General features: G+C 42.6%; 19 protein-coding genes and 1 non-coding gene across 38 annotated transcripts in view; 11 read left to right on the top strand and 9 right to left on the bottom strand.

The window, feature by feature from the left end:
- Pnt (ETS transcription factor pointed) overlaps window positions 1-23,781 on the bottom strand; it is a 188,590-nt gene extending 164,809 nt beyond the window's left edge. For 2 of the 3 annotated variants that reach the window (XM_078182602.1, XM_078182606.1), the window contains exons 1-3: window positions 23,597-23,781; window positions 17,164-17,273; window positions 5,806-6,013 (exon numbers count right to left, since the gene is read on the bottom strand). In XM_078182602.1, the coding sequence (XP_078038728.1) occupies window positions 5,806-6,013; window positions 17,164-17,268 (313 nt within the window). In that variant the 5' untranslated portion in view covers window positions 17,269-17,273; window positions 23,597-23,781. Of the gene's footprint in view, window positions 1-5,805; window positions 6,014-17,163; window positions 17,274-22,693; window positions 22,837-23,596 lie in introns of those variants that run through there. The other variant, XM_078182603.1, reaches the window with a different exon arrangement.
- A 587-nt stretch (window positions 23,782-24,368) lies between these two features.
- On the top strand, window positions 24,369-25,574 carry LOC144471254 (ATP synthase-coupling factor 6, mitochondrial). Of its 2 annotated transcripts, none has more exons than XM_078183131.1 (4): window positions 24,369-24,452; window positions 24,779-24,926; window positions 25,026-25,156; window positions 25,453-25,574. In XM_078183131.1, the coding sequence occupies exons 2-4, from the start codon at window positions 24,784-24,786 to the stop codon at window positions 25,473-25,475; spliced, it is 297 nt and encodes a 98-aa protein (XP_078039257.1). In that variant the 5' UTR covers window positions 24,369-24,452; window positions 24,779-24,783; the 3' UTR covers window positions 25,476-25,574. The 2 variants fall into 2 exon arrangements, with proteins under 2 accessions (XP_078039257.1, XP_078039258.1); XM_078183132.1 differs by having other exon boundaries at window positions 24,396-24,452; window positions 24,721-24,926.
- A 122-nt stretch (window positions 25,575-25,696) lies between these two features.
- Window positions 25,697-33,826, bottom strand: Dnapol-epsilon255 (DNA polymerase epsilon catalytic subunit 1). The gene is made up of 18 exons (XM_078183130.1): window positions 33,691-33,826; window positions 33,503-33,623; window positions 33,198-33,416; window positions 32,897-33,129; window positions 32,593-32,833; window positions 32,207-32,523; window positions 31,882-32,128; window positions 31,256-31,808; window positions 30,742-31,183; window positions 30,442-30,679; window positions 27,727-30,369; window positions 27,485-27,651; window positions 27,075-27,363; window positions 26,892-26,996; window positions 26,554-26,825; window positions 26,351-26,483; window positions 26,065-26,276; window positions 25,697-26,009 (listed from the first exon to the last, which is right to left on the bottom strand). Exons 1-18 carry the CDS (start codon window positions 33,774-33,776, stop codon window positions 25,700-25,702), a joined length of 6,828 nt encoding a protein of 2,275 aa, XP_078039256.1. The 5' UTR covers window positions 33,777-33,826; the 3' UTR covers window positions 25,697-25,699.
- Window positions 33,827-34,348: 522 nt separating this feature from the next.
- Pnn (desmosome associated protein-like protein pinnin) lies at window positions 34,349-37,237 on the top strand. Of its 2 annotated transcripts, none has more exons than XM_078183719.1 (5): window positions 34,349-34,614; window positions 34,970-35,162; window positions 35,230-35,403; window positions 35,473-35,767; window positions 35,851-37,237. In XM_078183719.1, the coding sequence occupies exons 1-5, from the start codon at window positions 34,454-34,456 to the stop codon at window positions 36,165-36,167; spliced, it is 1,140 nt and encodes a 379-aa protein (XP_078039845.1). In that variant the 5' UTR covers window positions 34,349-34,453; the 3' UTR covers window positions 36,168-37,237. The 2 variants fall into 2 exon arrangements, with proteins under 2 accessions (XP_078039845.1, XP_078039844.1); XM_078183718.1 differs by having other exon boundaries at window positions 34,967-35,162; window positions 35,851-37,138.
- A 4,769-nt stretch (window positions 37,238-42,006) lies between these two features.
- LOC144470935 (uncharacterized) lies at window positions 42,007-52,761 on the bottom strand. The gene is made up of 3 exons (XM_078182539.1): window positions 52,241-52,761; window positions 43,693-44,356; window positions 42,007-43,143 (listed from the first exon to the last, which is right to left on the bottom strand). The coding sequence occupies exons 1-3, from the start codon at window positions 52,257-52,259 to the stop codon at window positions 42,651-42,653; spliced, it is 1,176 nt and encodes a 391-aa protein (XP_078038665.1). The 5' UTR covers window positions 52,260-52,761; the 3' UTR covers window positions 42,007-42,650.
- A 3,220-nt stretch (window positions 52,762-55,981) lies between these two features.
- Pbp49 (proximal sequence element A Pbp49) lies at window positions 55,982-58,346 on the top strand. Of its 2 annotated transcripts, none has more exons than XM_078183234.1 (6): window positions 55,982-56,147; window positions 56,244-56,486; window positions 56,549-56,735; window positions 56,810-57,079; window positions 57,151-57,395; window positions 57,460-58,346. In XM_078183234.1, the coding sequence occupies exons 2-6, from the start codon at window positions 56,290-56,292 to the stop codon at window positions 57,722-57,724; spliced, it is 1,164 nt and encodes a 387-aa protein (XP_078039360.1). In that variant the 5' UTR covers window positions 55,982-56,147; window positions 56,244-56,289; the 3' UTR covers window positions 57,725-58,346. The 2 variants fall into 2 exon arrangements, with proteins under 2 accessions (XP_078039360.1, XP_078039361.1); XM_078183235.1 differs by having other exon boundaries at window positions 56,218-56,486.
- LOC144471315 (protein O-mannosyl-transferase Tmtc4) lies at window positions 57,784-61,166 on the bottom strand. Of its 2 annotated transcripts, none has more exons than XM_078183233.1 (12): window positions 61,047-61,166; window positions 60,658-60,677; window positions 60,348-60,573; window positions 60,096-60,279; window positions 59,843-60,022; window positions 59,303-59,763; window positions 58,855-59,235; window positions 58,674-58,781; window positions 58,416-58,557; window positions 58,231-58,345; window positions 57,992-58,174; window positions 57,784-57,920 (listed from the first exon to the last, which is right to left on the bottom strand). In XM_078183233.1, exons 1-12 carry the CDS (start codon window positions 61,061-61,063, stop codon window positions 57,784-57,786), a joined length of 2,154 nt encoding a protein of 717 aa, XP_078039359.1. In that variant the 5' UTR covers window positions 61,064-61,166. The 2 variants fall into 2 exon arrangements, with proteins under 2 accessions (XP_078039359.1, XP_078039358.1); XM_078183232.1 differs by having other exon boundaries at window positions 60,658-60,698; window positions 61,047-61,151.
- A 4,661-nt stretch (window positions 61,167-65,827) lies between these two features.
- On the top strand, window positions 65,828-70,355 carry Pigeon (gamma-secretase activating protein pigeon). The gene is made up of 10 exons (XM_078183478.1): window positions 65,828-66,017; window positions 66,131-66,267; window positions 66,331-66,640; window positions 66,712-66,974; window positions 67,084-68,234; window positions 68,400-68,741; window positions 68,822-69,036; window positions 69,107-69,310; window positions 69,389-69,460; window positions 69,542-70,355. Exons 1-10 carry the CDS (start codon window positions 65,960-65,962, stop codon window positions 69,610-69,612), a joined length of 2,823 nt encoding a protein of 940 aa, XP_078039604.1. The 5' UTR covers window positions 65,828-65,959; the 3' UTR covers window positions 69,613-70,355.
- Window positions 70,356-71,757: 1,402 nt separating this feature from the next.
- Akirin (akirin) lies at window positions 71,758-75,754 on the top strand. Its single transcript, XM_078184012.1, has 5 exons — window positions 71,758-72,298; window positions 73,216-73,415; window positions 73,509-73,671; window positions 73,758-73,814; window positions 73,888-75,754. Exons 1-4 carry the CDS (start codon window positions 72,121-72,123, stop codon window positions 73,766-73,768), a joined length of 552 nt encoding a protein of 183 aa, XP_078040138.1. The 5' UTR covers window positions 71,758-72,120; the 3' UTR covers window positions 73,769-73,814; window positions 73,888-75,754.
- Window positions 75,755-76,135: 381 nt separating this feature from the next.
- On the top strand, window positions 76,136-78,491 carry Arr2 (arrestin 2). The gene is made up of 7 exons (XM_078184008.1): window positions 76,136-76,267; window positions 76,357-76,478; window positions 76,549-76,848; window positions 76,931-77,158; window positions 77,229-77,417; window positions 77,500-77,668; window positions 77,747-78,491. Exons 1-7 carry the CDS (start codon window positions 76,201-76,203, stop codon window positions 77,890-77,892), a joined length of 1,221 nt encoding a protein of 406 aa, XP_078040134.1. The 5' UTR covers window positions 76,136-76,200; the 3' UTR covers window positions 77,893-78,491.
- Window positions 78,492-78,580: 89 nt separating this feature from the next.
- On the bottom strand, window positions 78,581-80,717 carry Tfiiealpha (transcription factor IIEalpha). Its single transcript, XM_078184007.1, has 8 exons — window positions 80,586-80,717; window positions 80,305-80,471; window positions 80,055-80,221; window positions 79,857-79,985; window positions 79,539-79,765; window positions 79,253-79,457; window positions 78,950-79,178; window positions 78,581-78,873 (listed from the first exon to the last, which is right to left on the bottom strand). Exons 2-8 carry the CDS (start codon window positions 80,429-80,431, stop codon window positions 78,698-78,700), a joined length of 1,260 nt encoding a protein of 419 aa, XP_078040133.1. The 5' UTR covers window positions 80,432-80,471; window positions 80,586-80,717; the 3' UTR covers window positions 78,581-78,697.
- A 91-nt stretch (window positions 80,718-80,808) lies between these two features.
- On the top strand, window positions 80,809-82,413 carry LOC144471702 (rab-like protein 3). The gene is made up of 5 exons (XM_078184011.1): window positions 80,809-80,945; window positions 81,232-81,441; window positions 81,522-81,670; window positions 81,741-81,854; window positions 81,920-82,413. Exons 1-5 carry the CDS (start codon window positions 80,900-80,902, stop codon window positions 82,097-82,099), a joined length of 699 nt encoding a protein of 232 aa, XP_078040137.1. The 5' UTR covers window positions 80,809-80,899; the 3' UTR covers window positions 82,100-82,413.
- Window positions 82,414-82,814: 401 nt separating this feature from the next.
- Window positions 82,815-85,417, top strand: LOC144471697 (putative ATPase N2B). Of its 4 annotated transcripts, none has more exons than XM_078184005.1 (8): window positions 82,815-83,019; window positions 83,092-83,482; window positions 83,780-83,965; window positions 84,040-84,281; window positions 84,358-84,526; window positions 84,617-84,757; window positions 84,831-84,945; window positions 85,022-85,417. In XM_078184005.1, the coding sequence occupies exons 2-8, from the start codon at window positions 83,108-83,110 to the stop codon at window positions 85,024-85,026; spliced, it is 1,233 nt and encodes a 410-aa protein (XP_078040131.1). In that variant the 5' UTR covers window positions 82,815-83,019; window positions 83,092-83,107; the 3' UTR covers window positions 85,027-85,417. The 4 variants fall into 4 exon arrangements, with proteins under 4 accessions (XP_078040131.1, XP_078040130.1, XP_078040128.1 ...); XM_078184004.1 differs by having other exon boundaries at window positions 82,817-83,019; window positions 83,107-83,482; window positions 84,831-84,950; XM_078184002.1 differs by having other exon boundaries at window positions 82,818-83,019; window positions 84,831-84,950.
- Window positions 85,418-85,476: 59 nt separating this feature from the next.
- Window positions 85,477-87,280, top strand: Dera (deoxyribose-phosphate aldolase). Its single transcript, XM_078184009.1, has 5 exons — window positions 85,477-85,854; window positions 85,957-86,135; window positions 86,241-86,373; window positions 86,466-86,845; window positions 86,915-87,280. The coding sequence occupies exons 1-5, from the start codon at window positions 85,830-85,832 to the stop codon at window positions 87,077-87,079; spliced, it is 882 nt and encodes a 293-aa protein (XP_078040135.1). The 5' UTR covers window positions 85,477-85,829; the 3' UTR covers window positions 87,080-87,280.
- Window positions 87,281-87,472: 192 nt separating this feature from the next.
- Rps4 (ribosomal protein S4) lies at window positions 87,473-89,580 on the top strand. Its single transcript, XM_078184010.1, has 6 exons — window positions 87,473-87,573; window positions 87,999-88,257; window positions 88,612-88,709; window positions 88,798-88,969; window positions 89,057-89,186; window positions 89,401-89,580. Exons 1-6 carry the CDS (start codon window positions 87,571-87,573, stop codon window positions 89,525-89,527), a joined length of 789 nt encoding a protein of 262 aa, XP_078040136.1. The 5' UTR covers window positions 87,473-87,570; the 3' UTR covers window positions 89,528-89,580.
- On the top strand, window positions 89,209-89,343 carry LOC144471891 (small nucleolar RNA SNORA16B/SNORA16A family). The gene has a single exon (XR_013494356.1). It is a non-coding gene; the product is annotated as a small nucleolar RNA SNORA16B/SNORA16A family (small nucleolar RNA).
- A 459-nt stretch (window positions 89,581-90,039) lies between the features above and the next one.
- Window positions 90,040-93,977, bottom strand: LOC144471333 (putative tubulin polyglutamylase TTLL2). Its single transcript, XM_078183273.1, has 10 exons — window positions 93,917-93,977; window positions 93,712-93,846; window positions 92,105-92,227; window positions 91,797-91,900; window positions 91,588-91,720; window positions 91,233-91,509; window positions 90,956-91,158; window positions 90,609-90,872; window positions 90,233-90,534; window positions 90,040-90,160 (listed from the first exon to the last, which is right to left on the bottom strand). Exons 2-10 carry the CDS (start codon window positions 93,787-93,789, stop codon window positions 90,040-90,042), a joined length of 1,605 nt encoding a protein of 534 aa, XP_078039399.1. The 5' UTR covers window positions 93,790-93,846; window positions 93,917-93,977.
- Window positions 93,978-95,710: 1,733 nt separating this feature from the next.
- On the bottom strand, window positions 95,711-126,642 carry LOC144470796 (PDZ and LIM domain protein Zasp-like). Of its 6 annotated transcripts, none has more exons than XM_078182328.1 (17): window positions 126,187-126,640; window positions 112,882-113,033; window positions 112,495-112,663; window positions 112,147-112,280; window positions 111,972-112,072; window positions 110,744-110,960; window positions 108,506-108,691; window positions 108,183-108,282; window positions 107,315-107,461; window positions 106,672-106,725; window positions 106,031-106,169; window positions 105,259-105,303; window positions 99,243-99,393; window positions 98,380-98,566; window positions 98,176-98,296; window positions 97,965-98,080; window positions 95,711-97,688 (listed from the first exon to the last, which is right to left on the bottom strand). In XM_078182328.1, the coding sequence occupies exons 1-17, from the start codon at window positions 126,289-126,291 to the stop codon at window positions 97,611-97,613; spliced, it is 2,202 nt and encodes a 733-aa protein (XP_078038454.1). In that variant the 5' UTR covers window positions 126,292-126,640; the 3' UTR covers window positions 95,711-97,610. The 6 variants fall into 6 exon arrangements, with proteins under 6 accessions (XP_078038454.1, XP_078038455.1, XP_078038457.1 ...); XM_078182329.1 differs by lacking the exon at window positions 110,744-110,960 and adding an exon at window positions 111,372-111,579 and having other exon boundaries at window positions 126,187-126,639; XM_078182331.1 differs by lacking the exons at window positions 99,243-99,393; window positions 105,259-105,303 and adding an exon at window positions 98,813-98,894 and having other exon boundaries at window positions 126,187-126,642.
- LOC144470891 (uncharacterized) lies at window positions 99,398-104,430 on the bottom strand (the record flags this gene model as incomplete). Its single annotated transcript, XM_078182481.1, has 1 exon — window positions 99,398-104,430. A coding segment is annotated over exon 1 (3,783 nt), but the record flags the coding sequence as incomplete, so codon positions are not given.
- Window positions 126,643-128,579: 1,937 nt separating the features above from the next.
- Window positions 128,580-137,105, bottom strand: part of LOC144471574 (uncharacterized) — a 10,440-nt gene continuing 1,914 nt past the window's right edge. Inside the window, exons 2-11 of one of the 5 annotated variants that reach the window (XM_078183744.1) lie at window positions 136,277-136,428; window positions 135,361-135,427; window positions 134,877-135,121; window positions 134,203-134,515; window positions 131,103-131,568; window positions 130,448-130,744; window positions 130,270-130,324; window positions 129,458-129,625; window positions 129,068-129,230; window positions 128,580-128,961 (exon numbers count right to left, since the gene is read on the bottom strand). In XM_078183744.1, coding sequence (XP_078039870.1) covers window positions 128,905-128,961; window positions 129,068-129,230; window positions 129,458-129,625; window positions 130,270-130,324; window positions 130,448-130,744; window positions 131,103-131,568; window positions 134,203-134,515; window positions 134,877-135,121; window positions 135,361-135,427; window positions 136,277-136,428 — 1,983 coding nt within the window. In that variant the 3' untranslated portion in view covers window positions 128,580-128,904. Of the gene's footprint in view, window positions 128,962-129,067; window positions 129,231-129,457; window positions 129,631-130,269; window positions 130,325-130,447; window positions 130,745-131,102; window positions 131,569-132,153; window positions 134,516-134,876; window positions 135,122-135,360; window positions 135,428-136,276; window positions 136,429-137,105 lie in introns of those variants that run through there. The other 4 variants (XR_013494310.1, XR_013494311.1, XR_013494309.1 and 1 more) reach the window with 4 other exon arrangements.

Here is a 137,105-nt window from a genome sequence, read left to right as displayed (position 1 = left end):
TAAGTGGGTGGACACGTCGGAACGACGACTATGCCGCTTGCGGCGGACCGTGCGTAGCGTACACGCGCGCACGTACACACGCCACTGAAGGAGAATGGAAGGCGGGGGCGTTCAGTGGGGGGCCTTAATGAGGATGCTGCTGATTATCCAATTCGTAAATTCTCGCTACATTTTGATCGTGTCGAGCCGAACCGCGAGTAACAAGAATTACTGCCTCCGATTTCTATGCCAGCCGATCTAGCCCAGCATTCCGCCGATTTATTGGTCAATCCTGATACTTCGAGTTTCGCGCACTGCCATGCTCATCGATACTACTCCTTCAATATAGCTGCATGATTTCAAAAGTTACCCCAGACTTTACGGCCACTATAACTGCCTTCGTCAACTTCTCTTAATTTCCAACTGGTACTACGCGAACATACTAGACTTTGCTTGTCGTTCGTATGTCCCTTTTAACACGATTTTCTATTTCGTGTGAAGAACAACAAGTTCATTTTATGAATGTCACTATTTAACCCTTGCAAGCTGAATGCAGAGTCGATTCGTTTCGATAGCGAACACTTATTTCATGTACTAATGTACAGAAAACTGAATACTGACCTACGTAAAGCACTTTCTCTCGCTAATACAATAAATTTTATATTATACAGTAGCGACTCCCTACTCCTAATCATTGTTTAGATATATTATCGCCCAGCGAAGACCGGGAACGAAATTTTTAGATAATAGAATATTTCGGTATCAGGATATTATAAAAGAAATGAGACAACAATTCCAACGCTCTCTATGTGTGACAACAGAAAATACATTCTTGCCAACCCAATAGAATCGGAAACTAGCTCCCACGCGACTATGAAGAGGAAACGCAAGCTTCTTTCGCGACCTGACCGTCACGGGGACAGCAAAGAGGAGTTGTCTGTCGACGCGAACTCGGTACTCGTTAATCGATATTTTCGCCAACTATTTCGAAAAGGAAGTCCAAGTAAAAAGCGTATATTAATTGCCGACCAACGACGCGTGTATCGACGCAATTGCAACCACCGTCCGAGTTGCTCATTGCCAAGGTGAACGCTGTATTCCTTTCTTCGCCGACGACGGATCGTGCCGCGTCGCGTTGGGTCGAGACAATAGGCGCTGGTATAATAAAATACTGCAAACGTGGGCTGCCTGTGCAACCCATCTCGCATCGGAATCCTTTTTAACGCGTCGGGCGTCACCTTGCCCACATACGGTCACCGCGAACACCTTCCACTCTCGCAAGGACGTAATTTCACGTCGGTGGATGGCGAACGCGTTCATCGATCACTGGGCTCCATACATTCGCGGAGCGGCTTGCTCAATCTGTAACTCTGAGTAATTACCAGAAATCTATGCAATGAAACGAGTAACAGTTTTCTATTTAAATACCACAGTCTGATTATAGCCTAGTAATAACAATAATAATATCATAATACTTTTCATAGCAATTTTATTTTTCATTGTCTTAATGATTCCTTGCTGTAGTATTCTCTATTATTTTCTCGACTTTTTTTTAATTTATTCGATTATCTTGATCATCTATTCTTTTTTGTATTCTTTCTTATTGTATTGCTTCCCATTGTTTTCTTCTTGATATACTACTTGCGCGGTGTATTATCATATTATTGTAACAGAGAAACTTTTATTCTGTTGATCAATAAACCAATTGCTCGTAACAATAATTGTTGATAACATTATAATTATAATATAATAATATTATTATTATATAAAACTTAAGAACTGAACAGTGTTAATTAACTCAGTCATGAAAAAAAAATCTTAACGCAAGGGGTTAAGAACAATTTGTGCACGACCTACAGATTTCCCACTAATCGCTACATGGATCATAAGCGCGCCCGGTCTTCGAATGAATTTTTTCTAAATTATGCACTTCTTTAAATGCTAGATATTTGGAGGGATCATCCAAGACACAGAGTAAGTAAGCGCGTGGATTAAATCGGCTGGTCAGAAGGTTAAGGGATCGACGATCCCGTGCGTCCAAGATCCGCCCAAGTCGCGGCCCACAACTAATTGTCACCGGTGGAAAGGCGTTAATTAACTGCAACAGAGTCTGGTGCGCGCGTCGGGCCCAATTAGAGATGATGACCGGTCGCGACTTGTTGCGTTTCCACGTCGCGAAATCGCGGAATTGGATAGCATAGGAGACACGTCGGCATAGGTTACCTTCGGAACGATTCCAATTCGATTGTACCTCTTGTTACCCGTCTCTATAGGTCACCGTGCAAGAGTTAGCACCCATGGAATTCATTCATTCATCCCCCACCCCTCTCTCTCTCTCTCTCTCTCTTTCTCTCTCTCTTTCTCTGCTTCTCTAAGGAGCAGCGCTACGAGTTTCGAGGGAATTGTATGCAAATCCGGGGAAGCAATTTTTCGCAAGTCTTCAAGCGGTGTCTAGATCGATTACCGTTTGATAATTTACGATCATCGGGACCTTCAGAACTTTTAAGAAAATTCTCGTGACGGGACATATTTAATTTAATTTATTTATTTAAAAGACTGAAAAATAATTTTCCAATATGACCGTGTTCATAAATATTATATACCACGCTACAAATAAATACCATATAGAACAATATAATTTAATTATATATATAATATTTATACAAGCTTTTATTTGTGTAAATATTATATACAGCAACATAATTTATTTCTATACGTAATATTTATATAAATAACTATTACATGTATGTATATTCTTACGGTGGCGATAACGCGGTAACACAAGCCCTCGCAAAGGGCATTCGAGTAGCTTTTAAAACGCAATAACTTTGTTCCTGTACAAGGTTCCTCCCAAAAAGGGTGGTTCCAAAAAATGTATTGTAATGTTCTGAGTATTACATACAAGTGAACGTATGGAAGAGTGAAAGCGATTGCGGGCTAATTATTAGTGATGTTATAAAGAAAAAGTTACCGACTGATTTTCATAAGAAACGCAGCATTTCCGACTGCTGCGGGCACTAAATTTTGAAATCGCGGCTGCAGCTCGCAGCGCCTCATGCGAGCCGGCCTGCCCGATCTAATCGGACAAGTTATACACGAGTAAGTGCTTATGCAGCCAGCGCTCATATTATGCAAGCGTCACTCGATGTAAGTGCGCTTTTTAGTGTCACAATCCCAACGGTTAACAGGACGCTACATCGGCCGCGCTGCGGATCGATCGTGTTTCAACCGTGCTCGCGAAAAGCTGATACTAGAATTTTTTCCGAGTCGACGCTTCTTTCCCGCGATAAAGAACTCGGTTCTGCTATAACGTTTCTGTCGTAAACATGTTATTTCTGTAAAATATTTTTAATGCAGTCTCGTAAATCTGCCTATTCTTGTTTATTTCGAGCAAAAAATTGACAACGAGTTCGATCGTAATACTGAATCAGTTTTTCGAACCGAATGGTCCTTTAACGAGAGCCATCGATAACTTTTTGTTGATGAAACGCGTTTAAATTTATAAAATCTAGACAAATTTATATTGTGACTTTTAACATTTGATTGACATTTTGATTGACATTTTGACTTTTGGTCCACAAGTCAACAGATAAACTAAAATATATCATCCGATGGATCATTGAAGTGATCGTGCAGCCATTGTGCGAGGATGTCACAAAAAATTTAAAGAACGGGTTGATCGAGTGTGAAAGGAGTTTGGGTGGTCATTTGGCTGATATTGTAATTAGTCATTGGTACGTAATAGTAATACAGTGGTACCAAAATTTACGATATAATTTCGTGAAATCTTTTATATTTGAGCATGTTGTTATTACAAAATACTATCGGTAGCTCTTATTTTAACCCTTTCGCGCCGAGCGCTGCATATATGCGACATCCACGCAACGACTTGTGGGTACGAGCGCCGCATATATGCGGCATCCAAATTATGTGTATACAAGTGGCATCCGTAGGCAAAATACAAAAATAATTTTGTAGGTCCTTTCATATTAAAAATGTAAACGTACTTGTTACATTAAAGCAATGATTGTTTTATTCAGCACAGATATTTAAAACTAAGAAAAACGTATATACAGAAATCACACGCAATGTGCATATTTCTGGCGCGAGCTTTCGTTCAATGACAGTACTTCGGCGGACGACACTGCCGTAGTGAAAGGGTTAAAAGCGTCCATTACAAAATAAGCTCGATTGGTGTCGAGCATTGCGTCTACAAAAGAGCATGACAGCGTGTCCGCGGGGTCAAGAATAAATCTACGCTAATAAACAGGGATTAGAATTACACGGTGTCGCCCGGAAGTCTGTTACGCGTTCGTGGCTCGTAATCAGTCCGGGGACAAGGGTAGAAGCGGTAGACTCTCGCGTGCTTTTAGGACTGCGGGAAATTCAGCGGTCCGTGTCAACCGAGCGTTTGCCCTTCTCGCTTCGGTAGTAAAACGCACGATGAATTAAAGCAATCGAAAACAAGCGGATAGAAGGGGCATGGCTCGGGCCTCGAAACGAGCCCCCTCGCCGAGCGCGATAGGTATCTAGTGGCGCGCTAAAACAACAATGGCCGTGCACGCGGCTAATTGAAACATTTGCCTCGGCGATTGCTAGAACCCGGGCCGGGTAAACACACGCGGGAGCATGCAATTTTCTCACGCCAACACTCGATGCCGCGGCCAATGGCGACACTGCTGTTGGATCCGCCAAGCTGTTTCGATGAACGCGCGATTACTCGCGCCGAGCTTCGCGAGTTCCCGGAGCTGGAGTCACCGATCGAAAGGATTCTATTATCCGCGGTATACCAAACATAAGTGATGCAATCTTACCCCTTGACTGTAAATGACGAGCCACGCCCGCAAATATTTCCTATGTTAAACTCGAACTTGCCGACCGCCGCATATTTAAATGTTCAAAAGCAATGTAAATTTGTATTAAATGTTAAATAAAATAATATTATAACGTGTAATTTTTGTCACGATAGTAATCATGTGTTATTAGAAGCGATGGTTAATTTCAAGTAACTTAATTTCAATTTTTACTTACTATTAACATTACTTTATTAACCTTTTCTATTACGAATGAAATAGTACCAATATTGTTAATACATACTATTAAAAAAATATATAGTACAGACAAATTTTATTGAAAAGTTGGCCAACTTTGACTAATGATAAGACTACAAAAAATCATCGTAGGTCGATAACTTTTTTTAAACCTTGAAACTTCTGTTCGAAGATAATGTATCTGGATTTTAATGGAGGATTATGCACCCTCACTACTGTAAGCCTTTAAATTGCTGCAATTTTACGAAAAAAAATGCATCCGTGTTTCTTTTATTATATGTATATGAAAGAAGGAAGATCAGACTATTACATAAAAAATTTTTAATCTGACAAGTACTTTGCATTTCAAGGATACTAATAAAATGTTTAGTCGAAATTTTTCTATGATACAATTTGCTCAAGTAGTGCATATTACATAAAAATGGAATTATTTCCGTTTTATTTTGTGCTACCTCTTCACATAGAGCCACGTTAAATTAAATTGTCTGTACACGCACGTTCCATATCGAAGATAAATCGCAAGGCACGGGATTAGTCAAGAATTTTCAAGCTCCGACCGGCGCAAAAACAATGAAAAGTCCGACAAGGGAAAGGACATCGTGGATCGAAACGGCGCAATGAGAGATCGGTGGCGCGGATCAGGGGTCTAACGAGCAAGAACCCGGCATCGACACTTAGCAAATTTACGAGCGGTGATCTCCAGCGATCCGTAAGCCCGCGACGGTCCGCGCGCCGGGCCGAGGCCCAGAACAACCATAGCCGGATAAAAACTCACCCAGGGAGCTCTCGGGATCGGACAGGTCGGAGAGAGAGGGCACCTTCCGCATCGAGGTGAACCTGCCAGAGAGGGCAGGCACCAGGCCCTCTTCCTCCGCGTCGGAGGCCAGCTCCTGTTTCATCAGCTTCGCCATAACCGTCACCATGCCGCCGCCGTCGTTAATGCCGCCGCCTCCCAGATAGCTGCCCACGCCTCTAGCATCGCGCTGAAACAAAACCACCAACTTTTAATCCGTTCTGTTTCGCCTCTACCACAACGAAAATCTCTACAATGTCACTGGTCTTCTCTCGGCGAGATCGGAACTTTTCCTACAGGAACACGTCCAAATGTCTTGAGCGATACGAGCAGATCGATGGAACCATTTTTCACTGCGCCGATACCAATTCGCAACTCTTCGCTTACAAAAGTTTGTTTAACGATCATTTTTGTAAGTGTTCCGAATGGAAATAAATTTTGAAATAGAATGGTATTCTCGTCGAGTTCAGATTACAAGTCAACTTTACACCTGGGGTAAGTAGGATAGTACTGCCGATTATTGAGAGGTGACCAATTGTTCTCCAGCGTAATTATTACACTGTGGATTTCGTGCAATTATGACAAAAATAAGTATGAGAGAAAAATTGAATAACATAGTCATATAGTACTTCCGACCGATCAAAATAAATAAACAAAAAATAAAACTTCTAAATTACTTATGTTTCTTGACACAGATCCGACAAACTTTTATCTTGCCTAATGATCCACAGTGTAACAACACACATTACATTTATCAAATGAAACATATATCATTTACTTATTCAGACATAAAGGCAAAGAAGAATTCCATTTAAAAATTTGTATTCAGAATTCGATGAAATAACGGAATAAAAAATGGAATATGTCTTATTCGATGAGTGTCGCGTTAATTATGCCGAGAAACAAACATAACAACACAGATATTGGTCATAGAACAGTAACCGACCCCCACTACCGTATACATTGAAGATCGTGACGCCACAATCTTCCATCATCTTCTAACGAAAATGAATTCTCTACCCCACGAAACCGTTCGACGTACCCTTCGAGGTACAGTCGTGAAAGATCGCGGCGATCCAGGGGATCGCGAGACACCGAATCTTGGCTCCCGGCAATGGAGATCGGGTTCGGATAAAGATTGGAGAGCTAGATCAAAGAGTCGCGAGAAGGACGCAGTCTCTGCGGAGGCATGAATGGACGGTGAACCTGTTGAAGTTGACGTGCCGGAAGGGGAGAACGGCGGAAAAAGAGCAGCGGGGGAACGAGGAGAATGGCCACTGGAGCGACAAAGGGGGTGAGAGACGCGCGGATGTGAAAGAGTCGGCCGGGAAGGAGAAACGAAATCGGTGAATAAGAAACAAGGAACGATAGAGAAGGAGAGAGAGAGAGAGAGAGCGAGAGAAAGGAAGAGAGAAAGAGGTCTGTCCGAGCTGGATGGAGACGGAGGAGAGCCGTGACGGATGACCGGTGGGATCTCTGTGGCAAGGGGAGGCCGGAGGGAGAGGAGAGGGCAGGCTGTGGGGTACAAAGACGTTGAAGAAAGCGGAGGACGAAGAGAAGAGAAACCGCAAACGCGATCGAAACGAAATCGAAGTCGAACCTGTAACTCCCTTTAAAAGTCTGCTAGGTGGTCCTTGTGTTTTGGAAACTGCTGAAGAGAGAGGCAGAGAAGCGGTCACTCTCAGAAGACAGAAGACGTAACTGAAAGCGAAAAGACAGGGGAGAAATCGAAGAGGGCCGTCGCGTCGCTGCATCGTGTCGCTGCAGCGACAGGCAACGACGACCGCTTGACCTTCGCGCGACGGACTCCAAGTTGAATGAAACGCTGCACAAGAGAGTGACGCAACGGTACGCAATGCAACGACAACGCAGCGACGCGATGCAACGGTCTAACCTCGCCGTACCTACGCTCTCCGCTCCTCTTGGCCCCCACCCGCTCAATTCATCACTCACTCACTTTGTCTTTCTCTCTCTCCCTCTCCCTCTCTCTCTCTCTCTCTCTCTTTCTCTCTCCCACTCCCTCTGTCTGATTTTCTTTCTCTCCTACACTCACTCACTGCCGTCCCTTTTACGCGCTGGGCTCTCCTACTCTTTCTCTCGTCGCTTTTTCCCCTCTAATTCATTCCATTCCACGGTCACCCCGCTACCTAACCAGTCCACCCTTCCTCCAACCTAACGCAGAGACACTCGTGAATCGGAGATAGGCGACTCCGTATCCGTCACTCTACGACCCCGCGTAGAATCTGGAAAGCCTCGTGAAATTGTCGCACGATCCCCCTGGGGCACAGAACATTTTGCTTATCAATTCCTCGATTCCTTGATTTCCCAGTGATTTCCGAGGAGTTTCGGTTAAACGCTCCGTTATTTCGTGTCGGATCCAGAAAACCTGTCCATGTTCGGAAACATAGGACAACTTATGGATACACAATCTGCTCGATCGTGTCTTCTTTAACGTTGGCTCGAAATGTTAATGTCTGTATAGATTTAATACAGTATTTCAAGAAATATCGGTTATCTTACCAATTCTTTATTTAACCTTGTACCTATTTCAAATCTCTGCATTTTTTAATCCACCAATTTTATTCAGAAATTTAACAGATAAATAGATAAAATAAAATCTCGATTATATGTTCGCAACCATTTGCGACACCTCATTGTCGTTTCTCGCCGGCACGTTCACGATGAGTCATTCGGATGATAAATACATTTGCAGTATCTTCTCGGAAACGAGAATTATTTGTGACTCGATCTAATGTATTCGGTTTGCGGTCGAGTCTTTTTCAGTATGTCGCCTATTAATAACGTCTAGCATTCGTAGAAATCGATTGCGAAGAAGCGTTCGAGAGGATGACGATTCGATAGTCTGCCGATCCGACCGATAAGCGGTCGATCAGCTGATAAACGCGAACGACACTGAATAAAACGTTCGATTCGAGTTTATGTATCGATTGTCGGCTACTCGCGAGCGAGATTATTCACCTGCAATTACCGAACGATCCTTCACTCGGAATATGGAAAGTGGGGAAAGGAGACAACGGGGAGGGAGAGGAAAAGAGAGAGAGAGAGAGAGAAGCAATCGAGAAAGACGAAAATAAAGGCAATTCCTCTCGAACGGCTCGAAGAAGGCACAGGGCCGATTAAATCTCGTGGCGAACAACGGCCTCTCTGTGTTCCACGATAATTATTTTCCCCTCCATGGTTGCTACACAGCGTACTGCATGCAACACGTGTATGCAGATAACCGGGTCGGGTCGCGATGCTTGTCACGCGTTCGTTCGCCGTCTTTCTCCTCGCGCATCTAATCTGTTTACCTATCTCTTCCTCTTTCATCATCGGCATTCGAACGATACAACACGGTCGTGGCGGTTCTTCGTTCCTCGGCGCAGTGTTCGGCTACGTGATCGAACGTCCGAGTTCGCCGGCGAACGAACGTGGACGCCGGCCAATCGATGGACAAAAACTACAATCGAACGCTAAAGAATACTTGACACACGCGTTTCCCCATCCGCCCACGGCCCAGGAGATAAAAAAATCGGCCGCAGCGGAACGCGTGAAAACCTTGCTCTCACCGAGTCGTGAAATTTTCCAAAAACTTTGAGGGTGAAACGGCGGATGCAAAAGTTCTTTACCTATTTATAGACGAGTTTGACCTTATGGTAACAGGGAATACAGAGAAAAGATTTGGTAAGTAAGAAGATAACGATTCGTCTGCGAGTTTTACGCAATTATGACAAAAACATTTAGAAAGCTTGGAAACATTATTGTATTATATACGGCTTATTCACGTTATTATAAAAAAAAAAAAACAAATAAATGTTTCTGCAGCTTCAGTGTCTTGCAATGAATGCAGACAATTTTAATTTTAAAAATAAAAATCCACAGACGAGTGCTTTTACTAGAGTTGAGCATTGTTCGGATTGTTTCAAATAAATATTTATCTAAGATAGTTCGCCATCAATTATCCCATCTATTTATTCGAATGATCCTCTTTTTAATTCTCTACTCGAATGATTCTTTTTTCTAATAATCCATTTTACAAACAAAATTCTTTATTCAAACAAAATTTTATTCAAACAAAATTTTATTCCAATAAATTGTTATCTAGATAATTTGCCCGAATATTTATTGAACGGTGTTGAAAACAATTTTATTCGTTAGTCGGTTCGTGGTATAATATCATGATTTCAAGTCCACGATAGAGAAAGGGAAGACTAGCCCAAAGCAGGAACAGTGAACTCATTTGTCGGTGATCGATTACGGTGCATCGTGCACGCAACTCGCGCCTATATAAATTAATCGTCGTACGAATTGCCGGTGATGCAACGAGTAATGATTTCTGAGAAACTGTGCTCGCCGGTTTCGTTTCCCGCTCCCCCCCATCTCCCTTAGAACCGTCTCTCGAAATAGCCCGGTGTTCTTTTGTCCTTACACTCGCACATCGGAAACGAATATCGAAGTATCTGCCCGAAAGAGGTTACGTTTCGTTAAACTCTACGAGAACTTGGGAACCGAACGAAAATTCACGGCGACCATCGAAACACGCAACCTTTAGCTATCGCTAACGCATGCACCGCCACGTCACGGTAAAGATCGATCACTGTTCAATTACATCGCAAAATTATACCGTGGAGTCGTAACGTAAAATCAAAATCTGTACCGTTTGCAATTAATCTAGGAAAACGAGTAAAGTAAACCCAGTCCATTAGACTCAATAAACAGAGTGGGTAGTTTAGCTAAAATCGCATTTTTACAATAAAGAACAAAAACTAATATTAATACAGACATAGAATTAGCGGGACAGTAATTAGGCAAACAGTTTATGTAAATCAGTTTTGAATTTTGTGATATTGGAAGGTAATATATCTATTTTGTCATTTATGTTGTTATTAACAAGTGGAAATATTCTGTACAAAATTTAAAGCGAATTTATGTTGTATGGCGAATTTAATTCGTATAAATAATTTAAAAAATTGCGATTATCGTACTACATATTTTTTATCTATCCATTCTAACCTTCGATATAGTTTGATTTCCTAACTCATGGCAAACTTTCCGTAGATATTTAATAAATGAATAAATCACTTCATACGTTTTATATTGTGGTCTGAACTCTATTGCCGACTTCTCTCCAAATTCGTGCGATCGAGAACCACTTCTCGATGAAGGAGGTCACCTCCAATGAATCGAATTCCCTTTTCGAAGATTTCACGGTTAGCAGGGAGCGCAGGTTCTCGATAGGTTCCAGATAAGACGGAGCGCTCGGTATTCACCGTAGCCAGGAATAACTTAGCCGATGCGCGAGCGGGGCGAGTTGGAAGCACGATGCAGCGAACGATTAATGCCAAAAACGCGAGAGAGCGAAAGCGTCGAGGCTCCCATTTATTATTCGCCGAGTCGAGGCATCGACGACCCGATTCGTATAAGAACCGGCATTATGCTCGTTCGGCGCGGACCTCGGCTCTACGGCCGAGCCGCTCTTCTTTGAATGAATGAGTAACAGGCTCGCGGAGAGGGGGGGAGTAGAGAATCGTCAAAAGAGACGAGAGAACAGAGAGAACAGAGAGCCGGAGAGACGGAGAGACGATCAAGAGCCGAGCAACGACGACCAACGTGCAACCGGGAGAGGACTCCTCGAAAACGCCCTTGAAAGGAAGAAACGAAAAGAAGCTATTAGCACGTTTTCTCATGGCCGACACAATTCGTTGCTATTTTTACCCCTGTTCCTGTTCGTGGACCCCGCGATTATGCCTCGAGCCAGAAGGAGCACCTTATCTTTCTACGATTTCGTTCCCCGTAGCCGACAATCTCAACTTTCCGTTTCTTCGAATCGTCGAAAAATTATTCGGAAGCCGAAGTCTCGGACGTCGAATCGTCGGCTAAGTTCCACAAGGTTTTGTATTTTATTTCGGAAACAGGCGACAGCCGAAAGAAAAATACTTTTTCTCCTTTTATTGTTGTATGACTACACAATTTCGGGCAATTAATTTTGATTTTTTACATTATTCATTAACGTTTCTACAAAATGTCTAGAAGAGACATATGTACATATACCGTGTCTAGAAGAAGAGTGCTAAAATTATGTTAACAAAAATAGATAAATAACAACATAAATGATCTCAAACATGTTCGGTTACATTTTTGTCAAGAAGGCCCGCCTTTCGAGCATTAAGCAACAGAATTGAAGTGAAACACACACGTCGACTCGATGCATACGCAGTTCAAATGCAGCGCAATGAAATGAAAACGTAGTCGACCTACAAATTAACACCTACGATTACCAGACTGTGAGTCTTCGCCTCGGTCTCTTTAATAATCAACTATGCCGCATCAAATATTCTTCTATACCAAAATACAGAGAATCCTCGATTCCATAACCGCACAAATTACGAATTACGAATTACGAATTGAGGAGACATTAACACGCGATCGGCAGGAAGCGACTGATCGAGAATTCAAATAGGCGTCCGTCTCGCGGTTGACGCGTCGGTATCGATCGAAGATGATCGATTTTCCGATAACCAGCGGAGCATGCGGGTTCCGCTCAAACGCTTAGAACCATGAATGAACGTAAAGCCGATGTTTTCTTAGACCGAATGTCGCCTGGTCGATGCACGTGCGCATGTACGAAGAAATGCCTCGTCGATAAGATAAAAGCGTCGACGATGGGGAAGGCGAAGAGGACGAAGAGGAGGAGGAGGAGGAGGAGGAGGAGGAGGAGGAGGAGGAGAACGTTGCAATTCTTGTGATCGCCGGAACATGCTCGACGAGCCGATTAATCGGCGTGTTTATCAGCGTGTGTCTCGCGCTCGTAACATTGTCGACGAAAAACCACGAGACAACTATGTATACAGTGCATCGGGAAACCGAACGTTCTTTCCATGAATAAACCGGCCCGGCGTCGTTATCCGTTTTCGATGAAACATGAATATTTTACCGTTCAGACGACTCCCTTAATATTCGCGGACGTCTGCGTCCGCCGATGAATTCTACAAACGATCCTCGGTGTTCCTTCCTCCATTGTCTCGTTCCAGGATCGTCGAAGATCCACGAAGGAAACCGACGAACTCACCTGACGACACAACCGGGACGAACCGATCGATGGCAAAAGCGGCTATGAATACGCAATGGCCGCCATTCATCGCTTCCCGACTATTTATACGCGGATCATTATTATCCGCGAATGAATGACAGAAGACACGCGTGATTAAAAATTCTTCCGCCAGGTCGGCCGGCGATATAAATACCCGGTTTTACCGGACTCACGGCGAAAACGCAAAGGTTATCACCGCGGGTCCGGTTTATTTCTAGCTACTTGAACCGTGTCCCTTCGGGATCAATGGATCGATCGATCCGCTAACAAAAATACGTACTTAGAACCGCCACTTCCAAGGAACTCCTTGATCCATGATTTCGCAACGTTTTCGATGGTAACATGTTCACTCGAATTATTCCGTTCTAAATTTTCCTCTATTCGATAACATTGAAATTATTTACTCTGTCAGGTATAACACCATCGAGTAGACACAAGTTATTGACAATTCATCGTTGACGATACGATGTTAAATAACTCGTGCCATTGTCATAATTATGATCTTTTATGTAAGAGATTTCAATCGAGAACGATTGAATCAAGTCCCGGCAAAATAGTTCGAGAAAATTCTCTAGGAATTGAGAGGACAGCAATTTTCTTCAGCACTTTTTTAAGTAAAGCAAAATGTCCTAATTTATTGGATGGACAGCGTCAGGGTTTTAGTTTACTTCGTCGAACTAAATTTCCCGTTAACGGTAGAAATTTTACTCAAGTTCCTGAGACGCGAATGAAGATCAATCTAGTCAGTTAGCAACATTGGACGGTGACGATGAAAAAAAGTGAAGACAATGAGATAGATTTCCGTAATAACATTCAAGAATGCATCTTCGAAGTAAAGTAAATGAATCTGGATATATCGGATGAAGAAGGGATCGCTTTTCGGCGAGTTCTGCGGAGGACTTCCGGTGGAAGAGCGCGCGGCCAAGTGGCCAGTTCCTGCGCGCGACGAACAACAGCTGTCCTGCTTTCCTCTTATTAATATTCATCGACAGATGGCCAGGAAATTTTACGGTAAAATCCATTGAAAATCGATGTGATTCAGTAAAATTTAATGACCAGACTGAACACATTCGCATGAACATTCGCAGTGGAAGTATCGCGTGCGCATGCAAGCTTACGAGCCGGGACACGGCGAAAGACGTTTTCGCGGCTGCTTTTTAAATCGATCGCGAACACTCTCGAAGACGTACCCGATATAAATCCGGCGATCGGATCGACGAGCGAGCACGGTCACGGGAAAACGAGCGTGATCGGTATGCCACGGGAACCTAGGAAAGGAAACGGATGCACCACGCCCGAATCGTTTAATCCTGAATCGATGCCGACCAACACCGCCATTTCAGTCCATAATTGCTTACAACTGGCCCCCTCTCTGCCATCAATCAGCTTCGAAATCGCTTCTATTACTTCCTCCTTCCTACCTACAGCGTGGCGTTTCTACAAGCAGGTAACATCGTCCCTAATATTTCAATTCTCCTCCAGTAAAATTCAATCTTTCTCAATTTCTATTCCCAATTACTCGAAACGGATCTTCCCCCGAGTCTCGCGGTTCGCCTTCAAGAACCGTGGTTCATTGAATTACGCGTAACGCAATCTCTGGCATCCTGCTTTTGCTTCCGCAGTTTCGTGCAGCCTCAACGTAAACCTCCAAGTACGTACGGCAGACGTCCGTTCCGAAAAATTCAATTTTGCTTGAGTAACGTCCGAGGTTCTCTTGTTCAATTAACGCACGCGCATCGGCGATCGCCTGGCAGATTATGTAACGACGTTATTTCCCGTCAGCCCTCTGGGTAATGAAAAGAAACGAGTCAGGCCAGAAAGAGAGGGCGGAGAGGGAGGAGAAGGAAGAGTGGGAAGAGAGACACGGTGATCGGTAGAGTGCGTCGTGTGACGTAGGTGAGGCAACGGTGCATCCGACTAGAACGAGCGACGCATGCAGAAGCTCCGAGAGGCCGCTCCACGCGAGAAGGGATGCTATTTCTGGCGACTTAGATTTCTCCTTTCTCTCCTCCCCCGAGCCGGCCGAACGGCTGCCGTGCACACGCGTGCTCTTTTCTTCTCGCTGCGGCTCCTCCCTGCTTCTACTTCTGTTTCAGCTACCGCCACTGCAGCCTCTGCTGCATCCCGTTCCTCTTTAACGAGCCTCGACTTTCCGTTTCTTCCCGATGTCCCTTTCGCTTTCGAACAATATCGCGTTATGCCTTCCCTTTTATTGCATTCGCTTCCGGATGATTTCACAATATTTCTGCTCTGATCCTGTACGGAATAGACACAGAACAAAACGAACTGATTTGATGTAAAACCTCGGTCGCTACAACATCCATTTGTTATAAGATTCATTGATTGATACTGAGTGAATGTTTGTCGTAGATGTCTTTGGAACTTATTCGAATAATCGAGCAGCCTACCGTAAAGTTCAAAGCACCTCAGATAATACAGAACCCTGATTAAACCGAATATTGTCACCAAATATACAGCATAGTTATTACCAATTATGATGATTTCAGACAGCACCGGATGAATTTAAAGGGAAAAAGAAGAATCATCGATTCTACATTTATTTTATTCCTCCGTGTATGTTGTAGCATATTCGTTTGCCTCACTAATATGATTTACTTTTAGGAACTATGCGATGTAGCATTCGTTTTAGGATAGCCCACCGTACAAGGAGAGCAAGATGTTGATGCTAGTTCAGAAATGATTCGGCAAGTCTGAACATCCACATGCAGCAGAGATATCCTTTGTACGATCATAGAGTTGCGTGTCGGCCCACCAGTCCACGTTATCACAGCTGGTCGTTTCTATGCGTTATCTATTGCGATTAGAGGAGCGTCTCTTCGTTCTGCGGAGCAAAAGAGTCACGAAGTAGGAGGAAGAGGTCTTATAAAGAGAACGAAGACGGAGGGGAGATGAAGAGAGAAGGAGAGCGGCGAACAAAGAGGAACGGATGGACCGAGCGAGGGAGTGAAACTAAAAAGTACAAGAGCACGGAGGGACGCGCGAGAAAGAATGGTGAGAACTAGAAAGAGGAAGGGAAGAAGAGAGAAAGAGACAGAGAGAGAGAGAGAGAGAGAGAGAGAGAGAGAGAAGAGCGTTAGACAAGTTAGGTGACCACGCGAGGTCAGAGGGGAATTGAGGGGACGGTGAATGAGCCGCTTGCTCTACGTTCATTCATGAGGCGAAGTCGGAGAGCACCGAGCAGAACGAATTGTTACTGGCACTCGTACAATCCGAGCGCTGCCAACAGCAATGCCGGCTGCCAACGTCAACTATCACCGCGAAAATAGAGAAGGATTGGCCTATTTCGAACGGACCGGACCGGACCGGACCAGCTTCCCTCGCTAACGGATCGCCGGTCAGGGTTAATTAACGATTTCTAAAACGGAACGATATACCAAGTGACCCTGATTCGACCGTCTTCGAATAATTCGAAATAGAAATGAATCGAGAGTGCACCAATGATCCTGCACCGCCTTTAGACTTTTTTTTAAGAGAAACGTCGATGCGCTCGCAACAATCGGACGCCGCAGCTAAAGCGATCGAGATATCAGAGAGTAACGAGCCCCGAATATCCAATTATAAATAGTCCCTCTCTCTGTTTACCGGACCGTCTGTACTTTCGAACGGGCACCTCCAAGCGGACACTTTTAGTCGATCTTTGTTATTTCGCGCCTCGTGGTCCAAGAATTACAACGAAACCGTTTAACCGCTCAAACAAATAAGGTAGTGAAGCCTGGTGCTTTGGCACGAACAATTTCTGTACCTTTTTTATAGTTATCGAATAAGGCAAATTGGATTTTTCTATTCAAAAATAACCGAAATAGAACTACATACGAATTGTTATTCAAAGATAAAGAAAATAAGGGTATGGACAAATGAAATAAGCTTTACTCGACGACAAATAGCAATTGGTCAGCCAACAGTATTCACTGCCCTAGTCAACCAAATATGCTCAGTCGCCTGTCGATTGTTCACTAAAATCATATCGCGTGACACATACAAAACATATACATATACAACGCGTCGAGAGCTGGCAGAAGGAAGTCCGGTGAGCATGGCCGCGGTGTCGGGCACTTTTCGCCGAGAAAACTGCTATTTCGAATTTGCTCGACCCACTTTAAAATTAGACCCCGTGTAAATTACGTTTCACCTGTGGGATCTCGCTTAAATTTAAACTCGGACGCTCTCGAGCGACTCTTCCTTCCGCTTGCTCTCAACCGAAAACGAGTGAAGGGTGTTTATCCGCTGACCTTGATGGATCTGTGATCGATCGGGTAGCCCTTCCTGGTGCCGGGACTTTCCTCGTAGAAGTCCTGTTCCTCGTCCCCGTAGTCGTACAGGGATTCCATATCCATTTCGGCTGCAAAGGAAGCGAAATCGGTCAGTCGAGAAATCAAAAGTTACTCAACAGATAAATTGTTCCCTCTCTCGCATCGCGCGGTGTACATTTCATCCCAATTTTTCGGGAGCAATTACCATCTGTCTTTCTCAATCCTTCGTCGTTAAGAGATTCCCAAATTCTATCCGAGAAAAACTCGCGTAGAGTCGATAATCCTTACTTATTCATTTATTCACGGGAAAACAAACTTTTAGTACAAAATGAAGGCAGTACGAATGGAAAAATCTAACAATATGACACATATCTAGATCGGGGGACAATTCATTTAACAAACACCATTCTTGTAGCCTGTCAAGATGATTTAGAATTTACAGAATGTTTTGCTTATTAGAGACACAATGATGAATCTCAAGGTCATCGGTGATCAATGTCATTAGAATGTGATTTGGTCGCTAACAGTCTTGCAGCTGATGCGACGTAAAACCACTAAGAAAAAAAAAAGAAAAAAAAATGTGATTTATAATTTCCAAATACAAACTACAATAAAACCAACTCCAAAACATGTGCCGCGATATGGAAAAAGGGAAGCGCGATTTAAAGTTAGTTTCTTGTGAAAGAAAAGTTTGCAACTAGGAAGCCGAGAACGAAGGCCAACGAAATCTCGATTTGGCAGTGGACGCGTCAGGAATTGAATTCTCTGCCAATTAGTCTCCTCAGTGCTGGTACCCGCCCCGTTCCTAAATAAATTCCCTTATGTATCCCTGAGAGGCATTTATTGCACGGCGTTTGCGATACAGACAATTCGTTCGGAACGCGTGCGTGTAAATTTCATATTTAGGCGGGTGGCCGCACGTGAAAAGCATAACTTTCCGTGCGGACGGTTAACTGGGGTCGCTTTAAGAACAGACGTTCAACGAACCGCGGTTCTGAGCAGGTCTGGAGATGCTAAATCACCAGACGCTCCCTTTTTATTTGCAACCTGTACAATAAATTCTCCGGCAGATGACGTCGAACGACCCACCCTCCGTTTTCCGAAATGCGCGAAACATCACGCCTCTAGATTTCTCGAAATGGTCTACAGACCATTTCAAGAAACTATAGACTTGCGCCAACATTCTTGCAAAATGAGAACAGAATTAGATCCAACGGAATAGACGAAATACGAGGAAAAGAAAATTCTGCAATGAAAATTGTTGTCCGGAGGCAAATATTATACCGTATTCAGACGAGCAAGACATGCATGCGCGATTTTGCGAAGGTTGAGTGTAAGGGGATGCGAACCGCAGGCCCCATAGCGTACGTAGGAGGTTTTCGAACCCTGGTTTCTACCAAGATCAGGTTACTCCGGCTGGAGAAGCCCGAACGACAGATGGTAGGTGGAAAAGTGCACGAGCACACCGGTGCCATCGACTCTCACGGCTCTTTAGGCGCGGGCAAAATTTGCTCGCCTGTACAAAGCGTTTCGAAATTCTGGTTTTTAACCCTGTCCGTGTCGGTCGGCGCAAGGTGTTTCTTCTATGAGAAACTGATACACATCCCCTTTTCTATCGGCGGGGCTCAATGGGTTTTCGAACCAGATGCAGCAGCCACTCCATCAAGAAATAATGGACCGAGATTCTCCGATTCGGAAACGGCGCGGGAAACGCACGAATAAACTTCCGAATTCTCAGGAAACGTGTATCGATAAGCACCGGAGGTTTCAGATCGCAAACGTGATGGAAAACACTCGCTGAACTCGGCCAGAGATCGCGATTCCGCTCCCCCGTGGTTTCGGCGTTGTTTTTGGCAAGAGCATTACTAATAAGCGAAGCGATCGCGCCGATAACAATTCTTATCGTCGAGCAGGCTGCTATCGATCCGTTACGACAAAGAAGTTGCGACCGATTCACTTATCTGACGGGATTTCCAAAGTGTTCCACAATGTTCTAGCTAAACAGCGATCGTATTCCACGAGGGAAAAACACCGATGTATTTATTGCAAAGTTCCAACTTTCCCGTTATTAAACGAAGGGACCATCGGCTATGCAGTATAAAAGCGTTCCGTCGACCGATTTCGATATCGCGACACTCATCTTCGTGGTCGCATCGCCACGCTTTATCGATTGTCGCAATCCTCGCAACGATAAACCAATTTATTGCGCGACACGCGGGAAGAACCCGTAACGACGATTTCGAAGTCAACTGACGCATATTACGAATATCACGGGGCAATCGGCAAGATAAAACGTTTCGCTTGTTAACGATTGTAACGAATGCTCGAACGCTTGTTAACCCTGCAATAAACATGTGTTCCAGGTAATTCGTACTAATATTCATATTATGAATGCTTCCCACAACAAGTATCGCCAGTGATAAGATAAGAAAATTAAAAGTTACCAGCGTGGAACGCAACGATAATCCACTTCTAACTGGTTAACCCTTCCGAAACAATACTTTCTTGGAAACTTATTATTAGACCGCAAATCCTTATGCAGGATTATTCAAGCGTTACTTGGAATCATTTTAGTGTGTTAAAAATAATGTAACAGTGGCCTTGAATTTTTCTGATATTCTCACCGTTTTCATTGTTGCCGTAAACGCACTATCTACCGCTAATTGCTGAACAAATTGGAAATGTAAAGTTGCTTTGCGTCTTGCAAAAGTTTTACATTAGAACTATCGAGCATCAAGAGCGGCCAGTGTGTACTTCTTTTGAAAAACGACTGGACTGTATTTAGCATGACATTGCAAAATTTCTGATACAAAGTACCAGCAATCTCAGAGGGTTAAACGGTTAGGGAATGAATAGACAGCGGTTCAGATGCTGTTTTCGGCGGGGCCGGTTTTCACGCGTTTCCGCTCTATCTCGAAATCTGTAGTCAGTCGGAAGGCGGGACACGATCGGCGTTTAAAGTGTCCGACCGGCTTCCGCGCAAACACAACACAAGCATGCGATTTCTACTCGGATGCGTCTACCTGGCTTTCCGGAGCAACGAAAGCGAAAGAAAAGATCGCTCGATACGGTGGGTAAAGTCAGTAACGCTTCTGGTTTTGTTTCACTCGGCGAGCTTTCCCGGCCGGAATACCGAGGACACGCAGAGCAAACTAGACGCACAACATTAGACGAGTTTGTGACCGCGGAAAGGTTTTACATTTTCCGACCATAAATTCGAGGACCGAGACAGCCGGGACCGAGCAGGAGACGCGCAAGAAAGCACAGATGTCTCGTGTATGCACTCGGTACATTGAGAATAAAACCGTGGCTTCGACCTCGTCGCTATCATCAAGTAATAAAGATGATATTAGCGAGACTCGCGTAAAGGCGAATCAACGACCATACAGTATGTATAGAATTCTTAAAAACGGATATAGAAACTAACGCTCTTCTATTATTATTGTTACTACCGTGTGGAACCTTTCACGAGAACCCGGCGGTTCTCAATGCGAACAATCTTGGGGAGCAGCCCTGAATTTCTGCACAAACTTCTCTGTAAAAATATAATTTTTATCTTGAAGGAAAAAGTTTGAGAACCACTGACCTATCCTATAATTATCCCAGCAAGATATGCGGAACGCAAGAGAAAAGGAACATAGGGATACATCTACTAACCTTCTGCGATTATTATTATTATTAACATTATCGATTATTCTTATTATCTGTAACCGTTTGTAACTTAGGCGCATAATACGATTTTACATTCCGTCCAAACTGACCCGACATCGCTAGTGTATTTTTAACCTATAATTAAATCTGACGAGATTGTTTCGACGAAATATATGGGTAGAAAATGTAAAATAGTGCTATCGGGAAATTGTAAAGCGTGGCTCGGGAGAAGTGTCCTGTTCAGACAGAAGGATGAATCTCGGGTTGGTTTTTCTGGGATACCGTGTAGAGAGACGGGTCTGTTCTTCGAAGAGTTCAAGTGTCTATTGTTTCAACTCTGTCGGGAGGAACGATATAATATCTCTGGAGTTTCTGCCGTTGGGTTTCCATATGCGGGCAGACGTTCCTGCAGGTCATAGGACGCCTGGACCCGTATGCGAGACCCGTGCACCCACGACGAACCCATACGGGGAAAAATCTCGATGTGCCCTTGACTCTCGAACTCATTTAAACCGAGTACCTCCTTTTTAACGGTAATTTCCTTCGCTCCTTCCGCCGACCCTTCTTGTCTTCAGAAAACAACCACTCATCTCAGAGTGTTTGAACCTTAGCATCCATGTTAACAAAGAATGTTATTGATTCTAGATAGCTGATCGTTTCGATACAAATAAGTGTATGCAGTGGTTACGGGACCCGTGAACACTTTGCAAACATATTCGAACAATCGATCTAAACGATTAACATCGACCTGTTTCCGAGAAAACGTACAATTCTTCTTCTAAAACGATCAACGGGTTTCTCTCCCGCCTTTCTTGCGCTTTCCTTCTCCTATCTATTTCTATTTCTCTCATTCGCACACTTCGTCCCGATTCGAGATAGTTCACGGGCATCTTTGTCAAAGCGGTATGTCTTCTGGTCTTTGATATTTGTCGCGTCTATGGCAGAGGAGAAACAGCCGAGAAGACAAACGAGGGAAGCATGGTAGGTCGCGACGTTGCCATGCCGTGCTCCTTGAGATCCGAGAAAGTGTACAAAAACCATTCGACCCACCAACACCGAGGGCATCGCGTTCCTTTTTTAAATTGCCAGGCTAGCCATCCCATCCCCCTCGTGTACACGCTTAACTTACACACTGTCCAACGCACTTTGTCCCTCTCGCTTCAACGCATCGCGCACCCGCGCCGCCCTCTCTCGCCCCCTTACTCCCTCCCCTTTTTCTCTCTCGTCTTCGTACGCGTTTCAAATGCTGCTCGACGGAAATATTACCTACAAGCGTTACCGGCGAAATATGTTACGCAGGCGTCGTATAAAAACTGAATCCAGACCCGACAGAAACTGTTTATCTGAGCGTGGAATATATTCAAATAAATTTGAAAACGTAGTCTTGTACAGTCGCCATGTTGACCGCACATTTTTATCGAGATTGTTCATTTTTATTGCCTTGAATCAGCGGTCGGTTATGGTCTTGCATTAGACCACAGTGGCCATGCCTTTCTTGGTCTACAATCCCCTTCTCGAAACTCTTTTGAAAGTTACAGTTGCTAGTTCAATTTTCAAGAATTTTAAAGAATTAAAAATTGAAATTCGTCGGAAATTTTCTCGACAGCTGAGATAAAGAACTACGTGTAGATTTTGATATACTTTGCGTGGAACCAGTTACTACTGCGGTTAGTACTATTACCAACACGAACACGCGGAAGATCGTCATGGAAATTAATTATCTAACTATTACGTAGCACGTTCCTTCATTAATCATACAACGGATTCTCGTACAATGTATCTCATTGTTCTCGATTATTATTGAAAAAAATTTGACCAGTCATTTTCTACGTAACACAAAGAAAAGTCAATCACTTACTTGAAAAGAAGCAGCGGTTAAAAAATTCTGCAGAACACTTCTACGTCGGAACGATAAGTCGAAATTGTACGTGACGCAAGATGAGATATGATTATCGCAAACGACACGATATTTGCGATCGATACTCGATCGATACCTACAAAGACACAAACTAATCTTCGAAATGTTCTTATAAAAATCGTAGTTTCCACTTCGTTGCAAACAAGCTTTGTTGGAAGTACAAAAATCATAAACACCGATCCTCGAATAGACCGACATCACACCCTCTAGAAGTTGTATAATGCATTTTTCTCGAAAAGGTATGTGTTTAACATCGACTTGAGATATAAATCACAGTTGTCATGACGCAAGATAAACTTCAGGATACTTATAGAGGACGTCACGATTGTTTGTAGACGCTGTGTACTTTATGTAGCTGCTGTGTATAAAAAATAGTGTCAATTATTACTCAGCCTTAGGAAAGAATGCACGTAAGATCGAATCAAAACGAGTAACTGCAATATAGAGTAAAAATGCAATGTATTCGATGTTTTAGCAGACAGAAACATATTACCGAAAACCTGTCAAACGATGTGCGCAACAGATGTGTCTCTACGTGCATGAATTCGAGATCATAGTATTCGTCTTGTCAGCGTTTCCGATTGTCCGTGGGATGCAAAGTAGCTAGTGAACCCTCCGTCAAAATAAATATAGGCCTGCCCATACGTAGGCGTACACTTTTCTCAACGATACACTCTATTCTACTCTGTCGAAACAAACTACAACGAGTTTTCGTCTCATTTTCACGACGTCCATTCGCTGGCAAATTGTTAATCACACGATTCAGTTTGTTCAAAAGTTTCGAAGATTCGCGTTCGCGCGCTACGTGCACACGGAGAGCGCGCAGGTTAACTGCTCGCTTACCTGTTTTCCGACGTAAAATCCAATGAGGAATGCAACAGTGTCAAGCGGCCGAATAATGCACAGGAAAAACACAAAAAGTGAACCGAACACAAAACAAGAATCACGTGTACAACTGTGAGGGACACGCACATCGGCACCACTAACGCGGTGTACCCGTACACAATACAGATTACAAATGTATTATGGCTGCAGTCCAAGCGTTCATGAATGAAACCAAGAGCGGGATCCACCTCCCCACCCCCCGCAGAAACGTGTCACCGTCCAATCGGCGGCAAGCTTTGCACATTGCTTAACCTGATTGGTTGGTGTACGACAATTCTGCCGCTAGAGCGGTGTTTCAGTCAATGTTCACGAATAGATAGATGGAGCATTCGTACCAGTATCACGAAACGCGTTAGTGCTTCGAATGAAATACAGAATATTTGGATCATTGAATGAAGGAAAATAAAAATACTGCACTTGAAGAAATCAAAATTTTGAAAGCGACTTATTTGTAAGGTGCTATATTGTAGAAAGGTATATTTACGAAGCACATATAATTACATGGATCAAGTATTGTTAAAAAAATTATTGTAAATACTTGAGATTCACAAGAAGAAACAGTATATTTCTTTTATCAATTGTAATGTTGTAATCGATATGACTGAATGTGGTTCCTAATTAATATTGGAATAAAGCTTATCAAACAACGTGAATTGTTATAATTTTAAATTTGACCAATCGAACAGAAGCATAGAGATGACCCTTTTCTACAACCGTACAACGTAACAGAGGTGAAGAGACACTCTATAACTTATTACGTATTTCAAGGTGATCATCGTCGGCGATTGGTACTGAACTGTCCATTATATAAAAAGTAAGAATAAAATATTACTTCAAATGATTGTAATAGTAATTAATAATTACTGATTTTAATAGTAATTTTAATAGTATAATTTTATAAGTTTTGTTAGAGTATTTTTATTGAAACGTACATAACCAATTTATCGATTCCACAGTAATTTATTACGTAAGAGAAATTGGATAATTCTTTATTGTAGACTAATTTATTCGAATACACAATTTCTTTGTTGAACGAAGGGCTATTAAATTCATGAATTGATTAGTACTAACATTATTTGTAGCATTGTCACCTGTCATTCAACTTGAGGTTTCCCACAAATTTATACATTTTTTCTTAAGGCACAATGCTTATTAAACGTTTGGCCACTGGTGTACCAAAGATTTTCAAACGCAACATTGGTATTGTTGCACCTGCATGGAATCAAGCAAGTGACCCAATCCAAAAACTGTTTCTTGATAAAGTCCGTGAATATAAACAAAAGAGCGCGTAAGTATAACTTCTTTCTTATGAAATTGACTGTAATATCAGTAAACCATTGATAAATATATTGTAAATATTCTTGTCACATTAAATCAATGGATGCAGTGGTGGAAAATTAGTTGATTCTACACCTGAAACTGAAAAGGAAGTGAACGCTGAACTGGAAAGGCTTGCTAAACAGTTTGGTTCTGTTGACAGACGAACCATGTCAGAATTTCCCAAGCTAACTTTCAAAGGTAAGCAGTTTTTAACCTTCTTAGTACTGAACAACGATATATCCTCGTTGGCTCTTGTTGAAAAGATAGTTTTCTTAATATTTTTATTAAACAACAATTTCATTTCTTATTTCTTCTCCCTTTTGGAATTTGTTATTTATAAGCCCTTTTAAAATTCTAGCAATTTCTTGCTGAAACTTTATCAAACGAGTTTTAAACATTTCACTCAGATACAGACACTTTTGGCCGGTACTAAGAGGGTTAAGCAACTAAAAACTTAGTCTAACTGAAATTGGCAAATTTTAACTTATTTTCAGATGAACCATTAGGGCAACCTTAAATGAAACCGAATAAAATACACATGATTAGAACAGATGTATTAAAACTGTTATATATAATATTAAGCAATCAATTATAAAAATATATATGTGAAATTGTATATATAGGTGTATATTAAATACCATCTTCCTTTAATGCACGTATTTATATTAGAAATAGTTAAAAACAAAATAAATAAAGATAACCTACAACTCATTTACAATACAAAAATATAAAATCTTCAAATTATGTGGAACCTGTCAAGAGCTTTGTATTTTCAACAATTTCCAATAATGTTTCCATGTTGCACTTCCTGGCGACAGATCTAGAAATTTTCACAAATTTTATTAAATCATTTTTAGAGATGAGAGTCTTAAAATTCCCAGAACAAGAACAAAGTTCGTTCATGTTTTCTCTTTTAATTTCTTTGCACTTGCAGCATTGTAAATCTTGCAATATATATCCCATACTTTTACGATTCAATACATCTATTAGTAGAAACTCTATTTCTTCGTTGTCGTAACTCATTTTGCAGAGTGGACATTTCCACAGATATCTGTAATAAAGAATTTCTATTAAAAGGAACATTTAAAAATTTCCTCAATGCTTACCTGTTGTTTTCCATGACACAATAATTATCTTTACAGAGATCTATGTCCCTTGTATGATTACATGCTTTACAAATGATTTCCGGCAAAGTTAATGAAATACATGGATCTTTCCATTCAACTGCATCACTGAAACTGCCCATTCTGACCAATCGTAACAAATTAGTTTGTAAATTATATACTTCCGTATCAACTTCTTTATCCAAAGATAAAACCTAAAATGAATTTCGCCAAACGTTTGACATAAAATTAAGCACGTTTATGGATATATGTATAAATGTTCAAATACCTTGCAAACAGATTTAATTAATTCTAAAGCTGGATTGATCAATTTACTCTCTTTGCCATTAAAATCCAAGTTTGGATATTCTTGAATAGATAATTCCTTCTCCGGAAGCTTTTTGTATATTTTTTGTACAATTCTAAAATATATTTCAATAAGATGTTAGGTTCTATCCTTATTTATTTAATTAAGACATGACAGAGGCTTACTGGAAAAGTTTCTGAGACATATCTCCTGATATAAGCTTCTTAGCAAAGTCTGCAGTATTCTCGAGTGCTCCTAATCCTAACTGTGCCGATAAACTTTGACTTAAGCTAGTTGTTCTTCTTCTAGGCTTCATACTACAGTTTAGTTGTTCGTTTTCAATCATAAATTGATAAATTGCGTTTATGTACCCTGCTATAATGGCACTAAAACTTGATTGGCAAGCAGCTTCTTTTGGCAGGCACTCCATCAAATTCCATTTCATTATAATTTCCGGCTAAATATCAAACATGTAACAACAGTAGATTATAACAGTGATAAATATATAAAATCCAAAACTTACCGAATCATCGTCATCCTCGTCCCCATTCTCGTCGTTAAGAGTATTTAGTTCAACATTATTTTCCAAATCTTTTGGCAATTTTCCTTTTACGCCAGCATGGTTGTGCTATTAATTAAAAATTATATTATTAATCGTTAACTGGAAATTACTTGTCAAGTTAAGACTGAAATTTGTTGTTCTTACTACATCAAGCCATGTTAAATATTCCCAGCACTCCTCGAATGTGATTTCGATACTATGAAATATTTCTTTGTTACGTATTGTTTGAACAACAAATTCCATGTAACCCAATGCATCGCTGATTGCTCTTTTCTTGCTGCATACAATAATTTTATTAAAATTCGCGAAAATAATAATGGAACCTAATGTTTTAAACTCTGCCAATAATTGTATAAATAGTTTTTTCATGTAACCATGCAGGGTTCGTCTCAAAGCTGGATCATAAAGCAAGGCATTAGGTGAACGCAGCCATCTAAAAAAAATTAGTTGTTACATTTGATACATTATACAAAGTCAAACCTTGGCTATTTAGTATTTCTGTCTAAAGTCTGTAATATGCGTTATCCTGTGTTTGTATAAACAGACCTAATTACCTGTAGAAGTGAATAATCTGATAATCCGCAAATACGTTTTTATAAACTGAAACATCCAGTAGCCATGCATTAACCATACTCCTCAATGCTCTGAAAGCAGGACTGCAAAGAGCAGTTTCATCGTAACTGGGAATTATATTTGTCGTAGGATCACCCGTTGCTAGATCCTATGAAATAATAGGAAAATTCTTAGCTTTGTATCTTTGGTAATCAGTCTTATACATATATAAAACTATACTTACTTGAACAGATGCCATTTGTTGATTATGAAATGCAACAAATGAACTTGTTCCATCAATATCGTGAATGTGATGATATTGCAGCAAGGTATTTACTGCCAAACTGTCTATTTCTAGTTCAATGCATACACTGGAATAAGTCCCCGGGTTGTTTGCAGCACAGTGTGAACTCTCTTCAAAGTCTACCAATAATCTATTATCATCATTCTCGCTGCCTCCTAAATCTGGTTTCTCTGTGGTAGAACACCATAATACAAAGTTATGTTTCTGCAAATGTCTAGCAAAAAACAAATCTGCACCAAAGAGCGTGGGATCTGCAGGAATATTTCCAATAGGTGCATGGAAGAACCGGCATTGTTCTGCCATTAGTTCAAGAATTTGCTGACTCTTGAAATAATGTCGAATCATTATCTTTGCACCTACTTTCTGCCACTCAATTGTGTTGTACAAATCTTCAATATCTTGGACATGTGTGTTGATTAACGGGAAATCATTAAGTAATGGCATCTGAGTTGTTAGTGCTGTTTTGTCTAGAGCAGTTTGAATAACAAATACTGTCGCACTGTGTCCCTCATTTTTATATGCTGTTATGGCTGCTTGTAGAACACGGCAGACTTGTTGGAAACTTGTTTCAAACCTTAAAACAAACTGCACCGCTTCTGGTAAAGCTTTTATCTTGTCTTCTCCGTTCATAGATACAACAATATTTCGTTCTTGGCTATACAGAGTATTCATATTAGGCATTTGATTCGATGACACAGAGTCCAAGACAAAGATATGAACTCTTTTACTCGCATTTAGAAAGAGTCCCCAGATTGCTCTCTGGTGATTGGAGCTCCAGTGATGGTATAGGAAAATGTAATTAATCTTACGAACATCTGGAAGATATGGTTGCACAGCAATACTTTTATATTCCAGTTGATCTAAAGTAAAGGTATCCGCACCATCGGTCATTTTTCTTGCTGCCTTTGGAACCACTGTGCAAACGCATCCTAATTCAAGTATTGCTCTGAATTCTAATGACATTTGCGTCTCATATATTCCCTCAATTTCTGGTTTACTCAAATCTTCCAACAACTCTTGACTGTGCATTTGGTACAAGGTTTCTGGGACGGAGTAGCGATACAAGTTATGTATTGGTCGCGATCGTGGTAAAACTTTCGAACTTTTCATCCAAGTTACCTTTTTACCAGGTTCTGGATCTGGTTTCGGTGTACGCGTATTAACATAAAATATGCGAGGTATTATGAGACGTAATGAATGAAGATCATGGTCAACCAGAACCCACAATCTGAACAAACCAGGCTCATTAGTTGGGGATATTTGAACAATTTGCCAAGCTGAGGTGAGCAATTTCTTTTGAGCTTTTCTTAAGAAACCACCCAAAGTATTGGTCTCAGTGTTCCTTGTAACACCCCAACTGACTTGTTCCGTGTCGTTCATAGACCTCTTACTCTTCTTATTCTGTCGATGTTCAGTCCTCTGTGTCGCTTGGTAAGCCCATTTCTGTTTATGAAATTCTAACCATTTGAGTCTTTCTTCCTTCGTTGTTCCCATTGGCGGTGGTGAACCCAAAACTTCCTTCCAGCTTTTATTCTTATCCTGTTCTTCCTCGTTCTCCAAAGGTCTTTTTCTTTTATGCACTATCGGCATAGGTCGTTTGAATGAATGTCCTCCATCTGCCAGATCTTCAATATCCCGTGGTTCCAATGATCCTGCTTCTTGGCTGTCCTGGTCATTAACCTCCTCATCATTATCGTTGTCTTCTCCCACCTCTTTTGGCACTCTTGAGAATATATCTGTAATCTTTTTCTGTCTGTGCGTTACGCTTTTCTCCATTATCTTTTTGTGCAACCAGTCAGGATGCTTCACTCTAGGTACCGGATTCGAAATCCCTTGCATCGCAGCCGGAATGGTAATGATCTTCTGAATAGCACTTCCAAGCCGTTCTATGTAGTAACCCCAGTCCAAGATTTGTCTAATGTCATCAGATTGCAAACCCGGATCTTTCAACCACTTACGCAGATAATATCTTCTGATTGCCGGTTCTGAATGAAAGATTGCCAACGGTATTGCTCGCTCAGTGACTGATGCACCCTGTGGCCTATTAGCAATAATATATTTACATGCTAGCCCAGCATCCTTCACCATTTGATCACCTAGAAACTCAGCTAATCTCTTGGCAGTGGATATGGACGTAGACTTTTGTGTCCCGTAATCCTCCAATTTACGCGACATAGATTTATTTTCTGATATCAATTCGAACAATTCCACGTCTGGCATATCAGTGCATTTGCTATAAAGAATGTCAAGCCAATAATCTGCGTCTTTAGCTACGGCTGCATAACATTCTTCCAATGTGCCTCCTTTCAGGAAGGATTCAAAGACGGAAGTCTGAAAGATTTTAATTAATTGAAGTTCACCTCTTCGTTTTACTTCAAACCCTTTCAATTCTGCTAAAGAACCATCAAAATTAAATACGGCGTATCGTTTCTTTAATTTTTTACCCTCTTCCTTTGCCGCGGGTAATACCATAGCCAAGTACGGTCCATCTACCTCAAAGAAGATAGAATTCTCGCTTCTGACTTTGTAAGTGGAAGTCTCAGGATTCACGAGCTCATGATAAGCGTCGTTAGTGAATTGTTCCTAAAATTATAATACATAGTCCTAAATGTCTAACAGTAAATTGACGGAAAAGTATTTGTCAGTCGAACTTACTTTCACCATAAAATTCAAGATAGCATTAGGATAAGATAGTGTGAGTCTCGACTTTTTCGGGTGAGTGGTGTGCACTATCACGTTATCAGGGAAAGACGCAGGTAGCACACACCAAATTCCGTCAGTATCCAATTCCAAGGGTCGCCCAACTTGCTCTATGATTTCTCTGGCTTTCATGATAATGTGTGCTCCTGTGTAACATACTATTCCTCCCATTTCCATACTGAACCATCGGGACCTAAAGTAAAAGTAGCGTTAAGATTTTAAATCACAAAACAAAAACATCAAATGAATACCTACCCTTTTCTCATAACGTATCCGTAGAAAGAATTTAAAATACATTTGTGAGCAAGTTGCAACGAATCGTACAGTACTTCTCGACTTTTCGCAGACTTAACATCACCGGCATCTCCTTTTGCTACCGCTGCGGCTACTTGTTGCTTAGCGACTTTAGTAAGCGCTTTGTACTCGTATCTCCTATCTCTGAACGCTCTGACAGTATCGACGTAAAAAGAGTTCTCTTTTTGACAAATTGTTTGTGTTCTCTCCTCCATTCGCGTCACTTTAACCTTTTTGTAGGCCTTTTTACAATATTCTGTGAGTCTTTTCTTCTCTAATGCTGCTTGTTCCAACTTAGACAGTTCATGATAAGCTCGACGATTACCGCCAGGATACTGTGGTGGAAATTTCTCAGTTTCTAATTGCTGCTGCATTCTCTGATATTCGCTCAAACTTGCAGCCACTGGTATTAAGAAAAGCAGTTGTGTAAAATACTACTAGTACTTTATTCTCTCGATACTCTGTTTTTACTTACAATATTCTCCCCTCCACATCCACTGCATATTTCTTTGACAGAGAGCTCCTGGTCTGTTATAATCACACGCGGCGCAAACTGTTTCATTCACCACTGCGGACGGTTGAAGACGATTGGTTAAAATAATGTTTGGATACATGGCACCGACATCCAAGTGATAGATCACAGGATTTTCCAATCTCAGCGGTTGACTTCGTAGAGATTCTAGTTTTCCCTTGATCTCCTCAACTACTTCATCAAAATTTGTAACCATCTCCATTGGAACTTTTTCTTCTTCCTGCAGAGCGTGCTTTAGGGCATTTTCAACACCATTTATTAGTTCCTCTACCGCGCTCGGTACTATTTTAAAACGACAAGGAATATCAGCCCTGAATATGCCAGATTCGAGGGCTTCTACATGTCCTCCAACATAGGTTTCCGAATCCAGCAAATGACCATCTCTTGTAAATTTGCTTAGCTCTGTTTCTTGCTTGTTAGGAAATATAATGTTAGCTTGGTAGGCTTGCACCATTAAAAGGGATTCGCATAATGTTCCAGATCCCTTTCTAAGAACCTGTAAACAAATAATCTTGGCTTACGAATTTAATTTGTTACATATTCATTGAAGAATATGATCAAGAACTTGCCTCATCTGGTTCCATAGGGATTATGGTGCACAAGGCAAATATAAAAGGATGAACATATTTTTGATACAGATAATATGTTGCAACCGCATCAGAAACTGAATAATTTGCAAGGGTTTCTGGATCTTCAGACGCTAATCTGCACATGTCTTCAGGGTCTAGTTCCACAGGATCATATCTAAGTTTTGCTTTCGCAACAGCTTTTAAATTTTGAGAGCCTACAGGTAAGTATGAGTCCCGTCTTACCCAGCTATAAATTCCATGAAATAAAAAATCAAGGATAATATCGTACGTAATATTATCAATAAAAATATCAGTTATGTAATACCATAAGCAATCCATATGCATAGCTGGTCTACTATAATAAACTCCGTCACGGTTTTTTGAGAAACCAATTTCCTTTTCCATTTCCATATTATGGATAGCTGCTCTAGTTTCTACAAATGGCCAATCAAAAAAATCTCCATTGTATGTGACGAATATATGTGGCCGAATTTCGTTTATATGTTCAAAAAATTTTTGAATTGTAGCTTCTTCATCACGTTCATTAAAAACAGTAAAGGGTCCTTCAAATTCTGGTTTTGGTGTATACTCGAAGTTTTCAATATCTTTTGATATAATTTCTCTGTTTATTATTAAGTATCCCTAAAAGAATAAAAAAATGGTTTAATATTGAATAGAACATTGTAAGAACTAATTAATACAAAAAGGTACCTGTCCATCTATCATATAGGATATCATCATTATCTGATCAATGTTAGCATCTGGAAATTTCAATGGTAGCTTTGTAGTTTCAATGTCATATGCTAGCACAATTGGCTCAATTGGTTCAATGATATCTTCTCTCCTAGTTATAATTGGTACCTCATTTCCTCTTGTTTTTACAGAATACCAATTACCGCAGAAAACTTTCATATCTATAGATACCCTTACATGATGAGGAACGTCGTGTTCTCTGTGCAAAGAAAGTGCTTATTGATGATAATTATACTCAAGATATAATATTATGTCTATGTACCTAATATCAAGAATATTATCTGTAAACTCTACGGTTTGCTTTTTAGGGTCTCCAGTCTCCAAATCTCTATTTAACACACTTGACAACATATCTGTATAATAAGTATGACCTTTTTCCCTTTCCTTATTCATTTTTACAGCTTTCATTATATCACGTCTCACTTTCATCAAGTCATTTGTACTTAAAAAAGACAGTTTAAGATATTTTTGTTGTAGACCAAGTAAATGGTTTGGCTACAAAAGAAAAATATGGCTATAGTAATATGTTTTGAATTTCTTTTATTCATTTAAATGTGTCTTACTAAATCAAGATCTTCTTTGTAAAGTGTTTCCAATTTATTTATAAGCCCACTATACTTTTTATTTAAACCGGTGGATACTTCTGCATATGTATCCTTTTTGCATAAAATATAAAAATATGGGCAATAAGGATAAGAAACCTTAAATCTAGTGCAGTCTGCTTCAAGGAAGTAATAATCTACTCCACTAAACAATCTTTTATCATCTTCTATAATTTCTGTCTATAAGCCAAATAAAAACAAGGTAGGAAATTATACTGCAAAATAATTAAAATAAAAAATTGCTGATTATTCATATTGCAGCTTACTGCATGCATGTTAACAAGAAATCCTATTCTTTCTTTGACGTCTGTTACTCTCTGAAATCCATACAATCCATCTACTCTGATATTTTCATTGATTCCATTCAGCCTACCCACCGAAGCATCACTACAAAAAATATGACACAAATTTAGAAAACAAGCAGTACTTTATAAGAAACAATTAAAAATAGTACCCTGATGGATTTCCTTCTTGATTTTGATCATTCTTTGCATCGAACCAACTTGCCCGATATTTTCCAGTATTCTGCAAACTCGTCATGTTGTACAATTATTAATTATGTACAATAGAAATAAAATTATGCTTTTTACACTTTCTTTAAAAACATTATTATAATATAAACGCTAAAGAAGTATTATATTTGTGAAGGCACTGTAGCATTCGAACATAACGTGTACAGGTTGTAATTTGCCCGCCAATAGATCTTTACCCGGAGCATGTAGGGTGTTTACATTAAACAAATTCGATATTGTCTTTCAATTAACAAATGGTAAAAATAAGAAGAAAATAATGTTATATTATTTTGAGATAACAACACATGTGTATATAATAAGTTATCTGTAAAGACAGAGAAATTAAAAAATACTTTGAAAATTTTAGTAATGTTCTCGTTATAAAAATGATCAAGAATGAGGAATTGAAATTAATAATAAATCAGAAGGTACCAAAGGAGTCGTGTTGTTTATTTTATTATCTATAATGTTTTATTTATAACAAAATAATACATCTAATAATTTACTAAAACTGGTCCGGCTCTTACGGAATATTACTAGATTTTTGATCTACGGATATAAGAAAAATCCCAAGCTTATCGATTAGGAGAAAGAGAACGACATTGTAGGTGGCTCCAGCGACAGTGATGCCGTTCGACAACAATCATTGTGGCTTGTTAAATAAATTGGTTTTGTGGTCTCAGTGAACGTGGCGAACTTAAATAGATGAGAAAATTAGATGCACAAGAGGCCTGGGGCGCCGATAAATTAGAAGCGCAGTTAGAAGCTGCTAGGGATGGTCTTCGAGGACTCGATCGCAGTATTCGGAAGATCCTCGGCCGGGATCTTCCTGACGGAGAAAATGGTCCTATACAACCGCCTCCCAGGTTAATTTCAAGATAACTTTTGACGAAACGTTTCTTAAAGTGACCTGGAAATCGTATTCACTTTAAAGGAGAAGTTTTATTTTATAATTCATTGATCATCCAATAAAACACTGTTACTTCCAAACATAACCTATCTCTTGCACTCGAGATTCGAGATTTCTTAATGCGTTCTATGAAACTTTCTGTAATTTCTGTTGCATTTAATTTTAACACTTCAATGTGCCACATCTATGTATCATGATAATGTTGCAATTCAAATTTTATAAATTTTATAGTTAAGATATGTTGCTGATTAGCCTATGCAGTTATATTGTTGTGCTCTATAATATATTTGTTTATAATACATTTACAGTAGGCTATCACAAAAGAGACCATTGCAGGAGGACAGACGGCGTGTTGTATCAGATTTTGTTAATAACGAATTGCCTGGTGGAAAACGTCGGTGGCAGGGATCTAATGGAGAACCAAAGACAGTTTTCAGTCGTTTAAGTGCTCGAGTTCCTTCCAATGCTGATGATAGTGCAGATGAAGATGATACTGTTATCAAGGTAGTGTTGTAGATAATTCAGTGCTCAATATATTATCCGCTTATAAAATAATTATTGTTTCTTTCAGCCGGCTGTGTCTTCAAGAGTAATAGCAACCCCTAGAGAAATTCCATCTAGACAGGAAGTAATCAGAAGAGAAAGAATAGATGAAAGAAGTAGGCAAAGAAATAAGAGGATGTTTGGTGCCCTTTTAGGGACTCTACAGAAATTTCGACAAGAGGAAACTAAACTTAAAGCAAAGGTATATTTCTCTTTGATATTAAAAATATATTATGGGTAATATCGTTTTAAACGCTGTATTTTTTTATAGGAAGATAAAAAGGCAGAAGTAGAGGCAAGGGTAGAAGAGGCACGAAGAAGGGAAAAAGAAGAATTACGAAGAGAGAGACAACAGTTATTCTTATCACGTAAACGACAATTAGCAGAAGTACGTGCACTTGAAGCAAAATTGACCCGCAGTCGGCAATTCCAGGATTGGCGTGCTGCACAGTTGCCGTTAGCTTCGTTTATCAAAACTCGAGCTCAACCCGCTATCTATTATGCACCGAAACGCAAGCATCCTCAAACTGACATACTTCTGGCTCAATCTGCAAAAGAACTTCATGGTATATAAGATTTGAATTTTATTTCTGTTTCTGCATAGTTATTAAAGTGACTTTCCTCAATAACTATTTATTCCACGTTCCAGAGGAAATCGAGAGAAGAGAGAAAGCATTGGTTGAGGAATTGGAATTAATAGAAGTACAAGTAGGCCTTGGAAAACACCAACAAAATTTTGATGGAACTGTATCACTAAACACAACAGCTGAAATTCAACAATCCGCCGAAGAAGGAGAGGAGAATCGTGATCCAAATCCGGAAAAGACTTCAGAGTCTGAAAATAATGAAACAGTAGATGTTTCAGTAAAGTCTGAGAAGGACGAAAATTATGATAATAATTTGAACGAAGTTGAAAAGAAGGAGGAAGTACAAGTAGATGAAGCAAAGGACGAGAATAATGGCTAGTATTAAATGTACTTACGACGCTTGTACATATTACGTACATTGGATGGTCCAACGAAGAAAAGGATGGAGTCTTTCTTACTTCAAATCTGACGCGTGTGGATAAATTTTACAATTTTTCGAAAGAATTGTCACTTTCTACTTGTTCTCATATAGGTGTAAATTCATTCCCCTCATCGGATTGCATACTCATTTTTTCATCTTGCGTCGACGAAATCCGTTCAAATTATCCCGTAGACCTAAGAGAGTAGATGCAGTTAATCAGAATCCCATATTTTTTAAATGTTACATATTTCTATTATGACTATTCGTAGCGTATCACTTAAGTAATAACCATATTTCAAGTAGAACGGAGTCATTCGGTGAAAGAATAAGTATGTCGATAAAATACAGTAAAGTCAAAAGATTTTTAGATTGGAAAAATTATGTATAATAACACGCTCACCTATTTCCTTTGTAACACAGTGTCTGTCTTTTAATACGTATGCGACAAAGAGAAGCGTTAAATAAAAAATTTAATGCTTTACACGTGTATGGTGGAATAAAATGTATGAATTCAAACATTTCCCACTGATATTATGCAGTTTGAGTTTCAATGGAAGTTCGTATATTTGAGTTATATTAATTGTAGACGATATATAAACATGGAATTTGATTGCATTATGCGGACAATAGCAATATTAAGATTATTGTTTTTTTCAAATAACAATATTAGGAATAAGTATTTGAGTTACATTCTGTCCTAATGCATAGACCACGACCATTTATGTTTATTTTCTGTTCTGTCGACAATATTAAAAATATTAAGCAGAATTAAAGAGCGTATGGAAATATAAGTTCAAAAGAGTACTGTTTTGTGTACATGATTATTTCAGATTTGTTTAATTTTACTTTAAAAGTATTTTCGGCGAGTTTACATAGTATTAATAAAGTTTATCATTAAGTTGAACACTAATAACTTCATGGAGTTGCAATTTCCTGAAACTTAAAGTGAACATAAATCTATTTAAGGGTGTAGCCATCTTTCAGGCGTTTCCTTCGCATTCTTCAGAGTTCCAACGATCGTGGTATGAACGCGAGGTAAAATTACTTAAATTACTTGGTGCTCGACACCAAATTCCTTATACATCACCGTATATTGCGATATTCGCCGACCGTTTGCGTTAGCCATGGAACAAACAATTTGATTTTCGCGGATATTATACAATTTTAATCGATATCATCAAATTATTTCAATCGATAATCGGAAAGTTTGAAAATCAATCCAATAGAGGGCTCATTTTGTTTCATTGAAATCATTGATTCACGAACAACGTCAGTAAATAGACAATACTTATTTCATTAATTGTCTACTATTTCATCAACAACTGACAAATCATTGTGTATTGGTATTAATTCACAACCAATTTGCTTCTTTCACGGGTGCTATAAAATTTGAATCGATCTTATTGAACGATCTTTGATCAATAAATCGAACGGTGTCACGAAAATCAATCCACTAGAGGGAGTGATTTATTATTTGCACGCTGTTCATTGTTTCGTCAACGATTGAGAAAAAGTGAACAGCTTACGATTAATTAGAAATTTGACAACTTAAGTAAGTAGAATAAGCACTCCTTTGTTTCGTAAATAAAGGGTTATTTTTAAACGATTTTTTTCATGTTGAAAGAGTATGGATAATGTTGCCGGTTGATCTAGCAGTTGAAAAAGAAAGGGGAGGAAACGACATGATTAAACGCAGCAATTTATTAAGCAATTTACACGTGGAACGCGGTTTCGAAGCTTCCTCAGCAGATTCGCCGAGAGTTTCTATGTTCTCGGTAATATTTGAGGGTAGGAGGGGATGGCATGAAAGGGGCGTTCCGCCATGCAACCTCGGAATATGGCTAATGCGTCTCTGCGCCGTCGTCTCTATCCTCCATCCTTCTCTTTCTCGTAACTCCGACGAAATAGACACTTGGAATGGTAAATAGTCGTCTTTTTACAGAAGTTGCGCCTAAATACGATTCAGAATCACTAGCTGCATCTGTAACGCGTAAATGTGCATTTCTAAACACAATCGCAAACAATTTTTCTCTCTGAATTTCTCAAAACCCTTAATCTCGTTCAACTATTATATTTTATAGGATACAAAAGCCTCATTCGCAACTAGTCGCCTATAAATCCTGAGATTTTATGAGTTTTATTATTCTCCGATTAATCTCTTTTAATTTTTAAAATATCGGGTTCACAAATAATTAGACTAAAACGAACATTACTTGTGAATCGATCTAACAGATTACCCGAAGAGCGCCAAAAGACTAGAATTTTGAAAAATGAAACTAGGAGCAAAGAAGATATGAAACTGTACGTAAATAAGCCTTTGAATCGAATCGGATCGGTTTCTGGAATATCCCAAAATAAGTCAATCGTTAGGCAAGCGATCCTTATTGGTAGAAGCTTCGAAATGGGAATAGAGAGAGATTAAAAGTGAGGCCGACAACGCTCGGCATCGAGTAGCGCGGAAGCGTGAAGCGTGCGACGCGGCGCGTCGCGACGCACAGTGTCGGGGAGACATGAGAGAAGCCGACAGGGGTCGGGGGTATCCGAGCTATTTGTACACCGAATGGAAAACGCGGACCGACTCGCCTCCAGACGAAAGGAACGGGACACTTTCTTAATTATCACGCGCCATCCTGCTTTCACATTTCCTTCTTCCTCCGTATTAACTCTTTTTCCAAATTCTATTGTTTGGATGTCGCTGGTAACAAAACGAATTGGTCAAGTCCACTGCACCTTTAAAATTACAAATCGACTACCAATGATTCGCGGCGATCAATGAATTTAATATAACAAAAAGTAACTTAGAATCAAGACGAGAAATTATTGATTCTAATTTTGGTATTGTTTCACAGCGTAGTCAAGATGGTCCGCGAGTCATCTCTCTCCAGGATGCTACTCTATTTCTCATTAATTCCAAGTTGAATAGCGATCATTTCTCGTCCACTGAAACACGGTCTCGTTGCCAAGTTCCAAACGGAATAACGAAACTACTTCCGTCGCAACGGATTTGGATCCTCGGAAGAAAGTCTCCGGCTACAGTGAACCTCTTTCAGAGGTTTTCGACTGTAGCAAAAGTGCGTTCGTCAAGATGATCGCTGGCCCTCGTTCTCAGGAAATCGAGCATTCTCTGGTCCAACTTCTGACTCGGAGGTTTCCAGCCGTACAAGCTCTCGGCCCATTAATCGCGCGTACACTTCTAATACATTCTATTCTATTCTAAGCGAGCCAAATACGTGCAGGAACTGTCCCTTTCTTCGTCGGGTTTATTTATCCGTTAATTTATTAGCGTATGTTGGTCGTGGCGGAGCTTGTAATCGAGCGCGACGGAGTTCGCAAGGCCTGCATGCCGAAACACCGTATGCTACCCGCTTGAAATCGCCATATTTTAGGGGGGTTGCCTCTAGACACCAGAGCGACCAGACACCTTTATATACCGGCTATACTTACTTATCTCTAGAAAACGGGATATGCCGTTTTAATGGGCTGAACCACCTCGAAGGTGTTAAATTCAAAACAGTTCCTCCAATTTTTATTTTATTTTATTTCTTAAGGAACCTGCTTGCAAAAACTGTAAAAGGCTGCTGAAACTTTAATTCAATGAAGATAGTCTGCTATCACAATATTGTCGTTCCACCAGGATATAGTCTAACACTATGAAACTGTAGTCTTTGGGGAGAGGAAAATCCCAATAGCTTTTCCATTTGGTTAATAAGAGGGTTAGGTTAATGAGACCGGAGAAAGCCGACACTGAACAATTTCCAAAGAAGTAGCTCCTGCGGCAGGTTCAGTCGCTCCTTTGACTAGAGTAATAGAGCTGCGGGGCGGGCTATCTCACCGCAGAGTAAAAAGGGAATATTCGTATTTCAAAGGGACGGCCCGTCACGCCGCAACGGTCCTCATTATGTTATGCACTCCTAAACGTCAAGAGAAAAACATGATCGCGCCTACATGTCGAAAGCTGGACCGACAGCCGAGAAGCTTTTACGCGGAAACAGCTCGTGAACGTCACAAGCTAAAAGCGTTCTTTTTTTTAAAAAAACCGTCGCGTCACTCCAGAAAAAGCGGCTTCTCGATGGCACTAAATTTATTTTAAACATTTTCAAAAAAGTCTGCAGTCGAAAATTTCAAGAATATTTATACAAATGATAAGGAGCTTACTTTAAGAATAATAAAAATCGGAAGCTGAAGAAATAGATTATCTCTACCAAGATTGGTTTAAGATAGGCCACGGTATTATTGTCCAAGAATTAAATGCCGAAGGAGTTCCGAGAGATCCATTAGAAAAACTATCATTGGTTATTGTGGTCGAGATCCGTGAAGATGGGAACGTCGAGTGGGTGTCTAATTTCGTCCAAGAGGAGGGATTTCACGCTCGATCGACGCTGATTGGACAGTCCCAAGCCATTTGCTTTTATAACTTGGATTGCGCGCGCGTAAAGGGAAACTCCTCTCTTCCTCGAGTTTTCGCATTGAACAGCGAACCGCGCCCTACAGTTTCCGCAACAACGGTGGATTGATTAACGGATACTTTGATGAACGATGAAAATTTCGTCCATTATCTAGCGCCTAACGGTACGCGTGACGTGTACTTTACCACGAACTTACACGCTGAACTGCGTTGTTTTTCGTAAAGCATCGTTTCGCTGGAAAAACAAGAGAGAGGGCGAGATTAATTTCGTAGCAATCGCGAACGCACTAAGAACGATATCGCAGTTCATTAAACGTTGCACGCGCATTATCATCGATTACGCAGAAGGGGTTTCGATTACTCGAAATGGAAGCATCAATCACGCAGCACGCTGTATCGGTTGTTACGCGGGCATCTTACAAGTCAACGAATTATTGGAGGGAAACGTGTCTGAAAGCGAGAAAACCCACTTGATATGTGAATTAGTTAACCACAGCTGGTTTGTTAGGAAATAGGAGGTACGCTGCTTGTTAAATAGAACACTTGCATCCGGTAAAAAAAATATGGTGCCTGCAATATCGTCTTTGAGAACTCGCAACGTTCAGTCACGTTTCTTATCTGTTGCATCAATCGTTTCGAAGCCGCTGATTAAAATGAATATGCAGTCTGTGCGTATCGATCGATCGTGGAGTCGTGAACTCAATCCGAGGACACGGACAACTAAATCTCGATGAAACATCCCTCTTGGGTCGCGGAAGTCTCGGCAATTAAACAGATCGTAGCAAGAGATTGATCCCGACTGCAACTATTGGGGATTATCGTGGTCTTCATCGGGTTCTCGAAAAGACAGCGGACGACTTTGATTCGCGATACCCCAGGGTCTTTCATGCCACCGTTTCAAACGAACTGCGACTTCCCGCTGACGAAAGGATAGTGCCATTTTTATAGAGCCATTCGGTTTATCCGCAGCCCTAAAGAACTGTACTGAAAATTGTAACGTGGCCAGCCAAGATGTAAATACCGGAATTACGAGGAATCTAAAGCACCACTGTATTCTCGAGCTCTTCACCGTGCCAACTGAGCCGTGAGCTAGGAAACAGATTAATGTCAGGCTCGGAAAAATTTCGGTTTAATTATAGTGGCGGCAGAGCGCGAGCTAGAGACGTTCCGAGACGCGTCGTTAGCATTTAATTCTTCGGTCGTTTCGATGCAATTTGATGCTAATCCTTTATTAAATTTATGCTATTAATTGCAGCTACGCTCGATACAAACTTGATCGACTCACCTGACGTCCGTTCCAGACAGATGGTGAATTAGCTGGCCGCTGTCAGGTCGAAGGAGTGAATGGTACGCTTTGACGGTTAACTTGATGGAAAATATATATTTCCCAATTCCAAATATTACATTTCATAAAAAAAGCATGACATAGGATTACAGTTACGTAATCGTGAAGCGATCGGTACTCGTTCATCGCTCGGATAACATCGATATACATGGTTCCTTTACGGTCGTTCGCGTCAATCACAGTTTCTCTTTCCCTGGAGAACACGCAACGCACTCATAACAATTATCTCGTAAAATTCATGCAAATATCGAGGAAACATTAAAGATACGCGGAAAGGGTGAAAAACCGTGAACAGCGTGGAAACCTTTTCGAAAGGTTTGAACAGACAATGCTTGCACCACTGTTTCCTCGCATACGATCAATTACAACATACATAGCGTAAAGTAGTTTTTTTTTATGACACTCGCAAAAGGCACTCTTGGCGTTTAATCAATGGCAAACGACGATCAAAAAACATATAATACTGGTGATGATACAGTTCATCGTTCGAGACACCGATAACTAGAACGTTCTCCGATTGTCGGCTTTACAGTCACTCGAAACGATTCTGCTCATTGCTCTTCGTTTTCATGGTCAATGGTCCGGCGTTGCACACATGCCACTCGCGGTACTGCAAATTTTTTCGTCGCAATGTACAGAGAAAACTTTCGATTACACTTTTCAAATTGTTCTCTCTTCTAATCGAGTTGCCTCAATTACAGGGACTAGCAGGCTGACTACTCGCCGTGGAAGACTGCATTATGATGGACTGGACGGCGAGGACCGACGAGGTGGTCACCACGGGCGCCATGGTGTCCGCGAGATGGTGGTGATGATGATGATGGTAGAGAGCGGATGCATAATACTGCTGATGATGATGGTGATGATGATGCGGATGATGGTAACTCTCCTCCTCGTTGTTATTGTTATTGTTGTTACTGGCAACGTTCTCGTTACTCTGATGATGGTGATGACCGTGATGGTGGTGATGGTTGTTGTTGACCGAGACGCAGAGGGGCGACGTCGGCGACGAAGAGGACGGCGAGTTGGTCAGATTGCAGCCGGTTGCGAGAATGTCGTGGACCGTGTGAGGACTAGGCCATTGAAGGCTGCCCGTGGTGGTCGGCTGATGACCACCATGGATAGAAGTCGGCGACAAGGGTGACGAAGGAGACAGCTTACTCGGCGTCGTTGGTCCAACTGGAAACGCACCGGTACCGAATTGGTAGGAACGTGTGTTGTTGTTTCGACATTCGTAAATCAGCGTATCAGGATGGAAGAAAGAGACGCGACTGTTGCCTGATATCCCGCGAGCTCGCTGCTAAAACTGAACGCACGCACACGTCAACTCGCGCTGTCGTCGAACTGAGCTTTCAGTACCGCATCGCGAACCAACAGAGATGGCCAACCAAGTTTTCTTTCAGCAACGGATATCATTCGCGCAATACTAACTAGATGCTATTCCCAGTCTTTTCGCGCAATTCCCGGCTCCGGTTGCGCGACGGTAGCTTGGCATTTCAAGCAACAAGTTTGCCGATCCACGCAAACTCGTTGCTCGAAACTGGCGCGTAGTGGCGAAAATCAACGCTTACAGTCCGAAAGTGAGCTCCAAAAATTCGAACATCTCTCTATTGATTAATTAACATTAAACGCCACGCGTATGAATGATTATCTGAGGAACTTATGGTCCCGATCAGAGAGGATGTTCGCCACTTTGCGACGCGAATAAAGGAGCAATATCGAGCTACCAACCTTGGTGGTGGTGATGATGATGATGATGCGTAACCGGCGGTGGCGTCGCGTGATAAGGCGTCGGTGGATAAGGGACAGGGCAAAGCGCAGCCCCCGCGGCAGCTGCGGCTGCGTATAAATGATGATGATGGTGATGATGTGCTGGATGATGGGGATGATGATGGATCGCGGTCGCCGCGCCAACCTTGTTCCTCAATATCCTGGAAATGCTGCTCACCGAGGGCACGTTATACTTGTCGCAGACACCGTCAGAAAGCAGACGGTCCCTGATCTCCCAGGCGAAGATCCCTGGGTCCTTGAGTTTCAACTGCTTGATGTACTGAACTACCTTCGGGGTGGTCACCCGGGGCTTGCTACCACCGATTGCACCCGGCAGTATGCTGCCAGTCTCGTGGTAACGGGCCAAGATCTTGCTGACACAACCATGACTGACCCGCAGCTGCCGCGAGATGTCGCACGGCCTGATGCCCAGCTGTGCAAGCTCCACTATTCGCAATCTGACCGCATTCGGCAAGGGTCGACCATTCACGAACACACCCCCCAACTGGTTCACCTCGCCGTACTGCTGCTGCTGTTGCTGCTGTTGTTGCTGATGCTGCGATTGCTGCTGTTGCTGTTGCTGCTGCTGCTGGTGCTGATCACCGCCCAAGTCGGACGCATTGCTCTCTGTTCCCAAAACAGAAAAAACACCACCCTTAAGTTAAGGAATGGCTACCAAAGACGTTGTTAAAGATTTGGCTTTGCCGATGACTCAGCAGCCTTTGAACAGTTTTATTATTGCGTCTGATTGCGAGGGTGGGTCTCAATCCATTCGAGTTTCAATTTCTCTTTCCGCCGCGCAAAAAGAGCAGCGCGGTTTCGATTATAAGATCGTTCGGGCGGTCAAAATGCGAAGGGGGCCGAGTAATATCGATTCGGTGAGTTGTCGAAATGCGGCAACGGTAATGTACACCTGGTGCCCGGAGTCCGCTTTAACGAGACGCAGATGTACTTGGTAGTGGAATGCTGCGTGCCCGACCGGCGTGTAGCAACCCTTAATTAGCGAAGCGATGCCCTAGCAATTGCCCCTAACAACATTCCAAACCAGCCGAGATTCCGTACACGCGAGTAACTGAACATAACAACTCGTTACGAACATAATAAGATCGGCTATCTTTAACCGGGAGACAAGCGGAACGAGTTACTTTCGACCTCTCCCCGAGGAAAGCACGAAGCTGCAGGGAGCCCACCTACGCGTCCCACCTTTCAATTATCCGCTAAACAAATTGTCGGGCCAATTGGCGTGTTTCTTCCGTGTTTCGTGATATAAGGCCACTTAAAATAGGGTGTTACAATGTCGCGGTGTTCGAACATTCGTGACCGTCTCTGTGAGCTGTACCCGATTTATTCTATCCCCCTAAATATAGTTAGAACTGTTTGACACCGTCATAATAACGATGCATTTCTTTTCTCTCGATGAAATTGTTCAAAATTGCGAGATCAGAGGCGCATGGATCTGTGTTACCCTAAGAGAGAGAACTGTTCTTCCGGCCGCGAAAGGAACGCCGCGCACACGAAATTTATGTGGGTTCCCCACGCTCCCCCTTCGGCTCTCTTTCTGCACACCGTGCGAGCCGGTGGAAGTACTGCAGAGAAAAAGAGCAGCAAAGAAAAAAAGGAAGGGCCCTGCGATTCCTGGAACAAGAGTTTCGTCGACGCTGCGACGCACGACGCCGCCTTAGAGACGCGTTTTTGCCAGCACCCACCGTCCACCAATTTTTTCACCGTGTTTCTGCGCGTCTCTGCGAATTGTTAATCACGATCCCTTCGCCTCGTATCGTCGAATTTCGAGGCGAAGGGGAAGACCTTATCACGACTATCTTTGCGCGCTCTGCAAACAGGCATAGTTTTCAGACAACCCCGAGGCCAGCGAATGATCCAGCGGGCTTGATCCAAGGTCCGATCAGATTTTCCGGGAACGAGGATAGGCGAACGGCTTCCCGAGCGAACCGCAGATTCGTGGAACGACCCCGATGTGGCCCGTTAAACTCAAACGATCTGGACTTAATGAGCCGCATTACATTAAAGGCCCCGTCTTTTTGCGAACGATCGTTCGATCGCGAGGGAGTAGCGATCGTTACACTGAAGACAAGCCTTGTGGTTTATACAGCCGGCTTGTTCAGAGGTGAGCAATTAATGAGGGGATAAACCGTTCGTCTGATAGATTTATAAGTGCGACGAATTTTCCAGGAGCACGATGTTTCTGTCAGCACCGTTGGAGCTTACGAGAAGGATGGACGAGTCGGTAGAGAGCCAACTGGTTGGTTCAGTATCTACGAAATATAGCGCGATGCTCTCGAGTCTCTTTTGCAACATGGCCCGCTATTAGTCTTTCAAGTACAATACCTTAGACTTTTGGAAATTCGATAGGAGTTAGGCAATAAGCGACAGCAATAACCTACCCTGACTTTTCCGAATCATGGAGTAGATAGAGTTTATTCAAGAGACGCAAGAAGAACGATAAAGATTAAGCTGCTATCGGAGGGAAACGAATTAATTCCAATGGTACATGCTATTAAGTATTTAGAATTGAAAGATTACCCGGCTAGCTGGGGAATGAAATGTTTCGGTGCTCGATGTCATCTCATCTTAAGAACCAAATTTGCAGGCAGAAAATTGTCGGGATGATTGGGAGCCGAGGACGAATTAGCGGAAAGTAAAAGTTCCGATGTCTCGGGAAGGATCCTCCTTATGCGTAGCATGTGCGGGAAGACGGGACACGCACACACACACACAAGCAACGGTCGCTCTCCTCGTCTTAAGTACGTGTATTACACGCGTGTAAAATGACTACACGGGTCGGACCCTTTGATCTTGGCCATTCATCACCGTGCGCCCCGAGAAAAAGTCTAATAATATTGCGTGCACGACGATGTTCACGCGTGTGCGTGCATGAAATGCTGTTCCACGCGACGATCCGCAGATCTATGCACTCACTCGATCTTCCCGCGACGATTTATTCCTCCCCGATTCACGGGATCCACCGGGAAATCCGAGACCGGGTCCTGGCGAAACGAAAGGGAAAAGAGGAAGAACCCCGGTTTCCGAGCGGATCAACAGCAGCCTCATTGTGCAACGATGGCCGGAGCCCGTCACAGACGGTGAATTATGCTTACGAAATAGTGGGAGTCGACGCATCGCTCGCGATCCAGATTGATAGCGGTAATTTTACCGTGACGGTAATTGATAACGTTCGGCCGTGACGTTGCGAGACATTTAGTGCACTTTATGACGGGGACATTTCGCAACGGGATGCATCGCGTTCGCTTTGAGAACTCTGCACACGCGACGATTTAACACGGAAATTTAAGACGATGGTTTCACTCTTTTCTTTCCAGTCTAGAACAACTTCTGCCGTTTCAATTTAGACCGAATAAATGCTCCAAAATGATAATGACTGGAACGCAAAGAGAATAATTCTACGCGTTTTTATTAGTTTAAGCGTGAAACCGTGTCACGAATTTTTACCTTAACCGCCCTAGATCGACACGGAGCCAACCAATTTGGTAATCGGAAATCCGCGAAAACGGTACCGATGCAAGGGGCAGAACAAATCGTCGCGAGCAAAAAGATGAGCGAAAAGGTCCCCGGATATATAAGTAGAAGAGTGAACGACGAGGCATCGTCCGAGACGTGGGCGTGCACGGAACGAGTGATGGATGTCAGTGTCACCCTCGAAAACACGTGTTTCACTTACGTAGATGTCCCGAACGCGACCAGTGTTTGTCTACCATTCTCACTCGCTAATTATCGGCCCCTTGGGCAAAGTCCCCTTTGTCGGTCTGCCTGCTCCTATAGAAACGGATCTTTAATTTAATTTCCGCGGCACCGCGCACATGTCAGTGATTAGTTTGTCGCGGTGGCAGCAACGGCAGCGCGTCAGAAATTAAAGATTCTTAATTCCCGGGCGCGAACGTGAACGAACAGGGACGAAAAAGTTAAACGATTCCGGGAACGATCTGGTTGCCGACATTAACGAGCGGCAAGCGGACAAGTATGCAGAGTAGCTCTACCTTAATTTTTTAAAGTACTTTTCGGAAAAATAATAAGTTTTGCTGCGTACAGCCATCGGTTACACGAACATCTACGGAAAGAGGTATCGATAGCAAGAGGTTCTGTTATAGATTTGCGCCACGTGTATCCATGCCTTAGAAATAGTCCTGTCAGGCCTCATCATTATTTCCAGTAGCATCATAAACCTGGGCTCCGGCCAAACGTTATCTTACGTAGAAAAGGTTTCTTGGCAACCGGTCACGATTTTTGAACGTTCGCGGGTAAAATCGGTCACAGCCGAAGCAGACCGCGATTGTGATATCGGTTTTATTTTCGCGTGCTCGGACAATACGCGCTAGCCCGTAATTAATATTTCCTTATACGGCTCCGGAGAAATTGCTGCCGCTTCGAAGATATCGTGGAAAGAATGGACGTCTGACTTTTTCGTTAGATCTCCGAAGGATGTATTTATAGCAGCGAAATTTATGCAACTTGACGCAAGAGGAAATTAATTATCCGCTAATCGCGCTACATTTTTCACGATAACCGTCTGACCTCGTTCAATTTCATCGTAACTTCGCCACTTTGCAGACACGTCTGCGAGCCTTCGGTGCAATCGATTCTACTTCTCCGTGTCTGTATGTATGTTTTTCACGTTGTTTCCCGCTCGCAATGTTTACTCGATGTACAATTGTTGTTTGCTTGTCGAGGGAAGGAGCGAGAACGATTTGCGCGAAAGTTGTAAAATGTAGCTTTCACCAGCCCGGCTGCCTAATTCTTTCACCGTTTTTCATAACCCCGCGGACAGAAAGGCGGGAAAGGACGTACCTTTCTTCGTGCACCTAAAATACATCCGTGCAGAATTTATCTCGCACGTATGTGTGCACGTCCGTGCGCACGAGCTCGCTCACATCTGGAATACGTGATGACAGTGGGACCGAAATATATCCGATCGACGAACAAAAAACTCGCAGCATCGTAAGTGTGCTCTGTTCTTTTTCTTTTCGCCTTCGATCCGGCGAACGACTGTGCCCGCGTCACGCGAAGGGGCGAAAATCAAAAGCAGAAGTCGATTCGAACAGGAACAGTAATAATAGAATGGATTTTGCTGTCCACATTTCCCGTCCACCCCGAAGAGAATCAAACGCCGCTGCGACGATGTGACGACACCGTAGATCCCATAATTCTCCGCGAGTTCGCAACTTGCTCTGGAAAGAACGAACTTCGGATCGCAATCGAAGCGTGGAACTCGTTGTTTTGGACACTTGTGGCTTGGGTCGTTTCTCTTTATGAGCCAACGGTAAATGCCGAGTTTTTGGGATGTGTGATTAAAACGCATTCCGATGGCGGGCCGCCAGGTTCACCAGTCACGGGACAGGTATGCAGAACTCTACCACCAAATCGTGCAAGTAATAACTTGTCGACAATACATCTCGGAGCCGTCTTACCGTAAGATCGTTGCCTGCAGACGAAATAGTCCATGCGATACGTTCCACTCTGCCACGATCCGCAGCCAACTTTTGTCACGCGATACCGCACGATCTCGCGCGATTCTACCGATTTCTAAATATTATTTACGAGAATAATACCCGCGCCGAACATACTATAGATACCACGGCTTTTCGATCGAATACTTTATATCGCAACAAATATTTCGTACGACATCAAATATTTTTCTTTCCGAAGATATATACATGATGTTGGATAAGATTCATCACGCTTGGATTATCGTCAGCATCAACAACACATCGTGCGTGCAACCAGACGTTGTATAACATCCAAAAACAATTTTAGCATCCTCCTACTGTCAACTACTTCGAAGACGTCGGAGAACCTTTCTGAAATATTTGTAATAACATTACCGGAATTGGTAATTAGTAGCTTTTAAATTTATTTAAAGAGAAGATAGAATTACTAGGCGTTCCAAGGGATTAACAAAATTAGCGAAAACAAGTTGTCCCGGACCCTTTTAAAGTTTCAGGATGTTGGAAACGTTGCGAAGAGGAGCGGCGGACGGACGGCTCGTAGCGCGGAGGTACCTCGAGAGCTAACTCCAGAAGCTAATGCAACTATTTGCGGAGTCCTTTGTCAACCGGACCCTTTAAAAGCTGGCTTCCTTGTTTAACTGGAACAAACGCTACTAATTGAACGCTAATGAATCTGTAACTCCGCGTTCTCCGCTACTGTCAACATCGTTCCGTCGATCTGGATCCTCTAACCGACGGGCAATCGGATTTTTTACTTAAACCGACGCGACGAAAGAAACGGTAATAAACGGTAATAAACGGAAACGAGCAACACAATTGCAAATGCATAGTTGCCATCTTTTAAGGTTCTGAGATACGAGAGGCGGTGACCCTCCGCCATTTTACAGTTTTCGTCGGACTTATTATCGCCGCGTTTCTAGTCCGAATTGTGCAAAATAATGCAAAAACAGCAAAGCTAAAAAGTTAATCGGTTCGTTACAATGTGTCGTGACAAATTTTTATTGTCCAGCGTATCTCCCGCTGGAGGAGTACGATCGGTCGAGTTTATCTCGGTGTGTACGTTTCCAATGTATCGCATTCACATATCAAGGTCTTGAACCGTACGCGGTTAAGGCTGTATTGGTGTCAATGACTTCGAGGGATTGTCAACGTCATCGGAGGGGAATAAAAGAAGTGGACGGGAGACCGAACGCGAGAAACCGATAAAACTGAGACGCGTTTTAAACCTCGGGACGTTATTTTCAGGCGGTATTCGTCGTTCCGCAAAAGTTCAATCGGACCTCCTCTCGCTTCCGAACGATTAAGCTTGTACAGAGTTCGACCGTCTGTTTTATTCGGACGATAACGGGTCGTTCCGAATTTCTCGACAGATAATCTGCTGTCGCGGGTTCAAGGCTCGCGTTCTTTTTTTTCTTCATTTTTCTCTTCTCTTCAATATTCCAACAACCGCTCAATTTCGAATAATCCGCCGGCGACGCGTGTCCGTCGTCCGATTAAGCGCGACAAAGCCACCGAGATTACCCCTGGGATGACGTTAGATCTGGGTCATCGGCAACGTTTCACGCGTCACAACAAACGTGGCACATCTTCGTGATTAATGATCGCGTTACCAAAATGTAGGTCATGATACGGACTCGCCTCGGCACTGTCGATTTTCGCACACCATTATTTCTCAATTAACAATAACGTGTTTCTTTTTTGTGCAGGCTGAGGGAAGCTGTCCGAAAATCGTGGGTCTTTCGTGATCAAGACAGGCCGAGAAGACCAATGTCACATTTTCTCGGAGAGGAAACTTTGACTTAAGATCACGTTCACCAATAAGTGGACGTGGCAAGGGTTGCAGTTCGATAAAGACGACTGTCCATCGGTAACATTCGGAAGTATCGGTGTCCCGATACTTTCGGGAAGAGTATAAATACCTTGCCGGTTGGACGTGGACCAGTGTCCGGCACATAGATCTCGCGAACAAACATTCTCATCGGCAAAGAGCCGTGGAACAGTCTCGTTGGACCAGTCGGTTTCGATATTCGTGTAGCTAACATAATTATTAGACGACGATCATTCGGTATCGACGAGCCTCGTACGTTAGCACCGTCTTGTCGAGAGTTTGAAGAAAAAAGAAGATGTAAAGCTGGGCGATAAGGGACCCAGCGGGGCCAAAGGTTGCCGAAGAAATGTGAGTGCAGTAGATTTTCTATGTATGGGAGCTGGTGCCCGTGCATAGGTATATCTCGTCCGACAGACGTCCAGTTTTCCTAACTGTTTTTATCCCACAGATTAACCTTCGAGTCTGCACAAGAGCTGTCATGGAACGCAAAAGGATTACCGGCGTTCATTGAATATTCAAAACAGGAAATCGACGCGTTACACGCCGGAGAGACTTTAATGAGACGGTTTATTGCATGTTTATTGCGCGTTCTTCGCGCTGAAGGCCACCGGTGGCTTCTGTTAATTAGAAACGAGAAACTGCGAGAAAACGAGCGTCGTTGCCTCTTGCCACTGTTCCCGCCGATGGTCCGTGTCGGCTGATATTGCACCAATCTATTCTTCAACTTTCCTATTATCGTGGCATGCGAAATTATTGAGTGGAACTGACCGACGGCGCCACAAGATACATCCGCGGCACCGCGTCTCATTTAATTATAAATTCAATTAGGTCGAAGTTGATTGACACATACACCGCGCACGACAACGATTTAATCTTCCATCGTAGAAGACGCCCCGAGCAACCGACAGGACACAAGAGACCAATACTGTCGAGACTAGAGATAATCGCAGAACTGTTTGATCGCTACGTCGCGCCGATCATTGTACACGCTACTTGTTTCACGATCGCGAATCTTCCGTTTATTGGATATTTGGAGTATCATCGATCGACGTACGCTTCGACGGTGCGGAGCTCGAACTATAATCGCTCACGATGATCATTGCCAACGAGTTTGCTGCCGCATTACATAATCGCTAATTAGGTATCACTGTGGTACAGCATTTACATCACGTGTTAACTACAGATTTCAGATAGATCGCTCACCTAGCACCAATGGATCCATCGGAAAGAACGAGCTTGCAACCGACGGCTACATGCAGTGTTTTCCTCCGTAACTCTGCGGACCTCGAAAAGCTCAATCCCTTCAACGATGCGAGAGATCCAGGAAACTCTTCTTCGGACCCGGCTGATCAACGAATCCTTAAGATCCCAACCGAGATGGTCTCCGTGTCCCCTACACTGTTCTCACGTGGCACCACCGAGTTTTCTCGCGTATCGGCATCCTCTAACTTTACATTTTTCCGTCGGTGTCAGACATGATCGTTGGTTCACAATCACCGAGGATTAGAAGTTTGCTCGCGAGTTCTCCAACCGGCTCAACGCGGAAGAATCCGTTGCAACCACCAACTGAATCTTCATGAAGCCGGAACGAAACAGCTCACAAAGGTATCACGAAAAACTTGCCGAATACTTGAGAAAGGATAACGATGATGATGAGCGTGGAGCTGGACCCACGCGATCTCCGTTCATTCACGCGCGCCGACGAGAGCCACTCGAGGGTGAAACGCGACAATGAAGCGCGATAGTAAATAACCGGTGCAAACGGGGTGCAGTACCGTGTCTGTGTATCTACACCGTCTCGTGCTTCTGTAGCGAAGACAGAAAGAAGGAGAGAGAAACTTCTCGCGCGTTGGACAAAGAGAGAAGGAAAAATAGAGGAATAGAGAGGGATAGAGAGAGAGAGAGAGAGAGAGAGAGAGAGAGAGAGAGAGACAGAGAGGGAGAGGCACGGCAAACACCGGGTAGCGAGAGTGGTGTTTCTAGAGGAGACGAAAAAAGAAGCACGGACACGGTCAATGGTGCACGGCTCGCCCTTCGCTGCCTCACTGACTGGGGCGACAGATTTACCAGAGCAGAAATAAGAAATCTCCTCTCCGACTAGCGTGGCCTTAGAACGTGACTCCCGCCCCCGCCTCCGACTGTTAGTTGTGGTGGTCGCTTCTTCCCATCGTGCGTGAAACACACGTATGAGGAAAGAGAGCCTATCTCTAGCTGACAGCGGCGTGTGCGTCAAAGAGAACGCGAATACCCACCTACTTACTTGTTGCGGTAAGAGTGTGGCGGTGAAAAGAGAGGAGAATGGGAATCATTGAAAGGAACAAGCAAGATAGAAGGGAAGAGTCGCTCCGCCGCGAAAGCAATTGGTTGGAAGAGGTTCGACGATCAGACGCAGAGAGGAATAAACGAGACGACCAAAGCCAGAGAGTGACAGCTCGCGTTCCTCTCGCAGAGGAACTCGAAGAGGGCTGCAAGTGGTCGAACCGACCAATCCATAGACTCGGTCACATCGACACGTCGCGCACACTTCTCTGCGCACTTCTAGCGTGAGCCTCCGTTCTCGCCTCCTAGGCCATGGATGCTAAGAGCGTGTGCGTGGGTGTACACTTTGTACTTTTACACTGCGCACGCTCGACCAAGCGCGGCTGACAATCACGATACACACCAAGGGGGAAAACTGGCCACGCTTAAGAGGCGGAGCCCTGCGGTCGCACGGACCATTGGCGAGAGCACCGCACCGTGAGCCACCGTAGTTTACGCCTCTTCATTGTGCCCTCGTGTCACGCAATCATTGTCTTATTCTACTGTCGTCGGTTGCACTCTTTTGCCATCCCCCTGTGCTAAGTTAGCGGTAGAACGAGCTATGTATTTTTCTGGAGTTAATTGTTCTATTACGGTAAACTTTGCAGTTTGCTAACCATCGGGCAGTATTACTTGAATATTTAAGATGCATCATTAATGTATTGTAAGATATGTATGAACTATAATTAATCCACAGCAATGTAAATGATATTATTCGCTCCTGATGATTGGAGAAAATATCTAAGGGCATGATGATTCAACTTGGAATATGTACAATTTTCTAAAGATCATAGTTCAAAATATTTCAAGGTATTTAATGTTTTTTGTCATGACTACACATTTTTATCCTAATTATACAATCGCCAGAGTCGTTGAATGATCCATAATACTACGACCTTCATTAGACCTTGGGTATAGAAAATTCAAAATTACAATAAATGTAATTTAGACAACCTAGAAGTTACACATCTTGCACATTTTTAATTTCTACATATTAAGTAAGAAATTTAAACAATTATGGACTAGCATTGGAGATATGTTATTTTCGATCAAGAGAAAGAAATGACAAGAACACGCACTGTTCCAACACGCTCATCCAAGTATTAACCGCATTCAGTAATAGCCTTATAATAAAAAGGATAGATGTATTAAAAATTTAGTGCTTTATAAAATATTCAGAAGATTCTAATGCATCTATATTATATTCAAAAAGTTTAGATATTAGTTACAAATATAGAGAACAATCGTTACATGTTGTTTTTGTAATAAGATACAACTTAAAATCGGGTAAGAATGAATTGTTATTTGGACAATAGTGGCGCCTCTTATGGCGAATAAATGAAGCTGTGTACAGCGCCAATTAGTAAATGGCAAAACGTTCAAACTACTAGCCAAATGATACCGACAAAGTACAGCAACGATAGTAGCACTTGACAAAATCTCGAAGCTCCATTCGGGAAGGACATAGTCATGGACATAGAATCCGTACAGCATCACATCTTATGGGCTCACCATTTTGTATTGCGCTCAGCAATAATATTATATATATTATGATATTTCACGAAAGATGGGCACACTAGCAAGAAACATACAACTGTATATTTCATTTCTATTAGGAGTACGGAATATTATTTGTATGCAATAAACATATACGGCGCGAACATTTAAATGGCAGAAATAGTATTTATTATACATGTAGTACAGAAATACAATATAATGTGCAATTATATAATAGTATGATTATATTATATTTCCACTAATTATATAATTAGTGATGATACCTCACAAAAATAAATGCTCAGATAAGAAAGGATCTGCTATATTTTATTTATTTTTTTGTTTCTGTTCGTTTGGAAAGCTATTTTGAAACTAACTTTCTTTCTTTAAATGGCTTTACAGCTTTTTATTCTGCGCGAAAAAATTTTAAAGTAATAAAATAAAGGAACAATATATAATGTATACAATAATTAACACATACAACCTATCACATTACGAAGTTCATCATCAACCAACTTTAGTTACGGCTTTTGACGATATATTTTAATTTGTATAATTTTTAGCACAAAATATGCAAATATCAGCAGTCAACATAAACATATATGTATATCCATATAATGAAAAACAATGCAATTACGACACCAAATTGTTTTCACCTTTATTAATATTTTCTTACCATGAAATAGTTCCTTCTGTATTAAAATGAGATGTTCATTGCATAAAGCTTATTATAAGAAGTTATGTAGATGTGGGGAAATTCATTAACATTATTTTTAAACTACTATTTATTTTAATAACCACATAATTTTTTAATAAAAGTATGTCCAATAAAAAATGTAGTTTAGAATCCGTTTCTGCATTATTTAGGATACATATGGATCTCAAATCTGCAACTTTTACCAACAAGCAGCAGTGAATCCGCTTGAATGCTTTCCTCGGAGACATTGATAGTTTTCGTAGAGATATAATGCGGCAGCAACGTATTTTTAAAAGCTGGCAACGCTATAAATTAAACACTCGGACTTTTCTCTGTTGCAATCAGATGTAATTCACTGGCTGACCTTTCCATTCCGGTAGAGTTCGCTATCGTACCGCAATGTATTTTCTACAGAGTCGGTAATTCAGACCTAGAGACAAGAAAAACATCGCAAGCACTGTTTGTGCAAATCATAAGTCTGTGGTGCAGTGCCAATTGTAGCCTTGTATATTTAATTTACTAATTGGCGCTACAGAGACCTTGTATAGAGTTTCATTTTTTTCTATAAGAGATGCAACTGTTATCGAAACAGTAGTTGCAAGTAGTTGATTTTTCCTGGTTAGTTATTACGTATCTTATACGAACATAGCAAATTCTTAAATTAATAATAATAATACTCTAATAACAGTGTGACATAAATACATTGTTTGACAGTTCTACGGAATTGTCATTTTATGAGTTTGCCTCTGTCACAATAACAATGGATGATGTATACAAAGTTTACAACATCGCTGCTTCTCCAATAATTAATTTGAAAGACTATTTTGATAAGTATCATAACCTAATAGGATCGACAGAAAATGTTTTACCAATCAAACAGAATGACTCTAATCTAATGACCCTAATGGGAGTTGAGCTTTCAGAAGAAAAAATGTCTATTTTGACTAATTACTGCAGGTATTCTTTGTAATTAGATAAAACATTTTGAAATGGTTGAAATGTAAAATAGTCATTTTTAGTACAGATAACTTGACAATTGAGGGAGAGGTGCCGAAATTTAAAGATAACAGGAAATTGAGAAAAAAAGAGATATTTGGTCCTCAGGAACCACCGGATGTAGACTTGCAAACCATTCAAAATCTGAAGGAAAGATTAAAAGATAGGAAGAAGCAGCCTGGTTGCAAGTATCAAAGTGAAATATTTATAGTAAATGTCTATCTGAAGCAATACTTACATACATACAAGTATTCCATAGGTGCAACTATTTTATCTTGTTTCAGCACCATGAGAAAGATAAAGAAAGAAGTCGTAAAACTGCTCTTCCTGGACAAGATATTTTGGTCTTTGTCAGGACTTACCATCCTTTTGCTCAACGAATTAAGAATCCTACAAAACAATGTGCTACCACGCTAAGACTTAATAATATTATAGCAGTACTGGGTTCTCAAACACTTGCTCATTTGCGTGACAAAATATCTTGCATAACTGATAATACCATTTCTAAAGAAACCAGTGATGATTTAGAGAATGCAATAGGACCAATGGCAAAAGTAAATTATATTCTTATCTGTGCTAAATGTTTGCAGTCATATTTATAGTTAACTCTTGTTTGTTATTTCAGGATGTGTATAAATCTGGTTTCTTCTTTATAGAGGATACTTTTTATAATGATACTAGATGTCCTGAAAATATTGATTACAGCAAAGTAATCATTGAGTGGGCACAAAGACGACCAAGTTTAGGACCTTTCAAAACTGCGAAGATGGAGGAGTGTAGAATAGATTCCTTGTTTCTCAGATTTGGTTTTCCATGGGTTTATAAGCACCAAGGGGAATGTGAACATTTAATTGTGTTCAGTGATGCAAGGTAATTTTATTAAATTCGTAATTATTACTGGAATTCATTAACTTATTTAGTTAATCGTTTCTAGACTAATCAATAACGATGATAATTTAAATGTATCTGCATATCCACAAATTGTAAGATTAAGACCCTCATCTACTAAATATTGTATGATGTGTAGTGCATTCAGTGCACAGTGGATTACTTTGGAACATGACAGGATACCACATAATCCCTGCTACTTCTGTGATGATTGTTTTCACTCATACAATTACATTGACGGTGAAAAGGTCGGGAATTTTAAAGCATTTGCATACCCGCGTAATATTGAAAACATGAAAGGAGAGAAATAAATATTAAAGTGTAGTTTCATTTTCACAAGATGTAATGTACTTCCTTATTATAATACGCATTATTTTATTGAAGATTTCAAAGTGTACAATTTTCTCAAATTGTTCTTAACGCTATTGAATTCTGGTTTAATTTCTAACGCTTTTTTATACATATATTCTGCTTCATCTAACTTATTCCACCGATGATACAATACACCTGCAAATATAAAATTTAATTTTACGCTTGAAAGTAAACCTTGAACAGTTTAATTGAAATTAAAAATTTACCCAGGTTCGTATAAAACATTGAATTTGTAGGATCTTTTGATATTGCTTTTTTAAAGTACACTTCTGCTTCTACGAAATTTCCAATTTTGCCGAGTATGTTAGCAATATTGAAATGAATTGAAGCATCGTCAGACAAGAAGTCTAGAGCTCGATGAGCTATATTAAGTGCATCATTGCGTTTACCTAAAATAAAAATTATTATATTAAACGTTAACACTGTATTTTCTATTTTCGCGTACCCAAATCATCGAGAAGCAATATCATGTTTGTCCATGCTCTTCTATGATTCTTCCTCTGCCTTGTAGCAGATTCCCAAGCTTTTAACGCTTTGTCATAATTTTTTTGTTCCAAATACTGTAATCAACAAAGTTTGATATAATGTGAATTATCTCAATTTTGTTAATTAGTAGCAAGCATTACCAACCAAAACACCTAAATTATAAAGACAATCTGGATACTTGGATCTATGAGACAGTGCTGTTAAATAACTTTTCTCAGATTCATTGTATTTCTTCAAAGCTGATAGAACAATACCTAAATTCATCCACACTGTAGCAAAGTCATCCCTAAAACTCACAACTTAGTCATATTACTTTTTAAAATGGAAAGTTTCAAGCATAATTACATTTAATCTTCCATTCTTCATATTGCATCTTAAATAGTCGGTTTTAAACAGACTTACTGGAGCTCTATAGCCCGTCTAAATAAAGTCTCTGCTTCTATATACTTTCCCTGATCTTTGAGCAGGTTACCAAGATTATTCATTGCTTGAGCATAGTTGGGATTCAATCTATAAAAAAGATCATTAATTGCAAATTAATCAACGTGAATGTTCCTTATAAATGTTTATTATCTTTTTATACCTTAGAGCTTCTTTGTATTCGTACAACGCCAATGTAGTATTTCCAGCATCAGCGGCATTTTTAGCAATATTATAATGAACTTTTGCATTTAGTGGACAAACGTGCAACGCTGATCTGAAGAGCACAGTTTCAGTTTTCCACTGCTCACTTCTCAACCAAGATCTTGCGAAGAACAATGAAATCAAAACTATGTAAACTAATAAAATATATTGTACAGAAACACGACTACAAAGTTTTTGTAATCCAATTGCAAATAGGAGACAATAACCAGCAGAGGGAATGTATAGAGTTCTTTCTGCTATGACAAAACCAACATTAAAAAAAATGTTGCTTGCTGGGAGAAATGGAATAATCAGTATTGCTAATCCCATAATCAAAGATCTAAAAAGAGGAAAGTATTTATTTATAAGAGTTTTGTACCTGTAATAGCTTTGACCATGTTAATTACCTTAAAAACGTGTCTTCACGATGCATAAAAATACATGTAATCATTGTGCCAAGTATCAACCAAAAAATAATTACGATAAGTATCCTACGGTCGTACCCAGTAATCAAAGATACACAACCCATGGACCAGTCAAAGCACAACCATTCTGGACATATCAGCAACCATACATTCAAAGAATAAATGTAACTGTAATTCAGTAGCCTTAGAAATGTATTGTCCATGAATGAAGCAGGATTATCCACAGGTTGAAAAGTTGGTGTTTTGAATCCCATTACACTGAATCTTAGAATCATGAGCAACAAGCCAGATATAAAAAGTATAAAAAGTCTAGTTATAAACTTCTGCTTCAGCTTGATGAATTCTTTTGTCTCTGCGAAGGAAACCTTTGTCTTCATCAATCTAATTACATCAGATGGGAATACTTTGTTTACTATTATGAGATCATAAATAATGCAAATTCCCTGTAAAAAATTTCAATTAATGTGATTACAAAAAATAGAGATGCATACATCCATAATAAAAATGTTTTATCCGTCTTACAATTGCAGTGATGCCAGTCTCTTTGCACAACATTGCAACTGAAATGGCTGCAATGCAACCACACATGTTGCACCATCTATAAAACAGCCTACTTGCATTGATCGAGTGATAATATAACAGGATAGATAGCCACATAAATAGAGCACATAATAATTCTGCTCTACCTACAATACCAGAAACCTAAATATAAAAAAATATAATTTAATACTTATTATGTACAGATGCATAGTATAATCTTAATGGTACAACATACAGCTTCTGCATGTACTGGATGAACAGCAAACAATGCTGTTGCAAAAAAGGCAGTATTCATTTTTTTTGAACCCAAAATTACAATAAATACAGCCAGTAAAAGGATACAGACAATCGTATGTAGAATTATGTTGATGAGATGATAATCTTGGGCAATCAGACCATTACGAAGCCAAAAATGTAATCTAACAACAATGTTACATAATAAATATTAAAATATAAATGTACCGTTTTTTTGTTTTATATAAAATACCTGAAACTTAATATTGTCAGAGGTCTATAGGATCTATGACTTTGTTTGTTAGTTAATTTAGACCCCCAGAAATCATTTTCAAATATATTCTTGATAGAAGTGCTCTGTACATCTTCATTGTTGACAATTGCTTCGGTGTCATCAAATACAAAATCACCATTGTAACTGTTCGCAAAGCATAGCGATAATAAAACGATTATAAATACAGAAAATCGCAGTGGAACAACTACAATTATAAAATTATTTATCGATGTATTAATTATGTACATAACACGAATAAATTGAAATTAATTACACATTGCAGATTTACCGGGTAATTCAGAGTTGGTCCTAGATAACATAATTTTATTCCTATTAAACAATACAATCGAAAATTTACGTAGGGCTTTTACATGTTTAATATCGTATGATCAGCTGAACACGTGATTCATTTAATTTACAGTTATAACTTGACATTTAAACAATTCATTATTAAAATGCATATATTCATTTACAATATGATAAAAACAACTTTGGTTTCATTTTCGTTTCTAGAGAGGGTGCAAATGCAAAGGGTGCAAAATTGTAGCGCCTCTAGCAGAGAAAGAGGAAAGCTTAATTCGGTGATCATACAGCGCCAATTAGGGTAGTGATAAAACGCTCAAACTGTTAATCAAAATAGACTAACTTCTAATTTGGCTAATAATTTCATGATTTTACCATTTATTAATTGGCATTGTACAGACCCTTACTGGAACTTCATTTATTTTTTTGCCATAAGAGTCGCCACTATCGCCTAAACAGTAACTGTTTCTTGCCGACTTTTAAATTGTATATTCAGGTGAAGAAAGCAGGAAACAATCGTAATTCAAAAATTGATAACGTCACTTTGTAATAACAGTGACGTTGAAGAGAAAAGGGCAAAGAAAAATAAAATAGATAAAAAAATGTTAATTAATCAATATAGTAATGGGATGAAATATATAATTACAACTTTCTTTGTTTTTTCCTATTTCTTCAACTGACGACTCTCTTGTTATCTACAGTACTTGCACACTTTTCGTGTTCCCTAAACTGACTGTGTAAGACCACAAGTACGGTAGTGTGAGGAAATGTGTGTACATCATTCATAGCGTTTTTGCTGATTTCATGCTCTCTTGGTCACTCGCTGCTTTCCCCCTTTTTCTTTTACTACGACGGCAGCACTGACTCACTAGTAAATCACCAACCAATCAGAGCAAAGAAAATTTCTATATTAACCCTCGCTAACGGATCGAGCTGTGGCATGGAAGTGTACAGGTGTAAGACCTATTAATGTACTGTACTAGTTTAATTTTCCAAACATATGGATTACTCCCAGCATTCTGATCGCTTTACAAATTTCTTGAGACTTTTAAAAATATAACCTTAACATTGTAATACATTGCCTACTAATAAGTAACAATCACATCTGAATTCTTTTATTAATAAAAATGTCGTTATGAAAATATTACTAATCACCTCGTGATGCTTTTCTGATCAAAACGAGTTTAAATACGACATAGAAACATTTCCAGACACTTAATAGTTCATTTTAAATAATATTTTACGTAATTTTTAAGAAAAGGCAAGTATTAAAAGTTATTACATATTTCAAGATCTATCAATTATTTTAATTAAAGTGATGGAAGGTAAGTAGCCCAATAAATGTTTACCACATTGCTGGAAAAGGAATTGTTATAAATACTGAAAAATTAGCAATAAGTAATTTATTATTCACTAACAATCTTATTCCGTTGAAGACAATGAAAAAACGCTTATCTTCATTTTGAAAATTATAATTTTATTCATATTTAATAGATAATGTTTCTATATTATCATTATTATTTATAAATGTAATAATATCTTCTGTGAAATGCATTCTTCCAGCTTTAATTTGCATTCTCAAGAATTTCGAAATTTGCATGAAAATGTATAATTAAATCGATTTTTTAATTGTCCTCTAAAATGCGAATTATTTTTGTCCGAGCTTTTAACCGAGAAATATCGACTTTCCCATATGATTTTTATGGCTTTTCAGATTCTTTTATCAGATTCTTCTGGCTTTCATTTAAGCTCCGAAAATTTAAGCTCTATGATTTTTGTTTAAATAGAAAAGTATTTGTATTATTCATTTAATTTTAAAATATTTTGGTTACTACTAAATGATCTAACTTCGAACGCAATTCTGTTTAATCCTAAATCAATACGGTGATTTTCAAAACTTTTCCTAGCATACATGATTATAATTATATGTTAATTATATTGTACTGTATTGTAATACTATATTGAATTCCGAGCGACATTATTTGCTCACTATTGGAAACACATCAAAATTTTTTTAAATTGGATTTTTTTTAATCGGATTTTAAATTGGATAATTTGGAAACATAATTTGAATTTTATTGAAATATTAAATTGTTTAGTTTTCTAGATAATGAGGTAAATAAATAACGGTGATACGAACGTTAACTCGTCCACAAGTAACCTTCCTATGTCTCCCGATTATAAAACAAACACTGGCTCGTTCACAACTAACAAAACTTATATTCCCAATAAACAAAACGACTCAACACACACGATTGCCGTAGACCTCGGCACGTAGCAAAAGAAGGCATTTAATTAGTTATAATATAGATAATAGCAATAAAATCAAACACGATATAATGCCAATTACATTTTTATTAGTTATTATTTTCGTAAAGATAATTTCATGAAGTAACATGTACCTTATAATATTAATCGCTATTACCATTAGTTTTGAAAATGATTTCTCAATGTGTAGCGTTGCGAATAAAACAATTGCGATTCCACCTTAATTGTCATGCACAACAGCTATGAAAATAGCGTTATAAAAAAATACGATCGCGTTTTGAGTTGATAAATTAATGCACGCCTTCGGATATGCACGTCCGCAACTTGCAATAGCTTTGCGAAATAATTACGCGTTGCATTAGTCCAACTTGTAAAGAGATTTAAGTTAACGTTGCAAATAAAATAGTTGCGACTTTTTTTTTTAATTATCGAGTACAGTATATGTTGAGTATTATCGCACAATTTCACTGCGAACGACTCTTTTTTCACTCTTTACGACTTAGCAAGTCTCTTAAATTTTTCAAAAACGTAAATGTACGATAATCTTTTATGCATCTGTTTGAATTGTTGAGGATTGCTATAGCCGGGGTTTATGGCGGGGGCTTTTGAAATCGGAGTACCGGTTGTCGCAAGACACTTGGCCTACTCTCATTAACTTTAGCTTGCCATATATGTCTTTGTTCACTGCCTGCCATGGTCGCCAAAAACTACACCTACGGGACACAAGGTACTTACCGCGATACAATTGTCGCGGATTTGCTGATGTTCACGTGGTACCTGAGACGCCTCTGGAAGCAGCCGCGGTACCCCCTGCTAGGTCCAAAACATTGTCTCCCGAAATTCCACGGTCGGTGGTAACCGACGAAGGACTACGGACTTTCGAGAGAATCATTCGATTAATTAAATAAGAATTCAACCGGTGGATCCAATAGAGGAAATTGTGAGTCTCGAGGAAGATTCTTGAACTTTTGTGAACTTTGTTATTGCCTTTATTGTAAATATATCATAATTGTTAAAAAAATAGTATACATTTATTCTTCTGAATGGAGGTGGTCTTTCGAAAACCAGTTTACCAATTACATAGTCGATACTCCATCGTGCAGATTTAACGAATGCTCGTCATTTAAATGTTCGTTTAAATGTTCCAAATATCAATTTATAGATAAATATACTCCCTGGAAATGTTTTGACAAATTCACAGGATCTGGGTAAGGTTATTATCGTGTTGGTGTGAATCTAACGATTAGCGGGTCGGGCATAGTCATCGGAATTTCTTCCTGTTCCAGGACTGTAACGCAACTCCTTCCTGTCATCAAGTAATGAGTCAATATTTAAAAAAATAATTTTTCTTATTACCTAGAAATTGTAGAATCTTTTAACCAGTACAGTGACCGGTAGAGTATAGCAAGCGGTAATTTATTTTTTAATTAGGTAGGGTCTCCCTACACGCCGAAATTTCCTTCGATTGTTTCAAGTATTAATAATTTCATTTCAAAGTTATGAAAAGATAGATTTTTTAAAAAAACACGTGTATATCATAACACGATTGCTACGAAAATTATATTAGTATATTTACTGTATCAATATATTAACTTTCATCCTTTTTGTCGTCATCTTGAAATTATTATTATAAAATCATTGAACGTATTTGCACATACTATTTGTATGCAATTATTTTCAAACTTACTAATTTTTCAATAAATTTAAAATATCCCGATCAGTAAACATTTAAAACAGTAGTGATAGTGGTATTGGTAGTGGTAGTGGTAATAGTAGTAGTAGTGTTGAATATAGTTTTTAGAGTTGCATTTTCATTTACAGTCGCGTTTCCATTTAGTATCGCGTAGACAAAATAAAAGTGCACGGAAGTTTCCCATGATATAGATGTGCCACAATAGAGAATGCACTGCTCACGTTTGCTTTTGGACAGGAATGTATTTTTTAGAGTAATGTCGCACAAGCACGTTCCACTCGCACGTTTGTTTTTAAGATACATATCGAGTGCACCACCATTTTTATCGAATTTGGCTACTCCCCTTTATTTTTTGTTTCAGGTGTTTACCAAAGCGGAAAATGGAAACGATGGTGATAGAAGGGTAAAATCAAATCAACACATAATGAAGGATTTCAAAGGAGTTTCTCTTTTATATGGGTAAGAGAATTTGTCAAATTTTTTGAGGATATTAATAGTCATTCCGACAACAGTTTGTCAATTTATCTATTAAGGTGCTAGTTATTAAGACATTATTTATTAAGTAAAACTCGTAAGAAGGGGAGCCATAATGAATTCTGATTTCGTTCTGACTCCCTTATGAGTCTCCAGTCACAGCAACCTCCACGTGGAGAGACACGAGCAATCGATATAATTTTCGATTTCCAATCACTGGTAGATCGGAAAAAATTTCGATCATTCTATAACCAATTCGAAATCGATAATTACATAGAGCTAAGGACTGTTGGTGTAAAATGGAGTTTTAAATAGTACATAGACACAAAAATAGACTCCGTCAATACGTTTACAAGAATCCTATAAAGTAACAGATTGTATTATTTGAAGCTTCTTTAAAAGTTAAATTTCGCGCCGTATGGCGTAAGCAATATCGCAAGCACGGTAGAATAAGATAAGCTACATCGTTCATCGGTTTGACTTGCTCCACATGTGTGGTGCTGATTTCATGTTTTCTTACTTATTCGTTGTTTTCTCTCTTTTTCTTTGACTGTAAGGAGAGCACTATCTCACCAGTAAATTATCAACCAATCAGAGAAAAGAAAATATCTATATTAACCTTCGTTAACGACTCCTACTGCGGTCTGAAGGTGTGTAGGACCTATTGCTACACATAGGAGATACTCTGACATCTATTTTAATTGTCGGTTTTATGGTGGTGGCCATAACAGTAGCAGACGATATGTTAGATAATGTCAAATTCATATAAGATTTATGCTTATTGACAAATTGACAATAACTGACTATTGTTACCGAAGCAACACATTGCAAGGATCCTAGTCAGACAATAGATATGGTAGAAAATCTCGCTGCGAAGTTATGCTTACTTTTGCCGGATAAAGCGCAGTCAGGTACACATTACGATTTCATAATTTTTCTAAAGTTACGACCAGTTGATGGATACATTGATTTTTGCGTACATGATAACTGAAATGTGCTCGTAACACGGAAGATTAATTTGTAGCGGAACAATGGAAACTATTAGGCCAAGAAAAAGACGGGTCTCTGTTGGTTGGATGGATAGAGGAAATAATAGAAAACGACATATCTGCATTATATACTGTTGTAGGCCATTACGACCGGATTAACGATAAATTACAGGTGTGTTATGACTTTACAAACTTTGTTTATCTATTTGATAATACTTACTTTTATACGACGTAGGTATTACATCGATTCAGTGAAATATTAAATATAGTTCAAGCAACAATAAATCAGAGCCGGACTGTTTTCGGATATGTGACAAAACAGAAAATTTATACAGATTCGAATGTAGAACCTACAACAGATACACAAGAGAATATATCAGCTGACACAGAAACATATGAAGCATATATTGCTGAATTACATGAAGATAATGTAAAAATTCATAATTTAAATGCAAAAAGGACCAAGCAAGTGCGTATACAGTTTTTGTACAGAGAAAAGGATGATGGACATCTGGACAAATTTTTGTTATTAATTCATCAAGAATGTAAGCTTTCCATTATTTGTAATGGAATGTTTTCTGTTGACTGATGTAACATAAATTTTAAAATTGTGCAGGTATCATAATATATACTATATTATTTGATGCATCAGAATCAAGCTTCCGTATAATGAAAGAATTAAAATCAGAATCACTGGTAAAAGCTTTTATTTGGGCTCAGTGGGACATGATGAATCAGGTTTTATATCATATACATCATCGACGAATTCCAGTGAGTGTCGTTTCGGAAAACGAAGAAGAGAAACAGAATAAATCTACTCGAAGTAATCCAACACTCAGTGGGCTACAGTTTCACGATGATTTGCCACATGAAACAGTGGTAAATAATTTATCACTATCTATACATGGTGTTCCAAAGTCATATGAATTATAAGCTAAAAATATGGGATAAAACTTATGCAGATTTAATCACATCTCCTGTTTTCCAGCTGAACATCCCATTGAATCTACCTCAATTGTCAACTTCATCCAATTGTGGAACATACGAAGACGACGTTATACCTTTGAGAGTTCATGATTGTTCGTTAGATCTTATCGTGGTCTCTGATTCGAAAGGAATGGTCTGTGTTTGCCACCATTATTTGTATCGTCCGGTAAAGCCGCAACAGCATGTACTTAACTCACTGAACGAATCTAATACAGTGCACTTTGCATATTCTGTAACGCTTCTTCACCACAGTTGTGTGATTCATTGTGTTATACCAGGCATACCGTGGTCACGGGCTAAACTTATACGACCGACCTTTGCGATCTATGAACATCATCATATGATTGTTCTGGTGCAAGGTTTGTTTACTCACCTGTTAGAGATTGGAACAAATCACGAACCCTGTTGTCACATATTGTGTGGCCCGTTAACTTCTATTACATCGCGTTCTTCTTACTTGGTACCATTGCTTGAATTTGAAAAACATAACAAAGGAGGCAAAAAGAAATATGATCCGGTCACCTTCGAAGGAAACAACGCGACTATTTGTCCTAATACAAGCATACTAACAATAGATCTACCTACACTAGACTTGGTACAACTAACAATCCCTTCTGACTTCCTTGTTGAAGTATTTCGTAAAGAATCGTCAATGGAAGTGCGTTTGGGAATACTCCACTACTTTCTTAGCCACAGAAATGATATGGACATTATTTCGGAGTTAATGTGCTCAATCGCCGAAAAACCAAGATCATTGGAAATAGTGCGATACATGCAAGAAATTCTTATCGGTGGTTCGTACGCACTAGTACAAAAAAATTTGCTAGCCGATGCTATACCTTTGTTGTCATTACTACCAGTCACAACTATGGAAGAATACACAAGTTTCGAGATCAAAGTGAATGATTTAAGTATAACATTGAGTCATGAAAAGCTCTGGAACACATCGGTAATGTTACTTTCACCCCAGCAACGATTAATCCCTTATCGTAGCGACTTGTGGACTAGACTTTGGGATCAACTAAGCAAAAATAATGGGGACAAAACAAGATTCAAGCCAAGCAAAGTTGCAGAGAAATTGTTAGTTTCTTTAGCGTGTTATCAACCCGAAGCACTGTCTAGGTCCAGTACTCCAATGTCTCCGAGCGGAGGGTAACGCTATTTTTCGTGTTTAATGTCGATTAACAATACTCGATTCGCATGTTGTACGTTTATCACTACTATAATTTAATTCGATTGTTTGTTCGACTTTTATAGAAAGAGAAATTATAAATAATATATTAAATATGTAATTGATTGAAATGATTAATGTCGCAGATTGGTTGTGGCTACCGTGTCGCTCGGCGAGCTAACAGGTGGTCGCAGTAATAAACTGTTGGAATCAAGTTTGCCATTCAACGAGACCGAAAGTTGTACGGCGTCGAAGCAGGAACACGTCGTGTCCGTGAATTTAAGGGAATTGTCGATGTACTTACTGAAGCATGGTACGCAAACGTCCGTAATACATGTCCAAGGATCCTGTACTCCGCTACATGTACATGCCATGGCAACTAGACACGTGGCAGCGCAACTGGAAGCGTCTAGAGCTCTTTGCCAAATGTTATGCAGAGCTGCAAACGTTGATCCTCGACTAGAACCAGAGCGTGGTTTTATATTAGTGTAAGATGAGACATGATGATAAATTAATATTACTAACGTTTTTATTCTCATAGCAATACACAGCTCAATTTTACTTTCAGCGATCAACTGGACGAAGCAAGGCGATGGTTATTGTTTTTACTATTGGAACGTTACAGGTGCGCGATAGAAGGTATAGCGTTTCCCGCACCACAAGGATTCACGTCATTTTTCACTTATCTTGGATATAGAACTCTAAAGTATTCGATGTTCTTGCAATATATACAACGATCAGTATTCGAATTGCAAGTGGATGTTACTAAAATCATCATGGCAGGTATAATATTTGTTCTTATATTTGGACATGTTTGCTTATGATTCCTTCACGGCGACTTTTCATTTTATAGATATTAGCGACACAAAAGAGAATGCTGTTCGTAAGCTAACATTGTTATCTTTGCTACCAAGATCGCGAGCCAAGAGACTGTTGAATCAATGGTTGCATCCAGTGAGCTTTATGATAAGAGCTCGAGAACATGCTGCAAATATATTGTCTGGCGAATTGAGTCAAAATCGAGGTAGAACGTCACAGCATAGAAATCATCATAATGGTAATAACAAATTATTGAAACAAGAAAAAGAAGTATAGATAATTGTGTATTTATATACATAAAATAAATTTCTTGTAGGTTTAGCTGCATTTCCCTCTGCAGATCGTTTATCTCCATTAGATACCTTCCTCGATTTACTTACAGCAAAAGGTATGAATTTATACATCAGTCTGTTTTGTGCTTCTTTAATTATAATTATATCTTCTTAAATTATAAAATGTTACTTTACAGCTAGTTTAGCCGAATTAGATTTTGGATTACTTATAGAAGCTACGGTTACATCAACAGAAGATTTTTTGTAGGTAACTGTATTTTAGTCAAATTTTAACTATAATGAACTGCAGTAATTATACCTAAATCCTTTTTTTACAATCAAAAATAGTAGTATAACTAACGTTTTAAACGCATCAAGTGCCATTGCTATTTTCCAAGATATCCAACATATGAATGTGGTCTTTTAATCCGCATTTTTAAATGTATAGATGTTCCATTCTTAAGATCTCTAAATACTAGACGTTTTATAATTTTAAAATAACTTTATACACAGTCAAAAACTGCAGACTCCTTTTATACCACTCTTCTAGAATAATTATCAACAAATCGGTTGTTCAATATTTTAAACGCATTTAAATTTTCTAATGAATTGTATCTTACATTTTCTTGTACATTTAACGGAACGGTATTCTTGTTTCTACTATTCTTGTATTAACATTACTATCTCATTGTTATAGTTTTGTATAAATGTTGTTAATTCTTCAATGATAGTTATTTATCAGAATGTTGTATATTTACCTATATTGATATTAATCGAAGATAATTTTAATAATTTTACGTGCAATATTTGTATAACTAGACAAATTTTAAGTTGTTTCAACTTTTGTCAGATTTTTATCGAAATCTTTATGCACTTAGATTTTAGACTTCTTAAATTTGTACCTTACTTCGTCTTTACAAAAATTAACGAAAATACATATCAAGAGATATGTGAAAAAGTGCAGCAGTATTAATTTTTCTGTAAATGTGAATATAAATGATTAATTAACAATTGCGTTTTTTAATATTCTCCTCTTCTTGTATTGTTGTAACACTTGTTAAATTCAGAACTGCGTATTATAAACACGAAATTATTATGTACGTTACTGTCTCTTAAACAATGTTTCTATCGGGAATTAGTAGCCCTTTGCGGTTGATTTTCGAAAGCACCGCCATTTATCCTCCGTTTTGCTTCCTGCGGTGGGGTTCTTGAAATACCTCAGGGGCGTGCTACATGAAATGCGTGTGGCGCATCTGGGCGACATTCTTAAAGAGTCATCGGCATCGTTTTGGAAACCCCCAAAAAACTGTCAGATTTGCAATGGGTGGAACTAGTACGCATACTTTATAAAATAAAATCATATTTACTAATGACAATCAAAAATGCTGACGTAAATGCTTATTACGTATTTTATTTTAGTAAAAAGATTTATGGCAATATGTATTCAAAGTGTCTGTAGCTATTAATAACGAATTTTTAAATCAACTATGTCTGAAATATTAATAAAAATATGTTTTAAATTTGAGGCGATGTAATTTACATTTTATTCCTCAAAAATAATAATTGAGCTTCCAAATTTCTGAAAGATTTTATATTCGCAATCACTGTTACAGATGGGGTGTCTAAAACTGATTACGAATGGTAATGTTTTTATAATTTCAGACTTTCCAATATTCAAAACAGAACGAAACAGTTGTCTCAGCATTAATTAAGTTCACGAACCTTTTCGTTCACAATAAGTGACTGATTTTAAACTGCTATTAAATTTTAATTAACCTAAATATATTTAAATATTCATTGAAATTAATCATTTGAACCGGAGTTTAAAGGGTACTTGATTTTCATGTCTTAATTGTGTACATAATAAATTTGTACATATGTACATGGTTTTTACAGCCAATTCGGAATGGTTCTGTAACCGCACATTTTTATCCCCACCAGACCATTGCGCACCCGACAGTGTTCAGATTTTCCAGAAAGAGAAAGGGATGTGCGAATGAGATAGAAATAATATAAATTTAGTCCAGTATTTTTGTATTGCGTTTCAACGTTAGATTTATTCGGTTAGTAAAATGGGAATATACATAAACACGAGTAAGCAGACAAACGATAAAGTAAGACAAGTTATATTTATGCCATTTCCATAAGCGTTTCTGTTCATATTTTATATATACAGTATGTAATACTACCTCACTTCTTTGATATAGTTCGTCTTTGTCACCGACGCAAAACAGCAGAGCAGCACTAGCGCCAGCCAATGAGAACGAAGACAAAATAGATTCCCCCTGTCCTCGAACGTATCTCGGGTAACTGGATTATAAGGAGAATTTTCTGTCAAACAAGTTTATAGAAAGGAAATGCACAGGGACGCCATCGTGCAACGTCTCGACCAATCAGAGGCAAGAAGCCAGTGTTCGGTTGAGTCTACGACGTATACATTTCGGAATGCAGAAGCGGTGGGCTAGTGAAAAGATGGTGTTCTGAGGGCTCGAGACATTCGTTCCGTGGTCGTTCCTAGCTGACGAACCGTGGTTGCCAGCCATATTGTTTTACCGCAGTGTTTGTTTTGGTGCAGCCTTGTTCGCGTACAACGGAATCCGAGGAGATCGGCTGAAAGGAAGCTAGAACAGTCGGAGTGCACTCAAAGAAACCGTTCAGGCGGTGCGCGTACACGGTGGTTTTGCTGTATTTTTCGGCATAATCATTCGTTACTCGCGGGCTAAGCCCATAATAATCTGTGGGTGTCAGTCGTGAGCTAGGACGGTGAACAGCAGAAATGGCCTGCGCCACTTTAAAGAGATCTTTGGAGTTCGACCCAGTGCATAGTCATGGTCGTCCCAGTAAACGACGAAGATGCGTGCCGATGTGTGTTTCGCCCGGTACATCAGCACAAGCCAATTCCAGACCACAGAACCCTTCGCCTTTCGGCGAAGTAGCCCACAAACTGACGCCTGGTAATTAACTATACAGCACGGCCATTTTTCTTTTTCTTTTTCTTTTTCTTTTTCTTCTTCCTTCTTCTCTTTCTTTCCTTGACTCCCTCCCCTTCGTTTCTCTCTATTTCCTCGTTATGTACAATGTGACGGTAGAGAAGGGGTAGTTAGGAGGCCATTCCAGCGATTTAAAACTTGAATTCACGACGTTTGTAAAGGGGGGTGCGGTGGGGTAGGGCGTTTTGCCATGGGAGGGGAGGGGACGCGTAAATCATATGGTAATGTAGTAACGGACATTGGGGAATCAAACTTCTTTTCTTTTTCATTTTTATAAACAGTATTATTCCAATTCTTATAGCACAACCAAAAAGATTATCTTATCTGAAACATGAAGCTAAAAATATGGGATAAAATTTTCAGATGACGCTTCGTTTTCGAGAAATTCGAGTTTAATGATTGGTCATGCACACACCACTAGATACAGTAAATCATGACAAGGAGATACCTATTTAATAGCACGCTTACTTCACATCTACTTTTAAATCTATATTTTCTTGAAAAAAAACCTTCTTATGAGAAAATTTTATCCCGTATTTTAAAATGATATTTTCCAAAATAATGCTCGCTTTCCGAATATAATATCGGGACACTGCGTTCGTGTATCATTCCGATATTATTTGAAAATTAGATTCAATTTCCAATAATTCAGTTGATTTGGTGTTCATTGTTTCATATTTATTGTGACCTTAAAGTTATCATTATGAAGATGTAAACTATATTACATCTTAGTTTTTGATTCTTTAAATTTATATTCTGAAAATACATATACATTTGATTAATTGTAGAAGCTATGTTAGGTAATGATTCATATAAACTAGGTTAAGTGGAATGACTAAGGAAATATAATATATCAACACAGTAGTTTTCTTTATATATAGAAAAAATGGCTGCTAATATAAGAGAAGAAATTCGAAGACTGCATCGACGCAAACAATTACATTTTAGTCCACAAACTAATAATGGTGATTCTTCGGACATGGAAGGTCCTGCTAGTCCTTCAAGCCCATCTGTCTGTGGTTCAAATTCATATAGTTATAGTCCTAGTGGAAAGGAAAAGCCCTTATTCACTTTCAGACAGGTACATACAATATATTAATAATTTCAGACAAACAATTACATATGATTAATAGTGTTAGTAGGAAATTTGTATGAATAATCAATTATTTTCAAGGTTGGCTTGATCTGCGAGAGAATGCTTAAGGAACAAGAAACACAGATTCGAGAAGAATATGATCAGATTTTAAATATGAAGCTGTCTGAGCAATACGATGCTTTTGTCAAATTCACCTATGATCAGATACAAAAGAGATTTGAATCTGCAGCAGCGCCAAGTTGTAAGTGAATTATTATACGGAAATATTTCTGAAGAGTATTTATTGTGTCCTAAATTTGTTTCATTTTAATAATTTTTTTGTTTTAGATCTATCCTAAAACAAGATTCTTATTTATAAGAACATGTTTCTGTGAAGAATATTAGGTAAGCTATATATATACAAACTGTAACAAAGTAAAATATATTTATAATTTAATTATTTTATGTGTTATTGCAGATTTCTACTGTGTGAGACAAATTTTGCTTGAAGTTTCAAATGAGGTAAGCAGCATCACCTCGTTCAAGAAAATGTCTTTATGAAAATTCATATTGTAATTTACATCTAAAAAAATCTGTCTGGTAAAAATGAAAAAAAAAATTAGTAATGTAAGTTTAGTAGGTTTGCAACAACAGCAATCATACTACGAAAATCTACAGTGTATACTATTGAATTTACATGAACTAACAATATTTGTACTGGCTGATATTAGAAATGCGCTGGTATCAGGGAACTGTACCGAGATTCAAGTTATGTACAAATGTTAATACATATAGAAGTTGCACACAGTGTGTAACTATGCTTGAAGATCAGGAGTCAAGAAACGTCTTTGACTTGCCCAGGGTTCTATAACATCACACGTAACTGTTTGAAATTAGATAAATGTTTATTCCTTAGAAATTACAACGGACATTCTTACAGCTATCGATCAGTAACGATGGATTATTCCTTTTTTTCACGATATAAATTGTCGATCACCGCTCAACTATACGCAGTAACAAATACTCTAGTAACGCAAAAATGTGAAAATGTACATGCAAGTATTTGAGAGCAAGCACTGTTTACCGAAAGAAAAACTTATGAAACTATATAACAGGGGGAAGTTGTTTCCATGACTTTTTAATTATACTTTGTTTTGGGAAGTAAAGTAAAAAATAACATAAGCACTTCCATGTATTTAGATAATTTTATTTTGACAATTATGAAATTTTTTTTTTTTCGTTAGCGTGTACGATTGTATGTACAAACTACTATTGTGAACAACATTCCCCTAAATATACTCTGATGATTGAACGAGCGAGATGTAAAATTTAAAGAACAGTTTCACCTGCGTCGTTTGTTTGCCATACAAAGTAACATTTAAATTTTTATATGTTCTAAAAATTTCTCTTAGTACAATTTTGTTATTTACAATTCAAATACGAATATTTGTGAAAGAAAGAAAGGAACGTATGGTTTATAACATTGTACGAACCTATTGTCAAAAATGAGTATTTGAAATAAAGATTTCATAAAATTTTGCAAATATTTCTGTTCCCTGGTAGCAACGACTTTCTGTAGCATAATAAAGCAGTAAATAATGAATATATATACCTACACTTTAACTGTGCCTATTATTAGACATATTTATCGCGATAATTCTAGTATATATTACTTACTGTTATTACCTTAAAATTGTTTAGTTTATAGTCATTCGTTTTTATATTGTACCTCGTTTTCTTGCGTTTAATTTTGGTCTTTTTCTTTTTATTACAAAGAAACCAAATAGGCTGTATTTAATACGAATTAGGTTTTCTTGATTGCATGTATTTTTTATTGTGGCATGGAATTATTCATATCGAAAAAAGCATAAACATCAAGAAACATTAATCCGAGAATGATGTCTGCTATTGCAAATTCGTTTTATTACTATTTAAGAGACGTATATTCAAAAATCGATTGTTTCTCCAATTATAAAAACAAATTTTGAAGAAGGGCATTAACAATTGCCTTGTTCATTCACAAAAAAATGGTGTCTTTCAGTTACCAGAACGATTTTGGGAACACATTACTAAATAGTGTTTGCACAATAGTGTGTAAATAATATACCAAGTGTTTATTGACTATTGAATGTGAAAGAAGAAAGAAATACAAGTGGCTTTAGTTATTAACGATAAGTAATACCTACATGAGAAACAATAGATATTGTTTACCATTAAGAAAAATTTGTGAAAAATACACCGAAGTGATTCCTCAGTCATTCAGGGGATTTTGATTTCAATTAAAATACCTCCATATTATATTATGTAAGCACTTATTATCGAAATAAATATAAGTCTAAGACTGATCATGTGTACTTCTTTATTTTGATATCTCAACGCTTATAGATACACATATAAGTAAATGAAGTAATTTGTCAGAGTTATGAATTGCAATGGTTTCAATATTCCAAGATCCAAGTACTTTAGTTTTTATGAATATTCACAAAATAATGGTTTGTGTGCACTAAAGCAAGAGACAAACAAAATTTTGCACAACTCTTAAATTTTGTCACCTTCCTGGTTGAACGTTGCACGAGCTACTGAATCAGCTCTTAGATGCACGTAACAAACCACTTAGATCTGTATTCTAATCTTATTATCTAACTCTGGTAATAAAATAATGTTATTAGTAGTATGGCTTCAAGAAGCCCTTTGGAGACTATATGAAGTCCGCTGTTCATGTTAGGAGACTGTCACTTCTGGGCGGGAAACAAACTTGTGTTATTTCATTTGATTAAAAAAATTGTGCCAAATGTTTCCCCTCCTGTTTTTGGCTTACGTTGTAGCCATCAAGGTATTTAAGAAGACTACTCCAAATGGTAAGCAATAGAATACAGTGATGAAAAGATTGTAATATTGAAAAATATAGAGCATACTTAATGCTAAACATAATTTATATTAATCGTAGGAAAAGTTACGGTTTACCTTGGCAAAAGAGACTTCATTGATCATCTGGACAGTGTAGATCCCATCGATGGCATCATCGTCGTTGAAACCGACTACCTTCAGGGACGAAAGGTTTATGGGCAGGTAAATATAAAATCGTCCTTGTATGAAAGTTAATACTCAAAATTACCTATTTTAAAAATACATTACTTAGGTGACAACAACTTTCCGCTATGGCCGCGAAGAAGATGAAGTTATGGGTGTCAAATTCAGCAAGGAACTCGTCTTATGTCGCGAGCAAATAGTGCCAATTAAGAAGGAAAAACAGGATATAACACCTGTACAAGAACGTCTCCTGAAGAGGCTCGGAGAAAATGCATATCCTTTCTTGTTCCAATTTCCACCTAACTCCCCCAGCTCTGTCACACTACAGCCTGGTGATGACGATCAGGGAAAACCATTGGGAGTAGAATATACTATCAGGATATACGTTGGCGAACACGAAGAAGATAGGGTAATGCATTTATTAAAATTTTACTTTCCATTTATTTGTATCATAAAACATACACGATACTGAATTGAAATTACTTGCATAGGGGCATAAACGATCATCTGTAGCACTGGCAATAAAGAAATTGCAGTATGCTCCACCGACAAGAGGACGTAAAATACCCAGCTCTCTGGTTTCTAAAGGATTCACTTTCTCTCAGGGCAAATTAAGTCTTGAAGTCACGCTAGACAGGGAAATTTACTACCATGGTGAAAAAGTAGCAGCGAACGTTATAGTTACCAATAATTCTCGGAAAGCAGTGAAAAATATCAAGGTATGTAATCTATAAGTGGTATAATTCACACTGTATTCTTTATCACGAACTAATAATTGGTATTTTCCAGTTGTTTATAGTTCAGCATTGTGAGGTCACGATGGTCAATACCCAATTCTCCCGGCACATAGCGAGCTTGGAAACACGCGAAGGGTGCCCCATTACACCCGGTGCAGCCTTCACAAAGCAATTTTATCTTGTACCATTAGCCAGCAGCAACAAAGATCGACGCGGCATTGCTCTCGACGGACATCTAAAAGTAAAAACAAAGACATATTGTTGATAAGATATTTGTAATTCTTTGTAGTGGTTTTACTATATTTCATTTACGTTTCATTCAGGATGATGATGTGAATCTTGCATCTTCTACTCTGGTTGCCGATGGTAAAGCTCCAAATGAGTCTATGGGTATTGTTATCTCTTACTCTGTGAGGGTGAAGTTAAATTGCGGTACCTTGGGTGGTGAACTGGTTACAGATGTACCACTCAAATTAATGCATCCAGCTCCAGGTAAAGAAACTGATAATATTATTACTAAAATGAATTGTAGCTTATATTCTAAACATGTGATATATTTTCCTACTTCAGGAGCTGCAGAAAAAGAAAAGGCTATATTGAAGAAGAACAAGAGCGTGGATAGAATACGCTTCGAGAATTCTTGTTACTCTAACGACGACGACGATAATATCGTGTTCGAAGACTTTGCTCGCCTGCGTCTGAATGAACCAGAATAAATCATCTTCGATAAGGCAATTATTTACGTCAAAAGAATCTTAGATTCGAGAATAGATTGTAGTACATTTAATTCAGGATAAAATAGAATTGTATTAAACAGTAGAAAGTACACTGTAATGTATATAAATAGAACACGACGTCTCTAAGATACTTTTGATGTAAATAACACCGACGTATTAAAGAAAGAACAAAAAGGTACAGAAGGTAAAATGATTATTGTATCGATAACATGTGTACGGCGTCATGCGGAAGTAAATAAATGTTAATGTGAGAAAAAAATGTGACAAAAAAGTACAAAAAAAAGCGAAAAGTACGATACAAAAAATATGTACCGTCTTAAAATTTCTATCCGATGGTGGTGGTCGGCTAGAAATTCTCATAAAGACAAACAAAAAAAATAATTCAAAGTAAGCTTAATAAATACTTTATATTCGGCTAAGTTTAAACTTTCCCGCCTTACCAGAAGTGACATGTATGCTATTAATTTTGATTAATTGTGATTATAACGTGTCTGTAAATGTTAATTTATTACAAATTGATGACATTATTGAGTTATAATCTATATGTTAGAAGAAAAATATAAATACTGCAAAATGTGGATGTTTGAATTTCATTTCTTTTACTTACAAACTTATTGTTAGTGGCAGCCAATTCCGATTATCCAAGAAGTTAAAAAAATATCAACTGTTACCAATCCCAGAAAATTATATATTTGATGACTATACAAAATATTACAAGGATCTTAGTAACCATTCAGTCTTGTATAGCATCGTTAAGTATCTAACAATGCTGACTGTATTCTGTCTAGTCATACATATGAGAATAATATTCTTGATATGCTTGAATGTACGCTTCCTTTTCTACTGGAGTCATTTCTGCAATCAATGTATCGTTCACATCTGCGATTGCAACAGTTTTTCCTGCAACTGTTACTGTTGGTACAAGATCATCGTCTTCTGAATCCATTGTTTCCACTTCTCCTGAACAATAATTACAGTGTGTACATTTCCTTAATGAACATCAACCTGCAAACATATTTCAAATATGTTTACATACCTGTGTCAATCGTTTGCATTTCAGCAACTTCTTCGTTATCACTGCTATCACTAGATTCTTGAGGTAGTACAGATTTTATAGCAGCTGCGGCATTCGTTCCTCCCTTTTTCTCATGAGCCAACAACACAGACATAATATCTTCACCCTGCTTATTATTTGTTATCGTTGTGTTGGTGGCAGTGGCTGCAGCTTTATCTAATATATTCTCTTGTGTGTTAACTCCATCCGGCTAAAGATAAATATTATTAATAATAAATTTTAATACAAGACAAAGTCTATAAAAATGACTAATATGAAGTATACCTGTGAATCAGAATTGATAACTGTACTTTCCATCATCCAAATTGGTCTTTCCTTCCTTCTATTTGCCGCGTTATCATCAGCGGATTCATCGCCGATTGTAACATCTACTCTAGTATCTTCCACCATAAAACCTGACGACCTTGTAGCTTCACCAGACCATTGTTCACCAGGTGCTCTTAGACTACTTGGTTTTCTTGTGTCGATACTAAAAAAAATTCTGAATGTTTTAATACAATATTCTACAAATAGTATTCTACAGATTAATTAAAAATATATATATATATACCCTTTAATGGTGTTTATGTCAACTGGTTCTGGTTCTAATATTTCAGGAGCTAATTTGATACCTTCCACTTCTCGTAGTAAAATATAAAGTGGCTCTAACTGTTCATTAAACTTGGCTAACAAAAGCCTTGAATCTTTTTTTGGAAGTGCAGATTGATCTTCCTCCACTACTTCGCGACAATAGGTGCATCTAAATTCACCACTGGTCATATCAAACAATTGATCTGCCTACATTATATTACAATAATAAATATTTCCTGTTCACTTTCCTTCTATGCATATGATAAACAATGGTAGGAATCAAGCATAATGTATTTACCTCAAGGTCGGTAAATGTTTTTAAACAACTTGTACATTTAAAACTTGCCCTGCTTGTAGCATCTCTTTCCTCTGTTTCCATTCTCTTCCTCATTAAGTCTAACTTATATTTAACCACATTTACAAAAGTCTAAACAGATATATATATATATTATTATTAAATAAATAGAAATGATAATATATCTTGTTTAAAACTTACTTTATAATTTATAAAATAATAGTTGACTTTCTGTGCTTTCCCATCTGAACCTGTTTCCATTTTTAATCTCACTTGTATGAATTTATCATTTCGTAATGTAGATATTCTAGCTCTTAACATTTTACGTTCAAATTTTAAAAGTTCACAAATGTCATCTTCTTTCATGCCTGTTTGTATTAAGCGTAATCCAAATATAATATAATAGTATTATATTATACATTTAGTACATTAAATTGAATTATATACTTACATGGATTTCTAACTAACATATCAACAATTAATGCATCCTCTATTGTATAAAATCCACGTACTACCAAACGTGCTAATTGTTTCAAACTGCTTGGAACTTCTGTAACAAGTCGTTCTTCGCCACTCATTTTACTTGTTGTTACATGCAATGAAATATTATTGGAATTGCTAAAAATTGTATACAGAATTTAAACACATTAATATTACTTAATAATAATTACTTGAAACAGACTTCGCATTATAGAATTACGAATAATATAATCTATAATTTGGAATACTAACCTTCAAGATCTTATAAATAATATCTTTATCAGAAAATATTTTAAACAAGTATTAATAAAAGCACATATATTAAGATATACATCATGATACTAAATATTAATCCTCACAAAAACACTAAAAAATAAAGGCGCGGAATTCATAATTTTATCAATCGTGTCAGAACGATAAAATACTGTTCGGACTGACGCTTGTTTATAACTGCTATTATTTGTAAGGTTATGTACTCACGATACAAAATTCTCAGATGATTACCTGTCAAATAGTAAAACGGTAGAACAAATACATCTTCAAGTGCAATTTCATGAAGATTATTAATGGCAGCGATAGATAAAGTTAAAATTATTGTTGTTGGTGATTCTGGTAAGAATATATTCGAAACAATTCTATTGTTCTTTATATATTTATTAAAACTGACATTGATACTGTAACAATTACAATAATAATATTATAATTCTTACAATAACATTACAACTTTACTTTAAAACAATTTTCTATTCAATTTTTTTTGTTACATTAACTCAGATACTATCCTCTACTTTTTTTGTCATATGCTCAGTTTTCTACTGAAGTTTATAGGTACTAGTAAGATTATTATATTTATTTACAAACTTTTAAGTAAGGCATCTGTTCCATATTTTTATATCAGGAGTTGGGAAGACGTCACTCACACACTTAATATGTCAGCAACAGCCTATTTGTAATCCTTCATGGACAATAGGTTGTTCAGTAGAAGTTAAATTACATGAATATAAGGAGGGAACTCCCAATCAGAGGAGATATTTTGTAGAATTATGGGACATTGGAGGCAGTCAAAATCATAAAAATACAAGATCTGTTTTTTATAATCCCACAAATGGTAATAATTCAAAATGATTGAAGTTCATTATAAATGTAGTTCAGAGATTTACTAATTAAATATTATTACCAATAATGCAGGTATAATATTGGTCCATGATTTAACTAACAGGAAGTCACAACAGAATCTCCAAAAGTGGCTTGAAGAAGTTTTAAGTAAAGACAGCAATTATATGAAATCAAAACCATTCGATGACTTTGATCCTGAAAAATTTGTGGGATCTACTCAGGCAATATAAATATTTTAATTTAATATTAAATATAATGTATTAACGTTAAATACAATATATATTTTTGCAGATACCAATTCTGGTTATCGGTACCAAACTGGATTTGGTTGCAGAAGTAAGATCAAGTGTTCATAGACGTTCCTCAACTATTGCAGAAGAATGTGGTGCAGATGAAATATTTTTGGTACATCAATTATACTTTTACTTAATAAGTTGGCTAAATGCTAATAATGCTATCTTACTCCATAGGATTGTCGTCAAGTAAGATCGTTAGCTGCTGGTTCTAGTTCATCTGTAAAATTAAGTCGATTTTTCGACAAAGTTGTTGAAAGACGTTATTATTCATCGAAAGAAGGAATCAGTTCTGACAAAAGAAGATTACCATTATATACTCCTCAATATAGTACCAAAGTTTATCACAACGATTAAATACTTGTAAAATTATTTAATTTTCTGCAATATTAATCGGTGCATTCACCTTTTATAAATGATGAAGTCATAACAATTGCATATTTGAAAAATTTAATAAAGAAATGATAAAATAGAAAACTACTGTATGCATTGTGGTTAATATAAAAGAATATGTGAGCACCATCTAGAAATAAAAATCAAGTATTATTTGACTAGTAACTTGAGCGTGTTGCCGTAGATGGCTCTATTAATCTTTTCTCGATTGATCATCCGTACATATAAAAAATTTAATATTGACCAAAAACAATAATATTTAAGATTATTGTTCCATATATCGATTTAAGGTGGCTTAATAAATGATGTTACGATTTAGAAAATAAAAAAAAATCCCTGCTTTAACAACTCTTTATATTTCTCGAAGCAGATTGTGCCCTCAAGTGCATAGCATAAGAAAGATGGTTCTCCAACAATCTTTTTTTATTACGTCATACCAAAGCGCGCCATAGTTAAAAATTTCAAAAACTGCTTATTCCTGCGTTTGAAATATTTATCTGTTGATGTCGAAATCTTTTAAACAAATGAACTATAATCTAATAATATAAATGATGAGATGAAATTTTCTACACTTTATATATATTTATACATGTCTCTTAAATATTCGAATAATGATATCTGAACATTATGCTTTACACTTACCTTTCTAAACTTCCTGGTGTGTGTGTTCTATTCTGAGGTAGATACATACATATATTGGATTTTCGTACGTAATATAAAGGTTAACACGCGTTACCTGGTCCTTTGTCAAACGTGATTTTCCAGTGAATATGCCAGTATCTAAAGGCATATTTATTTGAACATTAAATCACGTGTAATCGATTTGATTTATTTTTTTTAAATTAAAAGTGTATCCGTCGAATAGGAGAATATTTTCTGCAACAGTGTGTATATTTCCTTGGTTGAGCAATTAGTAACACGTGTATAAGTGACAAATCATGACCTTTTCCTTTTAGGACGTTTTGTTTTAGAATGACGGGCCTATTCCCAAAGAAATTTCCGAGAAAATGCAATTTTTCAACATTCCTAATGCGATTTCAACCCGCAGTTTATGTACAAAATCATGGATATGCTCACGATGTACTGTTAAGCAAGGAAGGACCAATTGGTGCTTTACAAAATAAAATAGCTAGTGGTGAATTAATGAAGGACGTTCATCAGATGAAAGTTGCCGAAACTTTGCAAGGTATTTACAAAGAAATCAATGGGTATAGACCGGAAGAATATAGTCTGGTGGACAAATGGCTTGGTAAGAAGAAAAAGGCACCTCCTAAAGGATTATACCTTTATGGAGCTGTAGGTGGAGGTAAAACAATGTTGATGGATCTTTTCTATGATTGTTGTCAGGTATCTTATTTTTTATAACCAGAGAGTAATGCACATGGGGAGCCTTGTATTATTCTTTAGTCGCTAAGTTACTGGTACAACAAGTCATAATATTTTTCAGAGTTGTTCAAACAAAAAGTAGAATAACTGATGAAGCAAAGGGTTTACTTTATATATCAGATGGAATGTTATAAAGAAAACTCTTGATCTATGAGAAAGGTATTATTTATACAATGGCTTTCCATATGCACTACAGTATAAAATAATCCTCCTAATAAAAAAAAAACCATATAGATATTTTCAAATGTGCTGTTCCAGATAGAAAACAAGCAGAGAGTACATTTTCATTCGTTCATGGCTAATGTACATATTAAAGTACATGAGGTGAAGAAAACCTTTGTTCGTGACGTTAGCAGTACAAAACTTCAACCATTCGATCCTATACCACCGGTTGCTAAAAGCATTACAGAAGAAGCATGGCTACTTTGTTTCGATGAATTTCAGGTTAAACTATAAAATGAATAATTTTACAAAAAGTATTTACGATGGTGAATATTAATAAAACTGTTATGCTATAGGTAACTGATATTGCAGATGCAATGATATTGAAAAGATTGTTTACTGAGCTATTCAACAATGGTGTAATTGTAATTGCAACCAGTAATAGAGCACCAGATGATTTGTATAAGAATGGACTACAAAGAGGAAATTTTCTTCCATTTATACAGATACTAAAAGATTATTGTATTGTAAATTCATTAGATTCGGGTATAGATTACAGACTACAAACTGGACTCAGTGACGAAAAAATTTATTTTATGTATGTCCATTTGGATTTAGATAAAATGTATAATAGAATGGTCATTCAAAAAATATATATTAAACAAATGTTGCAGAAAGGGGAAAGACGCAGTAAACGATGTAGACAAAGTCTTTAAATATCTATGCTCAAAAGAAAATGATATTGTAAGGTCTCGCACTTTTTCTATAAGAGGACGCAACGTTACTTTTAACAAAACCTGTGGTCAAGTACTAGACTCAACTTTTGATGAGCTTTGTAATAGAGTAGGTTCTTTTGTTTTTGTGTTGCTATTTCATCTAATATACATATATATATGTTAATATACATATATGATATGGTTTATTTGTGTATAGCCGCTTGGTGCCAGCGATTATATAGAATTAAGTCAAGTATTTCATACAGTTATTATAAGAGATGTACCACAACTAGACTTCAGACTTAAGTCCCAAACTAGAAGATTTATTACATTAATCGACACACTATATGACAATAAGGTAAAATTAACTTATCAAAACATACGTTTCGTTTCTATAGTAGTTTTTTTTACAAGTAAATTTTTCTTTCTAGGTAAGAGTTGTTATATCAGCAACTGTACCTCATACAAAACTTTTTGTACCAGAGGGTGAGAGCGAGTATTCAGACGAAAAAAGAATGCTTATGGATGATTTAAAAATATCTCATGGTTCTGTATGTTAAATGATTTTGATTGTTTTCTTCAAATATTAATGCATTATGTTATAATGTTATTTTATTTATAGGATGATCATAAATCTAATCTTTTTACCGGCGAAGAAGAACTTTTTGCTTTTGATAGAACTGTATCACGGTTGTCGGAAATGCAAACTACACAGTATTGGGAGCAATGGCAACACCATAGATAATAATAATTAAAATTAGCACAAATTTCAATAGTATTATTGATTAGAATTTTAATCCAAGTCATTAAAATATAAGTTTCTGATAAAATTTTTCAACGGAATATTATCCTAAAATACAAATTTTATTAAATCCATTTATAGTTGCGATACTTAAACTTTATGCGAAATTTTATAAATAATGTTAATTATTTATGACGTTACAACTTAATTTTGTTAAAATATTTATTTATTAGAACATTTCACTGTAAAAATAATATGTGAATAAAGGAAACATACATATTGTTTTATTTGACAACTTTTATTACTTAATTTTATAAGAGTTAAGCAAAAAGTAATTATTTTCTAAATGTATTAATATTAAGATAATACTAATTAAAAATGATAAAATTATAAGTATTTCTATAGAATTTGATAGATTTTTCATAATTTATGGTAGTGTTACGTAACATATGTAACCGAATATTTGAACAAAGCATTTCGCGTCATCTCGCGTGAAAACAAACAAAAAATCTGATACGATTATAGCGTTATCAGTTCTTGCACTGTAGTGATATTCTTTATATATCTTTATTACATTTACTTACCGTTTCTTTCCATTTTGTGTAACGTTTGCACATTTTCGGGTTGTTAACTAGCAATCGAAGTGTAATAACATATTTGTTTGAATTTTACATCATACATAGTTGCAATGGATATCCTAAAATTAGCCAGTGGTATGCAATTTGATATTCTACTTATAGTATTACGTGCATTTCACTACATATTTAGCATTAACTTGAATTACTTCTTCCTTATCAATGATTAACAATTTTTAGCCACAATGAATTTTGACCGATTAATGGTAGATGAAACAATGTGTTCTGTACGTTATAAACTTGATGCACTGGAAAAAGATACTAAAAAAGATTGGTTGATGAAAGCAATAGGCTTTATAGACTTAACTACATTAGGAGGGGATGATACGCCAATTAAAGTTAAAGCTGTCTGTGAAAAGGTGACTTTAGAAGGATTGCAACCATAACTAAAGTAGTTTAATGTATTTCATCTATTGTGTTAAATTATGTAGTAATATTATAACAATAAACATTAATGATTTTAGGCTGTAAATCCTTTTGGTAAACCCATAAATTCTTTGCATACTGCAGCTGTATGCGTTTATCCCATGAGACTTCCAGATGCAGTGGCTGCATTAGCAGATCTTGATAAAGACCATAAAGTTGCTAGAGCTACTGGTTAGTATTAATTCCATAGTATCAATTTCCTAATTCTATTTTTTTAAATGATATATTATTTGATAAACAATTTATTTATTATTATTTGATAGTTGGTGGAGGTTTTCCATCTGGACAACTTCCATTGGAGACACGTCTCAGAGAAGTTGAAATAGGTATTGAGGCAGGTGCTGATGAAATTGATATTGTGATTAATAGATCATTAGCTGTAACTCACCAATGGAAAGAATTATACGAGGAATTAAAATTATTCAGTATCATCTGTGATAATAAAGTATGTCTGAAGGTCATACTAGCTACAGGAGAATTAGGAACTTTGGAAAATGTGTACAAAGCATCTATGATAGCTATGATGGCTGGAGCAAATTTTATTAAAACATCCACTGGAAAGGAAGCAATCAATGCTCTCTACTCTGTTGGGATAGTTATGTGTCGTGCAATTAAACAGTACTACTTGTTAACGCAAAGAAAGGTACATGGATTGCTTGTAATAAAAAATATTAATTCTAAATGTTTATTATTAATTTGTATAAATCCTTAGGTTGGTATGAAACCAGCTGGAGGTATTAAGACATCCCAAGAAGCTTTGGAATGGATGATGTTAGTTAAAATGGAACTAGGAGATGAATGGTTAACAAAGGATTTATTTAGGATCGGTGCATCCAGCTTATTAGACGACATTGTGAAGACAATAAATTCAATGTAATATTTTCTTGCAGTTGTGATATAAATGATAATACTTGTTTCATATGCACTTAACTTTTTTAAATGCAGTTGCTTATATTTTGTAATATTTTGAAGTATACTTTAATAAAAAAAGAATTACATATTTTCAGTACTCATTTGTAATTTGTGAATGCATAGCAATTATCTAATTCCAAAATTTGTATATCGTACATTACATACGGACCCGTAACTTTTAAAACTATATTTTAAATTGAAAGCTGACTACCTAAAGTTTACCATAATTTTCTTCAATTACTGTTATTTTTTATGTTCTTGTAATTCGCGTAACATCATTGTTGATGGTATATTAACTATGCGAAATAGTTTACAACAGTATAAAATATTCGCGAAATCGTTAGTCGGGTAACAATGCACAACAGTCGCCATATTGGCTACAGTGGCGTCGCGAGCAACTTCCTGACGTGGTGGGAAACTATGCGAGTTTGTGTCTTTTCCGTTTAGAAAACCAAGATGGTAAGTGCCTTATGCGTTGTCAACAGAAAATCTATTTGCATCCGGTTTTACGATTCAAATATCATTCAATATTCAATAAAATAGTAAACCGCGTGGGTTCAAGTAAAATCTATGACATATATATTTCTTCAAATCCGTAAATTTTTATTTGGAAGAAATTGTGGTTAGGTTGTACGAGTGTGGTTAGTTTTGCTGCAGGTATTTGTTGTCACGATTTTCTCATGAAAACTAATATCTAACACCATATTTTTTAAATTCCATATCATTTATTGAATAACGACAACAATATAAGTGGTATATTGATTTCTGTGAATATGTTGCTGCCGCTTAAAACAAATCCCAATCTGTAACGTTGAGAATTTAAATTTTCATTGTTCTTTGTTTAGTTGTAAGGTTACCAAATTGATTATTTCATTAACTTCTAGGCACGAGGTCCAAAAAAGCACTTGAAGCGTCTTAACGCGCCGAAGGCATGGATGTTGGACAAATTGGGGGGTGTGTATGCACCACGTCCATCCACTGGACCCCACAAACTCAGGGAATCTCTCCCTCTCGTCATTTTCCTCCGTAATAGATTGAAGTATGCCCTGACCAATTGTGAAGTAACAAAAATTGTCATGCAGCGTTTGATCAGAGTTGATGGCAAAGTTCGTACAGACCCCAACTATCCAGCAGGTTTTATGGGTAAGCAAACAAAAAGTTTCATTTATTTTGGTTTTGGCAGGCCATATCGAAGCTGTAGTAGCTCCGAATTGGATCAATTACAGTCATAAATTGGCCAATAGTAAATTAAAGTTCTTTTCCATGGTCACAGGTTGAGTAGTTTATATTCTTTCTGTATTACCAGAAAAGTGCACATTGTCTCATATAGTTTTTCATTGTAGCTCTATTTGATCTATGCTGATAATTATTTAGAAGTTAAACAAATTTTATTATCTCACTATATTTCTAATGCTGCAAAGACAAATAGTTGAATTCATTTTTCAACTTGATGCAAATGAATGAAATGTACTAACAGTATTAGGTTATTCTTCATAGATGTTATCACTATCAAGAAGACTGGTGAATTCTTTAGACTGATCTATGATGTTAAGGGACGTTTCACCACTCACAGAATCACAGCAGAAGAAGCAAAGGTACTGGTTATTGATATAAAACTAGAAATAAAGGTTAATTATACGAGAAATATTGGTTTTTTGAACACCAAGGTATTGTCCATTACAGTACAAGCTGTGTAAAGTAAAGCGCGTTCAAACTGGACCTAAAGGTATTCCATTCTTGGTGACGCACGATGGTAGGACCATTCGTTATCCGGACCCAGTCATTAAGGTCAATGATACTATACACTTAGACATTGCCACGGGCAAAATTTTGGACTCCATCAGATTCGATTCAGGTAACGTGGGCCTTCTTTTTTATATTGTTTTATTTGTATATATTTCTAAGAAACATACCTATTTAGACATGTTGTCCTTTTAAATAGGTAATCTATGTATGATCACTGGTGGAAGAAATTTGGGACGTGTCGGGACTGTCGTCAGTCGTGAACGTCACCCTGGATCCTTCGATATTTGCCATATTAAGGATTCGCAAGGACATACTTTTGCAACAAGGTATCGTTAGATAGTTTCGTATGTTGGCCATAATCGAAGCTATAATGATACGTACTATACATTGTAGTCAAAAGTTGGCCAAAATTAAAATCCTTTATGACGGTCACTGATTGCCTTCACGTAGGCTTTTCAGTATTTATCCATGTAGGAAACAATAACAATTGGTATGTTATGAAATTCTTTGATAATAATAAATCTAAATTACTTTGCGCAGGTTGAATAACGTGTTCATCATTGGCAGAGGTACAAAGCCGTACATTAGCTTACCGAGGGACAAGGGTGTTAAGCTATCGATCGCTGAAGAGCGCGACAAAAGGTTAGCAGCGAAAGGAGTGAATTAATGTACATTTTCAAGAAAATTTTCAATAAACCGAGAATTTCTTGGTGAATAAAAGACTTGCCTTTCAACCATCACCGTCCCAACATTGCGTTTGCGCAGGACTCGTTGGAATCGTATTATAAAGGTTCTGTCGAAGGGAACGTGTCTACCGTAAATACATACATTAAATTACTATAATGGTCTCTTTAGAAAGAATACATACGAGGTACATCATTGCTCATAATAAATGTTCACTGTTTTCCAACAATTCGCGTGTTACGCGCTTTAAGTAAGGTGCACAATTATTATGATCCTTTATGAACGACTGATGTGTTCTTTCGTGAAATAGCTTTTAACAATATTAACGATTGGCTATCGAAACGGTATCGATGTAGTAATAAACGAAATGCATTAGTGTAAATATCACGATCGAGTTAAATATGCGCTCATAAGAATAATTAAGGCATATCGTGTGCGAGACATAATTTCAAAGCCGCGATAGAGATAAAGAACGTTTTTTACAATTTTTTGTAGTCACTTTGCTGGCAGCCATATTTCGGTATTCAATTCTAGTGCTTTTCGAAGCATCGCGTTGCGTTGTTCGTCTCGGTACTTCTCGGACTTTTTCTGAACTTGTTTGGCAGCTTTCAGATACCTATAAGATCGGAAAGCGATTAAGGATAGAACTCTTCTATTCTCGATAATATTGGAACATAGAAGCCAGTACTTTTGTATACAAAGAACCGTGTTTCTGACTTCTTTCTCGATGACCCGCGATGATTCTGCAACCGAGGGCGACGAATAGTCTGAGGAATCGTTTGACTGTGCTCTTGTCAGCGGATAAATGCGGACCCATCCACCTTCTTTGGTACAAGGCGTGTTCCAGTCCTTTCCATTATCCCAAACCGAAGTTTTATCGTGGTTCTCAGAGTTATTACCTCGAAAACCGCGTGGAATGTATTTGTCCACCAACAGTGGGTTGTAACGATTCCACGAGTTCGAACAATCGTGTAGAGTTGTTCGTCTAAGCTGATGGTTTCAATGATTATAGGTATTATCAAAAAATTGTAACTCGAACTGACAAGTAGAATCAATACACGTACAGTAGGTTGGAGATCCGTGCACAGGTTTACAAAACCATCAGTTTCCCGACCGGTTCTGGATTTCTTCTTCACGGTTCGGCTTTTAGAAAACTTGGAAGACTCTTCGATTTCGACGTTGACACGGCTGGTCGACCATATCGTGAACAGGGAGAGTCCGGTGTTGCACACCGGAAGACCCAGTAAATCGAACAAGTCGTGCAGTAAGGGTTTCTTCACCTCTGAATCGATCTCGCAGTCGTTGCTTAATGCCGGGCTGAGATTGACCTGTTGGAATGCCGGTTCCTCTAGGTTACGTACATTTATCTTCCGTCGCGTGCAAAGCCGAGAGCTCTATATATTATATCAACCTCGAGTAACCATGGTTTCAGATCCTTGTCGATCAACACGTCGAAGCCAAAGAACTCGAAGCAATTGGAAGATCTCGGTATGGCCGCTGCTTGGCTCAGTATCGTCAGGCTCACTAGGCAGGCGATTCTCTGCCAAAGGAACCAATCACAGTAACCAGCCTGCTCGAAATACCTTCTCAACTGTCTGAAAGTCCATTTACAGCCTACAACGATTGCGATTTTGTCACTGTTTGCTTCTGCTTTTCAGATCAATCAAGAGACAACAGATCATCATTACCGGAACCGACGCGCTCCTTTTTCTCTGCGTACCCCGGCCCGAGCTTGTTCAAAGAAAAGTTGGTCAGGTGTCTGAAGGGATCGTTCAGGTGTTCCAAGGAGAACTTCTCCGTGGCAAAACGCGTCAACCCTTCCTTGTACAAATATATAGTCAAAGGACGATAGGAGGGTACGCACACGTACAGTCTCAGATCGAACTTGTAGCCCCCGATCAGAAGAGGATTCTCGATATATCTCTGCACCACCGTTGTATTGTCATAGGTCAGATCGCTTAATTTCTGTACACCGTAGAAAATCTGCATTGAATTCAGTTTGCTCGACGACATATGACCTACGAGAATGGAAACTGTTATTACGCGAAATAGGAAGATCCCTCTTCCTTGGCTCTGACTGACTGGTTTGCAGATCCAAACCCTGTCGTCTTTCTCGCAACGGTTGCATTCCTCCGCAAACTTCGTGTACTCCGACGGCAAGTTATACCCTGCGGGACTAACGCGATGCATTCCACATTTGATAACGATCAAACACCCGTTCCAGTTATCAACGTTCGTGTTCTAGATCGTACCTGAAGTCGTAGACTGAGCCGTGCATCTTCTTCATGCATCTTAGGTGTCGGATGAGATTGTCCTTTCTACAGATCGAGCTCCCCTTTGGAATTCTATTGACAAACTGTGAAGTCGGTAAAATTCTGTTAATTATGTGTGCTTAACAATGACAACACGGTGGTATAAAGTCGCTGGAAGCTATCTGCGCCCACTATCATTGTAAACTATCGGCTACTTAGCTACACGCGTCTTGCGCCCTATTCATGGATACGCGTGCATAAACTTTCGTATAAATTTCAGTCGAATAGAGAGCCGGATGTGTTATTACCTGCCAGGGCAACGGCCTGTAATGAGGCGACGGGAAACCACCGGACCGCCACCATAAATTCCATCGATCTTTGAATACATTATTATCGCCAGTGTATTCCCTCCAGCCACGTTCCGTGCAAACCTGTGAAAAATATGCGACATTCTCGTATCCTGCAACGGAAGTTCGTCCGGTCGCCGGACAGAATCCGAGCAATGGTTCGTTTAACTTTTCATTCAACTGAGACAGACTAGAAGGTTTAGATTTAAAAAGGTCCGCGCGTGTGGTGATCAGTATTCAACGATGAGCCGACAAAAATTGCCGATTAAACGCTTCAATATTACGCATTCCGCGTTTCCTAGTCTCGAGGGAGCGCGCGAGCGAAAACGTTCGAAACACGCCCTTGATTTATTTGTCGTGTTATTAGAGCATTAAGAGCGGCTGTCTCTGGTACACCAGAAGCGAGTCAAGGTCTCTAATTACAATTAAATTCGGCGCGGTATCCCCGTTCGAAGTCACGGTAGCCTACTTTTATTATTCGTCCGTGCATAATAGCCGTGCAACATTTTCTTAAAACTTGCCGATCGATTCGACCCGCGGAAGGACGTCGACACCATTTTACACCCCGCTACTACACGATCCGGATCGTTTCGTTTCGCTGCCGGTGGTGGTGGCGACGGCGGATTCGCGAAAAATACCATTGGCTCGAACGCGTCGAAGCTTCCGTCGACTTATCGTTTCGACTTGCACCTCGACGAAACGAGGGATGCCTGGCCTACTCTAATTAGAAACGATCGACGAGCTCCGCCATCGCGATAGCCTGCTCCCTTTACCCAGAATCGCCGGCAAAATAATTGTGTAATACGTTCGTCGGTCGTGTCGAATACCGTCGAGGATTCCGATCGGCGCTGTCCTATCGTCTTTACAAGGAGCCTAGAATCTAGGGCCTAGATACTTGGGCGGAATCAACTAGCCGTTTTCCGATCTAAAGCGAACCGGTTGCATAATGCGAATCGCTATAATGCTATCACTGTCCTCCGCGGTATCGTCGTCGATTCCGGGTTACTCTTAGAATCGTGCGAGTCAGGAAGAGTAGGTTGCTGTGTCACGACCACTCTATTCTTTGCCCTTTTATTATTGCATGTCGCACTTACTTAATAGCTCCTCCGATGCTGTTCTAAAAGCGGTACACGCAAAAGCGCGTCGCATCCCGGATCGAGACTCTGCAGGTATGCACGTGCATATGTACACCGTACGTACCTTGAAAAGTATTCAGTTCAAGGGCACGGCTAAGTTTGTAACCGTGCCCCGAACAAATTCCGAGCGACATAAAAGCGTGACGAGACGTATCCCCGATATTTACGAGCAGCCCGGCTCGTGCTCGTTTGCCCGTCGTTTGCTTCGTTCTTCGTTCACGTCTTTAACACTTTAACTGCCAGACTAGCCACCTTATCGGCAGCAGATCGCGTGACTGCTTGATAATTTCGAAAAAGCAAAGATTCGATCCCTTTTTGCTGATATTTGCCGATATAGTTGCACGAAGTGGACGCGCGACAGTTAACGCGTTAAAGCCGGAAGTTATTTATGGTTTTCGCTTATGGTCACTGTAAACTATAGCGTGACAATACCTGTACGAGCAGATGAGGTCCCGCACCGTTGTCGTTGAGTCTGAAGACGAAGGGCCCGTCCAAGTATTTCACTGCCATACCGACACATTGTACTTCGGCGCGCGCGATTAGTAGACAGAGCGTTGACACGGCGCGCTTTACGAGAGAACAGAGGGAAAATGTCTGTAGCGTAAACTACGGAATTTTCTTCTGGAGAACTGCTCACCTATTTCGAAGCGGAACGCGATCCCTTATCGTCGCATCCTTCGAGCATCCCATTCATGAAACTTCACGGAAATGTGAAACGGACATGATATTCGTTTGAAAATAACATTCCGGTTCCGGTATCCGTGAGTCGGTATTCAAACGCTCCTGCGATGGAACATGTCTTCGCGTATATCCTGGTGTCTCGGCTCGGTACCATAGAATGCTTTTGCAACGGCGACTTCTGTGCAGTCGACGCGACGGTCGACGGTTCCTCGTCGACGGGACGAGCAGTTCTCTTTCGGTATTCAAATATTTCGGTGGAACCGCACGCAAGCGAGTCGGGCTCCCGATTCTCACTGGTGTGCACCGCCACGTTTCGCTCTACGCAATCGCTTTGACCTGGTCGCAGGTGCGCAGGTATTGCCCGTGTGCCGGATCCCTCGTCGCTTTCCAGCTTTTATGGGTTTTCGGTGGACACCGCGACCACGACAAGGACACCGGAAGTCTGCGGAGGCTCTCAGCTCGAAAACGGTTCGCCGCTGATACACGTTTATAGATCGTTATCGCGGGCACGCGACTTTCTAGCGGCGCAACGTTCACCGAAGTTGATAGGCGGAACAAGCGTGTCAGTGTCGACGGTTCAAGTTTAAACGCGAGATTCGCGTACCAAAGACCACGCGTGTCAAGGAAATCGTGTACACCGAGCAGCGTAATTGAACCAACAAGCACATACGAACGTTGCTTATTCTCATCGACGTTCAGCTACAGGAAACTACTGCGGTCGTCGCGTGGTTGTGCCATGTGTCAATATGGGTTAACTGCTGCGGCGGTTATACGTAAGCGACACTATTTTTTGAACGGATCAAATTATGGTAGGATCTGTATCATGCAAGAAAATCAAAGGAACAATTACTTGAATCAACTTTAGCTTTCCAGATTCAGGATTCTTAACTAAACTCTTTCGAAATTGTAGAGTCTTTTGGGGTTGTGATGTGGCAGTCAACGCATTCAAGTTACACGGTTGTGATATCGGTGAAGGTACTATCGTCCTTCCGGCATCAATTTAAAAAATAATCAAGAAAATTACAGAGCTTGCGGTTCCCGGTTCGATCGCGTTCTCCGTCGTGTATCTTTCGCGAACCTCTTTTTATGGTTCCCTTCCGGTGTCATTTGGAAATTTCGGACTATCGAGCAACCGGAAACTGTTCTGTCGGCGCTCCCTGCGATCTATTTTCGCGGCTATATTAATAGACACAGAAGCGTTCATTGAAGTCCGCGGCGATGACGTATTTGTTGCGAAAAAGATTTGCCAGAAAAATGTGTCGCGTGTCTGGCTTCAGAGGTAGGAGGTACCGCAAGGTTACTTTAATGATAAATCGATGCTACCGTCCCTTTGCCGAAGAGCTGCTTCCTTCCTCCAGTTTATTCACGAGTCTTCACGTGTCTCGAGTTTCCCTTGCACGCGGTTCCAAGTTCTTCGCTTCCCTTTGCAAATCCGACGACCATGCCAATCGAGACCAATCGTTCTTTGTTTTCGCGTCTCGGTTCTCTCCGTTCGACATTCTATAGTCTATACGACAACGATATCCGGATTTGTTTTGCCATCAGAACTTTGCACATACGTATATAGTAGGTACTCTATTTGGCTTCGATGACACTTGCAATCGATGCGGAACGTTTTTGCTCTGCCTAAAGATCCGCGATGAACCTATCGTTGTATACGTTCATATCGCTTAAGCTACTCGTCCAGATAGCTGTTTCAAACGATCTGTTTGTTTCCAGGGAGAAGCAGGATAAAAGAAGTACACTTGGGTCGAAGGAGACTTACATGAACATTTTATTTTATTGTAAGCAACACGTAACACGGATACAGAGGCTCGTGCGGTTTTCAGCCAGCAGTGGGTCGAATTCGTGGTTCGGCTAAAGAGACATCGAACGCGTGAGATGTTGAGTTCGTTTGCTGACTGCCGCGAGCCCACGAAGATGGCACAGAAATCGGTAACCTTGTCTAAAATTATATGGCAACTGCTATCAAAGAGTGCAAGTTCCTCGATCCTCGAAGCCGATATTCTCTTTAATCGCGTTTTAATCTACGTCTATTCCGAGAACGAGACAACAGCTTTTCGGAACGCGTTTTCGCCGTCCCGGCAAAGGTTCGTGCCGGTGCTCGGAATGATCAGAGACGGACGATCGAGCGGAAAGAAATCGAGGCCCGCTGCTGTCTCGAGCTCGGTTCGTTCTGTTCTGTTCCGTTCCGTCGAATGATTTATGGTGAAACTCGCATGCACGAGGATCCTGGGTCTGCTCCTCGATTCGATAATGGTAACAAGTGTCTCCGCGGAACGCTTGTTAGTAGTCGACGTGGAACCTATTCGTCGTCTAATCACGCGATCTACGACCGCGAGTCGGGTATCCGTCAATTAGTACCGCCGACGGAATCGTGACTAGCAATATTCCCATTTGAATTTTTAATGTTCCGGCATCGAACGATCCTCGATTAAATTCCACCCGGGCCACGAGAGATTCGAGCGGCCGTCTTTGGTAGCAGAGGGTACGAGAGTGTCTGTCTCCAGCGTGTCCGGTTCCCTCGAAATTCTAATCGGAGACATTGTTCGAATCGCTCGTACCTTCCGGGGGCCGACATTTACGTGACGACGCTCCGGATGCACCTTGGGCCTACGAAATATGTGATAACGCCAGTAATACTAATTGCTCAGGCGACCTTTGCGTGATCCGACCACGAGACCAAATCCGAGCTCGCATAGAGTGCGGCTCATGGCGCACAGCGTTCCTTCCATCGTTGCAGAATTGTCTGCGGCAATCATTTCGCGAGGTATTCCGAGGTATACCCGTCATGTTCCGTCCGTTCCGAGACCGGAAGCCTGACGGAGCACGAGCTGGCCCAAGGAAGCCGCGACAAACAGTCTCTTCCGCTCTTTTCGAGCAGTGGAATGTCGACGCTTTGCCTCGAACGACGAACACCCTGGGACCGCGTCGCATTATCGGTAACGAATGCGGAACAGAGAACGGATTCGATAACTGTCGTTGGCTTCGCGGCCTCGAACGTTTACGGTACACGACGATTAGTATTATCCTGAGCACCGAGCGAGCGGCGGCCGATCACGGAATCACGAGGAAACGCGATCCTCGAAGGACACCGCTTTCTCGTCCCTTTTCTTTTTTCCCTTTTCTACATTCGTTGATCGACCGTCGCCGACTTCAAGGAGCTTCTCGCGCCGCGACCTTTCGCGATCCATCCGATCGGGCAGGTCCGGCGTAATCGATAGAGATAATTAGTTCTATTAGCGTTCTATTAGCGTACTCGTTCGTATTGCACACCGCATTCCCGTTGATATCGTTTTGCAATCAACATTATCGTTGAGCGGCGCACTTTTTTATTTTTCGTTTTTTGGGTTAGTTGAAGTTTTCTTTTTTTTTTTGCTTCCGGCGACGCTGCGCGCGACTTGTCGATCGAATAGTCATACAAGAAGAAATAATAATAAGAAGAACAATATCAGAAGAAGAAGAAAATGAAATCACGGTAAAACAACATCGTGCAGACAGAATTTCGTGCTCGTAAAGCTAAGGTACGCGTATTCTCCGCAATTTTTTTTCTGCCTTTTCCTTATTTTCTACTTCCACGGCCCCGTCCCCTACCTTGCCCTGAATCTCCCTTTGCATTTTGTGCATCGGGATTCGACGAGCCACGGGTTTTAACGCGCGTGATTTTTGCAGAACGGACGACCGCCCTTCGCGTAGAAACTCTGGCCCTCGAGGTTCTTCCTACACATCTGCAACAGAGAACAGGAAACAACGGCATTGGTACATTCTACATTGTACGGGACCTTTATATAAATAACTATTTTTCCAAGAGTATATAAACGTCTGTAGTTCGGTCAGAAATAAATCCAGCGAACGCGACACAAACCGGTAGAGAGCAACGTCGAGTCTCAAGGAAGAAACGCTGCCGGTTGTTGAGCACAATCGGCAGCCTGTTTCTTCGACTTTCTTCCCGGTTTTGGATCGATCGGTTTATTTCGAGAAGCGTTCTCGCACTAATTGCGTACCGTGCAGTTGAAGCATTGGCTGTGGTAATTATTGTTCAGGGCCTCTACCCAGCGATCTCCAGCCTCGACGGGGAATCCGCACGCGAAACACTTTGTCGTGAACAGCTCGTTCCAATCTGCAACGAGGAAACAGAACGGAGAAAGAAATGCGATTCCATTGCAGCCGAGTTAATGGGACGGGAGAGCGGGTTTTAGGGTGTATCGAACCAACCGGCTTCGCAGTAGGGCAGTCCTTCTTCGAGGAAGAACGGGCTGTTACCGAACAGTTTGCCGCAATACGTGCACTTGAAGCATTCAGGGTGGAAGTGCTTTCCAATCGCGTTCAGGCAGTCCTGGAACATCGGTAGGCAGACCGGTACTCGGAAAATTCTCTGCTCGAGGTTCTATTTTTCCCTAGATAACTCGTAGTACTCACGCCTTTGATTTTGTTGTTGCATTTGTTGCAGCTCGGTGCGATGAAGCGTTCGAAGCAGTACTCGCAGTAGAGTTGTCCCTTCTCCTCGACGAACCCTATGTCCTGAAGGGGTCGACGGCATTGCGTGTTCACGCAGACGAAGTGCTCGGGACACCATATCTGTCCCAGCGCGGTGATGAACGGTCCCCTGAGGCACGCGCAACAAACGGCATTATTCTCCGCGGCTCGTGCTCCGCGGATTGATTCGGCGAGAAAGCAGATCCAAGCAGAACAAACGGCAATCAACGGAGACAGAACCACATTCTTTCCGTGATCGCTCGACTCGGAAAACTTTAGCAGACTAGTTTAGGAAACGTCAGGCAAGTGCGGTTAAAGTGTCTCTGCTTTTACGATCTCGTGTAGAATCGATTGGATTACGAATTGGATTACAAACCTTGTACACTGTTTGTCGTTTCTACAGCAGACTGGTTTTACGAGGAGACCGTTTTTCTTGCGATTAATATTTTCCCCGTTAGCTGTTAACATCGTGCAAACACTGTTAATCACGTCGCAAACAGAAAACATCGTACAGTTATCGTATTAATTTCAGCAACAACAAAACAGAAACGAAATCGATACACATTCTCGAGCGATCGCCAGCAACGCGGGATCGTCCTGATCTTTCGGCGTTTCCTCGTCGTCTGAAACGGATCGCAATGTTGCGATCTTGCGAGCAACAAACGAGATATTGGTGGGGGAACAGGGAAGAGGAACGAGACGGGTTAAAACAACGAAAACATTGGAAATGGCAAAAACAAGAAGTAGAAGACAAAATAAGAGAAGAGAATAAGGCACACACGGTTGACGAGCAACGGCGAGAGTACCTGACGTAAGAGTTGCAATGAGCGCAGAGGGGCACTCGCGATCCCGGTCCACCTGCTTGATTCAGGATGCCCCGTCCGCGTTTAGGCGCGCTGCTGCCGGCGAAGGTTCCGCTCTTCGACCCGGCACCACCGAGGCCACCGACTCCGGTACCTAGATCCGGGTGGGATGACAAATTTGGTGGGTCTACTAAACTTTGGGTATTGCTAGAGGGAGAACAGTGGACACCGTCCTGGCAGTCATTCTGGGTGACGCATCGACTCCCGGATTGACAGCGGGTGTTGATCGAACACTGACTGCCCGACTGACAGCGGGTCTGGGTGGAGCAATAAGAGCTTTGGGTCTTGCTACAGTAGCTCTTGGTCTCGCTGCAGCCCCGTGTCTGGCACGCGTCGGACTGTGCCTGGCACTGAGACTGGGGCTGAGCCTGAGCCTGTGGCTTGTACAGCTGAACAGTGGGTACTTTGTTGGCAGTTTTGCAAGTCAGTCGTGCGAGCTGCCCACTCAAATTAGTGCGTGGCTTGTGGATCGGCTCGAAGGAGCTTCTTTGCGGACAGGAGGGAGGTTGGATTGAAGTTTGTTCCGGTTCCTCGTAGGGGAACGGGATCTGTGGGAAAGGTAACTTCTTCAGCGAAGGGGGTAAACCGGCCTTGGTGCAGGGCGCGATGCAGACGGAGCCGTCTTCGCAAGGTGCCACGCAGACCCCGGTGTCGGGGCAGTTCGGGATTTCAATGTCGCAGGAGGATTCTCGACCGCAACGGCCCGAAGGTTGACCGCAGGAGCCCCCGGAGGTGCCGAAGCAGGGTGAGACGCATACACCGGCGCGATCCGCGGTAGGCACGACGCAAACCCCTGATTTCTGGCAGCAGGGATTCGGCCCTTCGCAGGGAACTACCACTACTCCGGCCTTGGTACCCTGGTCAGAGGTCGCTTTGCAGGGCAAGACTGTCAACCCGGTTTCCGGGCAAGGTTTCGAAGCGGGAGGAGTGCCGTAGCTTACGTGGCGTACTTCCGTCGAGCTGGTGTAGATTGGCTGCGCCGAACCTGCCGACGTCTTCGAGGCCAAAGGACACGGAAGCGAGGGCTTCGAGGGACTCGTTCTGCCGATCGCGCACACGCCCTTCGACGGCTGCTCTTTCGGCTCCGGCAGTGGTTTCGCCAGAGCTCTTCTCTCGCACCTCTCGAAATCTTCGACCACCTGCAGCGACTTTTTCACCACCTCCTGCTTCTTCTCTCTGGTCTCCTCGCTGGTCATGAACCGCTTCTCTTGGAACTGTGCGTGGACAGCGTCCGTGGGTCCGCTATTCATGTCGTCGGTTTGCTTCTCGTCGAAATCCACTGTCTTGGTGGCCGCGTACTCCGCGTGTCTGTGACCTTCGTCGGTGTCCTCGTCGACCTTGTAAGAGACGCTCTTCTTCGTAGGGAAGTGCACGGCGGACCGCTTCGGTGGTGGATCCTCTCTGATTCGAGGGGCCTGAGCCTTCACGTAACAAGGAGGCGGGGTGGGTGGTCCTGGAGCCGGTGATTTCGATCTTCCTGGTGTGGGCGTCGGAGTCCTGCTAGCCGGCGTGTACGTGTGGCCCTCCACCGCGGTTTTCTTCGTGGCTACCAGGTACTTTTGGTAGCTGGGAATGGTGTCCGGTTTCTTTAGGGCGGCGGTGATGCACTTGCTGCTAGGCGTCGGGGGTCGAGGCGACACCGAGCAGTCTCTCAACTTGAAGTCTGGCGGTGGAGTCGGCAAAGGCCGAGGTTTCACCGGAGACGGAGGCGGTCCAGGGTCCTTCGCCCTGCCTTCGCCATAGAGGATGTCGGACGGCGGAAGATGACAGCTGCCTCTATCGCTGTATAGCGCCGGCGTCCCAGGCCGACTTCCCACTTTCCTGTCTTCTGGTCCGATCTCCCTACTCAAGGGAGTGTAAGGACGCTCGGGAGCTATCATAAGCGCCTGCTGGAACGGCGAAATGGGTCTTGGCTCCTTTGGCGGAGGCTTCGGTTTACACCTGTGATCCAGGTATATGGTTTCTTCCGTGTAAACTTCCTTCACGCTGGTGGACGTGCTGGCAGGCGTGAAGGGTCGATCGGGTGCAGTGGTCAGCGCGTTCACCATCTCGGACTTCCACTCCTTCGGTGAGGAGTTCTGGATTGCGGAATGAGGGATCGGTTTCGGGCCGGTGTCGGTATGTTTTACAAACTGCACGTGCTTCTTGTTCGTCTCCATGACTTCCTGCGTCGGATACTTGTTGCACACTTGCTTAGACCTGGATGACTGCTGGTCCCTCAAACTCTGGTGAACCTCCACCTGCTCTCGCAAGCTTTTCCTGCGCTCATCCTCGACGTCCTTCCTCCGAACGCGCTCCTGAACCAGAACCTCCTCTGTTATCTCTTCGTAGGTCTCCTTAACCAGCTTCTTGCGACCCGGCGTGTCGCTCTCTTCCTCCGTTACTCTCTCTTCGCGCACCACTGTTCTTCCAAGAGGCTGTTCCCGAACCTCTTCGACCACTTCCTCCTCGAAGGTTACATGTTTGCTTCGCTCCTCTTCCTCCTGCCTTCTACGCTCTTCCTCCTCGCGTCTTCTCCTCTGCTCCTCCTCCTCTCTCTTCTTTCTCTCCTCCTCCTCCTGTTTTCTTCTCTCCTCCTCTTCCTCTTCTCTCTTTCTCTCCTCTTCCTCCTGTTTGGCCTTCTCGAGCATCTGTGTCACGTCCACCGCGGTCGTGACCACCTCCTTGGATTCGACCACCGTCTTTTCTTCGGTTTGCTTCACTTCTTTCTCGACGTGGGTCGCGGTGGTTCTCGTGTAGGTTTCCTCGGTGTCTTCTTCGGTTTCGACCATGGGGGTGGAAGGTCTTGCCGGCGACGGGATCTTCTCTATGGTTTTCTCGAAGGTCATCGTTTTCTTCACGTGCATCCCGTCGACGTCTTCCTCCGAGGTCTCGGTGACGAAGTCATGCTCCCCACCGATGCCCGTCTCCTCTTCGTCTCCGCCGGCGATTTCGTCCGCTGGTCTAAGATCGGTGACCTCCTTATCGATCTCGGTGATCTCCTCCTTGGATTCCTCCTGCTTGATCGCCGGCGGCGTCGGCAGGGGCGGCTTCTGACAGATGGTTTGCTCCCTGCGGCAGACTTTAGAGGTGTAAGAGCGATGCTCCTCGCGGAATGGCTGGTTCCTCTCGCATATTCGTTCGCGCTGGCAGATCTCCTTCTGGTGGAACTGCTTGCAGACCTTGGGCGGCTCGGCCCCGTAGCTCTGCTCGTATAGGTTGCCGCCGCTCGTCACAGTAGCCGTCCAAGGCTTTGGAATCGGCTGGACGATCCTCGTAGGTGTTAACGATCTCCTGACGCTATCCGTCGAGCTGGGCCTCGAGGTGATCTCGCCTCTCGACTGTCTCTCGGCGGAGGAGGAGGAGGTCTCCACCAGCTCGACCTTTCTGTAAACTGGCCCCGGGCAGCTGATTCGTTCCATCGGGTCGTACTGGAAGCTTCCCCAATGGCTGGTCACCCTCTCGACCTCTTGGTCGGTACTCTCGGTCCTCTTCTTGTTCAATGCCCGCTCGCAGGCCTCGATGCAGGCCTTCTTCTCTCTGACCGCCGGTTTACCCCTTCTGTCGAGGGCGGGATTCGGGTCGATGTACAAAGGACTGGCGGTGGGATAGGTGATTTCCTCGATCGGTTTCGGCGGTGGCCAGGAGAGGCTTTTCGACTTGACCGAACTCGGTCGGTGCTCGGTCTTGGTCTTCTCCTCGACCAGCTCGTAATAATAGGACTTTTCGTGGGATTCTGTCGTGTTTTCAGGGATCGGACGGTCCGATAGGGTCGTTCGACAAGGGAGAGGGGATCGAGGATAAGCGAGCGACGGTGGATACGATCGAAAGCGGGCCGAACATACAACGAACACGAACACAGAAACACAGAAAACATTTTTGTAAGGCGAGCGGCGACACATACGTTTCGACGACAGACAAGACAGGTGTGTTGGGTCATAGGGGTGAGTTAGACAGAACGAAAAAAAAAACAAAGAAATCAGCCGTAAGTAAGAAGCACATTGAGCGGCTCGTGCCCGCGATCCTAATCTCTTTATTCGCGTCTCTACTCTCTAGCATAATCTAAATATCTGTCGTTGTGTTTCAGACTGGTGGGTCGCGGGCACGTTCAGGGCGCTAAATGAAAAGAAGCGCAACTTAAGAAAAGAGAGCGATTAAACGGTAGTGAACGTCGCGGAGGCAATTGGCTCTGAACGGACAGAAAGCAACGGAGAAGCGGAAGCTCGTTGACGCATGGTTGGCGGTCGGTTGACGGTCGATTGACGGTCGATCGACGCGAGCGTTCTTGGCAGAGTGAGCAAGCGTTAACGAGTGAGCAGTCGCACTTCTCGATGAATCATTGATCGTGGAACGCAGGCTACGGAAATTATGGCCACGAGCTGTCCGAGTGTTTTAGCATCTCGACGACCCCGAGTTCCCCTCGGAAGCACCGACGACGCGAGAAAGGAGGGAGGCAGCGGATCTTTCATCAGTTTTGCGAACATTCTGCGACTCGGTATGCCGCGATTACACTTCGGAGGAACTTGAAGACGTTTTCGTCGTGTTTTCACATGAAATTGGAGAAAAGGAACAACATGTATCGAGCGAAGAGCTTGCTCGGCTTGGCTGTCGCTTTATTTCGTAATACCACTTCAAATCTCTCAACACTTTTCGAGGAAACACTCGTCGGTATGGTTCACGATGTTACCGATCCCGAAACACGTGATTCGGCTTCGACGAATAAATAAGTTACGCTGGAACTATTGGACGGTTGGAACGGCTGGTTCGCGATCGATCTCTTCCAATAAATAGACGTTTTCTATGCACATAATAGAACCTTTTTTTATCAAAGTACTTGTTCGTCGAAGGTGTAATATATTTCGTAATATATCTCATATAGCGATGGATAGGCGAACGAATGGTTGAAAGAATGAATGAATGAATGAATGAATGATTGAATGAATGAAATCTGGAACCGGTCGTTTCGACCAGTCGAGTAATTCTGGCGTCGAGGAACTATGAGAACGTTTCAGGAGTCGTCGCTCACCGAATCACGATGTTCGAGACAGCGAGAGGGGAGATCGTGAACGTTGAATATAATAATTGTCATATATAGATATAATCGGATATCGTTCGATTCGGCTGTCAGCACAAGGACGACGACGACGGCGCAGTCGAGAGCTACCGATTCATGCGAACGTGAGGGAGAAGGGTCTGGGTTTCGGGTTGAAAGATGGACCGGCTGAAAAAAGATAAGAAAAGAAAAAATTATGCCCAGGAAAGGTAATGCTTTGGCAGATCGAAGTACGAATTCGATTCCCATGTCTGTGTTTATATGCATGCGAGACTTTTTAACGTTGCGCGTGTGGTTTCAGATGTTCGTGAAATGAAACGGGGAAAGAAATATAACATGCTCGTTACTCGAAGAGAAGAAAGAGGAACACCGAGGTGAGAGGAAAACAAAATACAAACACGCGGGTATATTTTTACTCGCGTGTCCTCTCTGCGGTTACGTAAGCTCTCGATGCGGACCCGATTCATTAATTCGCTATCCGGGTCTCGACCGAATCGTCCCAATTTCATTTCGATCGGTCCACATCATCGTTGCTCGATACGTTCCCGGAGTATAAATAATTCGATTGGCTATATGCGATCGTGATCGAGAATAATGAGAATGTCATGCGAATATGTGTGTGTCGCAGCTCTCGGAACTCGCCGTCGACACGTCACGAGGATCGACGACCGGGTGCGAGTGGCAAGTTCGACAAGAGAGCTTGCAAACTTGGAGTAAACGCGCGTCGGCTGATCTACGATCTACAATCGAAAAGAATCGTCCTCGTTGGATCGCGTGGGCGCACCGTGAAACGGGAACGAGATCGATGACGAAGGGAGGTGCGAGTAGATGAAAAGAAAAAAGTATGCGAGGACGCAAGCCAAATGGAGCATGATATTAGCCAAAGCTCGAAACTCGGTCAACAGGCTCGAATCTTATTCGCCATACCTGTGAAGGGTGCACTTTTTGGCTTTGCCAGGGCGGAGATCAGACCTATTTGCAACAATCGAAGAGCAAAGTGAGGCCAAGGATAATAGGCTGGTTCGCCGTCATGATTATACGCGATCGAACGGAGATCGTTCCTCCAGATACTGCGAAAAACTCGTGCTCTCCGCTTGTCGTCGGCACGCGGATTTATACGAACGCGATTTCCTGCTTTTTTGCTTCCCGGCAACCGGGAAACGAGAACCACGAACAGCGAAACCGTGAACCGCGAGCCAGGAAGACAGTGGCGTGCCTGTCGTAATTATCCTGGTGATTGGTCGTCGCATCGCGTCGCGACAAGGAATTTCGTGCATGCCCCAAACGAGGTCTGAGCACCTGGTACTTTGGCGTTTGTTCTACGAGCCTTTTAAACTAGATTTTGCGTGTACCACGAGAAAATCTTCTCCTACGGTTCTCACTACCTCACAACCTTTCGGGTACGAGTCCTGATCGATCGGTTACCATCAATTTTGTTGATGCCGTAGACTGTTCGACAATGAAAACTCCGGGTCGCTTTGCAGAATTGTTTCTCTGGCGTTTGAGAGCCCTGTTCAGACCCTCGACGAGGGAGTCGACGAAGTTGCATAAGGCGATCGCAAATTACATAACGTCGATTCGCGGATGGGCGAGACGATTTTTTCCGCGTTCAATATCGACACCGAAATTCGCACGGTCTGCTCGCGGGATTCTCCGCGCGTTTGGCGGATCATTGTCCTCCATGAAGAGGAGAACTTACCAGTCACAGTCTGACTCTGAGGTCGTGGCAGAGTGCTGCTTCCCGAGTTGATCAACGGAGGAGGCGACGACAGGTTCGACGGCAGAGTGCTTGATCCTCCAAACGGCTTCGGACCAATCAGGTTGTTGGAGGCTGGCGCCTGTGTGCGGCATAAAATACTTGGTTATTCTCTGTGCTGCGTGTTCCGCTATGCCTGACAAGACCGTTGATGGCAAAATAAAAAATAAAAGAACAACGCATACTGCGTGCATCGCATTCCGACAATGAGAAAAACACAGACACAAACGCGAGTTCGTTAAGCGGTCGGCCCGAAGACAACGACGAGATTAAGCGCTGCCTTGGTCATGCTCGAATTTCACTGACACCACCGAGATATCTCGAGTTCCGTGCACTCGTCGGATTATCCGGGAATAATGGTCCAACGATCGGAAAAGGCTCGCGAGAATCAGGAAGCGGAGGACGCGAACGAGGCAAGCGAGATTGAACGTACTTCTCCGGAGAACATAGTCTGGTATTCAAATCAGCGGGACCGCGGTGTGCGCGATTATCATCGGATCGGTAAGGACGTACCTTACGGAGTGTAAGGTTTCGAGTTGCGAGAAGCTTAAGACGGGCCGGGCCGGGCCGCGTTGGGACATTACCTGGACTGATCGGAAACTGGGTGGTTCGACGGGCGATGTGCCAAGGCGGGTGGGCTGCAATGCATAAAACGACAGAACGATGTCACGTGGCGGTGGCAATTAAAAAGGGGGAGAGATTCGGGGAGAAGCCGACTGCACCGGCAACACGCACGCTCCCGATCGCGCCAGGCTAATTAGTCACTGGTTCGAAAAATAGATGACAAAGAGGAACCAACGATCAAGATTGCCAGCCGATGGACCGATTTCTCCGACGAGTCAACGAGAAGGAAGTCCGCGGATCCGAAGGACGATTCGGTCGAATATCATAACGATGACACCGATTCACCGCTGTCGCAACTTTTTCTTCCCTTCTCGTTTCCTGCGTCTTTCTCTTTCTCACTGCCATTCACTTATTTTCTCTTTCATTCTCTCTCTCTCTCTCTGTTTCTCTATCCATCTGACTGTTTAGCGGGTTAGCCCGCGTTCTCGTTACAATACGTGTCCGAACGAGATTAAATCCCTGTCAATTTTGCTCGTCGCGTATCAATTGGCCAACCGGTCGACCAGACACGTAAGCGCGACTGCTATGCGACATGGAAAATCGACGGCAAGGCGAATTCGATTCGGTTCGAAGGTTCGTAGGTTTATAACGGGTTCAGCCAACCTCTGTGCAACCGGTCTGTATGGTGATCGTGCTCGTAAACGTTTTCGATTCCCAGTGGCACTCGCCGTTCGTGATGCAGCCGTTCCTATTCGGGGACGATACTTGAAGATTCGGGGATCCGTAATCTGGACTCGAGCGATTGTAAGCCTGGAAAAGCGATTAGTGCAAAGCGGAGGCCACACACGAGTTAAGGTTGTTCATCCTAGCGATTTCTCTATCTGCGATTCTGGTTCTTATTCGTCCCGCAAAACGTAGGGTCAGCGTTTCAGGATTAAACTTTGCGTGAGTACACACCAGCTTCCGTTACTAATTCTTCAAAATCTGAGTGTACGCTTAGCCGAAAGGTGTTCGTACTGCGTGCTAATTATAAGAAGCTATTACCGACGCGCGTTATATAATATTTACACCACTGTTCAAGGTAAAGATTACGCAAGCGATTTGATAATTTCCTCGCCGTACAAAGATCAGGAGTTCCATCGAAAGCAGCCAATTGGCACTCGGGAATCAAAAGCTCGAAGTTCGAATTGAAATAGTCCCGCGGCTCGAATGAAATTTTTATAAAGTGGCTCCGGAAAGTCTTATTGGAGTGACTAGTGAAATCGTAAACGGAAGTTTAAGGAATTGTTGTTTAAAAGGGAAAATTTAATCTGTCAAATCTAATCTGCGTTAGGGTCGATGAGAAAAAAAAAAGAATACGGTCGAATCTATTTGTAGAGATTGCAGGTTTCCGATACGAAACTGGAGACTTTCCAGAGCCAGTGGAATGTAGCAAATGTAATTTTCAGGCGGGGACAACGCAAAGCGATACTCTCTATGCTGAACACGATGAAAGCAGAACCGAAGTTAGTACTGTTTGGAGAATACTCACAGAGAATGGCAGCGGTGAAGACGCGTGGTTGCTCAGGGGTGGAGAGAGCGGCGCGTTCGCCAGCGCAGCGGAAATCGTGCTGGCAGGAGCCCTTCCGCCTCTGGAAATTTCATTGGATTTTTATTGGCGGTTGTCACGCGTTATTCCCATCGGTTCTCGCGCTCGCGCAATCCGTTCCGTTCCATTCCCGTGGAATTTCCGGTAAGTCTTTAATTGCCAGCTTAACGGCTCGCTTACATTCGCCACGGTTTGCTTATCTTCGTTAGTGTTTCAAGCGGGATTATTGTTTCAGGCGTAGGAGCAACGAGGGCTCGAATACTCACGGCGGTACGGTGATTGGAACCATGCCAGCAGGTGCGTTTTGCCTGGCGACTAGTTTCGCATGAATGTCGCAGTACAATTTGTTGTTGATGTTGTAGTAGCCGACGTTTTTCAAGGAGGTGCCGCAGGTCGAGCATTTGAAGCACTCCACGTGCAGGTTCTTCTCCTTGATCCTAACGAAGACGCCCCTGCGGAAAAAAGGTGGATCGATTGAGTCGATTCGCTCGCTATTACTTACCCGATCAGTGGACAGAGTGTCATGAGTTTTCGTCCTAATCGATGATAGCGGATAGAAGAGTTCTCGTCACCTCGACGACGGAGGCCGAGAACGCTACTTTGGTGTAGGTGTGTACGTGAAACGACAGTTTATAATGCACCACTCCCGTCAGAAAAGGTTCGATCGAAAGAAACAAGTATTTCGTGCTATAAAAGATTTAAGTGGCATCGCGGAGAAAGAACGCTTTTCGGTGATCGAACGATCAGGACGGTTGCCAAAACGCTTGAGGACGGGGCACAGATCCTACCACGAACCACTGCCCAATTCTTTTCTCTTTTATAGGCGCTTAACTTGTTTGATCGAACACTTTTCTCCAAGAGTGCAAGTACAGTTTGATCTGGTCGAAAGGGTTTCTCTTCGTTTCGGACAAAATCCCAATACCGATGAGTAAACGAATGTTTCCCGAGCGAGAAAATCTGATCTTCGCGGCGAAAAACAGTGTGAAAATACAGTGTCCGGGAAAAAAAAATACAAAAAGCATCACATCGACATATCAAAACGACAAAAATGGTATCGAAAAACAATGGAAAAAATGAAAAAGTCACAACACCGAAAGCATGTTCTACGTTGCTCTCGCGAGAGCATATTCGACGAGTACCACACTGAATGATGTCGAAGAGTTGCGATCGAGATGGAACAATGAAAAGAATGAAGACAGAGAGAGAGAGATAGATAGATAGATAGAGAGAGAGAGAGAGGGGAAGAGAGTGAGAAAAATATAGAGATAATAGAGAAAGATAGAGTGAGAAAATGAGTAGAGAATGAGAGAGAGAGGAGAGAGAGAGAACTTCTCACGAGATGAGAGGCAAGAGAAGCTTGCACCAGTGCGAGTGCGAGTGCGAGTGCAAGTGGTCGGTGCACGGCTCCCTGTGGATGATGGAAATCCAGTCAGATAATGGGGAGCCGTCCTTCACCGACGAAGCGGTACCGACGACAGAGGCGACAGAGAGGATTGGTGCTTCGACGCAAACACAGAGCAGGAAAACCGTGCAACACGCGTAGAAAGATAGCACATCGGCAATCCCCATTCTCGATCGACAGAGCACACCTGACACCGACTCGGTCGATCGATCTACGGTCGCACGATGAAGGGATATGCATGGCGCGGACGTCTTCGTCTCGATCAAAGCGTTCGACGAATGATACCAGGTGATTCTACGACAATCGAGCCACGATTCCGCGTTGGTACTGCTTCTCGTTGGGAACGAAGTCCGCGACTCTTCGATCAATTTATCAACATCTATGTGCATCTTCCGCACGATAAAGTTAACCCTTATCACTTTAATTCTTCGATGCGACTATGCCGCAGCAATTCAACTCATTCTCATTAAATAAGTACAACCATGCTATTTGAACATACGGCTACATCTGCTGTCAAGATGATTCTTATACCACACCTGTAATGTTCTACTGGCGTTAAAATCTCCTACAAAACGTAATGACTGCGAGTTTGAGAGAGTTGGTTTAGTGAAGCCGTAGGTTCAGTAGAGTTGAAATTGTGGCCATTCGGTAAACGTTCGTTCCACGTCGTTAATTTCGCAGGCATGAATATTTTAATGGGACTAGCTTCCAAGTCTCGTCGTAATTCAGATATTTTCAAAGTTGACGCGAATCGTACAAATAAATAGCTGTCCCCTCCATTTGTCTCTAGCGCAGTGGTTACGTTTTCGACGCTATTGTTCTTAAAGTTCGTTTCTCGCAGACAAATAATTTGTTTAGGTTTGTTGAAGTAATAAGGGCCTATCAAATATTTCGAGGATCGAGGTCGCGAGCTCGTTCCCATCCACGCGTCACAGTGACCTTTCTCACTGATCCGTACGTTTGTTCATGGGTCACAGTTGACAGAAGCGGCGGATAGAAATCGTCGGCAAGCTAACAAATAACCCGATCGATCAACAATCGGGCTGGCAAAAAAAAGAAAACGTGGGGGTAGAAGAGGCGATTTCTCGTGGAAAATAGTTACACGATCACTCGGTCACAGTTGCTACAACGGACGATCGAAGTGTCCGAAGATGGGGAGGAGTCCTGTCGTTGCGGCGCACGTATCCACGAATTTTCATTGGAATTGAAGGCCGGAGTGCCGTGGAGCGCATGGAATAGAGGCGTGGGTGACCTCGGCGAGGTGGCCCTTCCGCCAACCGCGTGGCTCACCGACGAGTAAAACTCTGTTCTCGGATGAACTACGACATGGAAGTAGAGAAAACCGATCTGTGACTCGACTGGACACCGGCTACAGCTTTTTGATAGACGCGAGCAACCAGCTATCCCCTACGGGTTTGGTCTCTGTCATCTCTCGCCATCCGCGTTCGAGGACGTTCGCAGTCGATCCGGATTTTCGGTTTTCATCGGGTCTTTTTGATCCCCGAAGCCTCGGTCGTTCCATTTTTCGGTCTGACGGTTTAACGATTTAAGAAACACGGGGCGTATTACCGAGATCCGATACGAATGGGAACATCCGCGACGTTGGAAAAGGTCGCCTCGTTGCTTATCGAGGAGCTGAAGAAACGCTCCGATTTCCCTGTCTCGTGTCTGTCAATGGCTGAAAGAAACGAGGTAACGGCCGAGGACGCGATCCGGCCTCGTCAACTTACACGATGAGCCTCTCGCATTCGGCACAAATGTTCTGTCCAGGCGGCAAGCTCGATTGCGGCGTCGAGGGCTGTTGCTGTTGCTGTTGCTGTTGTTGCTGTTGCTGCTGCTGCTGCTGATACTGCTTGGTTTCCGGCGAGGAGACCGGCCTTAGTCCTGCCAGGGCCGGCGACGACGGCGTAATCACGCCGCTCTGTGCAGTGGGCTCCGCTATTTCGCAAAGAAGTTATCGTACCGAAAAGACCGGCGTCTTTCGAGCCAGCTGATCCACGGAAAAAATCACTGGAGAGCGATCCATTTTACACTCGTGGCTCGCCGCGTCTTAATTACGACTTCCGGTCGCGAATCGCTCTTCTAATACATTCTCATCAAGAAATGCTTCCTTTTTTAGCACAATTAGCCAGTGGGGAGAACTCTCCAGTGTTTCTTTTAACTGCGTCGACGCGAAACATTGAACTACCGTAACGCGGTACAAGGATGCCTCGATTGCTGTCGTGTTTCGCTATCTCCACCAGCCTTTGGGAAACGCGAAAATTCTGCGACAGTTATCGAGGCAAAACTGAAGCAAGTGGAAGATCGAGGATTTAACTGCGTGTACTAACCAGGCTCGGGAGTCTTTGGTTCCTTGTCTGCTTCCTGAACCATCTTGAATACCTCGCTGTTCTCAGCGTTGTAATTCTTCTCGTTCTTTTTGAAGTTCACCCTACAAACGTTAAAGAACGTCAGTTTATCCGAAGATATTCTTTTCCAGGGTGTTCGCAACCAGCGCAATTTTACCCGAGGACACCTCCAGCCAGGACCTCAGCCTGCGCGGAGAGCGTCTCCGCGATGGTTTCCTCGCTGTAGATTCCCACAGGACTGTTGTATTGTTTGTTCACGATAGACTTGATCGAGTCACCCGTTCCGTTCAACTGCAACACGAGCAACCGATTACCTTCTCTCGGGGCTACGTTTATTTGATCTATCGGGTGAGCGTAAAAGCGACAGGTGCTTATTGAATTTTGCGTAATCATAAGTAGAAATACTAAGAGGAAAATGTGTGTCGCAGGTGGGCTACAGAAAGACAAAGGAAGAATTTGGAGCAAGGCTGAGATTCCTCGATTCATTTCGCTAATTGACACTAACGAATGGTTTTGGACTGAAGTTGTGCCCGCTGCCGATGTGCGATCCATCCTGTTTCTTCGCTGCCAACGACGTCTTCGTAACTGGAGTAATGTTGCCCATCGAGGTGGGCGACGGCGACGGCATGCTGGAACCCAGAGGCGTCACGTGCGGCTTCCATGTGCCTCCACCTCTGTCGGCACGACGGTAAATTCAATATCGCTATAGCCCTTCTCATCGATAATCGTCAAGGTACAGGGTCGCGATCGTAAATTCAATTTTACGGACTTCTTGGGTCCTAGAGGGTCGCGATATTAAATTCAATTTCATAGGCTTCGTCGGTCGCGCGCGTTTGACAATCTTCGAAGTAAAGGACGGGGGCAAAAAGGGAGGAATGTTAATGGCGACTACCTTTGTACGGTGACCTCGAAATTGTTGCCGGCTCTGACGATCACGTCCTGCGCGTCCTTGTGCCTCAGATTGTACATTTCGGTGCTGTTCACCCTGATTACTGCGTCGCCGGCCTTCAAGCCAGCTGCTTCCGCCGGTGAGCCGCTATTCACCTGCAACGCGTAATATCATCTTAACGATCACGGCTAAAATTAGTTTCTCCACGAAGAGAATTCCAACGTCCGATCTAACCGAATACTAATCGCGTACGTCTCGCGTTTCGGAAACGGCTTGCCGCGGTCCTGACGCAATCGAAATCGAGACGCGACCCGGATCATCCAAGATCCACCAGTGTTCGGATCCGTCATCGATGCGTGTCTATTTTTAAGGGACACGCGGTTCGACCAGGACAGACTCCTCTCCAGAGTCCAGGCTTCGGTCACTGTATTTTAGAAACGCCACAGTGGCCGCCATATATTTAACTCCCCGATGGCTGGGCTTGGTTCCATCTTGACTCAGCATTGCAAACTACTTTAAATCACTAAACTATTTGTATAGGATCCAATGGGAAGATCAACGTTCATTTCAAAGAAATTAATTCGAGAATATGCGAACAAAAATTGTTGCTTAAAAATTAGATTGGATCTAGTCGTAGCTGAGATAACTTCGATTCTGTCTTCTAAAAATTATTGTAAGTTTTCTTTGTATACCGCGCGGTGAAACGTTCGTTTGTCCTGTCCGAGAAAATCTTACCAGTGTAACCATAAATCATAATTTAGTTTTTCTAGTTCTGTAAACCCTTTTCTTCTGACAAATTTTAACCCGTTGCACGCGTGTGGTAACTCCGAGGCGTTGCTAGAAATAATTACGTCACGATCCAAAATAATTTCTACGTTGTCTATGCTTGCATTTAATAAACTGTTGAAAGTGTAACTGTTGTACGAGTGACAATATTCAACTTGATACGCATATATACACCAAGTATGCAAAATGATGAATACTGTAGGTTAGAAAATCTATTTTGGATTTCGAATTCAAAGGATAAATATCATTACTTATGGCAACATGAGGAGGTATAATTTAAAACAGCGAAAAGATTTAAAGAAACTAAAAACGTTGTTTCATTATTTTGAATATATTAAAATAAGTTACAGGATAAGAAAACAATTCATGTTTGGCTTTTATGTCTCGCAGGTGACGCGAATAGTTTTCATTTTGCAGAAAGATCCGTTGTTTAATTATTACCCCTCGGAATATGTAGCTCATTAAAGCCTGAATTAAATTGCGACTGCCATTGTGTGTGTGCCAACGGTAGCTAATACTTTCAATTTCGTTCAGCGATTTGTGAATGTCTTGCGAGGATGATCTTTGGGAGCAGGATTATCGATTAACGACAGGATCAGGATTGAAGCATTAATCGGGCCGACCAACGGTAGCCCGGATGGTCGAGACGCGACGATGCTGATCGCTGTTACTTTCGCGACTTGTCGCTTTATCTTTTCCCGAGTTGCTGGAGCGCAACAGACGCCGCCCGGCAATTAAGGAAATGGATTACCTCGCGTGATCAACGGGTTGCCGTAAATCATCGTAATTTATCGCGCGTTACACCTCGTGCTCGCTCTTCCGTGCGTAGCCTTACGGCCGCGTGATTGCGCGCGAGGTTAATTACGCTATTAATATGTTTGGTAAACGGCGCGAGATCGATGGCGAGCAAGTCTCCTCTCCGCGATCCTGCGAGGCCGCGATCGGTCCAGTCGAGACAAAGAGAACGCGACGAGATGCTCATTAAGAACCACCCGCCACCAGATCATTCCAGCTTATCTTCTCCTCGCCTCCCCCCCCCCCCTCCCACCCTCGATGGATTTGGAGACAATTAATAGATCCAGCAAGATCGAACCGGCGGTCGGTTCCCGTCTATAAATACGGCCGGTGATTTATTACCGATATTTTCGTATCGAGAGAGATTTTCAACGACAGAGCCGCCTTATGGTGCGTGCACTGGCTCCGAATGTATCCAGGCTCGACAAGGGCCGAAGGAATCTAGGTCGAAAGCCAAGAGACCAAAGGCTGTCCCTCTCGACTCGCGTAAGCGAGATAGGAAATAGGTGGCGCGGAACGTTTCTCCTAGCGCATCAATTGGTTCCGGAAGATCGTTCATCGGAATCTCCGTTGCAGACCCGATCGAATGTTGATCACAATCGACGCACTTTCTGCGAGACGGTAGACACGGGAGACACGTGCTCAGCTTTGACCAGGCTCGTTCTCTGTGTGGACCGGTCAGCGGAAAATGGCAGAACCCATTTGGTCGATGACCAACGAACCTCTGACCAAAGCCGTCCTCCGGTTATCCCTAGGTCCGCGACCACGTAGGACGTAAGTCAGGGTTAAGCTCGGTGGGCACCGTGAAAGCCTGACTCTAAAAATAGTCCTGGACCGGTCTAAAAATAGGCGACTCACACGTACGCCTCGTCCACGCGCGCGCGCGCTCGTGCGGCGTACACCTCGCCGTCGCACGGCCGAGAGATAGAATGCACCAAGGTGCTGCGCGTATAGTCTTCTACGTATGACATATCTGGCCGGCCGTTTTCATTCCACGCTCTGGCCGCTCTGCCCGCGTGAACCGCGATGAATGAACGAGTACGCGCGTACACGTCGACGTATATGCGTGTTCCGAGCGAGTACGCGATGTCTCGCGGTTCGGCGCACGCCTCGCGTAATAATAGAGTCGGGCCGATTTCGGGCGAAGCTTCCGGCATAAGCTCGGACTTGGGATCGACGGCGATTCCCATAGATTTTATCATCGGTTCTCTCGAGTCGGACCAGAAAGATTCCAGGGACCGTGAGCTAGCGAGATTAGAGCCGTCCGAGATTTTTCAGGCTCGGGAAAGGTTCGAAGCCACGGTGGTTGGTACCGCGCGTCCGGCAGATAGTTTGCCGCCGGCATTATTAATAACGACACGTCTAAAAATAGAGCCGAAATATGTGTGACGCGGGCGCAAGTAGATGCACTTGAATGCAGTCGAAACGAGAGGGAGAATACGCCAAGGTGTACGAGGTACGCATTCCAATGGGCGGGTTATCAGAGACGGATCCATCCCACATTCCATGCTGGAATGCATCTCTGCTCTTTTTTCTTTCTCACACTTTGAGGGCTTAAGGCCTCGTTCATACGCGCGCGTGCTCTCTCTCTCTCTCTCTTTCTCTCTCTCTTTCTTTCTCTTTTTCTCTCTTTTTCGCCCTCTCTTTCTCGGTTGATACAGCCTCGAAAAACGTGGACCGAGGCTCGCAGAGTCGCGCAGAACAGCGCGGAGCGGAGCGGAGCGGAGCTGAGTCGCGGCCGCAGGGAACGGGCCTCGGTCAGTGACACCGGTTCCAATCGGATCGAATGAAAGGGAACGCGTTCGGAAGGAAATAAGTCACCGATACACGCTGCTTTCGCGTCACTCTCCCATTTCGCCCTAGATTTCACCGGTATTCATGTTACCATTAACCATCCGACCGATAAAACGCGACTAACTTTCGGCAAACGAACGTTTTGGACCATTGTACAATCGATAACGATCTATCTTAAACCTTTACTAGAATCACGGGGTTTCTTAAGAAGCTAGCAAACTTTTCCTGACGTCGACAGTCGTTAACGTATCTGCTCTTTCAAATGCATGGATTTCGCAACCCCGATCCATATATTTAAAGGTGTTCTGGTATGTATTTCATGCTACCGTTAACGCGATCCAAGCGCATAGCAAGCATACTACCCCTGGTAAAAAAGTATTCGAACATATTTGATAACGATGATTTTGTTTAAATATCGTAAAAATTACTTGGTACGAGCAGATTTATGGAAAATGTCAGAAACTATACTTTCTATACTGTAACTTGAAGAAACAATTCGAATTATTCTGGTCAACTATCGTCGAACCAAAGGTAGTGGATGGACAGCATCTTTCCCAGGATTTGTCTGGAACTCATGACTATGGCAAATACTAGGGGAATCGCTGCGGAACGTGGGGCTGGTCGGTGCCGTAAACCTCCTTCTACGGGAGGCTGAATACCGATGACGTCGTCGCCTCGAGAGATTCGAGGATTTTTCGCGCGAATGGATTCCGATCGCCGCGATGCGATTTCGATCTGTCTCCCGCATCTGGTCGACCGTGGCGAGAAGGGCGTGAAACAGCTCGGGGCGTGAAGAGGGGTTCGGTTATTCGGCTGTAAAGGCGAATGCGACGCCGACGCCGACGCCACGGATTCAAGGGAAGTGGAGCATGGGGTACCGCGGCCGGATTTTCTTGGAAGAAATGGATATCGGCGGGGACACGGAAACGGACGGATTCCCGAAAGCGAATTTGATTCCCGGAGAGGCGGCCGATTAGGCGCGATGACACACACGGCCCGGAGCCGGAAGCGCGTCGTCGATGCGACGCTCGGCGACGCTAAACGACACAGTCTCCACAAAGAGTCCTTGTGCATCGCGAGACGATGCACTTCGGTCGATGACGCGGGTAAGCGAAGCGCCGGGAATGAGCTCACCTCGCCTCTTCGACGACTGATAAAGACGCGGCGGGGTGGCAGCGCGGTTTTTAACGACGCCGATTAGAGTTATCGGCAGCAACAGCAGCTACCAATAGCGTTTCTATTCGTCCTCCGGCTTTCTATCCATCGCTGGTATCGCGCGAGCTATTTTCATAGTTCTAGAGACTATGGGAATAGGCCTGGGCGACCCTATGGTTCGGTTTTCGGTCGGAAATGGTTTCATCTACTTACGCGAATATTCGGCGAGGTGGGAAAATCGGGCTCGGAGCACTGGTGACGCGCCGCTGCTCGACTATAACGATAATGTCGTAATCGGCTCGGCGATTACGAGAATGACTGCGGGGTGTCGTGTTACCCGCGACGTGGATTCACGAGAAACGCTACTCTAGCACACGGCCGGACACACGGCAGGGAAGACTGATTTCTGGTCAGACTTTTGGCAAATTTCCCACAACTGCCTCCCACCGTGGCCCCCTACTCCCCCTCATTCCCGAAATCGAATCGGCATTTACGATGGCGCTCCTAAATCTTCGGACCTCGTCATCGAGATACAATTTCACTCCGCCTTGTCTGGCTTTTCTCGGCCGTTCCGCTGACAACAAGGCGGAAACACGGATAACAGCGTCCGGAGGAATATTCACGGACTTGTGGTCTATTCACGGGAAACGAAGCCGGGTTCTTTTCGCGGCGAGACCGGCCGGCATACCCGCCGCCAATCGCCACCTATTCCACTCAACGGTGATTCGAAAATTTCCATTAATTCTGTTTTTGCAGTCGCTTGTCCAGCACCGTGACGAGAACCTGGAGTCTTCAGTGTTGCGAATTGGAGCAGAACCCTTCAGCAAGGGGTAACTAAACCTATTTATCTCTCGCACCAAACTGTTCTCAGGTTTTAATAATCATTGTATTATAGATTGAAAGAGGATATTATCTGGTAGCTCAAAGGGACTCGGCATTCTTTGCGCTGTATATTCGTAACGGAATTGTAACGGTACCAACGGTGCGTAAACTCTCGCGTTTCCTGTGTTAATTACACGAATCTTAACGAACTGTGTGCGATAGGCTAAAACAAGGATTCCGGCGAGCAGAGTTGCAAGCGTGAAAAGAAACGCTTCGTCGATGGAGGCTGACTCCTCGCGGCGCCGCTCGAGGAGGCCGGCACGAGGCGAAGAGGAGGCGAAGAGGAGGCGAAGATGAGACGAAGACGGGACGTGGATGAGACGAAGAGGAGACAAGGGGAGTAATCGTGTAAAATAAAAAGGGAGCCATGGCGTCGGGAAAACGGTAAAAAAGTCGGGTAGTCGGGAGGACGCGGAGAGAAATAAAAGCGATATTTTTATATCCACGGGTGTAAGCTCGTCGGTGGCGGACGCCACCGGGCCTCGGCCTCTATTAATATCCACGGGCCGGGCTTCCTTTCGGCCTCCGCAGCAATTCTCTTTGCACCGGCGAACCAACGATCGGCCACCGGAAAGATAGGCTCCGATCAGGAAAAAAGAATCGGACAATGATCGGCTTCCGGTAACTGCCGAGTCGTGCGACTCTTCCGACGAAGATGACCCACCGAATCTTATTCAATTTTTTTCTCCGTCAGGGCACTAAAAGATTTCATCATCTAACCAGTTGGCCGTTTTTGACAAGTGACTCATTATGAACAAATGACAATATTTTGTGCTGTAAACGAGCATACTTGTTATGCGCAAAAAATGATCTGTTTAAATTGCAATTTTGATGATAACTACAATATATTCTTAACTTTTAAAATCTTTCGTATATTTGGAGTTCTAGGCGAAATAGAATGAATAATTAAGAAAATCTAAATAATTATTATGCATAAACTGCATACAGTGTATGGGTTGGGTAATATACTCGTTATCGCTTACACACTTTTTAAAGAAAGTTGCAACGCCTAACTGGTTAAAATCGTTGATAAAGTATAATAAAACCATTTCACTGGGTAAGATTGGACGCTGCGCGCATTAATTGTTTTTAGTGCTCGGTAGTTGAATCGTTGAGCTTGTAGCGCATAGCGTAATAGTCGAAGAATGCAGAACCTTTCTCTACAATATCTGTTTTCATGTTTCTAATAGGATGCATTCGATAGCGCATCGATAACGAACGTATCAGCTATCGTTAATCTACGATCATGATTCACGTCCGGTGGATCGTAATCGTCGGTTCTAGAGAGTAATCGAATTTTTTTCGGGCGACGAGAGTACTCGACTATTACATTGGTCAGAAGTTTTTCAAGCTCGGAAGCTAGAAGACGAAAGCGTCGAATGTCTTTATCGCGAGGCGGTCGTCGTCGTCGTTCGTGTCCGCGAATGCACGGCCAGCCGCTGGCCTTGGCTGCATTTGCATTTGCGCGCAAAACGAACGAAAAAAGTATATCGCGAACGAGTTTCGTTGCCTTCCAGCCGGACAGCTCGAACAATTGAACTGGTACTGGTAGCAGTCGCGGTGAAAAACTCGTGGATCGACCGGGTCGAGGCGCACGATGCACGATGCACGATCGCGGGACAGAAAACGGCACGCCGGCCGATCGGGATCGTCGAGATCGTGTCCGTCGTATCGACGGGGCGAGAGCGTTCCCTGTCGACACGACTTTTGTTAGCTCAGCCGAAACGCATTCGAGTGCCGTGTGCACCCGGTTTTCCCGCGATCCCTTCGCCTCTCGAAACTTGTATCTCCAAACTATCTAGGCCAAAACACCCACGGCCACCCAATTTCCGAGCGCGTTCTCAGCGCGTTGTCTCAACGCCGACGGCCGCCTTTTCCTGCTTCGACTTTTAGCAACCGAGCTCGATCGTTCGGGGACCAGTCCGGAGATTTTTTTCTCGTTCTTCGTACCAGACACGCGACTGTTCTGCGAGACATTTAAATCGAAATTAAAACTGTACAAACTTATGCACCGACCAGTTAGAAATAATTCATACGCAACTGCCTACTCAACAAGATTTATTATCTATTTCGAAATAGACCGTGGATGTTTACGCCGACTTACGCTTTGGTATTCGAACAACGAAAATGCAATGTATAGTCGTCTCGTTTAGCCATACCAGACAGAAAGTAGAACTCCGATGTGACATCTTTGTCGTGATTGTTTGAGCTAGTCGCAAACGCACGGGGATCTAGTTGGAAAACAACGTTAGCTTTATCTTTGTTGATCATGAACTTTCGCTTCTAACCGTCAATCGACAGTGCATCTGCCATGGACGCAATTGTGTCAGAGATTTAATGGAATCTATTGTTTGCAGGTCACCGGTATCTATGTCGCGGAGAATCCGATCGGAATCATCTGATCGGCGCATATTTCTGGGGAAAATGGAGGATCTCGTCGAGACTGATAACGAGTCGTCGATTCTGTAAACAGACAACGTAGTGCCGAAGCAGTATCGAAATCGACGCAGGTGGAATCGGCGATTGGCAAGGGATTCGGTGGAAGGTGTTGCCAATCCGTTGCCAGAGCATTCCTCGACGACCGTCAACGAACCACCGGCCGATTGATACGAGAATTTATTGGCTAAATAGAATGATTTCGAAGCGAGCCGCCTAGTCGAGGCGTCTATCCGCTGCGAGTTATGTAAGCTATGTATTCGTGGTATTTTGGCGAGCAGCGCGTGCAGCTGCGGATGCTGGCGTTCGCGTCGACCGAGCGATCTTAAACAAACCGAGGCTTGTTTCGTCATCGTCGGCCAATTGTTATTCCACCGTTGTTTAATCGGGTTCGTTTGCAATGCTCATGCACACACCGTTACGCCGTGGTCTATCCGTGTTCAGCCCACGAAAGTTCGATGCACAAGACCCGAACGAGACGAATCTAGCCTTCGTGGAAACCGTGGCCACCCTCGTCTTGCTCCCTTTCTATCGCTCGGCGGAATTACGACGTTGCACCCGGTGCAAGGCAGCCGGCGATGTCCTGCACCGGATTCGAATCAGCTATCGCCATCCCCCGCGAGTACAGGCCGCGACAAAACCAGCTGTAACACGTCAATTTGCTCTTTCCACGATCGCAGGCGACATTCTTTCGTTTTATTCGACATTTCTCTCTTTGTGGCACTGATCTGACCCCGTTAGAGTCGGCAGCAAACAGACCACGCCCATTCAGAACGTTTCCACCGAATCTTGTAGATTTATTCCACCAAATTTCGCGGGTCGATTCCGCCGAATCTCGAACAACCTTTTTTACCGAAAGAGTAACGTTCAGTCTTCGGATTACTCCCAACTTCCGTTACTAGATCGGAAACAATTAAAATAGTGAACTTTGGACGCGCAGGAAAAGTAGACTCGGTTCCGATTCATTTTTACGAAATTGGGCGCTTTCTATGCGACGACAACTCATCGTAAACCGGCAATTTGGTGTACGGAGACTTTCTGGAGCTACTGTATCTTTCGGTGGCTGCCGACGTGGCTAACCGCAAAACATTAACGGCGTTAAAACGTAGCCGATAACTTGTCGGAATAGACGCGGCTTACGTCCGACAGACTCGAGGCGAGGCAACGATTTTAAGCCGTGATTACATTTCGACGCGAAACGGAGCCGCGTGAAATCGGGCCTGCTAGACATAAACAGAATTCGCGAACGGTGACTCGACGCGGCGCGGCTTATTTTCGATAATGACGAAAATATCGCCGGTCCCGACACTCGGCTTGACGCGTTTCCATCCTCTTCCACCCCCGCTTCGCGCGCCTCTCCTCACCCCGGCTCGCGTTTCGCTCGCGATCTCGAGCGAGGAGATGGAAAAAAAAGCAGGAGAGCGAACGGTGCAATAGCATATATATTTGCCAGCGGAACGACGCTTCTTTTAATAGAGGCCGTCCTCCAACAGATATTTACGAAAGTTTGTTTCTATGTTTAGCGGGAACGATGTGTAATTTACTTCGGATTCGTTTCTCGCGCCGCGATACTTCATTTTTCAGCGGCGATCCGGTAAATCGCTCTCTTCCCACGCGCCTGGCAGAATCCCAGATGTTGCCACATCCGTGTGTTAACCTTTATCGGAAGGAAGTCCCTGGTTCAGGGTGTACGCAAGGTATTTTCGACCGAGGTTGGGCTACCTGTTACCGTCGGACCTGTGTTGCGCAATATTGTTGCCGTTGCCGGCCCGAGCTGTCGCTGTTACGCCCCGAGACGACGCTTTTATTAATTTATTTTCCAATTATCAGTGGCTCGCTCGCACTCGCTTGCCGGCTTCGCGATCGAGCTTCGTCGAATCTCGCCGCCTCGAAAACCCCGTTTGAACGACGCGCAACGGTGCCATTTATCGACGCCAAGCAAAACAAACGAAACAAGTCTGTTCCCAGGGTAGTGTTAACACGATTTAGATACGCTCGCCAGTTACCAATTAAGCAGCCGAGAACCAACAAAGTATATCGTAGGATGTAATCCGAAGGAGAGTGTAACGATCATGGGAGAACAGGACGAGAAATCGACCACTGTGGAATACGTGTTAGCGGTCTAACGGGAAATGCGGTTAACGACAACGATAATTAAGCCATTGGCAGTCGCGAGGTTGCAGGGCGTAACGTTGACGAATTACCGCAGAAGCATGCGAACAAGCTTCGTTAAAATCGCTTTTCATTCCGGCCAGAATTCTACGGCTGGAGATAGACGAAAAAGATAATGAACTCGATAACAGGAAACAATAATGAACATCCTGCGAGTCGGCGACGCGCGGTCACCGCTCGTTATCCTGACCGGCAATTAGACACGGGAGAAGCGAACGCTAACGATGGAAACGCGCCGTCGACGTGACGCTGTAATCGGCTAACGACACGCGGAATTTATGTCGAGTCCTTGCATAAAGCGATAACGCGGTTTCATGTGCATCGTCCGCGCGACCAAATATCGTGTAACAGCGCGTCCATGTTGCACCGAGGCCGCGCGGTTAAAAGAACGCATCGCCAATAGCCAATAACATAAGCTAGGAAATCCTCTTGCAAGTACGACCAGAGAAACAAGATTGTTCCTTGTTCGATCTAATTAACCGTCGGATGGTGGAACTTGGTTCCATGGTTATATACATCTCATATAGAATTCTAATTTTCTAGCAGTCATTTCATATCAATTACTTACTGCTATTAAACGGATCTGTAAGAAGCAGTAACAGAAATATGTAAATGTAAATTGGCCGTTGTCAAATTGTGAAAAGCGTTCGCTGTGCAAGGATTAATAGGCCGTGAATCTTTATAAAATGAGGACACTTGAAGTTGCGTGAAACGTAACTACTAAAGACATTTCTAATTTGTCTATACTATAGCTAGGAGTCCTTTAACTGATGAAACCAGTTGCTTTTTCGTCTGCTCATTCGCAAGATCGTCTATAGAAATCTCGCATAGAGACAATCGGCCGATGGCCAGCAAATTTTCTGCGAATTCTGATTCTTCTTTTGAAATTATTAGAATCTATTCGCACATCGTGATCGAGATCTGGTAGCTCTTGTTCTCGGACAGTTGCCGTAGCGCCGGCAGGAGACTTGATCGCGGGAGAACAAGCTTAGCGAATGACGCGAGCGGGACACGTTTCGAATTTCACGTAGTCCGGAAAGAAAAAGAGCGCGAGAATCGCGGACGACGCGCGACGCGTTCGATTCTTTTTTCCGTCGCCGCGACGCAGGCCGACGCAGACTGACGCAAACCAACGCGCGACGTTCGCGTTCGCAGCACGTGCGTTCGTCGATCGGTATTTTTATCGATCGGCGCGAGATCGCTCCCTCCGAGGAAAAATTTATTTTCGCGGTGACCAACGCGGCCCAGGAAGCTAGAGCCCGCCGACAACACGATCGTCGTCGTGGTCTTGGTCGTGGTCGTCGACGTTGCCTTCGTCTTCGTCGTTGTCTTCGCGAGCGGGACTCGACCCGGCTCGCTCGCGCGTTTCGCAAAGGCACCTTCTAGAAATAGAACGCCCAAATAATTTGCCTCGGATTACCAGCGACGCGTCGCTGTCTCTCCGTCCCTCTCTCTTTCTCACCCCTTTTCTCTCTTTTTGAACCCGTCGCATCGGGTTTTTTTTTTTCAAAACTCCGCCCGATCGCGCCGCCCTTCGAAGTTCTCTTAAAAATTCGATTCCGCTCGAAAAATTGAAAGCAGAAAGGTACTAATCGCGATTTGTCACGATGCTTTGTTTATCCCGGCGACGGAATTGTCAAAAAGAAGGCCTCGCGTCTAGGCTCGAGATTTGCCAAGTATTTGTCAAGAGAAACGTCAAGTAAGAAGTACAATAGACAGAAGATGGTGCGATCGTTGTTTATGGGCCGAAAACTACTCAGCATTTCCGCAGGAGATTAGTTTGCGCTCGCGCGCAATATATAAATCATCCGGGCGGTTACGGCGGGAAGATCGCGAGCATCGTTCTCGCAATTACACGCGATTAATTCGTAATCTCGGTTGGAGGTGGCGTTTGACATCCGGGGACTCGTATTTCCATCTTTTCCGAGAAACCGTTGGGATGGCCGGACATTTCGTTCGCGTTGGCGTTCGCGTTCGCGTTCGCGACATCGTAAAATAAACGGAGCACATGGCTGCTAAGAGGGCCAAGTTCGAGACACCGATCGCAGGATAAAATCGTTCGACGCGGTCTCTGGTTAGGATCGAGCGTGCGATTTTTTCGAAGCCTGTTTCTCCCGCAACATTCGCCGAGACGGCGACCACTGTCTTCGCGTTTCGTTGCTTATCCATCGTTTGTTCGTTCGTTATTGTTATTCGCCACGAAGGGGGAGGAGAGAGAACTGTGACGGTATAAATATCGCGCGGGACAGACAAAAGACGACTGTAACGTACAATGTAAAGAACGTTTTACTATGTCGGACGATTGACGGCATTCTAACCCCCTGAAATACATCGGCCGGGTGATCGCGGTCCTCCCTGGCATCTCTTCTCTCTTTCTCTTTCGGCGAATAATAATAAACATGGCAGTGAAAACAGATGGGCGGCCAGGAGAGCGAAACATCGACCGCGAAATTCGACGTAATAGAGCGCTGAAAATTTCGTAACCGGTTGCGCTGCCGGCGACCCGCGACCCGCGAGAAAACGACGGTTCCGCGCGCTCGCGCGGACGCGAAGAAAGTTTGAAAATCCGCTCGAAAGCCGTGAGCCGAGGGTAGCCAAGAGCTTCTCGTATTACAACGCGTCTCGTCGCCAAAACACGGCGGCGACGACGAGTCGCGCGTTTCGCACGTAGTTGGCAGCGATTTCTACCGATGCGCGTGAAATAATTTGGCGTTTGCCGTACTCTCCGTTACGTAACCGCGAGATACCAACCGAGCCGGACCCATCCCTCGGTTTTCGCAAAATAATTCGACGAGCTCTCCCGTCGAAAGCGCGAACGCAACGGACCCAGGACTAGAACGGTTCGCATTGTCATTCGCACGTTTCGCTTTCCAGGGGCAGATCAACGTTCGGATCCGCGGCACATTCGACGAAGCTGGAGCAACGAAGCGACAGATTGCACAGCGATATCGAATATTTATCGGCCAAGTTTCGCGATGCATGATAACGTTGCACTACCGTCGCGTCGCAAGATCAACTTGTCAGTCGCGATGCTTCTAGACCCGGCGATCACCATGCTGGACCTATCGACCAACACTTCGCGATCGATGATCTTCGCCGAAACTTCGTCGGTGGTGCAGTGACGGGTTCGCAGTTCACCGCCTTCCGAGAAAAAGGAACACTTCGTGATCTACGTCGAACCGGCGATTCTATGATCGACGCCGTATAGCACATGTAGGAAACGGTGATGTATAACATGTGACACTGTCGTTGTTCTCGGTAGAAGCTGTCAAAACGGAATCGGCTCACCTTCTGGACGACGAGCGGGGTGCCAAAGTCCTTGCCGCCCTGCAGGCGAAAGCCCCATGGGGACCCGTCGAATCTGGACAACTTCACGCTGATCAGCTGGGCCATAATCACTGATACGTCGTTTCACCTGGTCGACGACGATCAACAAACTAACCCTCGGCGAAAACTTGGATTTCGATTAGTCGACGCAAGAAGGAAGGTGGCGCAAGCGGGGAACCGAGCGATTTGGCGGCGCGGATACAACTGAAAAGCGGAGACGAGAAAGTCGCGAGGAGGTTGCACCGGTCGGTCACGGTTGACGTCTGGCTTGGCGAGGAGGCGGAATCGCGCGCAGTTTAGCTAGAACCGAACTGAACCAAACGGAATGAAGCGGCGACGAGGTGTAGAGACGAGGCGAGGCGAGGCACGGCACGTACGTGCTCGAGGAACGCGCGGACCGGAGTAAAGGTACAACGAGACGAGACGTCGAGGACGGTCAGTCGGGCAGCGGGGCTTGCCTGCCTTACTGCCTGGCTGCCTTCCTTCCTTCCATCCGATTCGACTGTGCCGCGGCAAAGGCCATGGGGCGGGGATGGGGATAACACGCGGCAACGAACGAGACCGCGATCCGGAATCCCGAGGCGGAGGGGGCATGATGGGTGGAACAACCGCGACCCAGGGACCGGAGGAAACCGGTGGACACTGGGGGGGAATCAGGGGTTGAAGGGGGACCATTCTAATGGAAAGAGGAAGCAAACTATCCATCTACCGAGAGGAGGTGGATGCCGTGAAATCCACGGGTCGCCGTAATTTTTCCACCTCTATTGTACCCTGCTTAACCCAGAGAAAAAGCTCAAGGTGCAGCGGCCTTACCTACATGTTCCTCTCCGGTCCGATAACGATCCATCGGCAAGTGTAGAATAGAAAAAGAAAACAACAACGTGTTTCCGGCGTTCCCCAATTTCGTACGGCTGCAGAACCGTGGCTCCGGTTGCGTGGAGTTATTTAGAATTTTATAGTAGTTCTCCGATATCGATTGTACCCTGTTTACCAAAGAAAGAATCCGTAGGACAGTTCGATAGCATGCCATCCACAGCAGTGGAATTGAAAACAAACCAATGCGATTTTGACGTATTCCAATTTGCGTAGGTTTGTTCCGATAGGACTCCTCTATCCATAAACACCTGTACCTTGCGAGATTTCTGCAGCTTCAGCTGCAAAAAGCATGAAAAAGCACCTTGCTCGGTATCGGATCCACCCATGCGGTCCTCGGTACGATCGGACCGACGATCGATACGATTAGCGGGTAGCTCTCGTCTTGCTGGCGTGTCCTTGGCGCGGACATTCGACTCGCGGCGCGCCATGCCGCGCTTCTGCGGGATGCGAGTCCGTTAACAACCCGTCGAGAGCGGAGTTCCGATCGATTGTCATCGGACGTGTACGGATTCGTGACTCGAGAGGATCGTGCCCACAGTGGACGCAAGGTTCGAGGCGTTGTCTTTGCGAATGCCTTTTCGCGTCTGCGTCGCGATTGCTACGTCGCGCTGTACCGCGTCTCGATGAACCGAGATTTTCGTGGTGTCGAGCGGTGTGACTGCATTTTCTGCGCCGGTGGCGGTCACGAGGGCGCGAACTAGTTCGTGAATCATGCCTAGAATGCTTTACATAAATTGCTCGGGGCCGACGTCACGTTCTCGGAGGCTGCGAGAGCACGAGAGAAACCGACGCGGACGACGGAGAAAGAGGGAGAGGAGAGAAAGAACGTTCTTTGGCCAGCAGGCAGACGTGACTCAGCTTCTCCCGGGTACGCGCGCGGAACACGAGACACGGGACACGGGACACGGGACCATGAAACCATGGTACCGCGCGGGACACCGTCGAGTCCACGTAGACGCGGTGACTCGGAAACTCTGGAAAGGTGAAAGCACGCTCTCCACTCGTCCGCGAGTCATCCGTGAGACTAGATTCCACCTCGGATATCCGATTCTGCGAAACGATCTTACGTTCGGCTGTCTGGTTGCGTCAGCAGGATGATGCCAGAAGACGTGACCCAGATAAAACGGCGATTCCCCCGTGATTCACAGTTTCGCGGACTTTCGTGACGCTTCTTCATCGACTCGTCGATCGAAGTCGAATCTATTAAGTGCACGTCATGAGAATTGGCTGTACGGTTCAATGTTCAAAATGTGTCTAAAAATTCCTCATCGTCCACGTCCTCAGGCATTCGTCCAGCGTACGCTGTGGTTCCTCCGAACGAGTTCTCCGAAGGTGTGACTGGGAGTTTTGCGCCGGTAGACATAAAGAGCAGACCGTATTACGAAAATGATTCAATCCTTTTATTAATCTTTATCAATGGCTTAATTCTCGTAATGATTTTGACAATGCTTGCACTTCGAGACGTTTATGTATGTATGTATGTATGCATGTATGTATGTATGTATGTATGCATGTATGTATGTATGCATGTATGTATATAAGCATGTATGTATGTATGCATGGATGTATGTACGTATGCATGTATGTACGTATGTTTGTATGTATGTATGTATGTGTATACGGCACGCAACATACCTAATGATTCACGTAACGGCTCGATGCTCTCGGTCTAGGCGCACGCGTTCATTTAACGTTTAACGTTTTTTGTCTTATGGTGCGATGTGGCTCGCGGGTTGGTTGCTCGGTTCTTCTGGTTCGTCTTCTGGTAATCGAGAGAATGAATTGGTTCGGTGTTCCGGAGGCTTAGTGGCTGACGCTTCGAGTACTCCTGTCGTCCGCGACGCTCAACGCTGGAGATTTCTGAAAGGAAGCAAACGCGGACAGGTGTGTGTGAGAGAGAGAGAGAGAGAACGCAGACGGTCGGACCGCTTTGAAAAACGACGGCGAACCGTAAACGAATACGTACGACCCTCTCGATTATGTCCTCCGCGGCGTTCACTTTCGCTGGTCTCGCTGGAATTCCTTTCCTCGGCTCCTTGTCCATCTTATGAATCATCTTGTAGACGCTCGAGTTCATCAGGTGGTCGTAGTTGGGCAGCGCCGTCTTCTCGTACTTCTTGAAGTTCACTCTGCTCGATGGGATCAATCGGAATATAAGCATCGGTAACATGTTCGGGCAGCGACTCGGAAATTCGTGGCGCGCATCGATCGTCGGTGAATCATGGAACAATTTCCCGAGACGATCGTGGCGAACACGATGAGTCAGATAGAAAATCCGTGGCTCGGGGCCGAATTCAAGTGAAAGGAGCTAATTGAAACCCGGCCGGATTCCGATAAGGTGCGACGGGATGCTTACCCTAGGGCTCTGCCTCGAATAACTTCCGCCTGGGAAGATAGAACCTCGGCGATCATTTCGTCGTTGAAGAAATCGTTCGGACACCTCCATCTGCGGCCCAGAGTGAGCTCGACCTGCTTAGCCTGCGGCCACATGTCCTGCGAGGCTTTCCTTCCTCTCTGTTGCATTCTCTGCTGGAAGATGCGAAATCTAGCGTCATTCTCAGGAGCAGAGGGGAAGCAGGCGGGGGGTTTCTCTCGAGGAATGCTCGCGCGACAAGACAAGGGTTACCGGAGGAGGAATTCGCGTTGCGGGGCTCGATGCTCGATGCTCGAGGCCTCGGGCTTGCGGATCGGGCCTGAGGCCCGTGGCTCGGGGGCCGTGGACCGGGGACCCGGGGTACACGTACACGTGCAACACGCGTGACACGGATACTTTCGCTCCGCGAAGTTTAAGGACTTGGGAGCTCAAGGGCAGCGATCGGCACTTTTCAACATCGGACAGCTTGCGCGCGGTATCACCGGGAACGTTTAATGGACGGCTGTTAATTCTTATGTTGGAAGTACGCGAGGAATATCTCGCGGACCAGAGAGTAAAAGACAGTAGAAGAAAGATAGATAGATAGAGAGAGAGAGAGAGAGAGTGAGTGAGGAAGAGAGAGAGAGAGAGAGAGAGAGAGATCAGGGTACGGTTCGAGCAGCGATTACAGTAGAATCCACGGGGCAACATCGATGCGATTAAAACGTAGTAAATCCACGGGGTGGGCCGCGGGCGGTACGAGACGGGGTACACAACACGATCACGCATTCCACATCGGTTTCCAGAATACCTGCAACTCCTGAATTACTTGATCTTTCGGCGAGAGTTTTGGGTCGGGTTCGAAACTTCCTACAAGTTGTTCGACAATCGGTAATTATCATCAATCATAGGCGACCCGTTCACGACGGATCTCCCCGCGGTAAGAGAGGAGATCGGCGCGGCGATCGAACCGAAGATAAGAGAGAGATTTACCGTGGGACGGGGCCGGGCTCGGCGACTTGATAACTTTCGTCTCGTACGAGACCACGAACTTTTTCACCCTGCTGCCCTCCTCGCTCTTCACCGACAGCGTGCCCTCGAGCTCCTGCGTCTCGGTCTCCTCCTCGTCCTCCTCCACGGTCTGCGAGACGACTCGCTCGTGCTGCTGTTCGTCGTAGTACGCGGTGTACGAGAAGTCCTCTGTGAAGTCGGTCTCCTCCGTCTCTTCCTCGTGCTCCACCTGCTCCTCCTCCTGCTCGTCCTCCGACTGTTTCGTCTCCTCTTCTTCCTCTGAAACGTCACCGTGACAATGCATTCGGGGTGATTCCATAGATCCGTCCGAGGAAGGTATCGATCGATGTCAATGGATCCGGAATGTATTGATTGACAGGATAGTTGCAGGGAAAGGGAGGATTGGCGGCGGTTGGTGTAACAAATGGGTGGTTTGATCTCGCTCGAGCCATCGGCGAACGAAACAAGTACGGCATAGAAACGATAGATTGCGCGAGATAGAGTGCTCGACGCGCTCACGACTATCCTTGGCACTGATTCAAAATCGAAATTCGTGAAATTCGAAAATATTCGCGTATACTCTCTCGAGCCGTACCGATCGAGGCCTTAGCGACGCAACGTTAGCCAGCGAGCTTACCTCGTGAGGTCTTCTCGTTCTCGTCGGTGGCGCCGTTTTGCACGCCGTTTTGCACGCCACTCAGCTCCATGATCTTTTGCAGTTGCTCCGAAACGATTCTTAGGTGACTCTCGATTTCGCTTGGGAGCTGCTTTAACGACAGTAGCTGCTGCTGCACGTTCTCCAGCTGCTTCTCCAGGTTGATCTCCGTGCTGACTAGCTCCTTGATCTTCTCCCGATCAACCTTCGATGCGACATCCGCCATCTCTTTTTCGATCTCGCTGATCACCGTTTCCCTGGCCGATCGCTGAATGCTGCAGGTCTCTTCCTCGCGAGAAACTTCCGGTTCGGGGCTCGCCTGTTCGAGGATGTCCTCTTGAGACCGCTGATCAGCCTCGCTGTCAGGCTTCGCGGACTCCGCCTTCGATTCGGGACGCGAGTCGACCTCGCGTTCCTGGTCAGATCGATAGCCGGGTTCTGGTGTCGTCTAAATTCAGAGAAACCACTAGAAAACTTCGGCACGCCGTGGGCAGCAGCGATGCTCGGCGCCATCGTTTGTTTGTTCGACCGCGTAAACCAACCGAAATGCACACAGAAACTTTCCTTTCCGGCCTTCATTCGCGTCGCCCTCGGGCACCGTCACGATTTTCTCTAATGTCCAGCCAGATTTCATGAGGATTTCAAAAAGAATCCGCCAAATACGTTCTTTGCTTTTTCAGCCACTCGAGAACAAATATACGCCTGTGTCGCACAACGCTTACGCGGCTTGTACCACTTTACTTTACCCTCCTCTACAAGGTGTACTCGATACACGGGCATGTACTCGAATAATAGACACGCGTGACACAAACGTGACTTCTTGAGGCAGAAAAAGAGAGAAAGAGAGATACTCACCGGTTCCGCGTGCATTCGGGTTCGTTTCCGGGAAGCGGACAGGATTATCGGGATAAGTAGCCGTTTCCAGATAGCTGAGTCCCAACGGCAGCCTCGATTGAAATCTGTTAAGGGTTTATCGAGATTCTATGGCTCTGGATCCATCCAAACATACGCATTTTATTTCGAACGTGCTGGGTACTCTTTTTTTTATCTTTTTTCTTTTTACTTCTATTCGTGTACGTACATTGACAATGAGAGTGTGTATATGGTGAGACAGAGACATTGTACATGCATCGATCCGACATTTGAAAAGTTCTACTCTGCACTCGTTCGGACCAGACGCGCGGATCGAGTCAGCTACGAGTATACTGCACTACGATTACACATAACATGTCGGGCTGCGCGACAAATCGATCTAATTCCGACCCCGGGAATCGTCACGGTGTTATTATTGCTAATGTTAGAACGAACAAAAAAGTTCTCCGCATCCGGCTCTGGGAACAAGTTGCCTCTAGCTACGAGTAAACACGTTATGCGGTTACACTGGACAAGAAGATACAAGAACAACAACAACAACAACACACATTACGAATAACCAACACCATTTTTCGTCTTGTGTTCCTACGCGTTTACGGGCGGGCCACAATAATATCGTCCCGAGGCTTGCTCGGCGAAAGCTAAGGTAAATCGGCAAAAAGCGGCGCTGCGGACGATCGAGCGAGAATCGAGCAGATTACTTGTACAGGTAGAGCAAGATGATCGAAGTGCAGGGTACGAACGCGTACGCCACCAGCCTCGTAAAGTCGACGCCGATGCGGTTCGTCAGGCCCTCGTAGAGGATCGTCGGGACGAAAGACAACCTGCGACCGTCGCGATCCACGTCGAGGCTGGTCGCTTTCTTCTCGGCGATCACCGGCCGATCGGCGGATCGGCCGGTAATTTTGGCTGGGAGCCGATCAAGGACAAGGTCTCGCAGAAAAGCGAACGAGCTCGTCTCGGAATCGCTGGCTCGGCAGCAGGGTCTCGAGAGGCGTCTGCTGCCACGGTGGAACACCTCCGTTGATATGAAGTCTTTCGAGGAGCGAACCAGATCGGAGAACGCGGCGCGGTCCTCTCGATCCGAAAGACAGCTCCGCGAGCCGAGCGCCGACGAATCGGAAATGGCTCGTAGGATCTGGTCGCGAAGGTAGCCCACGATCACGCCAAGCGACTCGAAGTGCTTCTTCAGAATACGCTCGCCATAGCGAGTCCGAGGGAACAGCTTTCTCTTCGAGGACACGACGAAAGGGCGCGTCGCGGCGCGCGAGAACAGACCGTTCTGCAGACACTTCTCCACGTATCGACCTTTCATTTTAATCATCGAGCTCCTCCTTCTGTCGCGGCGCGGGACGTCTCTCGAGGACGAGACGCCCTTCAGATAGTTCACCAAACGTGCAACGTTCATCCAAAGGATACGCTGGAAGTAGCGACCCTTCAGATAGAATCGCTTGCGAATCACGGACTTGGCCGGATTCAGAGCATCCATGGAGCCGCCTTGCTCGAGATAGGCCAACAGGTCCGAGCGAAGACGAATAGCGACGAACTCGACGGTGCGCGCGAGGATCCTCTCCCCGTAGCGGGTCCTGCGCCAGGACACCTCCTTGCGCGAGACCAGCCTGTCGAACAGTCTGCTCGAAGAGAAGCTCTCCGGCTTGTCGAGGAGCCCGTCGACCATTCGCCTCATCCAGTTGTCCTCGCTCTTCAAATACGTCTCGAGGTAGCGACCTTTGACCCTGTACCTCGGCGATTTCTCGACGATATCACACCGCAATTCTTCTTTCGGCGCCTCGGAATCGAGCGGAACGTTCTCGACGACGTCCTGCTGCGGTTGCTCTCGGAACGAGGACTTGGCTCTGACCGGTTTCTTAGCGTCCGAGAGGCTCTTTTTTCCGAACAAGCAGCGCCGGAAATAATGGCCCCTCGTGTAGAAACCTTTCGACTTTCGTTTGATCAAGGGCCGCCGCGCCGCAACTGCGGCCTCTCTGCGCTTCGAGGGTTGCGCCGGCGCGACGGCTTCCAAGTGCCCGACAACGACGGTTTCCGGTTCGATTACGATCGGAGGGGACGAAGTCGAGGGAAACTCGAGCGATTCGGAATCGACTACCTCGAGCTGCTCGATAGAATGCAGCTCGCACGACTTGTCCTCGCCGAGAGGGAGGATCGTCTCCTCGATTCTCACCACCGTTTCGCAACTGGCCATGTTTACCTCGGGGGTCGGGGGCTCCGGGGTCTTTGGCTCTTCCGGCTTGAGCAAGCCCTTCTCCAGCAGCCGGTCGGTCACAGTCCTCTTCTTCTGCTTGGTGATCACCACCCGGTAAGACTCGACTTCGATCTCCTCGCCCTCCTCCTCCTTCTTGCGCGGCTGCGGGATCGGCCGCTGCGGCTTCTGCAGGAATACCGACGTGCGTCTCAGCTGTTCGACCAACGGTGGCTCCGCTGTCGCGATATTCTGCAGCTCCTCGATCACCTTCGACTGCTTCAGCACCGTCGCCCGGGGTCGGAGCTTCTTGAAGTTCACCCTGAAACGCGACAGCCGGGATCAGCTAGCTGCCACTCCGCCAAGGCGTCTGCCACCTCACGAATTTTACCCGAGCGTTAAACAGTTAGTGTGAAGCAGGGCCCGGGATTAAGTGCACGCAACTCGGTGACGCAGAGGGCTACATCTTCCGACTCCTGCCGCAGTGTCTCGCTCCCTCGTATCGTCTCTTTCGGCACATCGGGCGCGTGGGCCCGTTGCTTCGTGTGCGTGTGCGTAGCATTTAGGCGACTACGGGTGAACGAGACGCGCGACGGAAGCGAAGAGGCGTAACCCCCGATATCGCCGAGGCCTAGTATGTACATATAGAGCAACGAGGAACGGAAGGAACGAAGAATCTCTACCCCAAAACTCCTTTGTCGTCGAGCAGCTCCTCTTCCTCGAGAATCAACTGAGCGATCTCGTCGTCTGTGAGATTCTGATTCGGCACGATCTCGCTGTTCTCGTCTTTTGGTTTGTCCGGGAGCGGTTCCACTTCTGGCTTGGCCTCCTCCGCGGTCTTCTCCTCGTACGTGATCTCCTCGTACTGCTCGACCACCGTCTCCTCCTTCAAGATCTGCTCCGGGAATACCGGCGGCAGTTCCGCTAGCTAACAAACGAACCACCTCGTGGTCAACGGTCTGGTCGTAACTGGGTTTGGATTAGGAAAGGACCGAGGGCTCGAGATTATTCTTAACCCGTTATCCGCATCGGGAGAAACAGTTCTATTTTGCTTATCGTGAGAGAGAGAGATAGAATGATAGAGTGTGCGCGAGCTCGATCGGTGCGATCGATGATCGGTTAGCGGGTTAAGCAACGGCCGGCTCGAACGATTCGAGAGGTACGTACGGGAATCTTGTACGGGACGATGTTCTCCTCGGACAGCCCCTCCAGAGCCTTTTGTGGATCTCCTTCTCTGCGGCAACAATCGCGTCGATTAATGGCTGGCCGATTTAGACGATGGAATCGGTGGAATCGATAGAATGGCACGACGACGCGTCCTCGCGTTTTCCGTGCTCGATCTAGTTTACGATCTCGTTTGTGCTTGCGGCAAAGTGCGCGATAGGCCGGAGCGAAGCGAAGCGAACTTTGGAATTGGGAACGGGCGACGATTTTAACTCGGTTTTCGGCGAGCCTGGCCGACTACGAGCCGGTTCACGCGCGAAACGGTAATGAGAGGGATCGGGGAACAAACGCGCGAGGAGTAAATGCCAGCAATAAAATCGCCGACCAATGATAAACAGATTTCATTCTGGGTCACCTATTTATAAGTGTTGCAATCCCGTTGCCTCACGTTGCCCGTAACGCCGGGATACTCTGGCCCCGACGTATTATTATAATATACGAAGCCGTACAGGGCCACAGCGACCACATTCCCGAAGATCATCCTTCTCCGCGGAAACGAAACGTCGAAGCGTGTCGGTCGAATCGAAGAAATAATACGCGAACAAGATGGAATATTATTAAACCAGCGGCATCGGCGCGGTTGGTCGCCGCGCGAACGCGCGTCGCAGATAAATTCGCTATAGGTGAATCATCCGAGAAAATTCTCGGGGCAAAAGTAGTTCAAGTTAAGCTTCACGGTCCAAGCGGACCGAGACGATGCGCAACGTGTCGTTGACATTGGGACAAGGACCATTGTTGCGTCACTATCGATTCGGCGGACCGCTTCCGGTCGCTCGTCGACGCCCATTCAGAATTCGCGCGTGCTTTGTTTGCGGTTTATTTGATGCGATTGTCGCGGTAAACCCGCGAGTTTACTCACCGCTGTATCCCAAGAACGAAATTATTGCCCGCTCGCACCACCTCTTCGTGCGCCTGACCGTGGGTCAAGCTGCCGATCGCCTGGTCGTTCAATCGGACCACGACGTCGCCGACCTTCAAGCCCATGCATTCTGCGAGGCTCCCCTCTGTCACCTGCCAAACACGTTCCATTTACGTTCGTCTCTGTTTTATCGTAATCCTCGTTCCGGATGAAGAACCATTTGAAACAATTGTACAATTAACACTTTAGCGACCGGTAGCCTATTAATCGGCTTTTTCCCCCGAACGGTGGCCTTTGAATCGATTATCACATTAACCAATAATTTGATATCTATTATTGAGATCAATGTATTAAATTCTACTACCGTAAGCTTCACTGTTATTATATAATTTTTTAAATTAAATATCTTTCGCGATTAATCAAATAAATAAAATGGAAATAGAAACGAAAATTTAACATTGAGCTAAAATTTTACGACCCAATGGCCGGTCGGTAAAGTGTTAAAAAACCTCGAAATAAAACTTGACGTAACTTGACAAAACTTAACGCGTTATCTCTTCGATGTAGTACAGTCGTTAAAGATTGTGGTACATTGTCGTGTCAGACTCGAGATGAAGTTGACAAATACAATTTGTTAATCGAGTGTTATGACTAGAGTGCGGATTGCATGCATTTATGACAAAACTAAGTAATTGGAATTGAAGAATTTTTAAGGTATTTGAATATACCATTAAACTTATTCTAACTTATTAAAATAATTGCAAAATGATATAAATATCTATGCAGCTCCTGTACTTGTAAATACTATACGGACAATTTTGATTTTGCA

This window comes from Augochlora pura, chromosome 6, assembly GCF_028453695.1.
Source record: "Augochlora pura isolate Apur16 chromosome 6, APUR_v2.2.1, whole genome shotgun sequence".
Lineage (NCBI taxonomy): Eukaryota > Metazoa > Arthropoda > Insecta > Hymenoptera > Halictidae > Augochlora > Augochlora pura.
This window is presented reverse-complemented; position numbering and strand designations above follow the sequence as displayed.

Excerpts from the sequence above, each read along its gene's own strand:
- LOC144471254 (XM_078183131.1), top strand. The coding sequence starts at position 24,784 with ATGCTTATTAAACGTTTGGCCACTGGTGTACCAAAGATTTTCAAACGC. Across the intron at positions 24,927-25,025 it reads GAATATAAACAAAAGAGCGC|TGGTGGAAAATTAGTTGATT; the intron begins GTAAGTATAACT and ends CAATGGATGCAG. Across the intron at positions 25,157-25,452 it reads TCCCAAGCTAACTTTCAAAG|ATGAACCATTAGGGCAACCT; the intron begins GTAAGCAGTTTT and ends ACTTATTTTCAG.
- Dnapol-epsilon255 (XM_078183130.1), bottom strand. The coding sequence starts at position 33,776 with ATGACGAGTTTGCAGAATACTGGAAAATATCGGGCAAGTTGGTTCGAT. Across the intron at positions 32,834-32,896 it reads GATAATATTCTTGATATTAG|AGAACACGACGTTCCTCATC; the intron begins GTACATAGACAT and ends TTCTTTGCACAG. Across the intron at positions 26,826-26,891 it reads ACGAGGATGACGATGATTCG|CCGGAAATTATAATGAAATG; the intron begins GTAAGTTTTGGA and ends TTTGATATTTAG.
- Pnn (XM_078183718.1), top strand. The coding sequence starts at position 34,454 with ATGAGAAAATTAGATGCACAAGAGGCCTGGGGCGCCGATAAATTAGAA. Across the intron at positions 35,163-35,229 it reads AAGATGATACTGTTATCAAG|CCGGCTGTGTCTTCAAGAGT; the intron begins GTAGTGTTGTAG and ends TGTTTCTTTCAG. Across the intron at positions 35,404-35,472 it reads AAACTAAACTTAAAGCAAAG|GAAGATAAAAAGGCAGAAGT; the intron begins GTATATTTCTCT and ends ATTTTTTTATAG.
- LOC144470935 (XM_078182539.1), bottom strand. Across the intron at positions 43,144-43,692 it reads CATCATCATCACCACCACCA|TCCAGTTGGACCAACGACGC; the intron begins AGGTTGGTAGCT and ends TACCGGTGCGTT.
- Pbp49 (XM_078183234.1), top strand. The coding sequence starts at position 56,290 with ATGGATGATGTATACAAAGTTTACAACATCGCTGCTTCTCCAATAATT. Across the intron at positions 56,736-56,809 it reads ATCAAAGTGAAATATTTATA|CACCATGAGAAAGATAAAGA; the intron begins GTAAATGTCTAT and ends ATCTTGTTTCAG. Across the intron at positions 57,080-57,150 it reads CAATAGGACCAATGGCAAAA|GATGTGTATAAATCTGGTTT; the intron begins GTAAATTATATT and ends TTGTTATTTCAG.
- LOC144471315 (XM_078183232.1), bottom strand. Across the intron at positions 59,236-59,302 it reads CGTGAAGACACGTTTTTAAG|ATCTTTGATTATGGGATTAG; the intron begins GTAATTAACATG and ends TCCTCTTTTTAG. Across the intron at positions 58,558-58,673 it reads AGACGGGCTATAGAGCTCCA|GGATGACTTTGCTACAGTGT; the intron begins GTAAGTCTGTTT and ends TGTGAGTTTTAG.
- Pigeon (XM_078183478.1), top strand. The coding sequence starts at position 65,960 with ATGGTAGAAAATCTCGCTGCGAAGTTATGCTTACTTTTGCCGGATAAA. Across the intron at positions 69,037-69,106 it reads TACTAAAATCATCATGGCAG|ATATTAGCGACACAAAAGAG; the intron begins GTATAATATTTG and ends TTCATTTTATAG. Across the intron at positions 69,461-69,541 it reads CGATTTACTTACAGCAAAAG|CTAGTTTAGCCGAATTAGAT; the intron begins GTATGAATTTAT and ends GTTACTTTACAG.
- Akirin (XM_078184012.1), top strand. The coding sequence starts at position 72,121 with ATGGCCTGCGCCACTTTAAAGAGATCTTTGGAGTTCGACCCAGTGCAT. Across the intron at positions 72,299-73,215 it reads AGCCCACAAACTGACGCCTG|AAAAAATGGCTGCTAATATA; the intron begins GTAATTAACTAT and ends CTTTATATATAG. Across the intron at positions 73,416-73,508 it reads CCTTATTCACTTTCAGACAG|GTTGGCTTGATCTGCGAGAG; the intron begins GTACATACAATA and ends ATTATTTTCAAG.
- Arr2 (XM_078184008.1), top strand. The coding sequence starts at position 76,201 with ATGTTTCCCCTCCTGTTTTTGGCTTACGTTGTAGCCATCAAGGTATTT. Across the intron at positions 76,849-76,930 it reads GCGAACACGAAGAAGATAGG|GGGCATAAACGATCATCTGT; the intron begins GTAATGCATTTA and ends TTACTTGCATAG. Across the intron at positions 77,159-77,228 it reads AAGCAGTGAAAAATATCAAG|TTGTTTATAGTTCAGCATTG; the intron begins GTATGTAATCTA and ends GGTATTTTCCAG.
- Tfiiealpha (XM_078184007.1), bottom strand. The coding sequence starts at position 80,431 with ATGAGTGGCGAAGAACGACTTGTTACAGAAGTTCCAAGCAGTTTGAAA. Across the intron at positions 79,986-80,054 it reads ATTATTTTATAAATTATAAA|ACTTTTGTAAATGTGGTTAA; the intron begins GTAAGTTTTAAA and ends ATATCTGTTTAG. Across the intron at positions 79,179-79,252 it reads TTATCAATTCTGATTCACAG|CCGGATGGAGTTAACACACA; the intron begins GTATACTTCATA and ends ATTTATCTTTAG.
- LOC144471702 (XM_078184011.1), top strand. The coding sequence starts at position 80,900 with ATGGCAGCGATAGATAAAGTTAAAATTATTGTTGTTGGTGATTCTG. Across the intron at positions 80,946-81,231 it reads TATTGTTGTTGGTGATTCTG|GAGTTGGGAAGACGTCACTC; the intron begins GTAAGAATATAT and ends TTTTTATATCAG. Across the intron at positions 81,442-81,521 it reads TTTTTATAATCCCACAAATG|GTATAATATTGGTCCATGAT; the intron begins GTAATAATTCAA and ends CCAATAATGCAG.
- LOC144471697 (XM_078184004.1), top strand. The coding sequence starts at position 83,108 with ATGACGGGCCTATTCCCAAAGAAATTTCCGAGAAAATGCAATTTTTCA. Across the intron at positions 83,483-83,779 it reads TTTTCTATGATTGTTGTCAG|ATAGAAAACAAGCAGAGAGT; the intron begins GTATCTTATTTT and ends GTGCTGTTCCAG. Across the intron at positions 84,527-84,616 it reads TTGATGAGCTTTGTAATAGA|CCGCTTGGTGCCAGCGATTA; the intron begins GTAGGTTCTTTT and ends ATTTGTGTATAG.
- Dera (XM_078184009.1), top strand. The coding sequence starts at position 85,830 with ATGGATATCCTAAAATTAGCCAGTG. Across the intron at positions 86,374-86,465 it reads TAAAGTTGCTAGAGCTACTG|TTGGTGGAGGTTTTCCATCT; the intron begins GTTAGTATTAAT and ends ATTATTTGATAG. Across the intron at positions 86,846-86,914 it reads ACTTGTTAACGCAAAGAAAG|GTTGGTATGAAACCAGCTGG; the intron begins GTACATGGATTG and ends ATAAATCCTTAG.
- Rps4 (XM_078184010.1), top strand. Across the intron at positions 88,710-88,797 it reads TCACAGCAGAAGAAGCAAAG|TACAAGCTGTGTAAAGTAAA; the intron begins GTACTGGTTATT and ends TGTCCATTACAG. Across the intron at positions 88,970-89,056 it reads CTCCATCAGATTCGATTCAG|GTAATCTATGTATGATCACT; the intron begins GTAACGTGGGCC and ends CCTTTTAAATAG.
- LOC144471333 (XM_078183273.1), bottom strand. The coding sequence starts at position 93,789 with ATGGCAGTGAAATACTTGGACGGGCCCTTCGTCTTCAGACTCAACGAC. Across the intron at positions 92,228-93,711 it reads GACCTCATCTGCTCGTACAG|GTTTGCACGGAACGTGGCTG; the intron begins GTATTGTCACGC and ends TATTTTTCACAG. Across the intron at positions 90,161-90,232 it reads ACGGTTCTTTGTATACAAAA|GTATCTGAAAGCTGCCAAAC; the intron begins GTACTGGCTTCT and ends CCGATCTTATAG.
- LOC144470796 (XM_078182328.1), bottom strand. The coding sequence starts at position 126,291 with ATGGCCCAGCTGATCAGCGTGAAGTTGTCCAGATTCGACGGGTCCCCA. Across the intron at positions 108,283-108,505 it reads GTTCCAATCACCGTACCGCC|AGGCGGAAGGGCTCCTGCCA; the intron begins GTGAGTATTCGA and ends TGAAATTTCCAG. Across the intron at positions 98,297-98,379 it reads GCAACAACAAAATCAAAGGC|GACTGCCTGAACGCGATTGG; the intron begins GTGAGTACTACG and ends CCGATGTTCCAG.